Below are 123948 nucleotides of genomic sequence, written 5' to 3' on the forward strand. Positions count from 1 at the left end.
AATAAAAGGAGGCTCAAAGGAGACACTGGATGTAGCACGAGCATGCTGCTTGAATAATTGTCTGGGTCTATCAGTATTTCTTATCTTGGTTGTACAGTAATTACAGTGTCCTGTAAAAGGACAGGAGTGGTTTTGATACCTTAGAATAGGAACTTTATTTTAGGATTTGTGGCATGTGGCACCTATGACTTCCCCCAAAGAACTCCTCCTCCTCTGTCCATCATCATCAATTATTAGATCAGCTATCACTGCTGTCCAGAAGGAAGAAGGGTTTCTGCAGAGCGAGTAGAGCAGCTGCTGCCTAACAAGGGGATGCAGATGGCCTGACCCTGGGCAGTTGTCACCAAGCAGGAGAGTTTTGCCAAGAAGCGTCAGCTTTATTCTCTCCCTCTGAAGTGGTGACCATTCTCCTCACACTGCAGCAAGCTGATTCAAGATTACAGTTTGGCTAGGGGAGGAGACAGTGAGGAACAAGCCCAGGCAAATTTAATCAAGATGCATCAACATGCAGAATAATTTACTGATAGGGCCTAGCCCTCGTTCTCCCTCACACAGCAGAGCTGTTAAATTGTTCATATCAGAGCCTGGCTGGTTTGCTCATCACCTTACCCTTTTGTCTTGGCAAGCACAGTGTGGGGAGGACATAATGTTTCATAGGTTTGGGTCAGTTGTAGAGTAAATTTGATATATATGAGTGAAGTGGGATAGCATGATTGCTTGCTTGGGTGGGTACGTGCACAATTACTGTTAATAGCTTGAGAAAAATGGCAGAAGAACTAACAGGCTTCTGCAGAGGTGTTTCCACAGTGACATTTTCCCATGAAAATGCTCTGTCATGGGGCACATCCTGGATCCTGTTTGATTGGTAACTGTACAGTGGTGCTCCAGACCTGTCAGATCAGCTTTCTTGATTTTCTCAAACACTCTGGTCAATCGGATGTTCTTTTAAATCATTAAAAGATTTAGTACGAATGGGGTTTGTTTGGTTTGTTCTGTTTTTCGTTCCCAGGACTCATTTAAGCTGCAGTATTTAAATGCCAGGACAAAAGAACTATCCACGTAACCAATACTTGCTGAAGAGAGAGGCTCTCAGACTTGTTTCTGGAACAAAGTTGGCATGCGGTTGATCTCAGACAGGGTCTACTCAGCGTGGCTGACTGCTAAAGTGCTGCTATATCAGAAGATGACTTTTATCTTTCATGAACAGTTAACATTTTTAAACCTTCCCATCCCTCTCCTCCCTGATCCCCCTCTTCATGTTCACTCCGCTTCCCTTTACCCTGTTTGGTTCCCCTCCAAACCCAGTCACAGATGTCCTATGAATATATTTAAGATGTTGCCAGAATGTGTTGCTTTGCTGTTAAGCAGAAGACTTATAGCCACAGCGCGTCCTGCTGAGAGTCACTTCAGGGTGGGTGAGAGGGTGGGTGGGGAGGAGGCTGCTACTCTCAGACTGAAATCAATATCCATTGCTAGGCCTTTGAAAAAGCATTCAGCTCTGAAGAGCAACAGAAACAAAACAGCCAGACTATCACCCTCCCCCCCCAAACCCAGCTTCCCTGTGGCTTTTGGCTGTTCTGACTGCAGACTTATTTTTTTGTGGAGAGAGGACCCTTGAAATTTGACTATTATGAGCCAAACCAATCTCTTTCCTCTCCTGCCTGCTATGCTAACCCTTTGGAAGCTGGATGTGTATTGTAGTCTCCCTTAACATCTGCTCGTTCGGGGAATGCTAATCAATGAAAAGTTAAACTCTATTCTGCCAAAGTCCCAAGCATGATGGGCTGGGGCTGAGATCCTGTTCACCCCTGCCCCAGATGAAATGTTGGCCCAGGACAGTATTTCACTAGCAAAGAGATTGTGTGTACCATCTTCCTCCTGCTATTCTCCCTGAAGACAGTATGTTGCTGATGACTTATGAATTATTCTGTAAATTGGAGAAAGTTTGAGGCTGTGGTGAGAAGGAAAGCTGGACATTGCTCTTTTCTTTCCATTCCTTCTCCCCTCAAAAAGGCTGTAGCTGGATGCTGGAAGACGGAGCTGCTAAAAACCTTGTGAAGCTCTCCAGAGCCATCCTAGAGTGGAGACACTACACAAACACTCTGGCCATTACAATAAGACTTTGCCTCACTTGAATGAGCAAATGCACAGTCCTCTGGAGATGGCAGATCGGTAAATGAGTGTGGCCATGAGGACAATCATTGCATTTAGCAGTGACTCGAGGCCAGTTCTGCAGCATTTCTGGGGCTAGCCTTGCTAGAAGGCATTTGGAAGGAGAGCCTGTGGTGTGCTTGTCTAACCTGCATGCATGCTGCACTGTGATTTAGGGACATGGGCTGATTAGTCCTTTTGCTGATAGCTGTGATGAATCTTTGCTTTCTAGCTGAGACTTTTGCAAAATCTAATTGTTTAGAAGATAAAAATAGTCCCGAAGAGAAGGGACATGAGAAACAATTCTGCATGTCTCTGAACTAGACAGAGGTCCAAGGGAAAACAGCTGTCTTCACAGAGCTGGAAGGAATTGCAGCAGGCCTGCATTTAGATCGGGAAAGACTGTGTAAATCTGCCCCTGGCCATTCCAGTTTTGTGCCCAGATCTCCTGTACGTCTGAAATAACCTCCGCTGCCTTAGTAGGGAGTTGCTCCAATGCCCTTTATCTCTGAGCTGAAGGGCTTTAAACAGACTTTGTTAACACCCTCTGAACTTGGGAGATGGGATTTTTTTTTTTTAAGCTATTCCCATCAGTTTCACTTAGCTGGGGAAGCAGTTGCATTGTCTCTAATTGCTTGGGATGCGCATTTTCCACCAATGAAATTTAGCAAGGAGCTGGGCCAGGAGTCCCCAAAGAGCAGTCCAGAGAACTTGAATAATTTTGGTGACAGCTAAGACAGACAAGAAGGTGATGGAGTTATGAAGGAAGGAAAAGCTGGTGCTTGGGGAATACCTAGAGCAGTTTCTAAGGCATGTGGGCAGCAGTGTTGAGCACTCAGTTCCCTGTATTTTCATTGAGCCTAGAGACTACATCAGCTCTAAAGAGCATCAAAGCCTGTGATGACACTCCTGTTTTCTGTTTGAACTACTGCTGTGAGAGTCAAACAGGTTAACAAGTCTGTTCAGGTAACACTGGCAGAGTGACTTACCTCTGCAGAGTCATAAAAGTTCTGAGTCACAATGATAAGTTCATCCACAACTAATTTTGGCACTACTTTTTAAGCCCGGGAAGGCTGTTTGGGCTTTCAGATAGCTCCACATATCATAAATACTGCAGTCCCAAAGCCAAAATAGCAAGGGAGCAGAGAGAATCAAAGTTTACACCCCAAACTTTGCTGAGTTCAAGTTCTGAGTCTTAATGCTATTTGAACACTCTCCCTCTAAGTTCAGGTATTACCAGGTCTGCAGCATGGTTGCATGTCAGCAGGGCTTTATATGACCTTGGCTGTAGATTTAATAATTATTTTCCTCAGTTTGGTTATCCTCTGTCTTTTACATTTGGGTTATTGTAGAAAACAATGATCTGTTCCTCCAGCCACTGAAAGCTGCAGAACTTCCTAATATTTTAATTGTGTCTTTGTGGCCAACATGTACAAGGATGCATTTTATTTTGCTAGTTAAGAGAATTTGGGAGAACTGGAAGACTGGCTGACCAAACAGAGACAACACCATTGCAGATTGTCCTTGGTTGTCATAGCCCTGCTGCTCCATGCTGCTATTCTCTTGGGTCTTCAAGTGGTACCGTAGTTTGTACTCTGCTGTATAGAGCTTTTTAAGGTACATTTAGCAAGCAACTGCCGAAATCCATTTTTGGCACATGGTAAGAAAGGTGTTTTACCCTCAAGGAGGGACTGTGTGGGAGTACTTCATACAGAACCCCAGAGGGGCGAGGATTTCTATCCCACTCCCCGAGTTGTAAAAATTTTCTCATGGCTTAAGAAGGAAACTGAAGTTAACTGATCTAACTTGAACTTGAAACTGCCACAGCCTGACATTTGGTGGTGTTTATTGTGCACCCCGGGAGGAGCAATTTGGTAAGTAGATCTTCCAATGTCAGAAGAATGTGGCTTTTTCAAACTTCCTCCCCTTCCCTTAGGATATGTGTGCATGTGTGTGTGAGTGTGCAAGAGTACACGTGAGAGAGAGGTTTCAGCATGAACTGGATGGATAATCCCTCAGCCAGATTGGAGTAATTGCAGAGTTTATAATGAAAATAACTAGAATATGCCTGCTGAAAGGAGATTAAAAAGGGCTGGAAGTGTCTGTGGGCTTTAAGTGTTGCACATCGCTTTGAAATGAAATACCTCTGCTGCGTAGAGATCGGCACTTCTCCCACAAGTTGGAAGCTCACATGAGCCTTTCACCTTGAACCATGGGATGGAAAGTACTGGAGGTGTGGGACATTCAGAGCAGGACAATCTGTTATGGCCACACCATCTCCTGCTTGTGAATCCTTTGCAGTAGGGCACAGTGTTGCTGCGAATATTTCTCGTCCTTGGAGGAATACAGCTTGCTTTCAAATATGCAAATAGAAAATGGCATGAAGGAATTTGCAGTGAGATAACTCCTACAGCTGTCTCCTCTGGAGCAGCTCCCTCTGTTCCCTGTTAACATTCAAGGACAGACACATCCGCTGTTGGAATGGAAGAATTCAGATGACAAGTTGAGAAGTCTGTGTTCATCAGAAACATTGAAATGCTTTACACTTGTTTCTAAACTGGAAGCTGACTTGGACCACCATGCTCTACCTACCCACCACCTGCTCCTGCTCCAAAGGATCCTTTTTTCTTTTTCTTCATTTTTTTTGAACACTGAAAAAGCTGGAGAGTATCATGTGCGTTTCTCCGCTCCCAGGTATGTGTATCTGCCCCTTCCACATGTTCCTTCCTCAGTCTGAGCAGAGCTCCAGGCTTGCTTCTGAGTTTTCTGGCATCCTGGCTCCAATGGGAAGCACATCTCCAGATTGGGCTCTTGCCTGACTTCCTTTAACAACATTTTAGATTTGCCTTTTATGGCTGATTATTCCTAAATTCACTGGGGAGGAGCAATATTTGCGTTTGATAAATTGCAAATACTAGCAGCTCTTCGTAGCTGGAGAAGTGGATAAGAAGAACAGCCAGCCTTCTTACTGCAGGCTTGCTCTTAGTTGTGGGAGAAAAAGGAGATGACCCAAGTGGTGGAAAACTAGGGGGAATGTGGGGATAGATGGATATCTACAAAAGTGGGGACAGTGCTGAAAACAGATCTTTTAGCTTGTGCAGTTGAAAGACTTGGAAGAATAGAGGTTTTCTATGAGAACATCAGAAATCATCAGGAGGTGATCAAGTAAGACCTCCTATTGTTGAACTTGTCAGCTGATGCCCCTTTTAGGATGCACTGGAGGCATGAGGAGAAAGAAATGGTCTAACCTGCACTTGCCAAGAGAAGAATGAGCTTTGCCAGGGTCTCCAAGTGGCATGCATGATGCATCTGACATGCTGAGCTTTGCCCTACTGTTCCCCCCAAAACGATAAGCATCAGCTTCCCAGAAGGAGGGGGGAAACAGCAAGTGACCCAGCTGTCCTCAGAGGTGGTCTCCATATGAAATCCTTCTGTCCTACTGGCAAATCCCTACTGGATTGATTGGCATGAGGGAGTCACAGTCTTTCTGCCCTCACTTTTAATTCAGAGACTCACAGAAGCAGCAGGTCCCTTGGGTGTGTTCGTTCTCCACACCCCAGCAGTGGGTTGAGAGGCACTGCTGCCTGCTGAGGCTGAGTGTTTGGCTTCCCCTCCTTTGCCCCCTTGCCCCCTTTTTTTTTTTAATGAGGTATAGCCAAACTACCAGCAAATCTCCAAAGCATCTCTCTCAGGTGGAGCCTTGGCACACTGCCAGAAACTTTTCCCATTACTTAGTGCTTGTTCCCAAAGACCATTGGGATTCCACATTTTTTGTCCAGCAGATATCCCATGGGAGTTGGCAACACCGGTTAATCCTTAGTGATATTAAACCGATACTTTCAAAATCAGAGGGTTACTGATGTACACGGATGTGCAACAAGCCCTTTAGATGTTATAGCCAGCTCCTAAATAAGTTCCTTTTTTTAATAGCCTATCACCCTAGAAGATATCCTGATTTCTGCTCAAGCAGGAGCCAAGTGCAGCTGTGGCCAGAAAATCAACATGAAATACCAGTCTTGGTCACAGAGCAGCTCTGCTCATACCTGCACAATGAATTTGTTGCCTTCACAGGCAAAGTGTTTTAACCTGCTGGCACTTAAGCACTGGTTTACATCTGAGCAAAACTCCACATGCAGGAGGCAGGCCAACCTGTCCTGGGCTGCTTGCAGTGGCTTTTACAAGGAGCTAGCTGTGAGAATTTTTGGGCACTTCAATGTGAAAATATGGAGCTGCTTTCGAGTGTAGAACTTTGCTTTCAGCTACTTTGTCTATACCACGTGAGACATTGCAGGGCTCAGCCTAGCCACAGTTTTAGCATGGCAGAAGAATAATGTGACCTCAGCAAAGTGTATTGTCCCCTTTCTCCCCATCATCTTACATCACTGTGTTTAGGAGAGTTGCCTGCCTGCTGGGCCAGCCTGTGCTGCATCATTCCTGCCTGCTCAGGCTGAGGTGGGTGTGGAAGTGGGAGAGGTGAGAAAGAACATGGTTTCTCCAGAGTTTTCTGTTTGTTACTCTGCTATATTTGTTATCTGGATTCTTAAGTAATGAGTGCTTTGAATTTTGTGATTATGTTACGGTGATGTGTAGTTAATGTACTAATGTTCACTTGAGCTAGGATCATGGTAACAGTGTGGTTTGTTTTTTTTTTTAACTGTTCAGAAAATAACTTAAATACAACTACAAAGATTAAGCTGTGAATCTCTCCTGTTTTCCTTTGGGGGGGAAGGACACCGTCGAAATATCAATCCTGTATCTTTCTCAAGCCCCGTGTGTGTGAGTCACACTTCGGCTACGCGTGCACTATACACAACATTTGCAGTGTGAACCTCTGGAAGTGCTGGGGCCGAAGGGTGGACAGCTTTGTCCCGAGGCTGGGGTAGATGCAGCTTCACAGGACACGGAGTCTGCAGTAACCAGTCCCACCTCAGAGCTGCTGCTCATGGATGAGTGCAACATAAAAGACTGCTCTGGCAGTCAGGAAAAAAAAACACTTATTCCTAAAACCACAGCATACTTTTTAATTAACAAACTCTCCATTCATAGCTAATGGCCTCTGGCTGGGACAAATGAGTCCACCCTGTAAGCCAGAGAGTGGATGTAACTGATAGAGAAGAGCTGGAGCCATCCTGTCTATTAAAAAGTGTGGGGGGGAAAGCTATAAAGACTTTGTGTTTTTCTGGGTACTGTTGCAAGATCCTGGTAGCAGAAGCACAAATTTGTTTTATAAGCTAATCAGAATCCTGCTGTTCAATAATGAGTGAGTAATTGACATATCGCAGCACTGCCACACAGTTCCGTGGCTGGGGATGCTGTCATGCTTACAGCTCGCTGGAATCCCAACGCAAACACCCTTGCCCTCATAATACCTTTCTCTTAAAAATGCTCCTTGGATAGCAGCCTTGGATCTTTCTGTTTTACTTAGCAGCCCCTTTTAAAACAAAAGCCACTGTGGTTTTAAGATCCTGACTCCAGGGGTGGGCAGAAAACAAACAAACCCCTGCACTCCCGACATCTCTCTCCCTGCTGGCTCCATTCTTGGGAGCCAGCAGGGGACTGGAGATTGTGAAGGCTCCTGCTTTTCTGAAGCGCTGGGAGCAGGATTCCTGTCACTTCCAATCGCAGTCTCTCCTTGTGACAGGGTTTCCCAGCAGCCCCATTCTTTGTTTGGCAAGGGTTGCGGTTTTTATGCATGTATGTACATATATACATATATATATATATACATATTTACACCACTTTAACCTTTTCTGTTCCCTCTCTGCTCTTTCCTTACATCCAGTAATAGATTTGGAAGAGGAGTTGCGGTGACAGGCTTTGGATCGGTCTGTAACACAGAATGCAGCTTGATTTAAACAACCTGTGACTGCCAGCACACACAAATGAGACCCCTTACCTTCTGTGCTCACAGTCCCAGGTGTCTGTGTGTACCCAAACAACGCTGCCCAGCCCTACGAGAAACAGGTTCTCCTTGTGGGTTATGTCTAGGTGTTCCTTGTATAGTCCTCCCCCTTTTTCTCACTGATGTTTAAAGAGGAGGATCGGAGTCTTTATTCCAGATTTCTAGTGCTGGGACAGTGCTGTGCTACAGGGCACGAGGTGGAAAACTTCTCACAGGAATTCTGGATTTGCATCCAAAAACTCAAGTACTAAAGAGAGTCTTTGAGAAGGAAAAGCAATCTCAATTGTAAATTTCCACTGGAAAAGAATGAGCACCACACAGATTATCTTAAATAGATTCAGTGGTTAATTACCCTTTCTGTTTAAAAATGTCTGCCTTATTTCCACTTCAAATGAAAGAGGAAAGTAATGTTTGCCATAGCTTCAAATTAACAGCATTTGATCAACCTACAGCTTTAAAATGAAATCTTCTCTTGTTTGGTGTTTTTTTATTGTTATATACATGCTTTCAAGAGTATAGTAAGATACTTTCTTGAAACGAGGAATTGGCCAGTTTAGATTAGCTAGGCTAGAATGAACGTAATTCTTACAATAAATGTTTGGGATGAGTTCAGCAGTTGGTGGTTCAAAGAGGGCTAGGATGTCAAACTTTCAGCAGAGGAGGCAGCACGGCCGTGGAAACAAAAACCCTGAGCCCTAGTGCTGCCATGGGTTTCTGTCCAGCTGTCCTGGCAGCCCTGCAGGGGCAAGGGCTGCACCTGGTTCCAGCAGTGTCCTGGCCCCTTTTGTTCAAAGGCTTTGTGTGGTGGACCCCCCTGCGTAATGGCACACCTGTCAGCGCCCAGGAGAATGTGGATATGATTCAGTGTTTTGTGGGAATAAGATGCCGCTCCTCGGCTTGAGAGCCTGCTGCTCTGTATAGCTCTGCTTTTCCAAGTGCTCAGGTTACTCCACAGCCAATATACAGACTTCCCAGGACTCTGTTCCAGGAGGGGCTGATGGGGGAGAAGATAAGAGGAAAAATAAGATGCTGCTTGCACTAACTATCCCATGCAAATCTGACATTACGGGCTGCAGCCTTTGGAGGTCTCAGCCTGTCCCCTTTGCCAGTTGATCCTTCCTTGATGACTGAAGACATCTGATGGACAGGGATGTTTTGCCCTTCTAGCAAGCTTCCAGGAGTGCATGTGAGTACCAGCCACTTTGCTTTACCCTAAGGGAGCTCAGGCACACATTCATTATATCCTCAAGGGATACTCTTTGCTTCTGATCCGTGTTACCTTCCCAGCTTGAGCTTTCTCTCCAAAAGGCTTTGCTGACATGCATCTGGCTGGCAGGAGCAGATAGAAATCTCCAAAGCAGCAGGGAGGTTGCTGAGCTGTTGGGCTGGTAAGCCAGGGACCACTGAATTTGGATAAGGAATATGACCAGGAAAATCTGGTCTTGAAAAGGTCTCATGTGTACAGGTAAATAGCCTTCCTGCAGATGGAGAACGATCAGATGGGCTTTCCAGTGCAACAAGGCAGAAATAGCAGCCTGAGTAGTGCTTTCACTGGGACGCGACTGACTTCCTTCCAGAGGCCACTGTGGTTTGAAGGAACTCAAGCCCCTGGTAAATGTCATGCAGCTGATGTGTCCAAAACTCCCTGTCCCATGCCCAGAGCATCCTGCTGGCATTTACAAAGGCAGATCAGGGAAGGCTTTTTGAAGGGGCAGTGAGGCAGGGAGGCTGCCAGACCATCTCTGTTTCTGCAGTGTCAACTCTGAATGGGCAGTGCTGGCAAACTGCTCTGACCTTCAGAGCTGTGGAGATGTCCATGAGCAGCTCTGCCTGCTGGGCCTGTGCTACCAAGTTCCCTCTCCTCTGGTGTGGGGAAAGGGGTCAGTGGCTGCTAAGAAATGCAGCTTTTTGCCTTCATATGAGCTGCTTATTGATTCCTTGTGGAATTTACCTAGTTTGAACTCGATAGTGGTGGGCAAACACCAAGAAGCAGCACTGAAGACCATGTCCTCTCTGAGGGATTTCTATTTCATCTTGGGAAAGGGGACAGACTCTCCCAGGGTGTCTTCCTCTGCATTCCCCAGTCCTTCATAAATCACCATACCATTTTTTTTGTGTTTTATGTCTTTGGTGTAGAGTCATGCATGGCTGGCTCGTGGCTGTCAGTACTTGTCCCTGGGGAGCTGGGAAAGGAGGCACAAGGCACCAGATTCTCTGACATTGCAGCAGGGCTAGCTCTGTCATTCCCCACCACACGAGCTGCTTGGAGCAGGATGAATCCTGCCTCTGCCCACACCATGAACAGCTGGACTATGAGGAAGCCTTCAGGGCTCCCAACAGCATCTCCATCCTCCTGGACATCGCTCTGTGCAGGATGCATACTGGGACCAGCTCCTGCTGTTCTGCCTCTTCCAGTTCTCCTGGGTTTCTTTGCATGCCCAGGCACTATGTGTCCAATGCCTCGAGGAGAGGAGGTGGGGACAGCCTCTGGAGACCAGGGCAGCAGCGAGCCAAGAGTGGGACAGGAGCTCTGGGAGTGACAGTGGGAGGGGATGAGGGCGGTTTATGGGCTCACAGCTGCTTTCCCAGCCATGGGGGGTTGTTTTAGCCAGGGACTCCCTGCATGGAGCCAGGGGGGGAATGCCTGTAAAATGTGGAGACGAGCTCCCTTGCAGCACAGAGCAGCGGGTGTTTCTCACCAGCATTTGTCTCGTCGTGTGCCACCATCACTAGGTCAGGTCACAGGAGTTTCTCCAATTAACCCAGCTCCCTGGTGACCCTCAATTGTCACTCCAGGCTTTCCTCCTCCCCCTTCCTGCCCCAGCACGTGTTTCTTACCTCTACATCTGCTGCTAAACCTCTGCTCCTAGCATCCCAGCAACTACTGGGAACTGATGGCAGTAACCCAGATTTACTCCCTAAATCAAGGCAGTGGCCACCCCCTGGCTTGGAGCTGTGTCCTGAGGATGTCCCTGCTTCAGGATGCCCCAGCACCACCAAACTGTGTGGTGGGAGGGAGGGCTGTTGCTGCAGGGATGAGCACAGGGCTTTTGGATGCGTATGGGCTTCAGTGGAGAGGAGCTGGGAAGCTCCAGGAGGATTTTTAGGTGGTACTTACTGGGAGAGTACCAGAATGGGGGAGAGATGGCTGCTGCTGTTTCCTCCTCTAACTGTGGCACAGACCACTGGACTGGGTACATTTAATCCTCCAGGTGCTGGTCCCAGAGATGAACCATGTACCTGGATGACTGGAGTCAGAGCACGGCTGCAGGACACAGCATGGCCTGGCTTAAAATCCTGTCCCAGGTTTGCTGCTTTGCCTTGTCTTAGCACAGGGCTTGGGGTGAATCCTGGGGGCGTTTAGGGCTGCCCTGCAGCACTGCAAGTGCTTTGGGCCTGGCTGGAACCCATAGGCTGTATGTCCTCCTCCTGCTGGGTCATCTCACCCCTGGGCATGTCCAATAAATGGATCTTCCTCCTTCTGCTCTGGGAATGAACCAGGACAATCCCCAGAAGAACTGTGGCTCCCTACAGGTCTCCCTTACTGTGACCCTGTCACCGAGGTCTCTGTAGCCCAGCACTACTGCACAAAGTTAAAGGTGATGCCCCAATCAAGACCTGGAGAAACTGAATCTGGGCAAGACACAGAAGCTCTTGAATGGGTGCCTGCCCTGGGAAAAGCTGAACGCTAGGAAGCTGGGAAGGGCTAGTGGCTGAGGGGGAGGGCCCGGTGCTTTCAGGAGGAGGTGAAGGCTCACACAGAGGGAGGAGAGAGGAGCTGGAACATCCTGTGTGGGAGGAGTCGTGCCCGGGCTCTCCCTCACCCCAGAGAGCCCGTTTGGGGCTGGGCATACCCCACGGGCTTGGGTGCCTGTGCCTGTGAGGCTCTCCCAGGTCTGCTCTGCTTTCCCAGCCCAGCAGGACCGTCCTGAGTGGGGGCAGCCTGTCGGGACCTGTCCCTTTTAAGCCCTTGGAGCTGTTGCCAGCCCTGGCTTAGTGGGGTCCCTATCACTTCAACTGGCTGTTCGGCAAATTAAGAACTTGCTATTAGGCTGCTAATTAAAGGCACTTCACTAGCAGCAGGGGAAGCAGCTCCTGGCCGCAGCAAAATTGGATTCCTCTGAGCTTCTATGAGCCGAGTCTCTCCTCTCTGGGGCTCGGGGCTGTGCCCCTCCATATCCAGCGAATGCACCTGCCCCGAGCCATGGTCGTATGGCTACCAGGCTCCTCCCGAGCCGCAGGGACTGGGGCACATCAGCCCCACGGTGGCAGAGGGGCCGGAGGTGATCGAGGTCTTGGGTGATGTCCCCGCCTCGGGGGGTGGTGCAGTGATGTTGCCCTGCTTACGGTCCTCGAGGCCACCCCCGTTTGGAGGGGACATGCGGGAGCTCTCAACGGTGGCAGAGCATCACATCGGTCGTCCCACTGTCCCCAGGCTTGGCCGTGACCCCTCAGCGGGCTGGGCAGCCCGGAGGTGCTGCCCCTGCCCTCGGCGAGGGAGGAGGCCCCCGGACTCCTCCTCCGGCCGCTCAGGCGCCTCCAATGAGCCCCGGGGCACCCGGGCTGCCTGCCCTGCCCTGCCTTCCCTTCCCTCACCCCCTCCTTCCTCCATCTAAAAATGGGAGAGACCAGCCAGGCCGCCGGACCGGGGCTGCCTTCCTCCCCCTCTCCTTCTCCCCCCTCCCCGCGCTCCGCCTGCAGCCTCTCCCCGACGGTCGGGAAAGGGACCCCGCGGCCCGGCGGGGACATCACTGGGGTGAGCTGTCCCTGCGGGCCGGGGGGGGCTGCGCCATCCCTGCTCCTCTCCTGCCTTACGGTGCCCCGTTCCCCCAGGACCCTGGCCTGACGCCCCCATGGCCTGACACCACCCTCCCTTTTTTCCCAGCTCGGGATTCCTGATGGGATTAGGGGGGATTTGCTGTGCGTGAGCCGGGAGCTGCTAGGTGCTACGGATCCGGCTACCGTGCGGGGGGTGTTGCGAGGAGGGCCGGGCTCTGGGTGCTGGGGAGCGTGGCTGCTCCCGTGGGATGCAGAATCACTCCGCGTACACCCCGTCCCAGTCCTGTCGCTGCGGGGATGGGAGACGCTCATTGTTCAGGGGGAGACAGCCGGGTGCAGCACCCAGGGGTGCTCCTGCAGCTGGAAGTGCTCTGAACGCTCCTGGGCACCCAGATCGCTGGGTCGGGGCACGGGCTCTGTTCCCCCGCGGCCGCGGGCTCTCTGCAGTGAGGAGCCCCAGCAGCCGGGGCAGGAGACAGAGGTGTTGGTGGGGGCGAGGGTTTAGGAGATGGGTGCACGTGGTGTTTGGGGAGGGGGGGCCGAGACCTTCCCTGGGGACCTGCACCTTTCAATGGTGCTGGGCCGCTCTCAGCAGTGCCATTTGCCCCATCGAGTGAAGGGAGGGGTGTCCCTCCCTCCCCTTCCTGCCCCTTTCCATCTGCTGCCCACTCCCAGCTGGGGACAGGTTGCCTAGTTTACTCAGGCTGGGCCCCCACCAGAGTAAAAAAAGCCTCACACCACAGCCACAAGACTGGGGAAAGCTGGATTGTCTGCACTGGGTGCTGGGCACTAGCCAGAAGTGGTGCCCAGCTCAGGGCTCCATCACGTGTGGGTCTTTGCCCTGGGCCAGGGTCATCCCTGCTGGAAAAGGGACAGTGACCCTTGACATGACACATGATCTTGGCCCCTGGCTCTGCTGATCAGTGCCATGCTCATCCTTCTTCCTCTCTCCCAGCGTCTCACCTTCCCCCTGCTGTCGGTCACCCTTCTGGTGTCTTTTGGCTCCTCCATGCTCTATGGCTACAACCTTGCCGTGGTGAACTCACCAGCAGTGGTAAGGGACAGGCAGCCTCTCTGGAAGCAGGGAAAAGGGCTCTGTATCCCCCTCTAGGAGGGTGGAGGGATCGCTGCCCAGCATCCCCACATCAAAATGCTGACATTTTCCTTGGGCAGTCACCCATGGAAAGCAGTCCAGGGAGAGGAACGGCATGGGAGGGACACGGGAGGAGGCTGTGTTCATGTACTCCAAACTGGTCCCCCTGGGAAGGCAGAGGCTGGGGAAAGCTGGCCGCAATCTCCTTGCTCTAGCTCAAACTCTGTCTGGCATCTTTAAGCTGCCGTTAAGCCTCTCTGATGCTGACACAGGCTGAGCAACCCAACCAGCACATCATAGTCATCCTCTGTCATGTCTTGCCCAGCATCTCCTGCAATGCTGTTAAACTCATGGCATTGTTCCTATAGAGCCTGTCTTCCCTTGTCTTCCCCTTTCTCCCAGTACATTTGGTGCCCATGTGTGTCTCTGCCCTGCAGCACATAAAGGCTTTCTACAATGCCACGTGGTCCCAGCGGTATGGACACGAGCTGACCCCTGGCCCCTTGACCCTCCTCTACTCTCTGACTGTCTCCATCTTTGCCCTGGGAGGGCTGGTGGGCTCCCTGCTGGTTGGGATGCTGGTGGAGCGATACGGCAGGTAAGGGTGTCATACCATGGGACAGGGTGATTGAGGGATGGGGTGGGATGGGAGGAACTGCCCTTCTGCTTGTGCCTGCTAGGAATGGCGCTCTGAGCCGCAGTGCTCTCCTCGTCCTCCTGGCCAGCGGCTTCATGGGCTTCAGCCGGGAGCTGGGGTCCCCTGAGATGGTGATCATCGGTCGCTCCATCACAGGGCTCCACTCAGGTACGAGTGCACAAACCCTTCCTTACAGCTCAGTCCCCTACAGCCCCTTCACAGGGGGCTGGAGAAAACTTCATATTCCCCCCAGTCTCTGTGGAGGGGTCTCTGGTACAGACAGGGCACCTCCCTGGCCATGGGGTCCCTGCTGTGGCTGATGCTGGGCATGGGGGGAGATGCACCAAGTCTCTGGCCAGGCACCTTTCTCCCCACTACCTCTCCCATCCCAGTCATTCCTGTCCCTGCCAGGTATCTGTCTCAGCGTGGTGCCCCTCTACCTGGGAGAAATCGCTCCCAAGAACCTGCGGGGTTTCCTGGGCCTCATGCCTACTATCTTCATCTGCCTGGGGGTTTTTGCTGCGCAGGTCCTGAGCCTCCCGGAGCTGCTGGGCGAGGTGAGCACAGTACGCCAGCCCACACGTGCTGGACCCTGCTTTGCCCTTCCCATGACTTGTCCTATTTCAACTCCTCTCAGGACAGATTCTGGCCCCTTTTGCTGTCAGTGGTGGTTGTTCCTGCCTCCCTCCAGCTCCTGCTGCTGCACTGCTTCCCTGAGAGCCCACGATACTTGCTGATAGAGAGAAACGATGTCTGTGGAGCCACCAAGGGTGAGGGGATATCTTGGGGGAGACTGGCCCTCCAGAAGCTGGGCGCTTCTCCAAGGACTCCCAAGACCAAGGTGCATCCTCATGGCACCCTTCCACACCCAGACCTCACAGCCCACCACAATCCTTATGGTTCAGTCCTTCCGTCCCATGCAGTTGTGCCACAGCATTTCCATAGTGCCCATCACTGTGGGTGAGGCTTTTCCCAAGTTCCTATGGATGCCGAGCCCCACAGGTCAGGGAGGTCTCCTGGGGAGGCTGAGCCAGAGCAGAGCCAAGCCCCTGCCCTGTGCCATACCAAAGAGCATCCACCCTGGGATGGGGAGACATGTGTCCGTGACCCCTGCTCTTCCCACAGCACTGCACCAGTTCCTGGGGACCCCTGATGTGCAGGATGTGATCGAGGAGATGAAGGAGGAACAGCAGTCGCTCTCCTCCATGGAGATGGTCTCTGTGTGGCAGCTGCTGCGGGACCGCTCTGTCCACTGGCAGACCCTCTCGGTGGTGGTGGTGAATGCCGGCATGCAGCTCTCAGGGATTGATGCCGTAAGCTCTGCAGGGTCCTTGCTCCAGGACCTGGCTCTGCAGAGGCTGAGCTGAGACCTGGCAGCTCATTTCATCAAGTGTCCTACGGCTCCAACCCCTGCTCATGCTATGTCCCCTCCTCGGCAGATTTGGTTTTACACCAACGTCATCTTCGAGAACGTTGGGATCCCTGTGTCCCAGATCCCCTACACCACCGTGGGCACTGGTGCCATTGAAATCATTGCTGGGCTGATTGGGGTGAGTGATGGATGGACAGACGGACACAGCCCCTCCATGCCTAAGCCTTGTTGCCAGCTCCCAGCACCATCAAACGAGGGGCTGAATGGATCCCCAAATGTCATCTGTGCCACAGCACAGATGTCCCTTTTGTGGTGGGACAGAGAGTTTGACAGGGAAATGGGGATGGGAGATGGGATGAGACAGACTCAGTTTGGGGGTCACATCTAGAAGGGGTGGGAGAATTTTGGGATAGCAGGGAGGTTGGGGAGAGATGCCAGGCAAGGAGCAGGTTGGAGATGATGGAGAGGGCTAGAAGTTCCTTCTGGCTCCCACTTTCATTGTCACTCTGTTAGCAGAGCCACATGTCCCAGTCTGCCCCCCCAGCCAAGCACTGGCCTGGTCCCAGACTAGCAGCTCTGCCCCCTCAGCCAGCCCTCATTTAGCTGGAGAGTTAGCACTGGGCTGGGCAGATTTATGTCCCTTGTCCCATCTGCAAGTGTCACCCAGGGCCATCCCAAGCCACCTAGCACTAAATCCACACCCTGACAATTAGAGAGATGGATGTCAGTGGCTTTTCCCAGAAAATCAGGAATGAGTGGGGGGGTCTCCCCTCTCCCCATAGCAACCCACTGCAGAGTGGGCCCCCTGCCTCTCTGAAGGGTGCCCCCTTCTCCCCTCCCCTGGCTGTGGGGCTGCCCCAACCCCCCGGCAGCCGCCCGGCATAGAGCCAGATTGCTCAGGAGCAGCCCCTCAAATGGCCCCCGATGGACACGCCAAGATTGGTTATAAAATTACAGGCATTTGTTCTGCTGTCAATACCCTGCCTGCTCCAGCCGCTGCGCTGCCTGCCCACACCCTGCCTCTGCCCACTGCCCCACAAACACCCCGTGCTCAGCCCAGCACCTCCACTTGGCACTGGTGGGAATGCAGCCATAGGGTCACCCTAGTCAGCCCTGACCCTGCAGCCTAATGGGACTCTGTGGGACCCCTCTCCTGCCCCATGCGTGCTCACCCCTTGCACTTTACATGCCTCAGCCCCAGCCCTGGAGCTCTGACCTGGGGCTGCCCAGGAGCATCCTCCCACCTTCAGCTGGATCTGGGGTTCAGGGGTGCTCCCATCCACCTTGGAGCTCCCCACCACCCCTCTCTGCTCTCCTCTGGCAGTGCTTCACCATCGAGAAGGTGGGCAGGCGACCTCTCATCATCATCGGCTTCTGCGCCATGGGCATCTGCTCGGCTGGCATCACTGTCTCCCTGCTGCTGCAGGTTGGTCTGGCCACTGCCACCCCCAGGGCCGCTGCCACTCCCTGGGCTGGGGCATTAGTGGGGGTTGGGTGATGTAAGGCTGGGTGTCACCTTGGGGGAGGGAGCATGCATGGAAATGAGAGGTGCACTGGCTCTCCCAAGTAATACGTTCCATTCAAAGTTAAAGAGAAGGAAATTTTAGTGCAAAGAACAAAAAAGAAAACACAAATTCAAATGAGAAAAGTCCTGCTGCTTCTGGTAGCTTTTCTGCAGAAATTGTTGCTACCAGACAGGCAGCTGTGAAATGCCAGGGGAGGTGGAGAGGTTTGCAGGGTCCTCCTTCTTCTGTCTGCTCCCAGGGGATGTTCCTATGACTCTGGGGACATCTCAACATCATGAGCTGCAGATCTTGGCCAAGGTTGAACCTCACTAGCTTTGCCCCAAACCACCCACTGCTTGCCTGCATCTCACTGATGTGTCCTGCGTGGCCACTGACTCCAAGGGCCACCACCGAGCCAAGCAGCTTCAGCCCAGTGTCCCCTCACAGGCTGCCCTGCCCTGGATGCACTACGTCAGCGTCGCCTGCGTGGTCGGCATCATCGCTGGCTTCTGCATGGGACCAGGTGGGGCTGGGACCTGGGGAGCGGGGGGCGATGGAGTGGGAATGGGGGTCCCAGGGGACCACCAGGATTTGGAGAACCTGAGCCTTGGCCCCATCCCTGTGGCCAGGCCCTGGTTTACCGTGCTGCACCCCACAGGTGAAACCTCCCACAAACCTCTCCAGCCCCATACATCCCCAGGGCACACTCTACCTCCTCCTCCTTGTCCCTGCTCCAGGGCCAAGCAGGATGAAAGCCCTGGCAGCCTTCCTCAGACCTCTCTGGAGGTGCCTCCCATCACAGTGCAGAACATCATCCTGTCCCTAACCAAGTGCAGGCTCGAACAGCCAGGAGTGAAACCTGGACTGGTTTACCCAGTTGATGTATTAGCAGAGCTGCCAACAGATCTGTAATTCATCCTCAACCTAGACTTTATTCACTGTAATTACATCTTTAATTAGGATTTTAATGGCTCATTGTTCACAAACAATGATGAATAGGAGTTTTAAAACAAACAAAAAATATATATATCTGTGTTCTGGGCAAGCTGTGAATAAGAGTCCATCAGGGGCTCCACTCCTCCCTTACTTCTTAGCACTTGTTTTTTGGTTTATCTTTTCCCTTAGAGCATCCTTTATAAAGACGTCCCAGCCAGCCCTGTGCCAGGCAATGGGGCTCCAGTCATGTCAAATACATATCAAATACAGTCCCTTGCCAGATTCCCATGTGTCTTGGGATGTCTTCTGGACCTTGGATCCTGCTCTCCAGCACAGGGACAGTCCTGGGACCCATGGCTGCTGGCTCAGTGACACATGGCAGGAGAGGCTGAGCCCTTCCAGGAGAAGTAGTCACAACCCATGTCCAGTTTTTAGTCCAGTAACAAGCTGGCTTGGAAAATCATTTCCACACACATGGGAAAAGTAGTTGGAAAATAACATGTCTGTGTCCTGTGGGAAATTCTGATGCTCAGAAATGTGGTTGCTTCTTTCCTGCCTAAATCAGCCACAGTGGGATAGAAGCTAATTGATAGAAGGAAATTTTCTGAACTGTTTTGATCAAGAGAGCCTGGAAAGAGCATTATGGAGGGTGCCAGGAAGATTTTTCTCCATGCCCGTGATCTCTAGGAGATTTAATGTGTCAGTATTTAGAAAAATTATTGAAAAATGAGGATCCAGATGAAATATTCCACCCTTATTTTGACTCAACCTGAAACTTTAGGTCACACAGCTTGTGAAACTGGCCTCAGCACCCAGCAATGTGCAAGTGTGGTATGTCAGGGGGATCATCACCCACCCACCAAGACATATCCCAAAGGGAGGCCAAAGGCAGGACACTGGTCCACAACACTCCCTGTCCCCTCCAGCTGTCCCAGCACCAGCAGTTTAAACCCTGAGTCTTGCTGGGCTCCAACCCTTTGGCCACAGGACTGAGATGGACAGGACCCGTTGACCCCAGGGGTGCTTGAGGCAGCCTGTCCCCCATATCCTTGATCTGTCCCTTCCCTCTGCAGCTGGTGTCCCCTTCCTGATGACAGCCGAGCTCTTCACGCAGTCGCACCGCCCAGCTGCCTACATCGTGGGGGGGTCCCTCAACTGGCTCTGCAACTTCACCATTGGCTTCATCTTCCCCTTCTTGCAGGTACCAGTCCAGAGGGGCCATGGAAGAAGGAGGGGATGGACACAGCCCTGCTGCTCTCCCACAATAGGGTGCCAAGTCAGGCTTAACCTGAGAGATGCTCATGCTCCTGGCTCAGCTCAGTGCTGGCTGGAGCCAGCCTAGGGAGGGGTGATGGGAGGGGACACTGTCTCGTGCCATGCCCAGTTTGAGAGTACCTGACTCTCTGCCCCATCCTACTCTTATTGTCCCCAGATGTCAGCCGGTGCCTTTTGCTACCTGGTTTTCTGCGGTGTCTGCCTGCTGGTGGCCCTGTACGTCTACTTCATCATCCCTGAGACCAAGAACAAAACCTTCATGGAGATCAGTCACATCTTTGCCACCCGCCGCTCCGTCCTCTCCATCCCAGCCCATCTCATTGGAATGATGAGGCTCGATGGCTATGGGACCTTGGATAACAGCTCCCTGGAGGGCTCAGGCTCCAGCCTGCCCTGATCTGGGTGGACTGGAGGGGATCGGGATGGTGGAAGAGGCTCGGGGCTGGGGAATAAAGTGGGGGCCAATTTGCTCTGACCTGGTCAGCTCTGGGTCTCCCAGGACATGTCACTGTGCCGCAGCCTGTGGCCAGGATGACGCACCAGGGTGGCACTGACTGCTGTGCATGACCCCCATGCTGGAAGAGATGCCCCCACAGAGACGAGGGCACCCCCTGTGGCAGAGGATTCTCATCACTCCTGGGTATGGAGCCTTGCCAAGAGCTGCCCACGTGAGCTGTTTAATAAAGACCATTGCCGCCAGAGCCATCGTTCGGCAAGTTCAGCCTGGAATGACGGCAAGCTGTAGTGTGCTGGAATGGGTGGGTGCTTCCCCAGTGCCAGGGAAGAGCAGAATGGGATGAGGGATTTCTCCTCCTCCCCAAGGAGGCTGGAAAGGTCAAAGGGAGGGTGATCAGGATGTCTCCTAGGCTCTTGCATCTTACCCGGGTGGGTCATGCAAAGCCAGAGGCTGTTGCAGAAGGAACATAGAGTAGCTCTGAGCTGGGGGAGACTGTCCAGCTGCTGTGCCCCTCCACAGCCTGCTGGAAGCCCCTTGGTGCCTGGCCTCGCATGCTGGCCCCAAAGACTGCTCCCATGGGACCCCTGCATTCTTTGCCCTTGAGGATGAAGGGATCCAGGATACACCCACATCCCTTTTCTGCACCCCATTAATTGCTGTGACCCCAAGGTGCTCTCCAAGCACGACGTCTCCCATATCTCTGCCCTGAATCCTGGGGGCTGTGTTGCAGAGGGAGGGGCTGCCCTGTGTCCCAGGACTGCTGTGAGCATGGCAGTTGTGTGACCAAGGACCCCCACAGCAGCTCTCACAAACATCATGGGGTTGGGGGCTCCCAGGCCAGCAGACCCTCCAGGAGTTATGGTTTGCAGGAGAACTACAATATTTTGTTCTGGTAAGAGGTAAACCACAGGCAGTGGGGAGGGCTGTGTGGCCAAACCCTTCTTATGCTAATGCAAACATCATTTATTTTGTTGCCAATAATTTAGCCCTCTTTTTCTCCAGGTTCCCACCCTGTGATTGGCCCACAGCTTGTGTGTTTGGTGCTTGTGGTCACTTGGTGAGGAGCCCACCCTTCCTGCATCCCTTGGCAAAGCCTCAGGGCACCTCTGGGGGTGGGTGGGTGCTGGACCCATGGGGACTGGACCATACTGGGTCCCCAGTGCCTGGTCCCATCACCTCCATCCTAAGCCACTAGCTTGGGACTCTCCTGCATCTCAAGCCATTTAAAGGACATCAGTCAAAGCAGGGGTCATGGCTCCACAGCATCAACCACTTCCCACTCTGCCTCCCTCCTGACTCCGCTGCTCTCGGCAGCAGAACAGAGCGGTAAATATGTGCAGCATTACATATGTATAATGGAGTGTAAATAACCCCAAAAAGTGCATTGTAAATAGACTCCAAGTTTATCCTTTATTAATGAGGCACTGAGTGCCCTGCTGTTTTAGAGCAGCGAGACTTTGATAATATCAAAACCTAAATTACACTTGTGTCTCTCATTCCCAGCAAACGACAGCATCATTTCAGGCCTCTTTGCCACTTGTATTTATTTATTCTGGTATTTATCTATTTCTCCCACCCAGCATGTGGGGCAGCTTGGAAGATGACCCCTGCCCTCCGTGTAGGAGGCAATGGCCCCCCTGGGACCAGCCCCCCCATTCTGGGGTCCTGGAACAGCCAAGGAGCTGGGGTGTTGCCTTATAGCCAAGGACTGCTCTGTTCTGGCTGGTGAGATGGGGCAGACCTGCAAAATGTGGGGTCAAGGCCCATTTTTGCCAGAGCCTCAGACACCACCAACAGTCCCCTCCTCCCAAGGACTGGAGGTCACTGGTCAAATTCCATGGTGCCTTTTGGATGCACTTGGTCCTGGGGACCCTTTTGAGAATATTGTGCCAAAGGACATGTCCATCCTCTTTCCATCAGGACCTGGGGGTGAGGAAACCCTGTGCTCATGGAACACTAGCAACTCATAATCTTTTTTGTTGAAGCTATTGGGGCAGAATCTCTGTTTTGGGGCTGTCAGTCCAAGCTGCCCCTTGCCACTGCTCTGGTACTCCTGCAAAAACAGTATTTGGGCTTCCCCTCTGCTTGCCTTGCCCAGTGAGGCATTCCCAGCCTCTCTGCTGCAAGCATCTCATGAAGGATACAGCTGGACGAGCTTTGAGCTGCTTCTCCATGTCCAAAGCTGCTTCCCCCTGCCCAAAGCAGCTCTCTGGATTCAGGCCTCCAAAAGCACTGGTTCTATTTGGTGAGGGTAAGGCTGTATTCTCTAGCAGTGTCCAAGCAGACCTTGAAAGACTGGAGAAGGTGCAAAGAAGAGCCTGAGAAATTAATTGGATGCCTGGAAATGCTCCTGATCCTCTTAAGGTTTGCAGAAATGAAGATGAAGGTGGCTTTCTCCAAATGTGTAAGTGCCTTCTCCTGATGTGCCCAGTGCTAGAGGGTGGGTGAGTTTAAGCATTGAGGTATTCACATACCTCCAGCATGGAGGGCTGGGACTCACCCCAGACACACTGGAATGGGAAAGAAGGCCCTGGCTCAAACTCTCCAGATGCTTTGAAAGGGGCTTCTCAAGGAAATGGTTATGGCCCATCAGTGGATATCTCCAGATCCTTCATGTAAGCTCTCCTGGAGGGTGCCTGGCTCACGGTGAATGGTCACATCCCAGCTGGGAAGCTGATAAAGGCTTGCTGGACACATCCTGGTGTCCCTGTGCCATCACTGGGGCTTGATGGTGCAGCAAGTGGCCCTGGGCCATGGTCAGACAAGACAAGGAGAATTCATACCCTGCCAGTGCCCTCAGTCCCTATGGCTGCAGCAAGGATGAGCTCCTGGAAGATGGATCCCGGGAACTCACCAAGCCCCTGAGGCTGAAACATTCTTGCACTGGTTTCCCCAGGTGTTCTAACAGTGAACTGTCCCTGTCACCTCAACGTGGATGCCTTCACTCCCCTCAAATCCCACCTGACTACAGAGGCTCCATCACGGACCAGTTTTGGCTGGGGTGAGGTTCCTGTGTGCTCTGCCTCCTGCCTTCTTCCATGTGGAGAAAGCAGGGCTGGGGCAGTGCCCCATTGCCCCACAGAGCTGTCTCCTGTCTCACTAAGATCATCCATGTTTCCAGTGCAGCAGCCGTGGGAGAAGGATGCTAGAGATAGGGAGCATTTCCTGGGGTCATGTCAGTTTGCAAATAGACCCTATGTCTGCAGCCTGGATCCTGGATGAATTTGAGGGGTTTTAGGGGCTGATTCTGGAACCTGGAGGTGGACAAGAGGCTTGGTATGACCCTGAAATGCAAACCTACATATCCTTGAAGCCATTGTATCCTGAGCTGCATCACAAGAGGCATGACCAAGAGACTGAGGGATTCTGTCCCTCTGGTACACCCTTGTGAGACCCCACCTGGAGTATTGCATCCAGCTCTGGGGCCCTCAGCACAGGAAGGACATGGACCTGCTGGAGCAAGTCCAGAAGAGGCCATGAATATGGTCAGAGGGCTGGAGCACCTCTCCTGTGAAGACAGGCTGAGATAATAGAGGTTTAGCCTGGAGAAGATAAGGCTCTTGGGTGACCTTAAAGCACCCTCCAGTAGATAAAGAGGTTGCAAGAGAGCTGGAGAGGGACTTGTTACAAGGGCATGTAGTGACAGGACAAGGGAGAATGGCTTTAAACTGACAGAGGGTAGGTTTAGATCAGATATTAGGAAGAAATTTTTTACTGTGAGGGTCATGAGGCACAGGAATAGGTTGCCAGGAGAACCTGTCGATGCCCCACCCCTGGAAGTGTTCCAGGCCAAGTTGGATGGGACACTGAGTAACCTGGTCTAGTGGAAGGTGTCCCTGCCCATGGCAGAGGGGGTTGGAACAAGATGATCTTTAAGGTCCCTTCCAACCCAAACCATTCTGTGAATCTGTGATTTACAAACACATCTGCAGGCCTCAGCTACTCAGGACCATTCAAAGCAGGGTAAAGCTGGTGGAGTTTATATGTGCCTGCTTCAGGTGTCCCATGGACACATTTGTGCTATGGTAAACCTGTCTCCCTCCTGGCTGAAAATCGTCTTCCAGCTGGGCCTCCCTGGGTTGAGACCACAACTCTTATCTCCTAAAGTGCAGAACCAGCTCCAGCCCAGCCTGCAGTTCACACAGGTTGTGGTCAACAGTCTCTTTGCAGGTAAAAATCTAAAATGAGTGATTTTTTTTTAATTGTGTTCTGAGTAAGAGGCACTCATCTGAAAACCAGCACCTTGGAGGGGTGGAGAACAGAGATTTGTTTCTTTTAAAAGCCTAAAATATTTCCTCGGCATCAACCCCACCCCCTCAACCTCTTAAAAAAAATATGATAGACAATTTGAACAATTTGAGGACACATTTGGGGTGGGAAAAAAGTGTTTGTTACCCCACCAAAAAAAACCCAACTCTGTTTGAGTGCCTGCAGGTCCAAGGCCAGGGCTCTGCTGGAGCAGGTCTCTGCAGAGGTTGCGGGGTGCCGGGGCTGGTCTGGGTGTGGGTGGCCGAGGCGAGGGTGGCCAAAGCGAGTGTGCCCGGCAAAGGGTGCACACCAGCAGATGGCACTCCTAGAATTTATTGCTACAGCAAGCTGCCTTTCGGAGAGCAGTCATGTAGGAGATGTCCTATTATATGGGCAGTTGACTTTAATAGTCATTGTGTGCTTAAAGCACAGCAAAACAACAGTGGGAAAAAAAAAAATCCCCACTCCACTTGGATGGCCCTTTTCCCCCCAGCCCTGCTAGTCTATTTGTACAGTAAATTAAAAATATGAATCACTTCTCTCTACTGCCTCCCCAAACACTCATCCTGTCAGGCTCTGTGTTGTCTTCATTTGTATTACCTTAATTTAATGTTAATTATGTTCTTCATTTACAAAGAACAAGCATTTACACTCCCTGTCTGGGGATTTTCCACACTCGCGGTCTCCACAGACGGGGAGGCGAAGGGGAGCGGTGGAGGCAGCGGTGCCGGGGAGGAGGCTGTTAGCACGGCCGTGGGAATGGGGGGAGCAGGGATGCCACCCCCCAAATGAACTGGTAACGATGAGCACTATTGCCTTTCGATTTATGAAACCGTATCACTGCCTGTGCTTAAATCCCCCCTAATAAATCCTTTTTAAAAGGTCCTCGGCCAATGGAGGGCAGTGATTTATGGTGGGGAGCTGGAGTGGACGGAGGTTTGGTGGCAGGGTTTGATGCCGGGGGGTTGGGGACCCATCCAAGGACGTCACGGGGCTGGGAGCCCGGCCACTGCTGGGTAGTCCTGAGAAAATCTCCCAGGCACCTTTTCCCTGATGTCTGCAGGCTTGTCGGATGCTGTTGGCGATGGGATGACCTGTAACCACAGCATGGATGAGGACTGCAAGTCCCTGCTCCATGCTTCAGTTTCCCCATCAGCACCTGGAGACAACTACCCCTCTCCCAGATCTACCCACCCTCAGTGCTTGCTGGAGAGCAAAACATTGGGCTGCACTAACAGAAATTACTTGGGGGGAGTGTGTGTGTGTGTGTGTGTGTTTGTGTGTGTGTGTATGTGTTTGTGTGTGTTTTCATGGGCACACACATAAAGGGCCCAGGTCTCTAGAAAAAAAGCCCTTCACCTCACCCCAAACCTGACTCTCCCATGCACAGACCCTGTGACTGGAAGAAGGAAGGACAGAAAACAAAAATAAGAAATGCAATGAAAGAAAGCTCTGTGAGCTTTCCTGGACCATCTGATACATGTGTCCTTCTTCACAGCCTGCCCCTGCTCATCCCTGAGATGGGGGACATGGGGCTGAAGGCTCTGTGCAGAGCCACATTTTCAAACCTTGAGCCCCTCATCTGCACCCTATAATTGCCTGATCTTCTGGCACCATGTCCAGCCACAGGTTGGGAACATCAGGGGCTTCTCCCAGAGGTCCTGAGGATTGGCTTTTGAGCAGAGGAAGAAGCATCATTGTCCCCATTTGGTCTCAGAGCTCCTGGAGTCGTATTTTGCTGTGCAAGTTGGGGTTGTACCAGTACATTGTGGGAGCTGAGGGGGCAGTGGGTAGATCTGGCTGAGACACCCACCCCCAAACTCTCCCAAACATCCTGTAAAGCTAATTAAAAAAAAAAAAAAAAAAGCAGCCCAACAAACCTGCCTGTTCTGTAGGACCACAGGAACTCCAGAAAAACGCAGAAAACAGTCTCCCACTGCCATGAAAACCCAAGGTGCCACACACCTTCTGCTGACCAGCATTCCTCCTCTCACCATCACCTGTTTCCATGGCAACAGGCACACATTCTGGGGTGAGAACCTGAGCCCTCTTGCCACTGAACTGGCCTCAGGGCCTGGGGCAGGTCTCCTTGCTAGCTGCTTATGGGGAAGGTCACAGGTTTAACCCTCCAGACTTCTCCTGCCTCAAGTCCAGCTTGCAGCTGCAGAGTGCTGTCCCAAAGCCCTGTTTGTGGGGTGTGCAACCCCACATCCCACCCCACACCCCACTCCTGCCCTTGGCCAGCCATGGAGCAACCCCCCTGCAGGGTCACCTTCTCTCACCCCATCCTGCTGCCACGCAGGGCTGAGGCCACTCACTTCATGACAGAAGTGGCTCAACTACACCCCATGGGACAAACACTCCTCCGCTCCAGGGGGGTGATAATTTCCTCCATCCTCCATCGGCCATGCTTGCGCCCTCCCCATGTGCTCCCGTGCGCTCTCCCTTATTAACAATGACCTTTCCACCATGCTCACCACTGATTCCCCAGTCCCAAATATCTTTTAAATGGGTTTCAGGAGCTGATGCGCGCTCTGTTAAAAGGCCACCGCGTTGCACCCGCACCGCCCCGCGTCCTCCCGCACCGCAGCCCCCCCCCGTCCCCACGCAGTGCCACCCGCGCACACGCTCACACTAACATTTTAATTAATGACAACCACTTCCCCCCCCCCTCCCATAAGCACTTTAATGTGTGTTCGCAGCCCGGCTGATCCCCACAGCCATGGAAATATTAGGTTGACGGATGTGGTCTGTCGCCAGTGCTCCCTCAACGGGTCTGCCTGTCAGCTCGCCGATGATGACATTAACACGGGAAGAAAGTGATGACAAATGCCCGTTATCAGGGAACGAGGCCTGTGACAAATCGCACGGCGCCTCGCGAGCAGCCCCATTACGCTGTAATAAAAAAAGATGGATGGCTCAGCGCACCGGGGCCCCACGCTAATGCGATTTCGCCTGGTCTCTCCGGGTTCTAATTAAGGCAGAAAACGGAGAATGAACAGGAGTCCCTGGTGCCCGGCCCCCACCTAGTCCCCCCACAAACACCCTGTGGTGATGGGCGCTCACCCTCAGGGACGATGCCCCCCAGCTGCCCCAGACCCTTGGGAGGGGAGTTTGTTGGGGACACAGATGGACAAGAAGTACAGATGTCTGTGGGGTGTGAGGTGGAGGGGGGGGGGCTGGGGGGGACACCCCAGCTTGTGCCTGCCTGTCTTGCCTCTGCCAGGTGGGCTCAAGGTTCCTCCATCCAGGGCGAAGGGAGGAGGGGGGACACAGCCACCATCAAATGCGTCACTCTGAGACAAATGTCACCTCCACCATCTGCTGCAGTGTGCAAAGTGGTGGGGGGGGAGCGCTGCGTGGCAGAGAGGGGCCGGGACAGAGTCACCCTGGGAAGAGGCTCAGCTGCTGTGGAATGGGGACACCAATACTGACCATTGGGTCCGGTGAGGACACAGAGGGGGTGGCCATTAGGGGGACTGAGCAGTGCATGAGGGGTCCATGGGATGCTCGTGGGAAGCAGCGACATGCTTTGGGACAGGAACAGGAGAAAGCATCTGGGCGGAGGGGGTAAAGGGGAGTACACAGTGCCAGCCCCCCTCCAGGAGTTATGGCTGCCTGTACCCACCGATTGCTGTGCCCTTGGTGGCAAGGACATGGCCAGAGCTGCCAGCAAGGGCGTGGGGAAAGGAATTGTGAGCCCCCTGCCACAGGGGGTGCCCAGACTGTGCATGCAGGCACTTCACCCGACAGACCCTGCACCTCCCCACTGCCATTCACTCAGTGCACCCAGGTGTCCCCACACCCACACAGCTGCCTGCACATCCCTTGCCCTCTCCCAGCACCCTGGGAAGGAGGTAAGTCCAGTCTCCCTCTACACCTCTGCCCACCCACATCCCAGCCCCCCTTGGGTGTTTTCACTGGAGTGCAGGAGGAGATGTGCAAGCAAATACTTGGTTCCCATCCTCTCCCCGGAGACCTGAAGAGCACTCACAGATGTGGTCAAATTTGCAGGATGTCTCAGGGGGCTGTGGATACACCCAACCACACCTTCAGTCCAGCTGCTGAGAGAGGAGCAGTGGCACTGCCACCAGGGACCCTCTGCATGGACAAATACATCCCTGCTGTTACCTTGCAGATGCGCCAAGAGACCACACCGGTGGGTTTTTTTCCATCTTCTCTATGTGCAGGAAAAGCCTGGGCAGCCCCCAGCCCTTGCCAGGCATGACAGGGGTGCTGCCAGGGGTAAGCAGCCCCACACACATTGCACCCCACAGGACAGCACAGAGCAGTCATCTCCTGCTGCGGGTTCCAGGTGGATCCAGTATGTGTTATTTACCTCATACGAAGCAGTCTGTAGGCTCAAGATCTCCATTTATTTGGCTTTGTGGCATACATCTCAACAATTTCAGGCAGGACACAGCAAGATATAGGGAGTGAGTGGCACAGGGAGCTGCCAGGGGATGTCACTGTCCTTGGGTGATGAAGGAGGCTTGGATATGAGCTGCTCCCTGTCTGGGCACCACAGTCTGCTGCTCTGAACATGCTTTTAAAAGTACTTTTTCTTTCCAGTGGAGAGCTGGTTTCTTCAGGAGGGATCCATAAATGATTCCTGTCATGTCCTGGGGGATTTATTGGTCATTTCAGGGAGTTTTTTTAAAGTTCCCACTTATTTACAGCTCCCCATGCTCCTTCCACCTGCCCAGGCCTTCAAAGGGGGTTTGACAAGCTTGAAATATTGCTGGAGCAAAACTGATCCCAAATGGCAATCATTTTCAGTGGGAGCATCCCAGCACTGTAGTAAAAGCTGCTAATCTGAAGCCAGACTCACCTATCTGTTACTCATCAGTTTTTGTATCTCAGATATAATTTTAGACCTGTTCAAAGTGAGAGCTGAGCAAAGTCTTCCAACAGCTTCTTCTGGATGAAGCTCAGCCTCTGGTGCTGTCTAGCAGCATAGATTTAACCTGCTCTCCTGAAGCGAGCAGCCAAAATAAGTGCAGAGGCCACGGAAATTATTTCAAACAAATCACCTTTGCTGAGAGCCATCTGGGAATGCATTGAGTTCCAGGTTCAACGGGAGGACTTGTCTTCCCAGCTGGACTAAGCTTTGGATGCTGCACCCAGACCTGCCAGTGGCCAGTGCTCCAGGGTGATGCTTGAGCGCTGGCCACAAGCTGCTGCTGCCTGAACCCAGATTAGCCCTAAGAAGGACCCTAAAAAAGAGAAGAAATCAATGCCATAATGTTGTCAAATGACCTGCAATGGGGTCATGTGGAAGACTTGACAAACTTGCTGAGAAGGGGTTGCTGGGGTGGATGGGAGCTCTCAGCAAAGCCTTGCAAAGTTAACACTCCTTGGCTGAGAAAAAGGAGCAGAAACGTGCGTAGCCGGTTGGAAAGCACAAGTGTCAGTCTGGGCTTCAGCACACCCCTCAGCCTACAAACAGCAACAGGAGCCTGGTAGGACTGTGACAGACCCATTGCATCTGTGGGATGGCCAGGCAGTGCCAGGAGAGGCTCTCAGAGTCTGACCAGGGGGTCGGCAGCCTGCACACCCAAGCCCTTGGCAATACTATGCACCAAATATGCATACCTGGGAAAGTCGTCGTGCCTCACTCAGATGTGGTTTGCTACCTTCTCCCCCTTCCCCATCCAAGAGCAAAGGCAGATTGTCAGCAAAGCTGTGTCGCACAGCAGCACCAACCTGAAATCTAGGCAAGACCACTGGCATTTAGCTCCAGTCACAGCAACACATAGATTTGCCAAAAACCCGGCCCCAGCCCTGTCTCAGAGACAATCTTAAGAGAAAAGTTTGTGCAAAGATCTGTGGAGATGTAGTTTTAAGCCCAAGGTCTTCCTCTCAGCTTCAGAACCCTGCTCTGCTGCTGGGATCACTCTGGAAAATAAAGCCAAATCAGGAGACTGGGCAATCAGGGAGCTCCTACAGTGCAGCCAAGGGGTGGGAGCCCTCCAAGCCATGGGGCCATGGTCAGCTTTGTTCCCAGTTTCCCCCTAACAGCTGGGCACAGCTGGGCTTCTGCTGGGACAAGGAAATCCCAATCCGGGGCACACCAATGACATTAGCCATGGTAGTGCCACCCCTGGGGGACACATGGGTCCTGTCCAAGCACAAGACAGTGAGGGAATCACTGTGCAAACTCTCCCAAGAGCTTCAGGAATTAGCAACCTTGTTCTTCTTGTGCTCTTGCCATTTTTAAAAATGTTCTCTCTTACTGCCGGACAGAGGGGAGCTCAGTGTGTGGCCAGGAGTGGCGGGAGATGTTTTTTATAGCACCCCTGAGGGCTGCCCTCCCACTCAGACCACCTAGGCTGGCAGATCAGGCTGGTGTCATCCCAGCATGAGGGGCAGATGCTCGGTGCGTACATGAGTATCCAGGTTTACAGCTGTGCTGAGGGTCCCACTTCAGCAGTTGCTGCAGGCAGGGACTGGGGTGGCAGCTGATATAGCTGTCCCTAAAGCTCAGCTCCCATAGTCTGGCTGCATGCTGGGCTGGTTATCCAGTCCAGCTGGGAAAACAAACAGGGCTTATCGCTGAAACACACAGAGAGTATGCTGTGATGAGGCTGAGTGACACAGGGCCCATGTGCACTGAGGGTCTGGGACCTGGGGGTAAACCTGTGTCACGGGGAGGCAGGAGGAGTGTAATCCCCACAGGTTTCTGCACCCCAAGGCTCATGGATCAAGCAGGAGGTGAGAGCAACAGATGAAGGGGGGATGTTTCAGGCCACCGACTGTGGCATCGCACTCTGCTGTACCTGTGTCGGATCCTCCTGGTTTCTCATGCCAGTGAGTCCTAGGCAGGGGCTGGTTCAGATACCTGGTTCTGATACTGGCTCTGTTGTGGATGCTCATGAAGCCATCAGTCTGTGAGTGACTCAGTTTCCCCACAACAAGGAGCCACCTCTCCAGGCTTGATACAGTTGACCCAGGACACCCTGGGGTTAAAGGAGAAGAGAAGGGTCAGAAAGAGATCTCAAAAGGGTACAGGGTAGAAGGGGGGAGGCTGGGAGAGCTACATCTGCTCTATCCCTGCTCCATCCCTGGGTAGCTGTGCCTTTGAAACTGGGATCCCCAGCAGCCCCTGTCCTGCACTCCCCCTCCCTGACCCATCCCAGCCACTTCACTTTTGCTGTAGCTTTGCTGACCTGCCATTAGTTATAATGCCTGAGCCCACGCAAGAGGTCAGCCAGTAGCTGGCCCAGACATAAATCAGTTCCCTATGGGCAAGGAGGCTGGGGGACGGCAGTGACAGATGCCCACCACGTGCTGCAGGACCCCCCACCTTGGCCCTGGGATGCTTCCCAGGGATGGAGGCCTTACCCACCCTCGTCACATCCAGTCAGGCTCCCCAGGGACTGTGCCGTGCCTCCAGTAGGTCCTCAGTGTGACGAGAAGCACTGTGCCGTCGGTTGTGGGGAGGGCACAAGGGACTGTGCTGCTGGTCACAGGTGGGGTCCAGACACATGGTTCCTCAGAAAGAAGCAAGGGGGCTGAACCCCTAAAAGCCCAGAGAGGAGATGGAGTGCCAGCTCAGGAGGTGCCCTCAATAGAGCCGGGTGCCCACAGGAGTGACATGTCTGAGGGGTGACACCGCGGGGCCGAGAGGACAGTCCACTCTGAGAGGACAGAGGCTGCGGGCACCTCCTGCTGCCCTACTGGGGGAGGATCTGGGTGAAGTGGGGTCTCTCTACTGCCATGGGGCTGGTTGAGCTGCCCAGCCCAACCTCCTGCTGCCTGCCCGTGCTGCCATCCCCGGTCCTCCAGCTCCCTCTGCTGCCGGCGAGGATGGCGACTGCCCGAACCGGTCGGGAGCAGCTCCTCAGCCGCCCCGGGTCCCCAGCAAGGTCTTCACTCAATGACGACAGTGCATCCCCCACACATCTCCACGATCCGATGCCCAGGAGAAGGGGTGCGGGCAGGGGGTATTCCCGGTACACTGTGGTGGTCGTGAGGCACCCAGCCCCAAGCAGCCCCTGGTGCAGGCGGGCAGCCTTGCCAGAACCAGTGGGTGGCTGCAGACCCTCGAGACCCCAAGGAGGGACAGACCGTGGTGAGAGCTCAGCCTCAGTACTAGACACCGGGGATTCCACGCAGGGGCTGCAGACCCAAAGTGCAGGCGTTTGCAAACAGCTCTTTTCAGCTCAGGTGATTTTTTTCTCTGGGTAGACACGTGAGTCCATGCACGCAAGCTGCAAGTGTCAGGAGCTGCAGAGCAGCCAGTCTATTTCTTTTTAAAACTTGACATAAGCAGGTAAATTATCCCCAAGTAACGCATTTACCACGCGAGGAGAAATGTCGGCACTGCTGCCACCACCGAAGCAGGAGCTCCTGCCTCCCATTCCCCACGGTGACGGGGAGCCTGAGTTATGGCCCTGTTGGAGAGACAGCGGGTTTGTAAATGCCTCTGTTTGTGCTGTTTTCCAGCCCAACCAGAGCCCATTGATCACCGGGACAGGAGTGAAGCCAGTGAAGAGAAGCAGGAGCTGGAATGGTGGAGGCACGCAGCCAGAGCTGTGCCAGGAGCTGGGAACACGCAGGGATGCTCGGACCTGGTCCTCTGCGTCTTTTTGCCTCTGTGAGATCCCTGGTCTGAGCACATAGCCTGCATCTTTCACCCCTCAAATAAGCTCCTTTGCTTGGCCAGCAACAGCAAAAGGATTTAAGTCAGGACCCCATGGCACTATGGGGGAAGGTCCCTGTGCCAGGGTGGTACAAACAGGGAGCCTTATAGCACATATATTCTCTGTGAAACAAGGCTGGTTTGGGGGTGAGGACTGAGCCTTTATTTGGCTGCATCTCGCAGCCACTAAATGCTACCAAGGTTCCTTGGTAACAGGGATGCTGTTTGCACCCGGTGAAAACCAGACCCTGCCCAAAGAACAAACAGCCTCAGGAAATGCAAGAAAGAGGGAAACTGAGGCACAGAGTGGCAGTGTGGCACGTGGACATGTCCTAGGTTTAAGCCAGGGCCTCATTATGGGATCCTTTTACAATGTCAACCACTCACTGTAGCACAGCCAGTGTTGAGAGACTTACCTGAGCAACTACAAACTGCTCAGAGTGAACTTCCCACAGAGGCAGGTAAAGGAAGGGCTGCCTGCCCAGTGTCTGACATGAACCTGAGCAGCCCAGGGGCTCATGTCTCCCACACTGCAGCAGCTCTGCAGCACCATCCCAGCTGCTCACACCTGCACTGAATGAGCATGGAGGAGTCATCACAGCACCACGGGACAGGGTAGATATGGGGTTATGTTGGAGACAGCCCCCACATAAGATGTTCCCTGGGAGGGAGTGACACGACACAGTCACTCCAGGCACATAAGAGCTGGTGTGATTTAGGCACACGGTTGCTGCCTCCATGATAAAACCAACCACTGGGTCCCGGAGCTCTGCAGAGTTGGGCTGCTTCACACATAGGTTAGGGATGGCCAAGCAGCTGTGCCACATCAGGAACTCTGCTCATGATATTCTACCAGGCAGGTTGTTTCCTATAGCACAGGCAGGAAAACTGAGTCAGAGAGGGCTGCTGGGACTCAGGGAGCAGGGGAAGGTGGCAGTAGGCCAGTCCTGGCTGTACAATCACTGCTAAGCTACAGGGAAAGTCCCTTGTCTCCCAGTTATGAAGCCCCTGTGCAGACCACTCCCACGGGACTGCAGCCAGCATCCTTTCACCAGCTAGGGGACGATTTCAAGACAGCACTGGTTCCTGGCTTTGCTCCTGCAGCCTGCGTCTGCAGGACACACAAGACACTGCTGTGGCATCCACCACAGGACATGGCACAGCATCCTTCCATGTATCAATGCCACATTCCCATCAGGGCAGCTCTGCCGTCACCCAGTTGGATCTTACTCAAGCCAGAGGAAACAGTGCTGGAAACAGGGACTGTGATACAGAGCATGACACTGGGACCTGGTGCATCCCCTGCTGCATTCCTTGCTCCTGCTGCACCCTGGATGCCCAGACAGGGCTCTCTCTCTGCATCCACTGGCCCTGAGGAAGCCCTGCAGGCTGCTCTGGCCCCAACCAGGCCCTCGCAGCTGCACCCCAGCAGCCCTTCCCTCATGCTCCACACCGCGCCGACGTCACCCCAACCATCAATAGCGCTTGGTTAATTAATTTGATGGGAACAGCAGGGACCACACTTTGCATTTAGTGAACTTCCGAGAACTTCCAACCTCATCTTCATAATTGGCCTCATAAATTCGAGGAAAGAGAGAAATCAGCAAAGCCAGAGGAGCGCGGGAGGCAGGAGAGGCCCTGCACGCGGGAGGGCGGGCGAGCGCGTGAGAAGTGACTCTATTTGGTGTCCTTATTTAATTTTATTGCACAGATCCATCTTCGCCCGCCCCCTCCCTGCCTAGCCCTCTCTCTCCCGCTCTCCCTGCTGGGTTCACCTAATCATGATAAATTCATATTCATTTCCCTGCCTGCTCCGGCGGGGGGAGCAGCAGCTCCCCTACAATCGCCTGGACGTGCTGCCATTAGCAAATATTTACTCATGAATACAAAGTGCCAGTGTTAGAGGCCAAACTACCCCCTCTGCACCCCTTTTACCCCAGCCCCCTCCTGCCCCTGCACCAGGACAAGCATGATGATTAAGTACGGGTGTCCTTCCCACAGGGTAGGGAGCACTGTGGGAAGAGCTACCTAATGCTCAGAGCTATTTCTTGGCCCAGGCTTTTTCTTCCTTTTACCCTGGGAGGTAGAGAGATGTTTGGTGAGAGGATAGGAATTGCCTGAGCCCCTGATCTGGGCTCACCGTGGGGGTGCAGGGATGCCAGGGTGGGAGCAAGGGGCTCTGCAGGAGAAGCTGACTGCCTGTCCCAGCTCCCTGACTTTCCACTCAGTCTTTAAGTGCTGCTGCATTTTGGTCTATTTTTAATTTTCAGGATGATCAGACTCACAGCCAGGGAGAGCAGGAAGGGGGTGTGCTGGGGAGGGGGATTAGCTGAAGCCCCTACCTGGGAAGCAGAAAGCAGCTGACACCTCATTAGAGCTGCCTAAAACCGTGTTTGCTCACCCTGCCTGCACCCATCCTGGGAACTCAGCACCCACCTCCTCCCAGGCACCCCAGGAGCCCCATCCCTTGTATCTTCTTCCCAAGTGTGGCATGTGCTGGTTTAGAAGAGGCAGGAGGTGTGCTGGGAGTGGCCATCCTGCCCTGCTGCAAGGGCAGGGATTAGGGGCATAAGGAGGAGCATGTGTAGGGCAGCTCTGTCCCCTCTGGCCAGGGCAGGGCTGACACAGCAGGCAGCACAGTTCAGCTTCTCATGTTTCTTCCCTGGGCCTGCACCAGGATGAGGGAGAAGCAGGAGCCTTCGGCATCCAGAAATGTCACCCACAGCTGCTCTGGACAAGCTCCTGGTTGCGCTCCTTCACCTCCTGCCCCTTTCATTCCCCACCGCTACACTCAGTCCCTATCCATCCTTGGCCCAGCTGGCTGCAGCTAGCCACAGGAGGGCCCTCTGCACTCTCCGAAGCTCCAGGGCAGGGATTTGTGGGGTGAGAGGGGACAGACAGACATCAGGCTCATTTCCTCACAGAGCAGGGGGCTGGCAGGATTTCTGCCCCGGCAGCATCTACATGACACGTATGTGTTTGGGCCACCTTCACTGCCCTTTGCCAAGGGGTTGGGCACAAAGTCCTCCTCCTGAGGAGCCCTGGCCCTGCACATCCCTGTGTCTGGCCTCCCCACAAGTAAAAGCAGGATGAACAGCAGGGTCTTTGGTGCCCTGCTGCAGCACCCCTTTGGCAGCTTGGTGTGTACTGTGGCCCTGCAGAAGGGGGGTGACCAAGGGGAAGGAGTTGGGGGCCAGCAGTGCCACATCTCCCATGCCACTACTAGTGTCCTGAGGATGTGGTCCCACTGAGAGAGGCAGCCCCAGACCTCCATAACAGCTCACCCTGGCATCCAGAGCTGAAGGCAAACCTGTGCTCATCAAGGGACAAAGGTGAGCAGCTCTATACTCTGCTCCCTGCCCCACACCAGGCAGAAACAGGCCCTTGGCCTATCAGTCATAAGACAACCTCCAGGATGTTCCCAGCAGCACTGGTGGGACACAGAGCCTCGATTCAACCTCCCTGTGGGGCAGGAGTACCCCCAGCCCTGGACAAGGCCAGCTGTGGCCCTGCCCAGCCTAACCTGGCTGATCCTAAGGATGAGGACACCCTTTCCCCTCTGGGGTGGTCCCTGGGCCACACAGCCCTCCTGGGGAAAAAGTGCTCTCTCTGGACCTCACAGGCCCCTGGTCTGAGGCTGGCTCTCCTTTGCTCCTGCATAATCCAGCCCAGCCCTCACTGGCTCTGCTTCAGCAGGCCCTGTCCCTCTCCAGCTTCTCCATCTGTCTTTTGAGCCAATTGTTACTGCTGCTCATCTCCACGTGCTCCCTTGGCATCCAGGTTGCTCGCATTCCCCTTGGACAACTAAAGCATTTCCATGCTCAGGAGACTGAGCTGTGTTCCAGGCACAGGAGACAGAGCAGCAGCCAACTCCCACATGCCCTATTGATGAATACGGAAAAGCTGACAGCAATCCCTTCCTGATTCCACACCTGAAGGAAGAGCTCAGCCCAAGACTCAGAGCTCAGTGACGTGGCCAGCTGGATGCCAGGACAGAGCCAAGTCCTGCTCTGCCATGGAAGGATGGTGGCCAGCAACTCCCTGCTTGGAGAGCCAGAAGTGCTGACCCAATGGCGTAAAGGTCTCCATTGCCTTCTCCCTGCCTCCACTGAAACCAAGGAAATGGGCCAGCACAGAAGGGCTCCTAGTCAGCCCCAGGGGGAAGGACCCAACAGTTGCAGTGCAGAGAGCAGTAAGACAGATGGCAAGGGAAAAGAGAGAAGGGATTTATTACACTTCAAATTTAAATGCACCAAGACTTGCCAAAAGACATTCATTTCCCTCAGGTGTCCAGCAGAAAGGCTGAGCTGACAAATGCCACTCCTGGGCTTGGGGCCCCCCCCAGCAAAGCCCCAGCCCCACTGCTGGTGCTCAGCAGCCACAGCTGACAGTGCAGAGGAACTGTGCAAACCACCAGGTTTAGTGTCCTTGTGCCTGCCCCAGCAGTGAATATGCAGCTTGTCACTGCGTGTGACAAAGACGAGGCAAAGTGCAGAGTGGGGGTGGCCGGGTCTCCCACAAGACAAGGGAGCGGGAGCCCCGGGGTCCTGGCACAGAAATGCCCACACCATGGCACCTCTGGCAGCCGATGCCGCAGAGCAGCACCTCTGCCAGGAGGAACCACTGCAATACCCATAATGGAGACACAGCACTGAACATCTCTGGAAAATTCATCTCCAGAATATAAAACAGTTGAGGTTTCCTGAGAAATAAAATTCACTCCCATGGAACTGGCGGGGCCAGCCACATGCACATGCGTACACAAACACACACACACACACTTTCCCTGATCAAAGACCAGATGACTCCATGGCTTCTACACAAAAAAGAGGAAAGCTAATTAAATTCTAATTTGCCCAAATTAGAACTTAACTATCTCCTTGTGTTTCTCTCTGCCTCCATGCCTCCTACACACAGACACACAGCCCTGCTGGGTTACATTCAGTGCCGTTACACTCACACCCTCCCTGAGCACAGTCCCCCAAGCTGTGAGGTCCGCTCCCCTCCTGCACTGAGAGGAAAGGAGAGGGCCAGACCAGGGCTCTCTGTGGATCTGGAGGATCCCCAGCACATGACAAGCTGAGAGCAAGCAGGCACAGCACCTCAGTGGCAGTCTGCTGCTGGTTGCAGAGCAGTCTGGCCCTGTGCAGTGAGACCCACCAGAGGACACGTAGCTCAGACAGAACGACAAAACAGCAGCATAGGGGAACTCTTCATGATTCCTTCAGTAGCAGCTGCCAGCAGTAGTGAGAAGTGGGAAGGCCTGTTCCACAGCCAAGCTAGACTTCTGCTGCCTTCATTCATAGCTCAGGACAGAAATTTTGGTGTCTGTGCTCAGATACAGAAGATGCATACCACTTCTTCTATTCCCAAGCACTGTCAGGGGCTGGATCACAAGGCTCTGCAGTCCAGCCTTCTGAAGCTGGGAAAAGCAGGACCAGGGCAGCTGACAGGCAGGGAGTCCTTTTGGTAGCCAGAGGCTGCCTTGATGTGCTTCCAGTGTGGTTCCAGCCCACAGCCTCTGCTGGGTGAAGCCACACAGCCCTGTCAGCAGCAGGTCTCTCACTTGAAAGGAGCCCCAGTTTGCTGGAATACATTCCTCAGTCTGCAGCCACCACAAAGCAGCGCTGGGGAAGCCAGCACCCTTTGAAACAGCAGCGCAGCAGCAGGCCCAGGGTGCTGAGTGGCAACCGGGCATCACCAGTCCCGTTCTGAGGGCTCCCGGTAGGGCAGCCCCAGCTGAACAAAGACATCTCTCTCGGTGGGAGTGGGCAGAGTGTGACCAGCTGACACCTTGACCCCTCCACGGCCTCGCACCACGGCGGAGCTGAGGGCGTGCTCTGACAGGCTCATGCCTTTGGTCTTGGCCAGGGCCCGCATGGAGCGGTTGAAGTGAGCGGAGCCGGTGAAGTACAGCAGGGCGCAGGCGAACTCGCTGTACGGCACCACGATGATGTCGAGCCGGCGGTGCCGCTGGGCTGGCCCAGGGAGCCGGCACACCCCCAGGTACTTCTTCTGCTCACCATTGTCCTCCTGACTCACCAGGTCATCTGTCAGGAAGCCTGGGGAGAGAGAACAGGCAAAGAGGAGCTGAATGGTAGAGACTGACACCCCTATGCCCCACACCCCACAGTCCAGAGAGTAGCTGTCTCATAACGTGCTGTGGGACCCGAAGGATAATCCACAGTCAGCCCTGACAGCCTCACCCAGAAAGGAGAAGCCATGCTGAGCTGCAGCAACACCTCCTCTTTAACACTGCAGTGGGGCTGGGACCAGGGGCAGTACTTTTAAGGACTAACAAGATGTCCTGTCCCTGGGAAAAGCAATCACCTGTCCTTCAATGAATGTCATTTACCTCATTGCCTCCTCAGCTTGGCCATGCTAAGAACAGCTCCAACCACCATGTGCCCGCCCCCAGCCCTCTTACCACTCCTGTGGAGGCTGTCGAGGAGCTTGTTGAACACTCCACGGTGAGACTGCCCATCTGGGTGAGTGACCAGCACATCCACATCTCCACAGGTGGGCTTCCCCCGACGGTAGGAGCCACAGGCCACACACACAAGCCCTGGCTTCAGGGCCAGGGCAGCTTGTCTGACCTCCAAGAAGAGAAAGAGGGATGAGGAGTCAAGAGACCAGTCTCTTCATGCGCTTTCCATCAAGACAGCAAAGGATCTTGAGCCTGCTTTGAGGCCTGTCCTGCATCTCCAGGGTCTCCATATAGAGCAGACACTTGGCAGGCTGCCCCCACAAGAAGGCTGGTCTGCTGCCAGGAGACAGGAGAGCCGGGGTAGCCTTCATCCAGTCCTGCACCACCACATCTTACAATGATCAGCCCTTGGGGGCACTGGGCTGGAGCTAGGTTAGGACAAGCAGGAAGATGCAGCCCTGCTGAAGGGGTAAAGTACAGCACAAGCTTTCAGAGCCTTCCATTTCTAAGACAGCAGAAGAGAAGAGGATTTTCAGATGCCTGGCAGGCCAGGAGCACAAAGCTCGCCAGTTCTGCCCACAAAGAGAAATCAGTTCAACAGGAGACAGTCACAGGTCCTGTTTCAGAAGCACAGATGGTCTTTATGGAGTCTCCCAAGTAGGACCCAACAGCAGAAAATCTGGAGTAACCCTTGGAGTTCACTCCTGCAAAAAGCTCTGCCTCTGCAGGAGAGCGGGGCTTCCTGACCTAGAAAAAGCACCACTGTCCCAGCATTTTAGACCAAATGAATGCCAACGTGCTGCTGCCAGCAATCAGACACATATAATCAAAACCTTCCCTAATGCAGTCCAGTCTCCAGGCTGGACCCCAGCTCCTGTTTTCTGCAGACAGCACTAATTCTGATGGCTTCATTCATTAAAAGCCTAAGAAAAGCTCCCAAGTCCCTGGACAGGACTAAAGTATTCTTGGTCTGATTGTGCCAATCACCCTGCTGGCAGCAAATAATGAGGGGCTCAGCAATTCCCAGTGATGAGGCCATCACAGAGGCTGGGGTTCAGCAAGGCAGTGTCCATGCCCACAGCCCCTTGTCACTCTTGGGGATCATCCTTCATTAGCAAGAGATAAACCCATTAACCTTTGCCCCAAAGGTGCTCCAAGAAGCCACAAGCCTTTCTCATGCGGAGCAAGCCCTCCTCTGGTGTCCTTGCCCCCCTTCTAGCTTTAAATGAAGATTTCTAGAAAATTCCCAGCCCCACCCAAGAGCCTAAAAGCTCCTCAGATCTCACTGTGACAGGCAGCACAGACAGTGACTAATCCCTCATTCTCTCTCCTGGGCCTGGATCAGAGGTGTGTGTGAGTGTATGGAGGGGAGCACAGTAATCCCATCAAGATAACAATAGACCCACCCCCAAGAGCCAGCTCCTCAGCCCAGCCTGCCTGGGAAAGGGACCGCTCACCACCAAAATGGCTAATCCGGCACACGGGACTGACACCCCAGCAGGAGCCTGGCAGGGGCTTATTCTTCTTGGCCAGGCCCTGTGGCCGAGTGACAGAGTCACGCTGGCTGCTGCTTCCATGGTGATCCGAGAGCACAGGGGTAGCAATGACAGTGTGTCCCCCAGGCTCTCTGCTCACATTGGGGTACACCGACTTAGTAGCCCATAATCCTGGAGTGCCACAGCATCATAGAGGAAGCAGCACCCATTTGCAACCTGGATTCCCCTTTTGCTTCCAGCAAGGATATCCACCCTCTGTCCTCCCACTGAGCACCAGATCACAGGGTGCTCACAGATTCCTTCCAAGAAGCAGCACCAGGGAGACCTCAGCTGAAAGCAGACATCTCAGACATGAGGAGAGATAGGAAAGAGGAGTTAAGAACCTGCTCATCCCACCATGCCACATGCAGCTCTTTTCAAAGTAGTGTGTAGAACTAACACCTGTGAAGTATCCTCCTGCTTGTCAGGCACTCAAACTGAACCTTCTTATGGGGCAAAGTAGGTGCCTTGTGTGCCCATGCCCATAAAGGATCCCCCAAGCACTGACCCCACTCAGAGGAGAAGCTAAAGAGCTCAGCTATAACAGTGAGGGACATTTTCACAGTGTGCCTTTCACAGCAGGTACTCCACTCTGAGGGCTTGGGGCTAAGCTACTCACGGTCTGCTCTATTTGTGCAGCTTCCTCCCGAGGCATGCGCTCCAGGAAATCCGTGTAGTGCTTCAGCCCCACAGCTTGTTGGCTGGTGAGGGTCGCCTTGGTGCGGATATCATCCAGTGTCCGGAAACCCTAGTGCAGACCATGTGATGATATTCAAACATCTACCAAGACTTTGCTCTTCAAACACTTTCCACCAAGATTTGGGGAGACTGTATTTAAGCTGTCTCAAGTCCAGGCCAGTCACAGCTTCTGAGATCCCATGTAGAGAATGCTTAGGGCCTGGCTCCTAAAACAAGGGATTCAGGCAATCCCACTACTACAGATGCCTCTAATCTCCACCCCACAATGACTCTGAATCTTAACTAAACCTGACAGAAGGCTACTGCTCTTAAGGCAAGGTGTTCCTACAGCCTGAAGAAAAACAAGCGATGCAGGTAAAGGAACAACACTCATAACACCCCAGTGAAGGAAATCCTACAGCATGAACACAACCATATTTTTAAGACAGCAAAGAACCCAGTCATAAACCAAACACTACAGGAAGCAAGCCTTTATTAGCTCTGTGCTCGGGAGACAAACTGTTTTTAAAGAAGGAACTCACCCAGTGGGCTGGGTTGTTCCTGTTGGCACAATTACTTCAACCTCATTTTTACAACTTCCAGACAAGGTGGATGACTGCTGACAGGTACAGGAGCCAGCCAGGCCAACAGCCCAGCAACTAGATCAGGAGCCATAAACAGTGTGAGATGAGCTCCAAGAAGTGACACTACAGAAAAGGCAGCATGTCCTCCACTCCTCTTCCCCACATCTTTGCCCTCTACCCCCACCCAGATTCAAGTCTTAGCTGGGTGCATTCCATTCTCCCCAAACACACACACAAGGGGACCCAGCCTTGTAGTTTCTCCCGAAAGAAGAAAATTCAAATCTCATCTGTGGATACTGGCAATTAAAAAATATTTGTGAAAGTAATTCTGCTTCAGCAGCAGTCTTCAAACCATAGTCTGAGAGCCCCTCATGTAAGGCACTGAACTTACCTGCTGGTACCATGTCTGAGCTGTCTTGACCCCTGCTCCCCAGATGTTGGAAAACAACTCCAGCACAGGCACACTCTCACTGATGTGATCCAGCTTGCGCAGGTGCCCACTCTCCAAGATCTCCAGGATCTTCTCTGCCATCCGCTTCCCAATCCCAGGGATTTTACAGGCTTCCTAGAAAGAAACCAGAGCTGCTACTGGAGAAGTGAAGATCACACACAAGCTGGGGAGCTGCTACCCACCCATAGCCTGGTTAGTCATTTCATCAGTAATTGGTAAGTGGCAGGATTAGTTCTGCCTAACAGTCTCCTCCCCAGCCCAGGCTTACAGAGGCTCCTCAATTCAAGGGAAAAAGGAGAAGCATGAAGAATAGGACAGAAACACTAACATACTGAACAGACGGACTGTCACAGTGCATAAGGCTCGGATCCAGTTAGTTTTATATATTATCTCGAATGATGGCCAGTTGCTGATGACGAAGACGAAGGTGAGAATGTCCCTGCATTGTGCCCAAGGAAGGCATTTATCATGAGTGCTCAGATCCAGCCCTAAAAGGCTCAGATTCCACTTTTCTGCTGTTCTGAAAACACTGCAGGTGATCAATGAATCCGAACTTGCACTTGCTACACAACTTCCATCCAAGGTCTATCTCCCTGCTCCAGCACCCTGGGAAGGTGTTTTACCTGGTAGGAGGTGACTGGTTTGTGGTAGCTCTTGAGCGCATTGATGGCTTTGGTGTAGCCCAGAGCTCTCCACTTGTCCCCCTGAACAGAGTAAGCCTTTGCGAGCACTTCCAGCTTCTCTGTAATACATTGGTTGTGATTTTCCTTCTTGCTGTTGGAAGACTGGGCACAAACCCACTTGCTGGGAGGCTGGGCCACTGTGGAAGAGCTGTCACTGGTCTCCTCTGATGATTTCACAGGGTAGCGGCCAGAAATCAAGGCTTCCAGATCTCCCTGGGTGACACTAGCATCTTCTCCTTCACTGTCTTCATCATCAGAGTATTTCTTTAGGGAGAGATAGAAAAGCAGCCATGTGAGAATAAGTGCATGCCTCACATATGTCCCCTTGGCACAGGCTACTTCTGAGACTAGGAAGTCAGAGCAATAACCAACCTCCCGGGCACACAGTGCTCCAACTGCCACCATTAGAAGTGGCTGGTTATACGCACACCATAGCTCTTCACATCTCAAGCTACACATGCACCCCTTGAAGCTACATGCACATCTCACATAGCACAGGAGACTAGACTGCTGTCCACCTGTGATCCAAGCACACACACATCTCCTACAGCCAAGCCCCTGACACCTGAGATATGACATTGACTAAGTGAGTAACTGCTGCCAGCAGCAAGATATGATAAAGCCAAATCCCTGGTTGACAAAGATCCTGACTCTCTACTCCCACCGGGAAACCTTTCACTGGTCTGGTGGCTGCATAAGCACATCTCTCACATTCAGACCCTGCACTTTCCACCCCATGATGCAGATGACAGGAGACAGGCATTGAACTCTGTTTTCAGTTTACAGACAAAAAATCTTAACAGAGTAGCAAATTAAAACCTCTGCATTTTCCCCATGGCTATCTGCAAGAGAAAAGGGGGAGGAAGGAATGACACAAAGGGCTCCACATTCCTCAGTGACAGAAGAAAGAACCAATGTATGCATTTGCTGATACCCTCAGCATTAGGATGCCTCTGTGTAGACTTAAGAAACAATGAGCCTTGGCTTCAGGTAATGAACAAAAGGGATAGAAGAGGGAAGCTGCACAGAGGCTTTGTAGACTGCTTTGCTCACGGGGGTCCCCCTCTCTCCTGATGTATAAACACAGCAGTCCACGAAGGTCCAAGAGGCTCTGTGTTGTGGAAGTAACCCTGAATGACACAGGGCTGTTTGGGATCAGTCTAGCAATTACATGCAGCACAATAAGTCCTGTTATGAGTTTTTGCAGAGCATCAGCCTAAGTCAGAGCCATATCTTACAACCTCTGGTTCTGCTGGCTAAGGAGGTAGGAGGTCTGGAGACACTTCAGCTCTATATCTTGCAGGAATTGTATTTAGGAAGAAGAGGCGGGATGTTTCCCCTTTGTAATCTTGTTTTATAACCCTGAAAACTGGGTCAGACTGAGGATTTGACAGACTAAAGCAGTTTTATTTGCCTTGAAACACAACTGCCTTAAGATGCTGTTCCCTCTAACGGCAGAAAAGCCTCAGAGTGCTCAGATAGGTTAGCAAGCCCCTCAAAAGCATTTAAGGAGCACGTTATCCAACCACAGTGCAAAGAACTCTGCAGCTGGAGCTGGATGCAATTGCCATCCTCTCGGCCATCAGTGTCACACAGGTGAAACAGCACTTACAGCCCTGACTGTCTACACTTGGCTAACAAAGCCAATGGACTTTTTACAACCACACATGCTAAAAACAACTAGTCCCATTAGCTTCTAAGATGCTCCAGGATCCTAGAGCACCTGGCTTGCTAGAGCTAGTGGGTGAGACTGGGATGCACATGGTTTGTCTGGAGCACAGCAGAGGCGCCAGGAGAGCAGTTGAAGCTGAGGCAATAGGCTACCTGAGAGGGAGGCAGGCAGCCTGGGGTAACAGCCCCAGGTTCACACAGAGAGTAACTGGCACTGCTGGCAGAGGCAGAGAACTACAGCATCTGGATGCCAGTCACAAAATGATTGCTACAGTCTGACTGGTAACAGGATTTCCTCACAGGAGTTTACATCCAAAGGTAGAATTTCCAAAGCAGTCCCTGTTTAGTACAAAACACTGTCACACTCTTCATCTCCTAAAGAAAAAACATCCACCCAAGCTGAAACAGACTCTGCTTAAATGGAATCTACTTCTAAACTAAGTTTCAGTTTTACTGTCATAGCTGGGTTTCAAAAGTGGTTGGTACTGTCTTTAAAGTATATCCCATGGGTTCTCCTCCCCAAACTCACATAATCCTAAGCTTGAGACAAGAGATTTCACTGAAATATTTACAGATACGGCTTTTGTGCACTGACTAACAGGAAGCATCATTGCTTGAGGGGATTTAAATAAAAAAAGGCAATAAGGTTTCAGACTCTAGCAGTAGACCATCCAAAGTAAACGTGAGCAGATAGCAGGCAGATACCACAGGATCCATAACGGTACAAAAGATTCTTTCTCCCATTAAGTGCTAATAACGAATTCCACTGAGCTAGTGTTACAAGAAACAGCAAAAATGAGATAACTGCAAAGGTGATGCAGTTAAGAAGCAGCCAACTCTACCTAGAACACACTGTTCTGGGGGAAAAAGACCCCCTCTACACATATTCAAGAGAAAGCCTAAACCAAAAGACCTCTCTGTGAGCAGAGAGTAACTACAGGATTTTGTGAAACAAAATTTGGGACTGTGTTGGAAAACAGATACAGCAATACAAGGCAGCTGCTGCTCTAAGATGTCTAGGGTAACTTTGCTACAGATAGATTTGAATTATGCCAGTGCCCAAAAAGAATTCATCTAACTTGATCAAAAATACAGAGAAAGGAAGGAAAGCTAATAGCAGGCCAGAGAAGCTGACTCACAGCAGAGGCCACTAATAACCCAATGCAGATATTTTAAACACACCATCACAATTGTTCTGGTAGCAACTCAATCCACTGCACATGTGCCTGAACAGGGTGCTTGCCAAGGAGTGGAGAATGGGTCAGTATGGCTCAGGCAGGAACATGGAATGAAATATCAGAGACAGCTTTCCAAAACGGAATATTCCTCAAAAGGATGCAGAGGAAATATGATCACCAAAGTGAGCCTTGGCCTGATCAGAGCACCAGGACTGCTTCAGTTGGAAATATTCTGATGAGAACAGCAATTTAAGGGGTGGTGTTTCTATTCTTAACACCTAAAAAGGACAAAGAAGCAGAAACCATGTCCACAGCCCAAGTCTGCCAGCACCAACTCACTGAAACATCCAAACGCCTTCCCTTTGCTGAGAAAATCTCACATTGTATCCCTGCAGGGATGCTCTTAGCCAGCAAAAGCAGTATGCAGGATCTGCTCACAAGGAGATGGGCCTGTGCAGGAAAGCCTTACCTCAGCCAGTTGCTGCTGTCCAAGGGTGCTCAGGTCCCGCTGTGAGGAATCCACCACCTGTGATTCAGTATCTCGTTTTACTGTTCCCTCCTCTGCCGGGGGCTGGATTTCTTCACTGATCTGCTGCTGTTCTTTCTGGAGTTCTGCCTCCTCCAGGTACCTACCATGGATCAGATGCCTTAGTACAGGAGAAGGAGGACTTCTCAGTCCCCAGAATTTTGACTGAGAAATCCTTCTGCATGTTTTGGGATGGAGCAAACAATCCATATGAATTGTACTCTCTCAGATCACAGATTAACTACTCTGGTTTTAGCTCAACTCCCCAATTACAGTCTACTTTACTGACCTGAAACTTCCACTCCTATCTACCTCACCCTTGGACTCTCTCTGCAAAACTTTACCAAAACATTTTGATCATAACCTGTGCCTGTTGCTCCATTTCTTATTTCCTCTTGTGTGTAGTTGTCAATTCTCTCTACCTTTCATCTGCAATAAGTAAGAAACATCATTTAATCCTCAGCATTTTAAAAAGAAATCTTTTTATCGCTGATGGATTATGAAGAGGTGCCTTTAGCACATGTAGGAAGCAACAGGACTCCTGTTAGCACTTCTGGGCTCTATTCCATGTTTTGCTACCCCACAGAACTTTGAGTCACGCCCACAAGAGCTGCAAGGAGTTACAGTCCAAGATTTTGAGCAGAGGTCAAAATTTAGTTCAGTTTAGGGTAGAAGAACTGTAGGGAGGAATGACAGTGTGGCACTTGCATACCTGTGAGGGATGAAGACACCATAGCCAGCAGTACTCAGCAGCTTCTGGTCTCTGATGCAAGCACTTAGCCAGGACGCCTTCACCAGCTGCAGCCCCGGGGGCAGCTTGGTTAGTTTCAGGAGCCGAAAGGCCCGGTCACAGTCCATGTCTTCAGCCACAATGACGTGTGTCACCTCCAGGGAGAGCTGGCTCTGTACTACACCCCCATTGTGGACAATCTGCTTGTGGAAGATCTCTGCCCTGGCCTGGCCAAGGCCAGCTTGCAGCACATAGGCAGTGACGGGTTTCAGCCACTCTGCTGAGGGAAGCACAGGGGCAGGGGCTCAGTGACAAGAGAATGTGCCCCAAGCCAATAGGGCTACATCTCACACAGGATTTGATGGCACTGGCAGGCAGTCTTTGGGGGGCTCCAGCTGGACACACCAAAGCAAGCTGATCGTGATCTCTACAGAAAACACACTCAGGGCTGGAAAAAGCCTCTGGGGAACAGCACTTCCAGTTAACAAGCTGGGTAGGAGTATTGTATTCCACATCATAGGGACACAGGACTTACCCTCAGGTACCTCTGTTCCTTCATCTTTTGGGATCTTTGGAGGGACACTTTTCCCTGAGTCATCTCTCACCTTCTTCCTCTTGGGAAAGGCTTTGACAATCCCTCGTGGCTCCATAGGCCTGGTGAGAAGGTTAGCAGCAATTGCTGAAGACAAATAAGAAAGAGCAAGGTTGCTTAGAACGGTGTTACCCAATCACAACAACTTAAGATTCACTCATTTTTCTCACTTCGTTGGTCTGAAGTTCTTTTTTTGTTGTTGCCTTCCAAAAACACTCACCCTGAGGGAGGCACCCGGAAACAAGAATTGCAGCCGACAAGGTCACAAAAATCAAAAAGTCACTTAAGTCGGCCCTGCTTGAATGCCTTAAAAATCCCTAAGGCTGAGCTCTTATAACAGAAAGCATTCAGCTACTTTAACATTTTGGAGCTCCTTCCTGCCCAGCCAAAAGAAGCAACTGTATTTCCCAGATACTTCTTAAGCACATCCCCAAGAGGGAAACACCTCTCCTGCCGGGGCTGAAATCCAGTCACTAACAAGAAGAGATAAAACAGTTGATTGACAGCAGGTGTTTCACAGAGCTATAAGAAGAAAACTCCCAACTCAGCTTCAGCTGAAAACAGCAAATTAGTAAAGATTAACTAGCCAAGTTTAATATGGGTACAGCTGTAGTTTTACCATCACAAACCTTGCAAAAGCAAACTTCTGAGCTTTAACTACCAGGATAGCAGGAAGCTCAGTTTTCTGTAGCTCAAACGAGCCCCTGAATCATTGTATATCCCAACAGCCCCTTCCATCAAGTCAACACCAACTTGGTTTCCTCTCTGTGGAACACTTTGTGTTTTTCTTAAGAGGTTTCTCACACACAGGCCAGCACAAACCTATCCTGCTACGCCTGGAGATCTGAAAATGGTCCCACCTGGCTGTGTCTTCTTCCTACCTTCTCATCTGAGCATTAAACACAATCCTCTAAAGACCAGCCCAGAGCTCAACTCAACTCCTTGCTCCTGCGAGGAAGAGTTCAGCTCCGGGGGAACAGAAACTCTGCTGCATTCCTGAAACTCACCTTCGCTGAAACGTTTCTGTTTTCTGGTCGTTTTGACCAAAAGGAGCCCTCTGGAAACAGTAATCCTTTATGTTAGACAAAGGGAAAAAACCCACGCCGAAGCCCCACCAAGCCTGTGGGCGCCCAAGTCCATTTCAAGAACTGGGCAGTGTGTTTCTCCAGGCCGGATTTTAACTCGCCTGAGCCACAACCCGCGCGCTGGGTGCCAAGCTTGCCTTGCCCAGCCTCCTCAGTCCGCGAAGGTCAAGGACACCGACCCGGGGCTGGCAGCACCCGCTACGCCGGGGGCAGCAAGAACGACCCCCAAACCTGTAGCCGGGCCCAGGGGGGACGAGGGAAGGTGGGGGCGTATGGGGCGGCGATCCGACCGTACCCTCCCGGCGGGACGCACCGGAGGAAGGGAGCTGTGCCCGGGCCGGGTAAGGGCTGTGCCCGGGCACGGCTCCGCTCACCTCGGCCCTCCCGGGAAGCTCTTCCGGCGGCGGGCGGAAGTTTCGGCGTTGCCGCGGTGACGCCGCGGCCGCCATGGCGGTGCCGGGCTGGCTGGAGCGGCTGCGGGCGGCCCGCAAGACCGCGCTGGTGCAGGACGGTAACGGCGGGGCGAGGGACAGGACGGCCCCCGCCGGCCCCCGCCGCGGGGTTTGGGGTGACCCTGCGGCGAGCGGGCGGAGAGGGGAGCGTTGCCCGGCACAGCCTCGCAGCCCGGGCAGGGCCCCAGGGAAGGACACAAGGCCGTCAATGTAGGGACCCTGGGCAGTGCCCCTCTGCATCTTCTGGCAGTGGGATGGGTCCTGGACAATGGGATAGTGCCCCAGACAGCGGGACAGAGCGCCACACCCAGGGGTAGGTGTATCCCTGTTTGCTCTCACCACCTGCTTTGCCTCTAGGGAAGCGGAAGATCCACTACCTGTTCGAGGATGGGAAGGAGATGGCTGAAGAGTACGACATCAAGACTGGCCAGTTGATGAGTAAGTGTTGCTCTCAGCTGTCCCGTGGGTCGAGACAGAACTGCAGGGCCGTGGGTCTGCACGCTCAGAGCTGGGGTATGGAGAGAGACCACCTGGTCAGGAACAAATTTCCCATACGTATCCTGGGAGATAGGCATGGCTGTATCAGGATTTTATAGGCACATAAGTACGGTTCAGTTTGCAGCCAGGGCTCTCTGACTTAAATGGCACAGCCAATCTTGCTTTAGCCCAGGATCTCCCCCAAACACCTCATTTCTCACAACAGACTTGGATGGACTAAATGGGATTGCTGTTGTGGTTTCCTGGCACTAAGTCTGTACCGCATACAGGGCTGAAATATGCTTTTTGGTGGCTTCTGCAACCGCAAAAAAGCACGGTGTCAATTATGGCTCTTGTCCAAAACCACATCAGCTGCAGCATGGCACCTGTTGCAACCTTGCCATGGTTTCAGCACCCAGTAGCAAAAAAGAGAGGCATTCGGTACAGAATTTCCAACTTTAGGAATAAGCCGGTTAGCAGATCCACCCACACCAGAGTGGAAATTACTGGGATTAAGATACACATGTTCATATCATCTCAGTGTGCTGGGCAGCTTTGGCAGTCATTTGCTGGCGTTGTTATAGAGCAGGATAATGAAAACCCTCCTTGTCTCTTCCACAGGTAGAAAATGGCGAGAGAAGAACACCCTCGGGGGCTCTGGCAAGTGGCAGGTAGAAGTGGGAGAGCCGACCTTGCCACTCCTGGGAGCACTGGAGTCAGAGCTCATAACGGAGAGCAGCTCAAATGTATGTAAGGATCTGCAGGCACCACTGCATCTAAAATTACCTAGTCTTGTGCTTACAGCAGTAGTTGGTAGATCACTCACAGCCCAAGAGACAGCCTTAACGTGCCCAGCACTCAGCTGTGCATCATCCCAAAGCTGCAGGGCTGGGTAGAAAGAAGGTACAGCTTAGGTTTTTTGGGGGTCTTCAAGAGATTTGTCATTTCCCTAAGTAAAGAAACTGCATTGCTGTGTTGGGCAACTACTATCCTGGCTTCTGAAAAAGCAGGCTGACAGAGGAGCCAGTGCCAGGACAAGTCAAGGGATGGAAAACAGAGGCGACAGAAATGAAAGGCCAACACAGGCAGTGCATAGCAGGTTGCTCCTTAACAGAGTACAGCCTGTTTCATCTTCACACCCCTCTAGCTTAGAGGGAAGACATTTTTGTCTCTCACCATCTTTTCTACAGACCTAAAACACAAGCACAGCTCTGCACAGTAAACTGGGGCAGAGCCAGGACTGAATCCAGCAGGTCCTTAGAACAGGCAGAGCACAGTATTCAGTTGCCTGTGAGGAAGAGGCCCAGTTTCACTGTAACCCTCAGCAAGACTCCCTTGCTGAAGTTTCAGCCTCCTGCAAGCAGAGCAGGCAGTGCCCTGGGCAAAGGCCAAGCACTGGTTCTAGGAAACTGGTGCTCAGGCAGCTTCTTGAGTTACTCCCTAATGTTCCAGTGTGAAAGAAGAGCTACTCCTATGTGGAGTCTCACAAGGTAGTACAGGAAGAAAGGGACAGGGAGGAGAGAAGGCAGCTGGAGAGGCCTTGCTAAAGGTACGTGTTTGCTGTAGCCTGTCTTCATGAGGAAGGATACCCTGAGCAGCTTCCAGTGGCGGATCCGTAACCTGCCCTACCCCAAGGAGGTCTACAGCGTCTCTGTGGAGGAGGAGCAGCGCTGCTGTGTCATCCGGACCACCAACAAGAAGTCAGTAAGGACAGAACTGCCAGTACTGGCAGTCCCTCGGGGTGGGCTGGCACAGAGGGCAGACTAGTGATTGCACAGGGGAGTTATCCCCTCTTGCCTTCTGTCCCTTGTGTGCAAAGGCTGAAGGGCCCCACCTCGCAGTGATGTCTCCTGCTGCCCAATTTCCACTCCCAGCTGCACCAGACACATTTACAGTAGAGCTCCTTAAGCTCTGCACTGGCCTTTGCAAATTCATCTCTTGGTTCCAGTAGTGTGGTGTTTGCTCTGTCCTTTCCCTATCAGATGTTGCTGCCTTAGAAAAATAAAGTAAGAGCCTTGCAGACCTTTGGAAGGTAGAGCATTCCATCATCTCCCTCTGACACAACACTTTGATCTAGTCACTGCATCTCAGAATGCTGCAGGATTCAGCAGATAGAGCAGAGTCACGGGCACTCAGACAGACAGATCTCCCTGTGTAAACCTGTCCTGTAGTCACAATGCCAATTACACAATCTGTAAGTAGCAAGCAAAAAAGACAGACTGAATCTGGAAAGGAAGCACTATGGTGTTCTGCCAAAAGAGATTTGAGATTGGAGGGAAAAGAAAAGGAAAATGCTTTTAAGCATCATCTTTTAGTGTGTCAGTACATGGTATCTCTCATGGAATGACACATGCACTGTGCCCCAAAGCATGTAGATGCTCAGATAAGCCAGGATGAGCTGTAGTATTGGGAAGGAGGGCACGGAGCGAGCCGCGGGAGCACAAGGGAAGATGTTGGAAGTGGCTGTAGGTGGTGCTGTCGGCACAGAACTGCGGCCCCTCGGCTGCTTCACGTCGCGGCACAATGCGAGTCTCCCGGTGAGCGGCTGCTCGAGCACTTCACGTCAGCACACCTGGGGGCTCAAAAGCAGGAGACTGGGAAGGGAGAGCCTACCCCATGGAAACAGCAAGCAGTTCCAGCTGTAATGCAGAAAGATGCTGGCCTAAATGCACGCAGAAGAATTCACAGAAGAGTGGTGCTTAAGTAGGGAGGGCTTTGTAGGAAAAGATGAATGAGATTTCCACCAGCCACATGTGGATATGCATGGAGCTAGGACAGGAATGGAGTATGTGATCCTAAATCCAACCACATACCATCACAAAGAGGCTTATCTACCCCCAGTCCTACTGATAGTAGAGTGTATGTGGGAACTTCCTCGCCTGCATAGATGCAGTAAGGTTATAATGTAGCACTGAGGCTTTGCCCACGCCCTACTTGACTTAAAGCTTTTTTTGTACTGCTCTCAGGAAATCAGCTGACTCCCCCACAAGCAGCGGAGACTTACAGTCTCATAGGCTAGTGTCAGAAAGAGTCGAGGGACTTAACAGCAACTCATGGCCTGCATATGACTGTTAAGGACTTTTGGAATTAAAGCTGAAAGTCACCTCATTGGGGACAAGAATGACGTTGCTGTCAGTAGAGAGCAGGGACAGACTCCAGCACTGGAACACTTAGTACAGGCTCCAGGATATCTTAGATCATTTCTCCTAGGTCTCAGCCAGGGCAAGGCACCACTCAGCAACTAATTCCAAGATAGCAACAAAGGCATGGAGTCCACAGAGAGAGCGCACATCACTACGGGAGAGAAAGGAAGCCTCGGAGCCTCTCCAGCACTTGGAAGTCAGCCACGCTGCTTCTGAGCAGCAGAGCTGTGCTGACTGCCAGCCAGAGGCACAAGTAACAGGATGGGCTGCCAAGTCACTACTGAATAGCTCAGCTCTAAATTCTCAGCATACCAGTAGCAGTTTTCCCTACAGGCTGACAAAAAGTGGGTTTCCAGTAGGAAAATAATAGAGGTGATTTCACTTATGTACTTTGGATCTCAGGCCAGGACTCATGCTCAGAGTGTAATACTGCCCTTGGCCATGGGGTGAGAGGCGAGGGCAGAGAATCAACCTGCATCAGCAGGGATAACCACCCATCAGCTACCTCCCCAGCCCAGACAGGAGCTCTTCACTTCCACCAGTCACTCCCATTCCCTCTGGCCACGGCAAGGGCTGCTCAAGTGGGATTTGCTTAAAACCTCTTGCTGTAAAATAAATCCATTAAACTAAACTCTAAAAACAAACCCAGAAAGCCACCTCCCCAAACGCCAAACCTGATTCAATTATTGTAGTGAGAGGCAGTGGTAACGTTAGGAGGAGGAGGGGGTGGCAAGGCAGATCTGGTTTCCTTTGATCTTGTCACAGATTTTAGTTTGAGGCCAGCCAAAGCCATTCTTCTCCCCTTCTCCTTAGTCCTGGGGCAGCAGAATGCTGCTGTTTCATTGATGACTTCCAAGGCCCTTTGAAACAGTGGGTTTTTTCTGTGTACTGCTTTTTTTTTGTCTAATCGGTAAGAAGTTAACACTTCCTTAACATGTCTTTGTGTTCATCTAATCTCTGCTGTTTAACCTTTGACATCTCCCTTATTATCCATGTCTGCCACCTTTTCCAAATACCGACAGCAGTGACAACACAGAACGGTTTGAGCCCTGCGGTAACAAGCCGTGTACATTCCTCCCACTGCACCGGGAGAGCCATTTGCTCTTTGTAGCTGTTTTCACCGTGACTTGGAAAATAAACTGCAATTTGGGCAGAAGTAGCTAAAGAGGCCAAGCCTCACACACAGCCAGCTGAATGGAGGACCACCTCTCATGGCATGACAGCAGCCACTGCCTGTTCCCATTCTGCTCCAGCCACCTCAGTACCGGCCACAGGCCAATTCCTTGGAGAGGACTGTCCACAAGAGTGTTGGAAGAGATTAAGAATCCAACCATGCCTCTGGGTGGGCACAGGACCACCAGCTAGTGGTAGAGAAGCAGTAGATGCAGGACGAGCCATGGCAAGCAAGAAAGGTCTCAGGCAAACACAGACACAAGTCTACAAAGTTCTGGCCCTAAAGTCTTAGGAAATCTCTTAGCTGCCTAGAGAGCTTTTAACCTCTCCAGTTTTGAGACATATCACCTTTCCTTCATACTGAGCAAAGCCCAAGGTTTGGTTGGTGGAGAGACACAGGCTGGACAGGGAGCTGGCAAAAACCTCCCCATCCTCTGCTTGGATGTGAGAGGTTATCGGAAGACTGGGATAGAAACCAGGAGAAGAACAACTAGGAGAGCATCACAGGCACTATGTGGGCTGCATGGAGACACTGCAGGGCAGAGGCTTGAGCGACTGTGGGCAGCTACACCTGGAGATCTGCTCCCAGGGCTATGCCTGAGCACCACCGTGCTACCAAAGCAAGAAGTTTATCTAGGAAGCACAGCAAGAAGTTAAAAAGATGGATTTACGAAGGATTGCAACACAAAATGGTGCATCACTCAGGAAAGTAAGTCATATGGCACAAGAGCTTTGACAGCTGTTTAGACAAAAGCTAAATGGATCTGCTACTTAGAGGGAATGAGAGGCCACGAGCAGGGACAAAGATAAGAGACACCTCTTGGTAGGGCTGAGTAGTCTATGCCTAACCACGTCTGTTATTACTTAAGGGCAAGCTGGAGGGACCAAGCCTGCTCTCACACACCAAAACACTTCAGGACTTTGCCAGCTCTGATTTCCAGTTTGGAGGTTTGTTTCTAGTGCTCCTGCCAGCCTGGGGGCACCGGGAGGCAAACAACATGGTACAGGGGCCTCCTGCCAACCCTGAGAGATCTATGGAGCTCATCTACACCTTGTAAAACAGCATTCTGTGTCTCAGCACTGCTAGCAGAGGAATAGAAACCCCACCTTCCTTAATTCTGTCTCCTCTCTCATTTGTAGGTACTATAAGAAGTTCTCTATTCCTGATCTGGACCGATACCACCTCCCCTTGGATGCAGCTGCCCTGAGCTTCGCCCATGCCAACAACACCCTGATCATCACGGTGAGGTTTTAGCCACACAGAACAGCACTTTGCCCTTCTCTTTATGCCCGCAAAGAAGTTAAAATTCTTACACGTGGGGAAATGAGGCAGAGCAGGAAGATCTGCTGAGGGTCACTGATGAGCCCCCTTCTCTGTCACACAGTCAGTGGGAGTTTCAGATTACACTGGGCATGCTGACACTAGCCAGGAGAGCCCAGACTGCAGGAGGGGCCCTGCCTACTTCTCAAGGTGACTTGCAGGTGGAAGAGTGTCTGTCATGCCCTATTTTCCACATATCCTCTCTGTCAGGCCTGAGCAAGCCTCTACTCTCAGTGACAATAAGTTTCTCTTGGCTCTAAACATAAGAGTCCAAGGACCTGATGCACTTAGAGGTGTCTCAATCTTAAAAAAAAAAAAAAATCACCTGCTGCTTTGTGTCAGAGAGGGAACACTCCCACGCACATGGTGGTAGCAAGAGACACGCTCCTTATTGCAAGGAGCAGACAGATGCTTTTGAGCAGCAGGTGCTTGTCTTCTTCAATGCAGAAGTCAGCTACCCAGAGGGCATGCCCTCTGCAGGAAACCTCACAGCAGAGCTGGGGTGCACGTGCAGAGGAGATGGGCCAAGGGGAGCACCTTGAGTGCTCCTGAGCTTCTGTTTGCTACAGGCCAAAAAGCACCTGCATCCACCACTAAACTGCAGCTGGGCGAGGGGCCTCTGAGGGGTGAACAGAGGAACTGTAACTCTTACTTCTCTCTGCATTTAAAAAAAAAAGAATTTTATATATATATATATATATAAATAACACGTGAACATACAGTTAGTGAGCACAGCAAGGATTTGCTTGCCAGGATATTCCAGAGGGGTTGGTGGGGGCCAATTGGAAAGTTCTACTTGCACTGTAAAAGACGCTCTGGATCTTGGCAAATGTCCTTAGCTTGATGGCACCACCTCTCCAAATGGGCTTTGGAGGCAGCTGATATCAGCAAGTCCTCCCTTGGCAGGAGGGCTCTTCTGGGCTGGTAGCACCCAGCCCCAGTTGGTCTGCTTGGAGAAGAGACTGACCAGGAGTGCTTAGGGAATGTCTCTCTGTCCTACAGTACCAGAAGCCGAAGGAGATCCTGGCCGCAGAAGAACAGCTGCAGAAGGAGCTGAAGAAGATAAAGGCAGCTAATAGTGGGGATGGAGACTGTAAGACCCAGTAGGCAGTGGCTGCTTAAAGGTTGAGGTGAGGGGCAGCTCTCTGGCACAGCTTCATGGTATTTATTTTGCCTTATCTAATAAAAATTAGTTCTGCTGTTAATTGCGCCATTTGGAGGAATCTTTGTAGGCCCAGGGAGATGGCAGGGCAGTTGATCTGTCTGCTGCCTGGTCTGCTGATTTATGCTGACATTTTATAGAACCATAGAATGGTTTGGGTTGGAAGAGACCTTAAAGATCATCTCGTTCCAACCCTGCTGCCATGGGCAGGGACACCTTCCACTAGACCAGGTTGCTCAAAGCCCCATCCAACTTGGCTTTGAACACTTCTAGGGATGGGGCTGATCCTTCTATGAGTTGTGGAAAGCTGCAGCACACAAAGGAAGCACACCACATCCACAGCCAGCAGCCCTGTCCCCATCCTCCATGAGCAACATGACACCTGGCTAGGTCCCCTTGGGAATTCCCTCTGTCTGCCACCATCACCAAAGGCAATAATGTCTGGAAAACAAGAACACCCTCCTCACACCCTTTACCTGCCTGAGATATGCTTGGAAGCAGCTCCCTCCTGTGCAGGTCCTCCATGCATGGAGAAGGATGCTCTGGTGACCCTGGTATCTCTGCAAACAGCACCAGCGCTTAGACCTGAGTGGGCACAGCCTATGAAACAGCTGCTCCCTCGCCGTGCACAACGTGACGTGGCTGTGCAGGAACCGAAAGGCAGCTGCCTTCATTTGCATGGCAGAGGGGGAAGCAGTGGCCGGGCCACTGACCAGCTCAGGAGCAGCAGTAGCCCACCCTTCTGTGAAGGCACAAACATGGCCATTGCAAACCTCACTGCACAGGAATAAGCCAAACAATGCTGCTCCTTTCCAACTCCCCTCCAACAGCCACCCCTGTGCTTAGATTTCTGAATGTTGTTCCATCCCAGTCCATACTTGAACAGTTCCTATCCAAACAAACCCTACCTTCAAGTGAGCTGCTCATGGGCTCCTAGCATAGCTCCCCTGAGTGGGGTTGCTTTCAAACCACAAAAACTCCTTAGAGCACAGGGTTCCAGCAAACATCCTCCTCCAGTTCTTGTGCATCACAAGAGAAGATCAGCCTCTTGACAGTGGAAATCAACCTATTGAGTTCTAACAAAGCACCATGCTGAGTGCCTCACCATAGAAGTGCTCCCAGTTTGTGATACAAACCTCTCCTTTACCTAGCCAGGACACCCAAACTCAGAGCCAAGTAGGGTTCATGCACCTCCTTCCCCAAGGAGGGCCAGATCCCAGACACCACTGTATTCACCCACAGCACATTCATCCACACCCATGCAGACAGCACAGAGCACACTGAAAGCTATGGTTGTTCAGAGACCCGGGCTGGGTTCAAAAGGATGACACAAAAAGGAGCAGAGCCCACTTGAATGTGTTTACAGGATCCCAGTAAATCACATCCACTAGTCTGTTTTGCTGCTTCATTATGCAGGCAGCAAATGAGCCACAGATCCTACTTTTTGAATTCTTGATTGAAAAGTGACAGGCGATCCAAGATCCCAGGAATGCCTTCAATGCAGCAGTGTCACAGGGTCTAGCCAGGGAGAGAGCTCTATCAGACAGCTTCTAATTTACCTTAACCCAACCTCCCCTACACAGCCAGGCCCCTGCAATCAGCAGGTAACATCGCAGCCCCTTTGGAACTTGAAACAAAATATACATCTCTTTTGTTTCCCTTCAGTTTTATTTAGCAAAACATGACCATTTCAGCCCTGCCAAGTGCACAGCCTGACCTTACAGCCAGCTTGGGGAGGCACACACTGAAAGCAGGGCTGGCTCTGCCTTTTAGCTCAGTTGTTACTCTTGGCTGTGAAGGACAACACAAGCAGCTGTCAGGAGAGAAAGTGCACGAGAAAGGTGGGCCCCAGTCCGGGGACCTTTCCCTTCCACCAAATCAGTCCACCCCACACATAGCCTAGACTTGCTTCAAATGGCTCAGAGCTTGGCTGATCTCAGCCTGACCAGCACACATAGCTGATAGGGCATTCTGGCTCAACTTGCCCCCAAAGACTGTATCCACAGGAAAAGTAAGAGGGCAAATAAAGAAAAAAAGGAACACAGTTAATAAAACAAACCCTAACTTGCACAAAATAAAAAGGGTAGAGGACAGCTGGCCATTTATTTCCACTAACAGGCAGGTGAGGTTGAGAAAGTTTGGCCCTTTTGTGCAGTCTTCATTGTAGCTTTCTGGCAGGCAAAAAAGTCTCTTCAGAAGCCTTGTGGGCCATTCTCACCTCTCCTGCCCTGCAATTCCCTGAGCCGAGTGTCAGCTCTGCTGAGTTGGGGTGACCAGAAGCAGCTGTGTTGCCACTCAGGGGGCCGTGAAGTCCAGGACGTGCAGTGCTGATGCCAGGGCAGCATATAGGTGGGTGGTACTGAAACGGAGGCAGTATACTGGGCTGCTGGTGGGTGAAGACAGGTGAAAGCTCTGCAAGAAAACAGGAGAATCAACCTTTCAGAGAAGAGGTCAGCCTAAGACCCCAGCAGGTGTTACAGACCCGAGGCTGAGATGCCTGAGGGAAGCAGGTTTTCCCTGCATATATAGGTTCCCCACAGTGGGCTCACCCCAAGGACAGCCCAGCAGCCCCTCTCTCTTTTTCCAAAGACACAGGGGCATTGGGCTGCCAGAGAACAGCTCTGCTGCTGCCCAGCCTCCAGCCAGCACTCACCTGCAGGCACTGAGTCTGTCGCTTGTCCCAGAGGCGCACCACGCCGTAGTAAGAAGAGCCACTGGCAATCATGTGGTTCTTATCACTCCTTATGCAGTACAGGGCACTGTCATGGGGCTCTTCCCACTCCTGGACACACTTCCTGCAAAGGCAACACAAACCAGAGTGGGACTGAGCCTCTACTCCTCCACCCAATTTGCCTGAAAGAGCTAATTTGGCAACAGTTGAGTTCCCAGACACTGCACAAGGAAAGTCCAGGAGCCTCACGAGGGCCTCAGATGGCAGCAGGTTGGCTCACCTGGTGCTGGTCCGTATGTCCCAGTAGCGGATGTAGGTGTCATACCCACAAGAAAGGAGAAGGGAGGGTGTTTCGTAGAAGACATCAAGGACTCCAGCTCCACGGTGGAAGTCAGTCCCTAAACAGGTCAACAGCTGACCACTGCAATGAAACACAACCAGGAAAGAGTCATTCAGAGCAAAGAGCTCTTCCAATTCAGCTACCCAGAGCAGAAATGGCATCACAGAAGTCTTCTAGATCTCATTTCTGTGATTCACCAGAATACAAAAGCGTGCACAGTTTTCCTCTCCTACCACCAGCTTCTGCTACCGGTTGGGCCACTAACTGTCATGAAGGGTGACCAGTTGGAGTCACAGCTCTAAGAGAAAAAGACAAGGAGCAGGCACAGCTGACCCCCAGCAGAATGGGATCATTTTCCTTGGGAGAAGTGACCAGTATTCTGAATTATGGGGCTCTGTTTCTATAGAAGACAGTTCTCAACTTAGTCAAACTACAGATAATCTGCAAGAGCCACTTACCTGGTCAATCCCATCCCATACTCTATCCTTCAAAATACTGCTCACTGGGGTATTTCCCTGTATCTTTGACACACCGGTCAGATCCACAGGCAAATCAGACTCTCCCAACCCAGTCTGCTGTGGCTGCTCTCCTCAACCCCCTCTAGTTACATTGCATTCTGCAAACATAATATCTGGGACATAATATCTGTGACAGCAACTACCCCAAAGTGGCTCTGGAGATGACCTTCCAAAGGCTAGATGTTTGGGGGTTTTTGACCCTTTCCTCCTTTTAAATTCCTTGCTTGCAGTGAAAGAGCAAAAAGTAAGACCTCCATGAAGCTCTGTGCTGGGTGCTTTGTGGAGGTATCACTCTGCTGTTCATGTGCAGAACCAGCAGCTCACCACGTGGATGGTGCCTGGTGAGGACCCATCCTGCCAGACTGCAAGAAAAAGCTTGAGCCCCTTCCCTGGACCATATGAAATTGCATCAGGCACATGTCACAGCCCATTCCCAGTATCACTGCACCTGCCCCAGCAGGCAGCAACACCCAGCCATGACAGACTCTTGGGAATGGAGGGGACAATCTACCCAGCTGCTTGAAATGGCCACCTATTGCAAGACCTCCTTTTCTTCCTCCTCCTCCTCCTCCTCCTCACACCCTTTACATCAAAAATGCTGGACACAATAAACCTTGAAGCACCTGCTTTTCAAACCCTGCCGCACGGCCACCCCTCTCCAACAGGCTCTTGGTTCTCAGGACAATGAAGCAATCCTGAAAGCCGACAGCATGGATCCCGCAGTGGGGTCACTCCCAGCATCTCCCTCCATTATTTTGTTACTTTCTGCTCCTTGATCCAGCATCACACAGTTCTGAGGCACATCGCCAAATGCCTTAATTCTGTCTGTAATCTGGGCTAAAGCCCTCGTCAGGGGATAAAGACCACACAAAAGGAGAAATAGAGTCCTGGGAGATGTTAAAACAAGTAAACACCTTTGTGTCAGGAGAGAGAAATCGCTGATAAAGCAGATTAGCGCCTCGAGCCCTGGTGTCCCCAGATCAGAAGGCGAGCCCTGGCCGATCTTTGCAGCCAGCACGCTTCTATGATCACAGAGCTGGCGGCATGCTGGGGCCAGCCTGTTTCCCCACAGTCACTCTCCAAAGAGCAGATTATGTAGAATAACAATTTCTTTGTGGCTGTGTAATTCCCTCCGTGACCGTGGCTGTGGGCAGCTACATTGGCCCTTGATGCCAGGGCCCTAGCAACCATTTAAAGAGGCCAACCAGCCCTAGCAATGGCCCCCCCATGCAAACCTCTCGGACAAGCTTTAACATCAAGTGCATGAATTAATTCCCCCCAACACGAATCCAGGGGTGCTGGCTTATTGGACTTTGTGTTTCTCCAGGCAAGGGATCGAGGGGATTCCAGGCTTCAGCCCTTTGCAACCTTCTCACAATACATTAACCCTTGGAATGTTACTTGCAAACCAACCCAGCAGCAACTCTGCACCTGTCTGTGGGTTGAGAGGTTGAAGCGCTCATGGTGCCAACATTGGGAGCAAGAGCTGTGGAGCTTGGTTGGCACAGATAGGTCCTCAGATCCACCATGCAGTGAGACATGGATGGGTATCTTTGAGCTCTGGCACTCCCCTGCCCCTCCAAGCACACAAATCCCCTCCATCTGCAGTTCTGCAAAGCCAGCAGGACAGATGGACATGCACACAGCCCTTCTCTTCTGCAAAACCTTCTTCTTTCTACAAGTTATATGTGTGATCCAGAGTTGCAAGACAATGCAGCAGAGGTATGAGGAGGAGTCAGCTGTTCTCCCAGACAAGAATCCTTGGACTACCTGTGAGTTGCATAAGGAGTCCTCTGCCAGTTGCTCATGCAGGAGCAAAGAGTTACTTACAGGAGATGAGCTACCCCAGCAAACCCTAGACAGCACCAGCAGCTTGGACCCCTCTCTCCCCACTTTGGCATTCTGCTGCCTTTTTTGGGGGTTTTGCAGGGTAGCCCCTGGACTGATGTTCTGAGCATGTGGCACTTCAGGAGAGGAAATCAGGACAGGCAGCTGCACATAGGCCACACAGCAGCACATCTGGTGAATATTCTGCTAGCTGACATCTGCTCTGTTAGTTCCTTTCCACCATTTTCCCTTCTAATACACCTTTAATATATAAAGGACTAAGTGAGCTCAGGGAGAGAGCAATGTGCTAAGGAAAAGTAGCAGGATACAAAAGCATGTCCAGGGATATTTTACTCACTGGGACCAGCCCTCTTCCTCTTCTCTTGAAATGGGTCACAGCAGATCTCCTCAAAACCTCCCACCTCTAAACAAGCACTCATCACACCCAGGGCAAACTTGGCCACGCTAAAGCAAGTCTTCCATTCCCCAGACCTGATTTTAGTCTGCAGCACTGCAAGATGGTAGCAATTTTTAATGGAGGCCTGGTGATGTCTCCAAGTGAAAAATTTCAGCATCACAGGGACAGGAGAAACCAGAGAGTCTGGATTCCTGCTTTCAGAGCTTCCTGTGCAGCACTAAACACCACCCAGATGTCTCGCTCCGAGTGTTCCTCTGTGCCTCCACACCTCACTGCAGTGGTACCCTAAGCATCCTAGCAGAGTCACACCAGTTTTCCTCCCTCCACTCCACTTCCCTTTCCATCCTAGGCAACAAAAAGGAAAGAAAAGGTGGAAAAAAAGGGAGAGAAAAAAAACTATTAGCTTTTCTCTGTAGGCAGGGAAGGAGCACAGATACTCTCATGTTACTGCAGCAAAGTAAACATTACATTGCTGGTTTGTTGATTTGTTCACTTCTGCCCCAAGAACAAGTCAGCCAAAGCAGCTCTCAGATGCGAGGTGGAGCCCTTGGATACATCAGCAGCCCTCAGCAGTTCACAGAAACAAGGTATTATTTGCTACAGTGAAGCACTTACCATCTGACACCAGGGGAAAATCCTGCTATGCTGTACATTGGGCACACAGACCAAAACACCCAAGTATTCTAGCAGGGACACACTTAAGGTGATAAAGAAGCATAACATGATTAGTATTTCCCCCTTTTTCAGCAGACTAAGGTGTCTCTGGATCAGCTACCACCATGCCAGACTAACTCTATGAGCCAGCAGCATACACAGACATGCTAAGCCCATGCTGAGAAGGGAACTCCCTGCCACCACAACTCTTCTAGCCTTGGGATCACAAGTTAGTGCCCACAAATTGTTCAGTCTTTGTTATCCCAAATACTCCCTTCCCTCAAACCCCAGATCCCAACAGTTTTCACTTCCTAGGGAGCAAAATCCACAGCTAATCCTTAATAACCCATAAAGGATCAAGATAACACATGAATGGGCAACAGAAAAGCAGCAGCACATCCCCAGTGGTTTCTAACAGTTTAAATGGACAGAAGAGACCTATTCCATGAGGGACAGAAAGAGATGTCACCACTATCTTGAACCAGGTTTATCAGCTCACAGAGATCAACAGCAGGGAACAGCCTTCTCCTTTCCTTTGTGGTCCCTTTTTCTCCCAAACACCTTTCAAAACCCAGGTGGCTGATCCTCAGCCCTTCAGAGGCCCCCTCCTTGTTAGGGGCCATGAAGGTTAGTCAGGAAATATCTGTGAAGACCGAGCATGGAAGGTTCACACCACCTCCGCACCATGCCATGGCCCTCCAGCAGTATCAAGTAGAGGCTGTTTCACTCCCAGGCCTTTTCCAGGCAAGCCAGGTAGTTGCCTGTGCATATGGTAGGAGCTTTGCTTGTTTTCTGTACTGAACAACCTCGGCCAGATAGTGCCCAGGTTCAGTCCCAGTGCTGGGTGGCACCAACAGAAACACCTCTGCACCAGTAGAGCTCTGTGAGGCAGAATCACAAACGTGACAGTGCAGGTTTCCCGGAGAGACCAGTCTAGAGCCAGAGCTCTCAGTTTCAGTACTTAAACCACAAACCACCTGGGCCAATGCAGTGCCTACAGGTAGGCCTCCAGCACTGAGGAGTCTCACAGATATTCCTAATTCTTCCTACTTCCTGTTAAGCATCTATACACACCAAAATAATATTGTCAATACTCTGGTACCAGTTCACAAGGATCAGAGCCAGAGGAAATCCAGCAGCCCATTTTGTCCCTAGCACAGGAAAGCTGTTGGCACCAGGCTCTGGACTCCTTGCTGATAGAATAAAATGTTAAAACAAAGTCTGTGCGCCTGGGAAATGTATCCAACTGAGGAGTCCAAAAATGAAAGCCATTTTGTTCAGACACTAGAGAATCCTTTGATTCATCTCCATCAATTTCCATGTTCTTCAGAAAACAAGACTTTATGAAATTACTTTTTAAAAAAGCTATTTTTTCAGGATTTCCACATTTCATTCTTTTTTACTACTAAGGAAGGGAAGAAGCAGGCTGGTTTCTTTAAGTTTTTGTTCTTCTTTTTAAAAACAACTTAAAGTTCTATTCCTTCTCAGTCCACTAATATGGAGGCAAAATAGGATCAGTCATGGCAGAGCTCAGATGGTTAGTTTCCAGATAATCCATGGAATGTTGCTGTCACAAAGTTAAAAGTCATATACAGCCTCCCGAGCCACCGCGATCATTTGTGTGACTGTAAAAGCTCAGGATTTTCCTGATGGTTAGAAGTCCAAAAGAAGTCTACACCTGCCTCCCTGTACCCTGCCCATTTGCTGCAGGTCTTGCCCAGATCTCCCCAATACACAAGAACAACATTCCAAAATCTGGGATGAAACAATAAACACTTTTCTCCCTACCCTCCCTTTCTGGTGACCCTGATTCACTAGAACTGATATTATACAAATATGCAAATTATAGGAAACTGCTGAATTCAGAACATCTGCTGAAAACAGATGTGCAAAATTGAGGACATTGTCATTTGCTCTGGAAACCTCATCTGTGAAGCGTGATCATCCATCAAAGAGGATAATCCATTGCATATAAGCAGGTGACTATTCAGAAACCAAACAGAGCTCTAAACCAATATTTTAGCCCCAATAACTACTTGCAACAAGACAGGTGGGAATCATATACTTAAAAAAAAAAAGTGTAAAAAGTTCAAAACACTGGGATATTTGATCTGAGTATCCAATACAGAAAAGAAAACAAATCAAATCCATTTAAAAATAATTATTTGGGGAATAGCATTTGCACAATTTCTGTCAACCAATTTGGAGTGTGCACCAAAACCAAAGGGAAGAGCTGAGCTCTTGTCTCTTCCAGGTGCTTTGCAACAGCAGCTGAGGCAGTGAAGGGATGCACAGCAACTTATGCTAAGAAGGGAAAGGCATGATCAAACAACATCTGTAATGTACAGAGGAAGAAGCATAGATCCTTGGCAAAGTTATTCTTCATAGAGTTATCCTACCCCTGCATTTAGACCAGGCTACTAATTCCTGCAGGGAGGTGTGGGATTGGCTTGGGGAATTTTGAGGGAGCACCTCAAAAATGGCTCAGAGATGCTGTTATATGTGATTTTCAGGAGAAATGCCTCTCTGTAATTCTTCAGTGCAACTGGAGGAACTCAAGGCAGTAGGGGGTAATGACACCAACGATGGTCTGAGACTGTGTTGGGGGAGAGACAGAAGAGGGAGTTTTGCCTTCTTTTCTTCTGCTTTCTCTGAATTGGCCCACACACGTTTTAAATGGTCCAATAAAAAGATACAATTTCTTTACCTTTCCAGCTCTGGGACCCTGTGAGTTTTTGTTGTTCGGGTTCCCGTAAGGTTAAGTTCAGAGGATAAACTGACACGCTGGGCTATGGGAAAAAGCCAGTTTCTTCAAATAAAGCCACAACGGTGCAAAAGAGATCCTGCTGGGGCTTTTATTTGGGAAAACAAACAGAAATGGCACCAAGCCCTTCTGCTTTACGAACCAATTTAACTATAAAACCAATGTTCTCCCTCTCGGGGGTGAGGAGGGGAGAGAGACAGGACATGACAATAGTCCAAAACCTTGGGCGGAAAAAAAAAAGAAGATAGGACAAAAAAGGTTGTCTATCCCCTTTTCTTTCTTGTCCATGGCTCCTTTTCTTAGCACACGTGTGTTCTTGTAAAAACGATTAGATTGCAATTTGTATAACATGGTGACCCCCAAATTCAGACATTTAACCCCTTTTCTCTGCAAAGAATGTCAAGAATGTCTTCTCTGTCTTTCTTTCCAACGGGAGGAGTAGGGGGGAATTCTCTCAAACTGTGATTTCTTGGAGGAAGAGAAAAAGAGGGAGGCGAGGAAAAGAAGCAGGGAATTCTCAAAGCCTTTTGCCCCACTTGTGTGGGAACAGGCGGCTGTATTGCTCCCTTTCTGGACAGAGCTCTGCAGGTCTCCTTTAGTGGGGAGACAAAAAAAAATGGAGAGTCCAAATCAAAACAAAGCCATCTCTTTAAATGAGCTACCACTAGCCAGTGGCAGAGGGGGTTCCTCATTCACTCCTTCCCATTCTTCTCTCTTGCCTCTGTTGATTCTCTCTCAACCCAGGGAAAAATAAAGATTACTTTTGCTTTGGCTCAGAGGGATGAAACTGATTGATGCGCTTGGAGTGTCCAGCCCCCACCCACACTCTCTGATTGTTCAGGGCCTTGTAAAGTTGTCATAAATACGCCTCAACAAAAGTGCAAAGGCCACAGCATGCCCTGGACTGCACACATCCAAAGGGCAGGAGCTGGCCTCATGCTTCCCTGTAGTGAAACAGGGCCAAGACTGCCATAGGGAGATAAGGTAAACACCTGTATGTTCTTCCTCTTACAGTGGTCTTACATTTATGCTAAGAAGCACCAGAGCCCTCTTAACAAAAGGAAGGCAGAAGATGCCCAGCTTATGTGAGAGAGTTCAGAAACACAGTGTCAAAAAACAAACCCCAAACAGAAATCAGTAAAGAACCACAAGGCCCCAACAGGTTTTGAGAACATATGCATACCACGGGAATATATTGCACAGGCACATATATATATATACATTGCACAGCTCTGAACACAGCATCTTCTAAAAGGGACAGCCATCCAAGAGACCACTACTTAAGAGGCTCCTTGCAGCAGCAAGCTTTCTCCAGAACTGGCTCAGGCCATAGGCCTGGTATCCTGCCTCCAATGACATCCAAGGTCTCAGAGAGCAAGTGAATCAAAACCTACATTTCAAAGCTGCTGAATTGGGGTAGAAAATTTCTTCTGCCTTATCAAATGATTAATTTATTCCCAAAGACAGGAGACTTGTCTGCATTAGTCTTGCTGCTCAAGTCGCAAGTGGGATTGCCAGCTTGAAGAAGGACCTGCTTTTCCCTTTCCACAGATCTACATCCAGACTTTCCATTCTACCTACCTCACTGCAGAGAGAATGGTTCCCAAGGACCAGATTAGAAATCCAAAGACAGTTGTTGTTCTTGATTTAATATGAACAGGCCAATAAAGGGTTTGCCCAAAGACAAAAATTCCCTTATGACAGACCCCAGTCTGTCACTTCACCCAACTCTTTTTCCTTTGAACTTCAGGAAGAAAGATATATAAGTGGGAATATCACTTATATGATGCTTTAAAAAGAGTAACCAAAGAAATCTGTGGATAGGCTGGGGAAACAGCACAACAAGAAAAAAGGAAGAGAGCCTCAAGGAAAAGAGAATGAGCAGCCATTTGAGGAAGGGCAACTATCAGTGGATCACCCTACTGCAGCGAGTGGAAGCAGTAGAAGGCACACATTTGCACTCACTTACCCGATGTAAGCACATCCCAGAAAGCCATTTAGCTCACTGTTGGACAAGGTTTGGACTGGTTGTTGTGATTTAAAACTGTGTTCAGCCAAGACAGAGATGCTGAGAAAGAAACCCAAGCCTGAAAGGAGTAGGGAGCCTCTTTCCCACAAAACCTGGAGGAGTTTCCTTGGCAAAAAAAGATGCCTGACATATGAATCTATAGAAACACAGCGCAGGAGAGAGTATTCCACATCTACAGCATGCTATTATTAATCTTCTGTTCCCCAAATCCTGTGAAACTGTTATCAGAACCAGGATAATATTTGCTATTGCTTGTCTCTCCTTTTACCAGACATATGTGATCACTTCTCTGTGACTGGACAAATCCATTTTAAACGCCTGGTCTCTCCACACTTCTTGGAGTCAGTTACCTTTCCTTTCAATCTAGCAACTCCAGTTCTGAACCTGTTTGCTCCCTTCACCCAACAGCTCCTTTTGTTATGTAGAGGGTGTCAAACCTGTATAAACCTTGGAGCTGAAGGCTGTGGAGAGAAAGCTCTTCTACAGAATTTATTTTAGAACATAATGCTAAGAAGTCTGCTTGTGTATCTTCGGTCAAGCTTCTACATTAAAAGCTTTTATTGAAAACATTTAGCAAGGTTTATAATCAAGAACTATACCTGCAGATTCTCATTTCACTTGTCTACTTCCACATAATCAAAAAATCTCAGCATGACAGGACACAAAGTCAAGAAGGACTGGATTTTAACATGAAAGCATCAGTAGTGATCAGCTGACCAGGGTGTTCAGTGCTATATACTGCCACTATCAAATTACACTTGCTTTTTAAGAACAGTACAGGGAGCCCAAGTTTTCAAGCTCTCCCTCTTTGTTGAAAATTGCTCACGCTAACTCAATAGGCTCTGAAGAGCCCCCAAAATGGATGCAGATCAACATATGCTGGAATTCAAAAGACAGCAACCAATTCTTGTCCCCCCCCCCCATGGCATAGACAGATGTGACTCATCAAGGGGCCCGTGGAAGCACATATTAGAGATCAAGCAGCAGCACGTTAGCAAACTTCAGCCAGCTGCTTATGATGGTAACCCTCATGCTGGCTCTTGGAAAGAAAGAGGACAATGCAATAGCACTACAGGCAAAACAGATTACTAACATGCTCAGCAGCTGCCTGGCTACCCTGAGACTCTTCCCCAGCCCTCTGCTGAGGGCACCAGCCATACACCTGAATCTCCCTTCTCATCCACTCCCAAGCCACTCTCATGAATCCTCTACCTCCCACCTCCCCAAAACTTGCAGACATCAAAGCACCTGCTTTGAACACCTGAAAAGCAAGGGGCCTGACAGTCAAGAAATGCAACTCTGTATCTTCCCCTTCCATGCACTCTCTATTTTTTTTTCCACCATCTCTTTGAAAAAGGTGGCAAAGATAAATGGAGAACAAAGAAACAAGAAAAAGACACAGCTTTGGCCCACACCCTGCCTATTACTTAAGGGGGAAGGAACTCTTCCGAAAGAGGAGGAAAAAAATGTGCTCAGACACAATGGCTCAAAAGGCCAGGCAGCAAACCGGGCCACTTTGTACTGCTAACAAGGGAAACCTAATTACAGGAAGAGGGCAAAGAGGGACAGATAAAAGGGATACAAAATTTCAACATCTGTTGCCATAAAGGGATAAGAAGTGGGGAAACGCAAAGTGTCAGTTTGGTGTCAGTGACGGCATAAAGCCACTTTCAAAGGGCTCAGGAGAGGGAGAAAAACCGAACAAGAAATTAGAGGGTTCTTAAAAAAAAAAAAAAAGAAGCAAAAAACCACTCTGCCAAAAATGCTTTCAAAAGGGGGGAGGAGTTGGACAAAGACTGGATATTTAAAAGGTAGAGGATCTGGGTGGCTTGCAGGGCACAGCTAACTTTGGTTCAGTTTTCACAACAGCTCTCATGCCCTGCATCTGTCATGTCGTGTCCTAGGAAAGAACATTGTAGGATCTGTGCATTCAAAATGTTCACAGCATGAGGACTACCATGCCAGACAGATCACTGGTCCACCTCAAATATCAGGCTTGACAGAATAGCTCCAAGAGATGCTGCAAAGAGACCTCTGGAGTATCCTACCTTATGGAGAAGGATCCTTGAGGCAGGGGCATTTGTCACCTAATGACATGCAGACCACCCCAGTAAGAGGGGAAGCAACAGTTCTCTACAGACAAACAACAAATGCTGGCCTTGGAGCTGTCCCCAGTGGTGCATCACCCTCCTCTTCCAAGGAGTTTAAACTCCAAAAGGTGATAGGAAGAGAAAGAAGAGGAGGATCTGAATAAAGTTTCCTTTTCTCTTGCATGCCATTAAGTGGCTATTCTGCTGAGCCACACACTCACACCAGCAAATGAGACAGGAAAGTCAGAATAGAGAAAGGCAAATGGGAGCAAAGAAAGGTACCTGACCTGTAAGAGGGGCAGCTGCCATCGTGACCCTCACTGACAGAGAGGCAATAGGACTTGCAAGAGGCCAAGGAGTCAGCAAGGCCCGATACTTCATGAAAGGACACAGGTTAGTATCCAGTGGCCCACGCTGTTCATTGCTCTCCTTTTCCGTGCAGGCCTCTAATCAATGAAGTTACTCACAGTTGCCTTCCACACACACATCTTGATGCTGAGTGGGAATAAGTGCACAGCAACTTCCCCACATCTAGAAGCAATCAGATGGCACAATGCAGCATCTGTGGGACAAGAGATGTCCTCCAGAGGTGCAGCTAGTCAGCTTCAAAAGCATAGGAAAAAACCCTAAATCCTCCTTCATTACAGGAGAAAGGGCCAGGTGTAGGAGCATCTGGAATTCCAGCCATCAGAGACAGTGTCTTGGCATTATGCAGTCATTCCCCTGCTTTAGACTCCCCTTGACGATTGCTTGTTGCTGCCTGTTGTGGCTTTGATCCAACACCATCATCTCAGCAGAGTCAGAAATGAAAGACAGTTGTGGGGGTGGGATGCAGCAAGAGGCATTTCCTTTCCCCACTAAAAATTTCCCGATACCAAACCCAACCAAGCCCTTTTCAAAGCACAGGACATATTTACAGGTGAAGATATTATCCCTTTCCTATTGGAGGGATGAGAATGCCTGCCCCAGGGTCAGGGAACAGCGAAGGTCATAAAAACGAAACATACCATGACCAACAGCTACAAACACCAGCCAAGGACTTATCTGGTGTGGAACTAAGATGATCAGTACACAAAAGGTTATTTAAGCTTTAAATCCTTTTGTAGTATGTTCCAGCTCTCAGCTGTTGGGGAAAAGAGACCACCTATCTCAAGAGAAGAGAATGGCACTGAAACTGCTGCACTGTTTCTTACACACCCCCTGATGCAGAGAAAACCCAGCTAACTGAACTGATTGTGGACAGCACTAAACATCTCAGTGGTGCTAAGGATCCTGTTGTTTTAAAGAACACATCTTAAGCATCATTCTACCTTGCATAATTTTTTTGACAGAAGCTACCCACATTCTGAACTTAGAGATTGTCCTTGCCATGTTCAGCCTCTGTGGGTCAACCTCTGGGCCTTTGTGACCACAAGGAAGGGGTAAGCAGCAAACTCAGAGAGTTTGGCTCTGTCCACCAGATGTTATTAAGACACATTGGGCACAGAAGGAGTTTTTAAGTCCTAGGTGCCTCTAAGATTTCAAGTTTTCATGCCATGCTCTCACTTCTGGAGTCTGACCAGGTAAGACAACATGCAAAAGCCTCAAAGGAAGAGATAGCATTTCCTACGAGATTGCTTCTGGCAGCCACCAGAGCCTTTGAAGATGGATCAAAAGCTCTGCTGGGAAGAAGAACAGTTTATGGAGAGGCAAGACTTGGAAGGATAGCTCTGTACTCCCTTGCTATGAATGATCACATCAAGCTTCACGTGATAGTTTCCCAGCCATGCTCCCTATTCAGTTTCCTGCCCTGCACATGCTGATGAGTCCAGCAGCTCAGAGGTCCCTGGAGAGGAAAAGACCCAGTGGCATGGTGCATTCCAGTTGTGACAGGTGAAGAGGGAAAAATAAGTTTGACACTCCAGCCATTGCAAGAGGCCCAGTGGCCTAGGTTGCCTTGGCTTTTTTATTTGCCTGTCACTCAGGCTTTTACGTTATTGAAAGATCAAACTCCGTTGTGCTTGTTCATTACCTTAATCCTATTTTCTACACAGCTTTATTATCTCTTCAGGCTTCCTTGGGAATGGCTGTCAGAACAGCTGGGGCAGGAGGGAGAGGGTTGCCCATCTCCTCACTGCTGGCAGATGCCTCTATTCAAGAACAGCCAGAAGACTTGACAGGCAGGGGTATCACAGCACAGCCTCCATCCTTCTGGGGTACTCCAAAGCACTGTTGGACTGGGTCACTAAGAATCATGCACCATTAGCTCAATGCACTGGCGCTCTCTTCCCTTCATAGGATGCATTGTTTGCAAAGTAATTTTGTTACTTCAGAGAAAAAACAACTAGTTTAAATTTGTATTTGATACAGTTGACTTAGATAATCTAATCTATTTAAACTACAGATTAGAAGGCATTTGGTCTCAGACTTGCCCTGAGACCTGCACCAATCCTCCTCCACCTCCTTTCCCCAAATACAGCTCTGCTCACATCCCTCAGGCCCTTTCTGCCATTGCTCACCTCAATCCTCACGGCACTCCTTTGGATAATCTGTGTTGTGCCACTCCTACCCAGAGCATACCAGCCCTGGAAAGCTGAGCTGCTGTTCCAATAATCCTGCCAAATATTTGCTACCTGTCCATCACCACACAAAGACCCCCAGGCTGAGAGTTTCAAATTTGTCAGCAGTTGAGTCTCACGTCAAGATTTGAGATCAACATTTCTCCAGTTTGTTAAGGTCAGCACCTTCCCCAAAAAGGAACTACTCAAAGGCCCCAAATCCGAGGCCACAGCAATTAACCTCCTCAGTGCTTATTACGACAGAGAGAAGACAACATGCCTAAGTCACTTCCACAGATAACCTGCCCACACCTCACCTCTCTGAGCTACCAGAATTGCCAGCCAAGACAAGATGACTGTAGAGCCTCCGTTTGCCTCTGGCTTCTGAGCATCACAGAGAAGTGGGTGATGGGAGAATAGGTACCACCTTCCTCACCACTCTGGCTCAGGCTGAGGCATCAGAAACAGATGGAAAGGAAGGTGTAATGGATATATTCTGACTGTACAGAGCTAATGGGAAGAAATCAGGATGGCTGTGCCATCAACTGGAAAAGCTGGGAAGAAAAGTCAAGTTGCTCCCTACTGAACCAGAACCACATACACCTTTCCATATCAGTTTGTTCTGTCCCCCATTCTGTCACAAATCTCATGTTTAAACATCCCTTGCCTACATGAACTAAAGGAATGATTTTGCAGTATTTCCAATATCGTATTTCTCATTGTTATTCACTTTTCTCCTCAAGTCTCTTTCTGTAACCTGGAAGCTCACTCACCTCTCAAGGTCCCAGATTCTCAGAGGTGAGGTGTGTCCACAGCAGGCTGTCCCCGTCACAAATGAGCTGTTTAAAAAAAACAAGCAAACAAAAACCACTTACTAATCCTCGTGTTCGGAAAACACAGTTCATGAGCAAGACAGAAAACAGGTTACGAGACAGACTTTGAATTCTGGTTCAAGACTATCTCAGTGTGTCCCACAACATTTCACAAGGGACAGGCAGCAGCAAAGGCAGAGGTGCTCCAGAGCTCTTAGTAGCTGAGCTTCCCAGATGCAGCAGGTCACAACTGCAGAGAATTGGCAGGACACAAAGATGCATTTGTGGGAAAACCTGACAGTAACAGCTGTAAATTGCAATGACATCTTCAAGTCAGTACAGTATTCAGCATGTTTCATACACTATCAGTGCTGTAGGCTGCAGAAAGACCCCATGGAAAATTCCCTGTTACTCCCTACTTCACATCTTTCTTCTGTTTGTTGACAACTTCTGAGCACAATCATGAATTGGCTGCAGCATTACAGGCCTAAAGAATCACAGAACAGAGGTCTCTGGTTCAGCCTGCTCAAAGCAGGGCCAATTTCAAAGCTGGATCAGGTTGCCGTCCCCAGTGCTCAAGCACTCTCTGTTAGAGGCGGTACAGCTCTCCTGCAGCAATATTTGGCTCAGTTCACACTCTCCAGCAGTGTCCATTCCGAAGTCCTCTAGGCGATGCTATGTCCCTGCTGCGTATGCTGGCTCCAGAGGTCACCTAACAGCCACTGGCTTCAGACTAGTTCACAAGACAGGAACAAATCCTTAAAATCAAGCATCAGGAATGTGGGTGCTGTGGCTCTCCAAACCACACTGCTTGTTTTGTGCCAACTTCCTATCCTCAGTCCAAATAAGAGAAAGCAGTTCTTACAAGGATTTCTAGGTAAGCTATAAATGACCTCTCACAAAGCCACATTTATTGCAGCTCCCAAGAATAAACTGCCAAAACTATGTTTAAGTCAATAAAACAAGGATAGCACAAATGCAGGAAATGGAACTTGCTTTAAATGAAAGCCATCTCTATGCTTTGCCTAAACATCTTTTGCTCTATGACACAGGGCTGGCAGCTGAAAGATGAACGCAAAATAAGAAAACAGTGTCATGTCTGTAAAAATAGCAGTTACAGCAGTTTTGAAACATTTCTTTGATCCTCTACAGCATTCCTTTGGAAGTCAAGGTGTCTCCAAGCCTCTACTGCACCAGGAATGGATTCTTGCAGCATCTTTGACTTCTGTGAGAAGCACTACTGCTGGTGTAACAAGGCACTCAGCAGCCAAAGGGTAAACACAGGCTCAACTCTATCAAAGCCAGAGAAGGAAGCAAGACCAAAACTCAGAACCCCTTCTACTCCTATCTCTGTGATTTAGCTGAGCAATTAGTTCCTCCAAATCATAAGGCCAAAGCAGCACTGCCAAAACACTCTGCGAAAGAGGCAAGCAGATAACACCAAACCATTTCAAAGAGTTACAGGAACCTAGGAAGGGCTTCAGCTACCAAGGCTCACTTTTGTGCTGGCTCTATACTTCCTACCCAAAGTCACATACCTGGAGGTGTCCACAAGTTCTGTGACCCTGAGCTGCCCTTTAGGGCTAGGAAAGTCCTGCAGCACCAGAGCTATTTCAAAGTCTCTCCAACCACGCTGTCTTACATGCAAAATCCCAGGTTCATTGGCAGTGCACATGCAATCAGCCAATGCACCTGTAGCACTGAGCGCTCCCTACAGGTGCTGCAGGGTGCACACATTATTCTTCCCCACAGAAGTCCCTGACCAAAGTCTAAATCTAAGGAAAAACCAATTCCTGTTGTTGTGCAGCAGCCACTACGATAAATTAAGAAAGTGTGCAGCATTTCATCTTTAGAAACAGGGTGTCTCCTCAACGCCTGCCTTCTCTCCACCATAGTGCAGGACAAGAAGGAACACTTCCCTTTTTGCCAATGTCTCCTATCTCAGAGGAAAACAAGCAAAAGACACCCACTTTGACAGCTCGTCAGTCAAACCCCATGTCTGGAAAGCAGCTCTTTGGTCAGGGAGTCCCTCAGCTACAAAGCTAGGTGTTGGGTTCTGTCCCCCCTCCCCAAACATAATCCATTAATAACTACTAAAGCAAATTACCATGGTTAGAAACATAATAGCAGTCAAGGAGTCAGTCAAGCAGGCAATTGGGTGCTTAAGATTTTTTTTCTGGGGGACAAACTGACTCTGTACCAGAAGTGAACACCCTCATGTGGGAGACAGGCCCCTTTGTGCAGAAGGTATGCACAAGGCTTTGATGGTTGCCACAGGTCTAAATTAGCATGGAGGCACACCAACAGGGAGAAAAAGGTGGGAGGAACAGCAAGGTCTAATCCCTGCTCATGCTGTCAGTTCTGGACTTCAGCTTTCCCTCCTCGGTCCTTACCCCCCACCCCTCAAAAAGAAAAAAAGAAAAAAAAGAGGGAAGAAAAGCATTAGATAAAGAGATTTCTCTCCACCATGGAATACAGGCCTCAGGGTCACAAATAAGTCTCTTCTGGGTAAAGCTGACTCCATTCAGTCAACAGGAATTTTGTCTCCTACTTCAGCAGGATCAGGTTTGCAGGCCTTATCTTTAACAGCCTGAGCCCATTAGCAAGCACAGATAAGACTTCTCCCAGAAGAGCAGGCCACCTTCACTGCCAGCATTAAAACACAGTATTCACAAGACAACATGTACAAGAAGTGGTGCCAATGAGAAATTCTCAAAGCCTGAGAGTGAACTAATCTTAAAGTCTGGATTCCAGGAGATGATACAGGGCCCCTCACCTTCAGTCTGATCTGCAGACATATACCTTTAAGCCCCAGGCCTCCCATAATTGGGAACCTCGCAGAGGTGACAGTTTTACTCCAAGCAAAAGGGCAACACAAGTCAGCCTTGGTAGGTCTAAAACAACATGCAGATTAGAAGTAAGCATGTAAAGGTTGGCTACAAAACTTCTGAAATTTCAGTCAGCAGAGCTGAAGTTTTCTATCAGTGGCTTGCTTCTTTCAGTGTATCTCGAACAAGGCTCTTTACGTCTTAGAAAGTAGAGAGCACACACAAGAAAACCTCTGACTCAGAGAAGCACAGCTTCTTCACAACTGTTGCTGCAGGTTGCCCAAGAGAAACAACTCAAGCTGAGTTACTAGCATAGAGAGTGCCGTTTATTTTGCCTACAATGTTTTCTGGAGTCAGAGAGACTGAGGAGAAACTAGATGGGGAAGAGGGGAGCACAGGATACCCTATATATATTAATGCAGGCATGACCCATCCATCTGAAGTATATACAATACTATTAATATACACTGACACTGATCAGATGCATCTACATCCAACATAAAAACTACTATGCCCAAGCTTCAGATGGCCTTGGAGATGCAAAGCCCCTTCTCCTAAGCTTTCCTCTGTCCTGTGAAAGCTGCTGGGTACCATGACTACAACCTCCCTCTAAAAAGCCCTTCTAATGGGAAAAATAAGCACCATTGCAGGACTTCCATAACAGGACATGTTGTCTTCACAGGGGTACCTTAGAAGCTAAAACCAAACCAACATAACATTTCCATTTCTGCTATACCAGGAAGGCAAGGATTTTGCAGAGCATGAGACACACGTACTTCATACACAACATGTTTTTGCTGTCCAAAGCAAGGAATTCTCTAACTCATCTGATACTTCAGTGTTCTCTTTTGAAACTCCCTAATGAGGAGAGGAAAAAACAAGAGAAAAAAGAAACGACCAAGAACCTGCTTCTCCAAAAGCCAGAACTTGTCTGTGCTACAGAAGAGACATTTCACTAGAGATCATTCCCCCACAGCAGAAGCCGGGCCAGGGGATGAGAGAGAACACACATCCTGGCAGCGCTGTTGGAAGAAACACAAGAACTCTCCATCTGACTGACTTGTGGTTGTTGAAGATCCCATGGCATTTCTGGCAACATCAGTAGTGCTCTGGCTACAGTCCAGCTGCAATAATTCCATGCCCACTCCCAAGGTGCCAACTAGAGTTTCACCCGTGTAGCATCCCTCTTTATCCCATCCTGGACAGAACATTGCCAGATGTGAATGAACCAGAGGGACAAAGGTAGATGCCCATCAGTCCTTTTGGAAAGATGCTGTTTGTCATGAGGCTTGGAAACAGTTTCAGCTCCAGATATACAAATTTCATTGTACAACACACACTTCCCCCACTGTCAACCCAGGCTCCAGAGCAGGCCCTGCCTGAGCTGGGAATTCTGCAGTGCAAAGTCATTGAAGGAACCTGGGTGAAACAGGTCCTTTGCCACCTCTTCTCTCTAAACTTCCCCCATTTCCCAGGCTTGTGCTCTTCTCCTGTACTGTAAACAGATTGCTTCTCAAGTCTCATTCTGCTCTTCAGGGATTTCAAATCCAGAATCTGCTTGACACGTGCAAGAGTCTGTTCCTTCCTCCTGGTGCACTCCCCCGCCCCCTGGAATTGGACATCGTTGTTCCATTTTGGAAACTATTATATATGGAGACTCACTGGACTGGGAAACAAAGAAGTTATTACTTGACAGAGCCCTGCAGCTGGGAATGTGGAAGGTGGGGGGAGAGAAGGGGGAGAACCGAGGGGAGACAGGCTGGGGGGGCTGGTAGCAGTGTTATGAAAGCGATCAACAGAAGGGACAGCTCAAAGATGGGAAACATCTATTTTAAAAAGTCTCAAGTGAGATGAGAAAAGAAGGAGAAGAGAGAGCAACTCCAAAACGGAGATAGGAGAAGAGAGAGAGCAGTTGGTGCCGACGGTGCCGCGGGTTAAACACACGGGTCTGTGGGTTTGTGTAGCCTTTGATTCAGCACTGACACGCTTTGGCAAGGGAGGCCACCGGAGCTGTCAAATCCTTCACCAACGTGCCCATCAATTGTATTCAGCTCTCCCCGACCCGCACTGGCATTTTAATTACTGTTGGGTAAACTAATTTGTACAAATGAAGGCAACTCTGCCTAATAGAATATGCAAGCTCTCTGACCTCTGACAGGCGATGACACAAGATACAAAGGAGGCAGAGGAAGGCTTTTTATCAGAGCCTTATTACTCTCTATTACTCCAATTAGTTAAGCTCCAGTGCTCCTAATTGGGGGAAAAAATTGCAATTAAATCAATTTTTGATGGGCTGAAAGTGGGTTACCGAACCGCCCTGCCTGTGAAACACTGATATTATAGCAGCAAAGGTCAAAGTCTTTGTCGGCACCTGTGGGGCCCCCACCTCCCCTCTCTAAGCCCCTCTGTGCCCCCCCAACACACACACGCAGCTCGCTAAGGCGAATCATTAGAACATGTCATGTCTTATCGCGGCCGCCACCATCCTGCCAACCTCATCAGTTGACATCATTACGGAAGGTAACTCCTCCAGCATGAATACAGTGCTAAGGTCACACAAACTTGATGGAGCCCCTGCTGAAGAGCAGATGCAACAGTAACAACATTGTGAAGGGGAGAGGAGGGGGTCGGAAACCCAGCGCAATGAGTTTTGCCACCTCCAGCATGAGGCTTCTACAACAGACCAGATACACACAAAGGGAGAGAGACAGAGAGTGGGGAAGCAAGTGCTCCGTCCCCAGGGGCATTTAATTTGCAGGGCGAAAAAAAACCAGCACAGCATCAGTTTAGCATTTTCTTCTTCATGAGAAAGCAGGCACCACAAGCACCCAAGAGGTCCCACCTGCCTTTGATTCAGGCAACGCTGGACAAACCCAGGTTTGGGTGGTCATGCAGGACTGGTGTTGCCCCTTCACTGCCCCAGACCAAACCCTTTAGCCCTACTTTGTGCTTCTTGGAGGACAACCACAGAATTGAACCAAGCACCTTCAGTATCTCAGAAGTAAGTCAGGACATCCAAGTTATATGTTAACACTCTGTAACCACAAATTGAACAAAAATCAGCAGGTAAGGCAGTTGTACCTAAAGCTCACCTGAGCAAGCCAAAGATCCCCACTGCAGCCCAGCCTCATCTTTGTTCAGCAGTGCCAAAAAGACTCAGCAGCTGGAGGCAAATGGCCAAGCTTGTTCCACAAACAGACTGGAAAGTGCTGGCAGGTTTGCTGCTGCTTCCTTGAGCCCTGAGTGCATGCCACAGCATCCCTCAAGACATCAGTCAACTCAGGGTTGAACTGTGCTCCTGATACGCATCATAAATGCTGCAGAAGAGAACTACAAAAGCTACAGAAGAGCTCTGCAACACCCCACCACAACTTATCAGAGAGAAAGCAAAATGGGTAGAGAAGACAGCATGAACCCTGCAACATTTAAAACCACTATGGCTCCAAGAGGAAACGCTGTGCTCTTGCAAGGAGCACCAGTGACACAGGCATGAACAGGCAGACTAATAACTCATTCACATGCCGCCTCGAGCCTCAAGTGAACCACTAGAAAGTGGTCCCCAGAAAGAAGGCATTTGCATTTTATACTGAAGGGCACTGTGGAGATGCTGGGTTGAAACAGTGAAGTCACATTTGGGACAAAACTCCAGCTCCTTAGATAGAATAAATGCTCATATCATTGTCTCCCAGGTCATTCACTGCATGCCTCAGGGTAGAGGGAATGTCAGCTTCATCTCTCCAACCATCCTCCTTGGCCTCTAACTTCATGTCTTCCTCCAGACTTCAGAGACACACAGGCTGGAGAACAGAACAAGCCTTTAATAAACCCAGGGGCCAAATTCCCAGCACGGCAGATAGATCACCCCTACTCTAGCAAGCTGCTTAGCAGGTACAAAACCTAGACACCTCCATCTTGCCTTCACTGCTTTGAAGTTTCACCCCATACTGTTTGCCCAAGTCACCTGTAACTTTGCTCACTGTCCCTTCACCAGCCCTGCAGCAGATAAGTTTTGTGAAACCAGGCAACCAGCCACAGAACATAATCCCCACTTCGGGAGAAAAACTGAGCTCAATGACATCAAGACAAAGATTCCAGACAGGACAAACACGTGCACATAGACCTCTTCCACACTGCTGCATTGAACAGGAAAATATCCTTTATTAGAAACTAGTGAGTCCACCCACAGAACAATCCTGATGTTCTTAGGGCTGTTCACATCTAAGTATCACTGCTTTCCCCAATACTCCACATAACACATGCTTTCAGGAAGAAGCAATTGTCCAGGACAGGATAACGTTCCAATTAGCTCTATAAAGGTTGATTGAGGGTCCTGAGTGTTCCTGTACAAGATGAATATTCAAACAGTACTTTTCACAGTGCTGCTGTCATTTTTCAGAACTTCGAACAGAATTGCCTTTGTGGCTACACAACTATTTCTGAGTTGATATCAGGCTGAGTTGATATCAGCCCTGCTCTTTATGAAAGGGAAAGGCTTGCTTACCTATGTTTAACAGTGTAAAATACATATTTACATGGTATGTCCAAGAATCTTCATCCCTCCTCGCTCCCCAACCTCTGGGCTTGCCACGCATGGAGTAGTTGTTTAAGACAGAAGTCTTTGTATGAGAACTCTTTAGCTCCCTCCAGACCAAATTTAAACCCCAAATGATGCACAAGTTATTACCATTATTACAGAAAAAAAAGAGACTCCTTAACTATAAAAGAAATTTAATCCAGAACGTAACTCAAGCACTGATCTGAACAACTTGTACTAAAAATCAAGTGCAGCAGAAAGCCCATGCGGAGGTAAGAAAAAAAAACATCTAGGGACTTCCAGGTCAGTTCAAGACTAGGTGGTTAAACACCACTACAGTAGGGTTATTTCAGCTTATCAGTAACCAGAACAAAACCTCAAAGGACATTATTAATGCTCAGAAGCTATAACATTAGAAAGGCAAAGTGGCTACTGAGGTTACATCTGTGTTTTGAGGAGTTTAAGTTTTATTTGAGTTTTTAGTTTCTTTTTCACATGCAGGTGAAATAACCACAGCTAGTGTCTGGAATTCTTTACTGACATGGTGAATTCTCCCAACATCACTATGGCAATCTCAGCCATCTGCAGCAACTTCATCCTATGCTCTGCTCTTGCTCTACTCCCCAGAGCAGCTTTTCAAATACCTATGGGCAAAGCTCCTGCGAGGTACCCACCAGACAGCACACTCCACCTCCAACTGCTGCACGTGCCATCTGCAATACAGTACAAAGGAATTGCAAGGTGACTCCATAAAATCTCTGTCTTGAGCAAATTTCCTGTTTTTTTGGTACAAACTGAAAGGAAGAAACAGGTGAAGCTGTTGGCTGAGCAGCAGAAAAACGTGGTCCCTGGATAAGATACGTGCAAAGTATTAGACACTGGACACCATTTGCTCCTTGGATAAGGCAGGCCACCTACAGACTATGACACATCTTGGGCTGATCTTTGAGGGCCTGCACACCCACTTCTAGCCTTCACACCCAGCATCTATCGCCTCCCTACTGGGCTCCACACCATTAGCCTTCCCCCTTGCCCTGACAGCAGACACACCTGGAGCCTGATCTTCACCCACTTCTCCAGATCCAGCAGCCCCCTCAAGCTCAGTGCTCTGGGCCCACACACAGCCTTACAAGAAACTCTGAACTCCAGCCCTCGCTTTCTCAGAGCCTGCCCAGGTGTAAAGCTCCAGCGATTCCTTTTTCTTTGCCATTTTCTCTCCCTCCTCCTCTCCCCCTAGCCCCACCAACACTTCCAGGCCACACAGTGAGCCGGGAGGTTGGAGTACACGAGGACCACTGCGGCACTCGTGCTGTTTCAGGGCCCCCCCAACTCAAGACAATTTCTAAGAGCCATTTCTTATCCTCCCCTCCGTGAAATGATTTCTGTTAATTGCCTGGTGGGAATCAGTTATAGGTGGGGGAGACTCTCCCCGCATACACACCCTGGCCCCTAATTGGCTTATTGAAGTTTTAACGGGGCTTTCACCTGGAGAAGCTGGTAATTATTCCCTTCATTCCCCTCTTGCTTGTACCTGTAGCTTCACACTTGGGGCCTGCCTGGCTCCACAGGGGGGACTTTGTTCCCTCTAACTACAGGCCCCACACAAATGGGCCCAGCAGCAGGAGAACGCAGCAAAGTGGTAATTTTCAGCCTGGCGTAATTAGCCAAGGTTCTTTCAGCCCAAACTGCTGAATGGAGAGAGGGCTGCTGGGGAGGGTGCACCATGTGGGAATGGTGGAATGGGGGCTGCTCTCAACAGGCGGACAAAGGCCTCTTGGGGGCTCTGATCTGGGGCAAGCAAGAGGAGGGGGTTGGAGCGGGACAGTCTGCCTGGCAGAGCTGGGAGACGATCAGCAGTGGACACACACTGAGGAAGTCAGCTCATGACAAGCATCTTTCCCCAGCCTGTGGAACAAGGCAGTGCAGGATGCCAAAAAAGGGGTAAAGGAGAAAAGAGATCCAGTGATGCACAATAGGAACATGTGAAGGGGTGCAATGCATGACAGATTCTTGAAGGCCTGGTGTAGCCTATGTTCCCAGGACAGGATTTCTAGTCTAGTACCTTTGCACTGAGATTAAGAAACACAACAGATTTGGGAAGAATAAGCTGGACAGTGCATGTCCCAAACAGGATAGCAAGAACTGTGCCAGTGAGAACTCTTACTGCTGAGAAAAATCAGGGAAAAATAATTCAACTCCTCCAAAAGTCAGGCAACAAGCAGAACCAGGAGGACAGCAATAAAGGCTCCAGGTTCTCTTTTTGCTGAGCCATCTCTCATTAGCAAACCAAAACGGTTTTTCATAGCGGGACCTTACTTGTTCTGCCCTCCTTTCTGCTACAAGACTTCGGTTCTGCAAAACTAACAGGAAACCTGCTGCATGTGGGTTGACCAAAAAACTTGGCTACCAGTGTATTGCTCCTGTGTCAAATCAGACTGGTGTCAGTTGTTCCACAAGCCACAAACTGTCATTCTGTGGCACACTGCCTCTGCTGATGGCAGGACTTGTTAGCATCTATGCCTTCTTTCAATTTATCACCATTGCCTTCAGGATATAAATGATTGTCCTGGCTGGTCAGGTCTTGTAGACAAGTTAGAGCTGCTCAGCTGAATTGACGCTCACAGCTTCAGTGCAATGGGGTCTGGGGTTTGCTTTCTTTTTTTAATGTTAAATCATAGTTTGAAAAAACTCATCTTGTGTCCCTTATGATTGCAATATCCTACTGGAAAGCAAGAATTGTCATAATCTAAAAGCTTGGTCCTGATTCTGCAATGGAGACCAAATGGTAAGCAGGCAAGTGAAAAGATGCCACTGGTTTCATCAAAGGACCAAGTACACCGCAGTGCTGATCAAGCCCTAGGAGATGATGCAGTCCCAACAATGCCAACAACAAGGAAAGGAGATCCTCAGGGACTCCAGCTGTAGCAAGGGGACTGGCAGGCAGCACAACCCTCAGGGTACAGACTTGTAATTTCTGATCTGCCTAAAATACAACTGTGACACAATGCTGCAGCAGGTTGCAAACTGGAGAAGCAAGTTGCCTGATTCCACCCCGTGACTCTGGTTTCTTTTCAGGCCATATATATATATATATATCTGTCACATTTTACTAAAGACTCTCACAGAAAGGACCATTTTTCAATTTCAATCCAGTTTTTTGCAGCCTCACCCAAGCTGCCTTAAGTACTTGTCACAGAGATGAGTTCAGCCAAATACCATGTACCTTTGGCTCATCAGTGCTCAAGACTTTTCCTTAAAAGCAAACTTTGATACTTCTGGACAAAATATGTTTGCTGTGAAATCCATGCCAGCATCTGAGAAGCAGACACCAAGAATAAATATACACAGACCCATGCTGATCAGGCCAGTTTCAAGTGCGCACAGAGAAATATAGTAAACATTCCTTGCACCAGTGGGAAAAGATATGTAATGTCGCCTGTGCTCATACCTTATCATAAACCTTAGATTGTGGAGGACTTTTTCTTCTTACAATCCCACAGCCTACAAGAGGACACATAGAATTGATTTAAGTAAATACTCCAGCTGTCACTGCCTTGGACAAAAGTCTAAATAGATGCTCATGTGTAGAAAATGCTTAAAGAATCATGATGCAAAAGAAGAAAACCTCTCCCATTTATAAAATATCTCCTTTATATTTTTTAAGCTTCAGTACTGCCAAGACCAATCCCAATATATTTTCAGATGTGACTGGCAGAGTTTTCAGTTAAAAAGTATTGTTTTAAAAATGCATATATATATATAGAATGACATTTTATATAAACTTTTCCATTAGAACATATGACAGAAAATGACTTTTCAATAAGCAGCAATCCATGCATGCCAGTGAGGTCAGGGGGAGGGGAGAATCCTTTCAGGTTTGCCAGAACAACTAAAACCTAAGAATGTTTCAGTTTAAGAGTAGAGGTGGGAAGGAATCTCTTTTCCTGGTGCCACAAGCCATGAATTATTTTTATCTTATTCCTTTTGCCATACACATACACACACACACACGTATACCAAATTCAAACTTCCATATTTGGGAGAATTTTAAAAGAAGTGATCAGGATGGTGAGGAAGAGGATTTCTCAAGAAGCACATACTTTCATTATCTTACCACAAAGGGCAGCAGTTCTTTCACCATGCAGAGGCAGGAGCTGTAGTTTTTCATGTTTATAGGGAAAAGAAGCCCAATCACACAAAAACAGGGTGCTTGATCTTCCTGCTCTGCCCTCTGATATTCAAACAATTTACAAAATAGGTCTAAATGAGGTCTTCATCAGGGGAGAGGGAAATAGTGCTCAGAGGGTTTTAAGAAGTCAAAGACCAGGAAAGGTGAAAGGGGGAAAGTGTATATATGCAGCACATGCTACACACAGAGAGGCCGAGGACGCTGAGGCATGGAGACACAGGTGCTCTGCGGAGGAGGCAAGCAAAGCCTCATCTGCGTTTAACTCAGCCATGAAATGACTCCTAGAGCTTTCCTGCTCCAGTCATTCCAGTCCTGACACAGACACACTTGCAACAACTTTAATTCATTTGCCCTTAAAGCTCTGGGCAGCTTCCACTTCCCCAGCTCTTCACTCCATGCAATATGATTTGCTTTAGGGTTTTCATATGAAGTGTTTGGAGCATGTCAACTGTTTGCCCCTAAGCAACCAAAATCCTGAATAAAGCCCCTACTCTCCATCTGCAGGTTCAGGGCATGCTTGGTTGTGAGCAAGCACCAGAGTGAGAAATCAAAGCTGCGAGTCGGGCCACAAAGCCCCAGCCCTGTGTGCAAAGGCACACAAGGTTTCATCAAACAGGCAGCACACATCTGAAGCACAAGGAGGTTTAGTGGCCACCTCTCACACAGATCCTGAACCACCCAAAAACTTGCTGGGAAAGTTTTGCAGAAGCCAGAGTCCAAACCATCCTGACATCAATATACAATAAGAGACAGCTTCACAGCACAAGTTATCACTTTCAGTATCTGTTATCAGGCTGGGCTGCAAGGCAGGCCTAGAACTTGAATTTCACTGATAACTGAGATTAGCCAGATGAAGATAGGAAGGAGATCAGGCAAAATAGATGGTGTAGAGACAGGGAAAAGACAGGAAAGACAAGAAGGTGAGTAATAATTTATTATCATACTTTATGTCAGTATATTGGGAAAAAATTTACACATAAAATTGTGGAGGAGGGAAAGGGTCGTACTGGAAAGTACTGGGTAAAGGTCTCTTCAGGCACACATCTCAACTCTGCAATGGAACAGAGGATTCCCTAACAAACATTGTCCTTTGGCAACAAGAAATATCTGAAAAAGGGATAAGAAGTACCACACTGCCTCCTGCCCCTCAGTAAGCTGCTGTCAAAGTGGAGCAGAACAACCTGCTGGCAGTCAGTCCTCCAACACTTCATGGAATAGAAGTCTGGAAGCTTTAGATGCATAGGCAGTTTTGTGGACAGGAGCGTGAAACCACAGTTTCCTCTTTTCCTTTCCATGGCCTGCCCTATTCCCATGTGCTCTGAGAATTTAGGAAGTCACATCCAAAACCACAGTTATTAAAAGAACAATTTTCACTTGGCAAGCCAAACACCCATACAAAGAAACGCCAGAACCAGGCTCACTGACATGTCCTACACTGAAATGAGCACGTTACTCAAGCATCACTATTTGATTCTGCAACAAGTTACAAGTGTCCCAGTTGAAGATGTCACTGATCTTTACCATGTCACTACAGAAGATCCAATTACATGGCCATCAATTCACGTTAGGCTGCATCTCTGTGGACTCCAGTCAGAGGCTGCACTGGGAGGAACTGATGAGTTTACCACAGCTCAGAGATGCCTACCCTGAAGTCCACTCTAAATAACAACTGGCCAGCAAATACCTGCAACACTCACGGGTTGCTAGAGCTTCACACAAGGCTATTGATACTGGAGTTGGGGTGGCTTGGGAAAAATATTAAAACTTTAAACATAGCAGAGGGTATCCAGAGGGAGGAATCATTCACTGTATAACCCTGCAAACCAATCAGGCAAAAGGTTTAAAAATAGAGCAAAGTGTTTCTTCCTCAGGACACAACACTGGATTGGAAATGAGGCTACAAAGCCTAGAACACTAACAGGTTCATAAAGAAGAGATGAGCTGCTCACAAAGCTAGCCTCTGCAAATATACTGGTCCAGATACAAACTCTAGCCAGGGAAACCCTAACCTCCCCATCACTGGAAGCTGGGAAAGAACAGGTATGAAAGGATCTTTTTGCTTTTGTCTTGTTTCTTACCTTCTCCACAGATACCTACTACTGACCACTGCTGAGAACCAAACGCTGGGGTAGGTGGATGTGGACTGACCCACCATGGCCAGAAAAACAAGAGAAATGTCCACCTTCGCCAAGCCATGGCCCATCCAGCTCACCATTTTGTCTCCAACATCTGAACCAGATGCTGTTCAGAAAGAATATGTAAGCTTGGCAACCTTGGTCATTCTCTTTGTACTACCCCAGCATCCACAACTGATGTTTTAAGGATTTTGAAGAGTGTATCCCCACCTGGTTCTCTATTATGAATCTGCTACCTGTGAATTTGCCAATTCACTTTCAAAACTAGTGGCATCATCTACCTTCATAACCTTCTGGAGCAGTTAAGTTCACTACACACTGTGTGAAGAAATACTATCATTCATTTTTAAGCAATCTCCTAGTAAATTCAAATGTCTCTAATTCTACTATTGTAGGATTTGGTGAATAACACTTCCATATTCAGGCTTACCCACCATCATCTTACTCTCCATATTTTTTTTAGACTGGTTTTATCAGGACTGTCTAGCAGAGGCAACCAAATATCAGCACATCATTAACTTCTGCAGAGTGTTTGACTTGGGACCAAATATGGGGAAAGGCCACAAAACCAGATACAAACTAGTAATGGAGCCACTTCTTTGGCACAGAGGAGTGTGCCTGTGCTGTATCTTGTCTTCAAACCTTGTTGTTTATTGCTCCTTCTGAGGCACGTTAGACTTAACTGGTTGCTCCAAGCTTTGAGACTTCAACCAGCTTCAGTCACTCCTAGACTGGCAGGGAACCATATTACTGTCTCTGCTGTGAGAGCTGGAGAGCCAACACAGGTCTGAGGACCATTAGGGTCTCACAAACCATAATTTGGGAAGCAGATGACTGAGACATTGCACAGTGGCAACAGTACCGTTCACCTGCACTCAATATTACTAAAGTACCTCATATCTTCTACCACATACCAGGAACATGAAGCCTTTGCTTTGCCAGGCTCCAAACTTATCTGAAGTGGTCTGCATACTGTCCATGTTCCCAGATTGCCCTGAGACCATCAGAACACAGGTGCTAGAGAAACATTATTGCTTTTCTAATATCTGCAGCAGGCTCCCTTGCTTCTCCACTGTCAAAGAGGAGAAAATCCAGAGGAAGTATGTGGAAAAGGAAAACAGGCTCTAGGCCAAGACAGAAAATAGGATGCAAGAGAAAACGTCTTCCATCAGACAGTCCTGCTCCATCTCCATCCCTTATTAAATCAGCCGGAACAGGTGAAGCACGTCACTGAACAAAGCACAAATTAAAAGCTCAAGAGAGCTGTACCAGGAGGAAGAGACCAAGCACAACAATAGTAGCAGTTGCTGCTTGGCCCAGCTTAGTCTTCAATTGCTTCTTCTGGAGAGTTCACTTCTTTTAGTTGTGGGGTACAGGTACACACACAGATGACCACCAGACTTCTTTTTTCATCCTGAAAAAACCCCAAAGCTGTTGGGTTACAGCTTGTAAGCCTCTAACCAGCCCCCACACTAATAAATCTCTGGGACTATCCATCACCTTGGTACAGGTCTCTCTTCTCAAAGGAAATGGGCTCTTTCTTGTCATTAGGTGCCTGTGTCTACCAACCTTAGCAGGGGTTCATTCAAGTCCTCTTTGATGGACAGTCAAGACTTAAAGGAATATGTACCTCAATCTCAGAGGACAGAGAACAAGGACTTATCCATTAGACAGGACAATGCACGTTAAAAGCTGTCTTTAGTACCGGGTCCTAAATTAGCCCTGCATCTGTGAAGTGTCAGTAGGCTTACAAAGCAGTAAGAGTACATCCTATATGCCTGCATGAGGGATAATAAATGGAGCATCACCAACCCACAACACCTCTTTAGAGCAAGAAAGTGGTCGCAGCCATTGTGCTTTATGCAGGTGGGAGGGAAGGTAGAGAAGACCTGACAAATCCTAAATAATGAACCAATGAACACATTACAGGCAACACTACACAGAAAGAACAGACTTTCCATGCTGTCTTCCAGTCTGGAGCAGTCTCACACTGCTCTGAAAAGAAACCAGAGGCAACAGAGCCAAGGAGAGAATCAGAGCTGCACAATTCCATCTATGTTTCCAGTGTCCAATTCCACTCACAACAAAGATGCAGAATGCCAGCAATGCAGGGAAACTGAAGCTTAGCTACAGGCAAGAGGCACTCTGGCATGCTCCATTTCGAAGCATATTAGCACACAAGCCAGATGCACAACTGCACATATTGCGGAGAAATTCCCATTCTTCAGAGGAACTTGTCTCCCTTCAAGCCTGACTATCTCCTCTTACTCATTTGCTCCTCTCCAAACCCCAGCCTCTCTGGTCCTGCTCCCATCTTCTTTCTACCTCCTCCAACATTTCAAAAGTAGCTTGCTTTACTAATCTAGAACCAGATGATGCATTTGCTTATTTTGAACAGTCTACCAAGCATCTTTTGTGAGAACCGAAGTGACAGCAGAAGGCTGGGATGAGAGACATCATCCTGATGTGTGCCAAACCTAATATGGGAGAAGCCCATCTCTGAGACATGCTTTCATTTTTAATAGTATTTTCTCTAGGCCTGAAGGTATTTCTGTGGGCAGTGTTTTGCTCTGTGTCAAAATGCCAAAATTAAGCAGCAAGTGTTAAGTCAGAGATTTACACTTATGACTTCTGTAAATTCATATCATCTTCAGCCTCATCCCGAGCACACAGATGACAGAGCCTGTCCAGGATTAAGGCAGTGCTGCTGTAAACATCCTCCCACTCTGCTAGGAGCCACCTTCCGTGCAGAACCCTTCCTTCAGAACTTTTCTACAACCCGTATTCCTACACTTATATATACCCTCTCCTGAGATGGAACAGAAAAGTTTGTAACTGTAGATTGGCAGAGCAACATACATTGCATACCACACACCTGAAGAAAGCCTGCTTTTCTCTTCCTCTTCTTCTTCTCCCTCTTCCATTCCTCCCTCCCAGCCTTTCCTGAGAGCACTGACTGATAAATAATTCAATCCCTGCTTGGAAAAAAGAAACTCTCTCCCCTACTCCTAATCCACAGATGTAGTGCTAAACCTTGCCCCTTGATTTCCTTTTAAGTTATTCTTTGCACCCATTTATACATACAGATATGCACGTATAAAGCCACATCCACACACGTCTATTTCTTGAGTTGGTACAAGTTATTTAGACCATCAAGCTGTGCACTAGACCCAGTGCAGCCACCAGACATTCTGTGCTGGAAGTTGGCCATTGCCTTCCCAGGGATATATGCAAATTCCTGTTGGATACAACAGCTCTAGTTAGAGGTAGAATTAGACAAACATGCCTTAAATAAGTGCTTTGCACAGCATGGACTTGATATGCAGTGTAAAGCAGACTTGAACTGATTCCATTGATCTTAGTCATAAAACATATCCTTATGCTCCAAACAAACTAATGCATTTTGGATAGCCTACAAATTTGATTCAGCAAGTACTTGCATCAGAAAGTTACCATTACCTGCAGTCTCCTGTACACTTTTTAGTTTCCTTCACGGAAACTAGGACTAACACCTGCCTTCTAGTGCACATAATCATCACTTTCTTGTCTTAATAAATAAAGAACTGGTGCTTTACTATAATTCTTCTTCCTGCAGCAGTCTGAAACCTTCACTCTGACAAATTCAGTCCTTTCTCAGTTCTTTTCCAAATATATTTTTATTCCTAGAAGAACCAAGGGCAGGGGGGAATCCCCCAAAGAGGCCCAGTGCTTCCCTCCTTGTAATGAAACCCTGTAATGGAATGCCCTGCACTCCAATTAGGAAGAAATGCTAATTTTCTCCACTTGAGCACCCCCTCTAGATGTATCTAATTTGTTTCACTGCTTTCATCTCTCCCCTCCATCACATTTTCATTTAAAGGTTATGATCTGTTTGTGCCCTCCATGCGGCGCCCTGACAAGACACCCCTATGAGAGGTTGCAGGGGCCATGTCGCCCTTCCTAACCTCCTTCCCAAACAAAAACTAAAGCTTTTTTCCCTCCACTGCCTCTTTAAGAAATGCAGAAAGATGAAGGGGAGGAGCAGGGAATTGGGAAGACAATAATTAAGAATAAGCAGTAAGCCCTCTTACAAGTTGGGTTGTTGGTTGTTTCCAACAAAAGGTTAGAGACCTTTGCACCATGACCAACATCAGTATGACCAGTGCAGGCCAGCTGGCAGCAACAGCATTACAGAGCTTTGCCACTTCTGCAGATCACTTTTGGAACAGCTGCCATGAAAGAATACCCTTTTCCAAAAGGTGTTGAGATTGTTTAGCTCCTTGCAGGGCTGGGGAATACATTTTCTCTCACCTGTCACAGAAAGAGTCTGGTCAGAAAGGACATGAAAAGTTGGCTCAGCTGAAGGGAAGTCTCAGTAAAGCTTTCCCACTACTCTCTAAATGGCTTATATCTTGTTCTGGGAGCCTGTGTTTTGATAAGTTCCTTCAGGAGAGCAGAGACTTGAGAAGGGTAGTGTGGGCCTTGGAATAGCTCTTCATGGCATCCATAGATTTGTGCTGCCATGGCTGTGGGCAGATTGTAACTCCTCAGGGCTGAATGCATCTGGACAGGATGCCTGCCCAAAGAGCTTTCTACAAAGGCTATGTGTATACTACATAAGACAAAGGCATCCAGATCACCATGCTGGTACCACACCATTTCCCACAGAAATTTCAAAGGGCATTCTCACCAAAGGCCAATTATTAAAAAAAATAATAAAAATGCAGCCACCAGCCTACCTCCAAACTAGGCCTCTTTGCAGCCTGCCCCAGTATTCTCAAATAAAACAGTATCCCTGGAGCTGAACTCATGGTCTTCACTAAGTACAAACCCTGCTCCCAAGCCAAGCCATTCATTATTTGTGTTCAGCCTCTCCCTCCCTTCACTTCAAATTTCTCCTTCAATTCTTGTCCGTTAGAAAGGAAATCACTGATCTATATTCTCTAGATAGAAGTTTCATCACACACCTGTTGTCAACACATAAGTTGAAAGAGCCCAAAGAACCTCTTTGGAGGCAAGGCAGCTAAGCGGACCCTGACTGAAAAGGAATGAAAACTGCTGGGTTCCACCTGTGGCACAGCCTGGAATAATCCTGGAATACCCTCTTGGAAAAAGGGGAAGAACAGCTGGACAGACTGCCCAGACTGAGCATTGAACAGGCTGTTCTTGACAATAAGATGAAGCTGGAAAAGTACTGCAAGAGTGTTTTCTGTTATTAATAGGCACTTTGCTAATACTGCCCAAGATACCAGCTCCTTCTCAGTCATTTCCTGCTGCAGCCACTGAATCCCATTGGTCAGAGCACTATATGCTCCATTACAAGCTATTTCCTCTCTACATTTTCAAGGCCTCCAAAAGCTTTCGCAGAAAGTCCTGATGATCTCCCTTCCTGTCCCCCTCCACAGCCACAATTCCCTCATAATTTGACTTTCTGGGACCACAAACGGGGAGCGGGTAGGAGGCACACAAAGATTTACTCTTCATAGATAGCACCCTTGCCCCTTCCTCCCCCTCCAGGCCCCCTCTCTATCTGGTCCATGCAAACAAACCCTGAGTGGGAAAGAGCGTTTGGAAGGGGCCTGTGTCTGGGCCAGCCGCCTTTCATCCAGAAGATGCCTCTTCCCGTAGGAAAATACAAGCATTGTGTGAAAACATTTTAATATATTCATGCACATTCCTATAGCTCGCAGGAGCGAGTGGGTCTCAGCACCCTCCCCTCCGTGCCTTCCAAATGATTTTCATAGGCAGCGTTGCACTGGGAATGCCACTTGTTTTCTCGAATGCCCGCAAGTATGTAAATTGTGGGAATATGCGGGCCAAGGGCTGCGGTTTTATTGTGCTGCAGAAAAGATTTTACTAATTACTCGCCTAAACTCCAAAGCAGTACGCCTGCTTTTTTACAAAGCGGGAGAGCGGGGAAGGTGGGGGTGGTGGGAAGAGGAGGAGGGGGACTAAAAAAAAAAAAAGAGGGGGGAGAAGAGAAAGTAAAGGGAAAGAGGGAGAAGGAAAGGGAGTGCAAGGGATGCATTTCAAAGTTTCTCCAGCAATTGGATGGGGGGGAGCTGGGCCCAATGTGAAATCATAGAGGTCAAAGGTGGGTCTCCCTCCCTTGTGAGAAAGTGGTGAATCAGGACGGTTTATCAAACGATCATTTTCTTTTGAAACTGGGAGGCAGCGGCTGGGACAATTCTGCAGATGTGCTTGATGAGTTCGGGACAAAAATGGGCCGCCTCCTCCCCCCCACCCCCCTTTAAGGTCTCCCATCAGGGGTTGCTTCTCCCTCCACTGCTTCCAGGACCCTCCCCTCCCTTCTTCAGTGGTCAGCTGAGACCCCCACCCACTGACCGCCTTTGTATTCCTGGCCTTTGGACACAGTGACAGGGCCCTTTATGAGACCCCAATCAAGACCCCCATGTCACAGGTACCTAGTAGAGATACCAGACCCTTTTCAAATGAGGAACAACAAGGAAAATATGCTGGCCCATTGTCCCAGCACGGCACCAAGGGAGATGAAAGGGACAGGCTGCTCCCTCTCCGCAGACCGCCTGCCAATCAACCCTGGTTATTAAGGTCACGATGTGGAAATTCTTTTGACCTACACCTAATCAAAGATGCACCAGGGACTTTTGAGACAACATGGGGGAAGGTGGGAGGGCAGGCATCCACCCGCCCTCTCCACCCATAAATACAGTGCAGCTTCCAAAGAGAATTAGTAGGAGTTACTCCAGTTAGTGCTGCAGCACACTTGCCCCAAGTACCACTGGGGCAGCCAAGCTGAGCTCCACACTGGCATCCAGCCTCAGGAGAGCTTAAATTAAAAGCATTCCTCAATTGCAGATTGAACAACACTGGAGGTGGCCAGAAGTCACAGTCGAGGAAATTATGTGACAAGTAGTAACCATCCTCTTTCCCATTCCTGATAGCTTTGGTTTACACAGGTTGTGGGCTTCATGAAACATGCTCAGCATCATCCAATACCGGGCCCTGAAGAAGAAAAAAAATCAGTGGGTGTGAACCTATGAATCTCCAAAAGCTGAAGCACCTGGAAGAGTGGATGGATGCCAGCAGTGCAGAGCAGATATTCTGAATCCCCCCTTGCATGATACAGGATGAAGATTCCAAGATGACATTGATGGTGGCAGTTCTTAAGACTAGGCACAGAGAGGAGTTAGGACCCACCCGCTGTGACAGAAAGATCAGATGGGCACAAGACTGTTGGAGTTAGATGGGATCAAAGAAGCACATCCCACCAGATAGCTCCAGAGCACTTGGAATATGGACAAGATCAATTGCCCCTGAAAGGTTGTTCTGCATCACTCAGTGTCTGAGCCATCACCACAAACTTAGAACAGTCAAACACAATACTTCAACCTGACAACAGTGACACAAGAAATTACAGACTACAGTCTGTGATATTCCACACAAAAGGGAAAAAAATCCAAACTGCAGAATCAAAACATTTTTCAGCATATATAGGACGCTTTTGCAAGTGCATGACTTTGAATTACATTCTCAAAGCTACATGGTATAAATCATGGCCACCACTGGCACACTTAAGATCAGTCTTGAGAAACAAAAATTTCTGGCACCTGTCTATATGCACTGTATCTACCATCATGTAGAGAATACCCTTCCTGATCCTACTGCCAGCTTGCTGCTCTCATCGTGTTGGCATCCTTCAAAGCCCTCCTGGATCAAGGTCCTAGTGAAAGGAAAACAAATTTGGGGTGGTAGTAGAGTGAAGTCATAAAAAGTGTGACAGTCACAGCAACCAAGCTGCAGGTTTCATTATGCTAAACACTGCTCATGTGTTGGCTTATTTTCCTATGTCTTTTAGCTAGAAGACACCAGTTCAGTGCTACTTGGAGCCCCTCAACTCTTGTCAGAGAGCCTGCAGAACATCCTATCAGTGGTTACCAATTGGGTAAGAGATAAGAAGTGGAAGATTCCAAAAGAGCTTTGGGACAAAGACTCATGTCCTTACACAAATCCTACTATAAGGCTTCTCCACTGCAAGTTATTGCCATTCCTAAAACTGTCCCCTTGTTCCTTGGCTTACACAATCGTTGAAGCAGGTGGAAAAGAGCTTTTTCTTCTTGATGTTGAACCAACTAGCTCTTATACCAGAAATTGCTTAGCTACAGCAAGTCATGGCCTGGTTTAGGTTGTTGAAAGCCAAGATCCAAACAGACACTTGTCACCAGCTCTCTCCTCCAGTTGCAGTAAGCTGCAATGCTCAAAGCAGATGTGACTTAAGCCCTGCAGCACAAAAGACAGATATTGCCTTTACTTCAGGGCAATATCCTGCCCTATCACCCTCCTTTCAAATGCCAATGGCAGGCTGAGGACCAGTCTCCTGCAGTCCTCAGAGTGAATCAACACTCCTTTAGAGAGGCTAGGCTGCTATCTTAGGACACTACGGCTTCACTCTCCACCTCAGGGCATGAGCTTGCATCCTCTGAGTGACACCTCTGGCCTCATCTGGGAGGAGTAACGGTGGAAGCTGAGCCTGGTTAGAGGCATCTGCACCTGGGGCTCTCACAGTGCAAGAAAGGTCCATCCCTCTGTGTCCCTTCCCGCCCCCAAAAACAGTCCTTTGAAAGGCAGGGGAGGGAACAGACACCACTCTAATTGCAGGAGTGAAACCTGGCATCCTCCTGCTCATCTACCTTTGCACTCCGTTTTTCTTTCTCTTTGAACCTCTGGTACAGCTTCTCAGGTCGCTGCCTTCCTGAGAGACCAGAAAAAAAAATACAGCGGTGATTACTATTGTACACTGATATGCAAGCTGGAAAAAGAGAGAGAAACAGAGAGAGAGAACAGCCTCCATGTGTCAGACTATGAAAGGGCTGCGACTGAAGCCGCCTGAAAAACAAACCCTTAATTTAAATGTTAATGAAAGTGCTGAAGAGACATCAGAGGCTTTCATTTCTCTACAAGGAACAGAATCACTAGGTCTAGAATTTATGGCCCCCTTCACCTCCCCTCTCCTCTTCTCTGCTTCATCAGCCACAGAAGTAGGGAAAGGAAAAAAACCCTAATTTTAACATTAACTCCACACTTCCACCCAAGGATGCAATTGCTAAATTATCTGTTGGCAGGACACTGATCAAAGGTGGAAAAACAAAGGCACACTGCACAACCGAGCAAAGGTAAACAGCAGCCAAGGTCTGGTGAAGTTACCTTCTCCCCCTGCGAATTTAAAAAGCATAGAGAAAACGATCACAAACTGGAAATGGAAACCTCAAACCATAAGGCTGCCAGCCCCCTCAACTAAGTTTCTCCTGTCACATCGATTAAACAGATTCTCCTGTGCAAACCAAGCAGCACAAGAAAGATGCTTCCTCCAAGCTTTCTGAGACAGACTTTCCCCTCAAGCAAGGGGAAGGATGATAAAAAACTGCAGGGGGAGAAAAAAAAATTCAATATACAACACAGCTCAACACGATTAGAAACAGATGTCTGGGTCCTAACTCAGCTACTGCCTCCCAAAACCTGCTCACCTGCCCACAACCACTAGTGAGCCATTTCACACAGTCACAGAAAATATATACATTAGAGTATTGGCCAAAAGTGACAAAAAGGGAGGAAGTCATGAATCATGTGAGTTTTAGAGGGCAAAGGAAAGAAATTGAAGTGAAGAAAGGTAAGCTGCAGTTTCTCAACCTATAGAAGTGCATGCATATGTGTTTGTTTCTAGACAAAAGGGACAAGAGACATGTGTGTACATGTGTTCACCCATGTGAAGAAGACCAAATAGAGTCATTATCACACAATTACAGATGGTAAAACAAAGTCTTCTTCCTCCCAACATCAAGGGAACAGTCAGGGCAAAGGGATAAGACACAGGTGTCATTTTAGCTCCAGAGGGGAGAAACTGATACTCATTTCCTGCTCTTCAGCTTTAGGGTGAAAGAGCACCAAGTCAGTTATGACTATTGCATATATCTAGAAACCGACATCCAGATCACTCTCCGAGGTCAGTAAGCGATGGTAGTTAATGCCACCACTAACTCTGCACGTTCACCCTGGGATCTCACAGTTGAGCAGGTTCTTCCTGCCCCGCTTAAGAAACAGCTGCAGGTCAAAGTCCCCTCTCAATTATTCAAACCGACCAGGCTCTACAAAGATCCCCAAGGACAGCAGAGCTATTGCTGCTGGCTATTTTGCTGGCAGTGCACAAACCAGAATAAAATCCAGTTACTTGTCCCAAGTCTTAGCAGACTCTGAGAGGTTAACTGCATAAAGCTAGGTCAAAACAGAGCACCACTACAGCCAGCAGCTCATCTTGATATGTGATAGGGGAAATCTGCTGATAAAATGAGAGTGGGGGGAACATTACCAAACATTTTAACTGCAGCACGTTAGGGCTTCAATTGCACAGTTAAAACCACTGCAAAGTTGCTCTGATTCAAGTGAGTTGGTTTGCTCTAATGCAATCTTCAAATCAGATTGTTACAATTTCACAAAAAGTTTCTAGATAACCATTAAAAAGAAGCCCTCAAAATTAATAATTTTGATTGTTCCCAATGTCAATTGTCCCATTCAGTCAAGTTTCCTGTCAGTAACCTTCCTCTTCCTTCTTTTACCCAACAAGTTTGAGGTACGTTTCAAAATTTGCCTGAAGTTGTCCACAGAGGCAGAGATCTCCCCAGATATTATTTCCCCATAATAATCCATGGGAGAGGTAATTAACAGAGATTCAAATTAGCATGTTCAAATAGAGGAGTTGGGTCTCAACTACAACACTGCAAAAATAGAAGAGAGAATCAGCTTGGCTTTTTTAATCCAACTGCTCACAGAACTACTTATTTGCCTTTAAATTAAACATTCAGTGAAGATAGCTAGTCTTTAGTAAAACTTTCCTCCTCTCTGGAGTAAACCTGCACTTTGCCAAGGCAACATCTGTGAGGAGAGGTCATGTAGTGCAGCAGACTAATGGCACAGTTAGAAAAGGAGAGACTGTCTCTTGGGCTTACACACCCAAAGCACGTCTCTGCCACAATAGAGCACTTTATGGTTGCCTGATGTTGCCCCAAATGGTACCAATGGTCTCCTAGCTCTCTATCTACACTTGGTAACCATTTTGTGCCTCCATCGTCTCTTTTCTTGGTTTAAAATCTGACACACTTCAAGGACAACATGGGAAGACCTGCTCTCACGATAAATATTTTAAAATTAAATTAGCAAATGCTAGTGGCCAGACCCAGCTGGAGAAGCCAGCTTAGATCTGAATACTTTTTTTAATCCAACACCAAAAAATTTCTGAATCCAGGATTAATAATCAATTTAACATCAAGGTCCACTTTTTTTTTTCCCCTCCAGTTTATGACGTACGGTGGTCCCTTACTCTTTCCTGGCTACTGCCACTTCGGGGAACCACAAAGCATGAAAGTGCCACTACTCTACCAGAAACCCCTGGGATTGCCTCACTTTGCACATTCGAATTGGTCCACTGCACTCAGGCTTGCCCTGGTCCCTGAGCACACATAAGTCATGCAGTAAGCACCAGTAAATGAAAGTTTAACATCTGCATGATGCAGAGTTCAAAAGGCAAATGAACTTGGGGGAAGGGGATTACAGCAACTAAGAGACATAGCTTAGGGTATGCAGCCTCTCTGTTAGTACAGCACTGTACAAATCCATGGAGAAGGGCAGCTCTGGAGACCAATTAAACCAGTTGTTGAAGCAAGCTGAGGCACACTTATTTTAAGTGTCCTAATTTAAGGATACTGTCAGACTCTTCTCTAGTCCCTATGTCATATGCAATGTAGGATCTGCTCTCCCAAGCACACCAACCAGCATAGCTTTGGAGAAAACTTGCTGAAAATCCAGAAGGAACAGAACGCCCTCCCCATCCCCACTACCCTGTCAGGCACTGTTAGGGGTCCCTAAAGCAACGAAGCTCCAACACCACACATGGATGTTAAGGTACTTCCGTGGCTGAAAAGATTATACAGAGGACTAAGCACAGTTCTCCCCCTCACAGAATTAACAGAAGATCCAATACTCTTGATACACTTTTACTATCTTTTACACTACTTAATCTCCCTTATGGGAATCATTCTGTTTGCAGACCCTAAAAACATCCAGTCCAGCACCACTACACAAAGAGCAGGAAGCCTCCTCCCCAGCTCAGCACAACTGCAGGATGATCTTTGTAGTGACACAGAGAAACTGTGGACAAATCAAAGCAGAATACCCAAGAAAGATTCCTGAAGCCAGAGAAGCTGTGCTTTAAGAGCACAAGTCTCTGACACGTTTGGGTGTACAGACACTGTCCATTAGAGCAGCAGTCCAGCAGTGCAGGACTATAGCAGACACAGCAGAAAACCCGGCTGTAGGTCAGAAGCACATAGGATACTCTGTAAGGAAGCTTCACACAGAGGAAGATATCACTGGAAAGAAAGAAAAGTTTCAGTCCTGCCCATTAACAGCTGGGGTTCAGTAAGAATACAACCCTGACTACTCTAGAGAGTCTTACTCCCAGCAAACTTCCTGATCAGGCAACTGCAGCCTCTCCAAAGCCACTTCAAATGGCTAGAGTTGGAGGAGCCTTCCCTGCTCCTACCCCACTGCACACTACTTTGAGCTGTTTCTGGTCTCTGTGTGTCCACAGTAGAGAGAGCTGGTGGGTTCTCAGCAGCAAAGGGCCAAAATACTTCGGTGGTTGGAGACTGATTCTACAGCAGTTCTACACCAGCAGAACTACCTGTCCTGATGGAGGAGATCTCAGTTTACATCAGGACAAGCGTGAAGGGATAATCAGGAGAGCATGTCAAATGTTTAGGAGGAAATGGAGGTTATAGGCCATGTTCAGCCTCACTGAGGAACAAATACATCCAAACTCTGGCAAGAAGGATGCAGACTGCAAGGGAAGAAAAGCTTCAGACTCAAGTGCATAGGGAATGCATATGGGTGAAATATGGGCTCTTGCAAATAAAACAGAAACTATAGAGCTCCCCAAAGCAGACCTTGCTAGAAACCAGATATTATCTTTTTGATATTCACCCTCATTAGACAGCAAGTAATAAAACCTATTAGTGAAAAATTCATCTCCCCTGCCCCTTGCCCTGGCCCTCCCCCACCACATGCCCTCCTGCTCTGATCCTCTCTCTCTTCTAGGATGGCTGTGATTTGTTCTGAGAAGCGACAGGTTTATAGGTTAGCCGACACCTTCTCTCTGTGGAATTTTAATTAACTTCTCCCATCGTCAATATGTTAAGGAGCAGGGTTCCCATTATACGAGGTCAGCAGCGTGTTTCGGGCCCTGCTATATCAGCCGTCAAATTGAAGAATTAATGACGTGGCTAATTGGCTCTAATTCTCCACACCTCCCTCCCTAAAATATGGAGGGGTAAGCGGGGGTGCAGTAGGACGGCCTAGTGGGAGAGGCTGGTACAGTGCACGGTCTCATAAAAAAAATGAGAGTGCACAATTTAAGCCCACTTGTTCATGGGGTAGCTGTTCCACCACCTCCAATTTATCACCCTGCAGGGAGGAAGGGGGGTGGGGGTGGGGAGACTGAGGGTAAATATTGTGACAGAGAGTGTGCACAAGCATGCACACCAGGGAGAAGAACACTGTCCTGACAAGAGGCCACGGCAGTAGGTCATCACTTAGGAGTAGGAAGCAGCATGCCACTGGGCTCTAACCAGCCCAGTGGCCTGAGCCACAGCCTGTCTGCTAGAAAAGGGGCCCTTGCAGCACAGAAGACAGAAGAGGGCTTCTATCTTGCATCTTGCAGATCCATGAATGCACATGGCACTTCTTCAAAAACACTATCTGTCTCAAACACTCGGAGAAAAGGAACAAGGGAAGAGCAAAATCATAGCAAGGCTGGAGTGTCATTTCCCTGATAAATGCCATCAGCTCTGTACCACTATGTTTCTGCTGCCTGCAAAACAAGCTTGGAAATCTAATAAAAACAGCAGTTGTGGGAATTATTTTGGTTTTGCACAAGCCTAAAATTCAGTAGTTGCAGACATCACATGGGCAGCAACAACAGCTCTTCTTCCCTCTTCCTTAAGCTATGCTGAGAAAGAATCTCTCCTGCGTGCAGAAGACCAGCTAAATCAGGGAACCAAAGAGATACATTGTTGCTGGTCAGTGTGAGATTTTAACAGTGAGAGTTTAAGTTTCTCAATTCTCGCTTCCTCAAGAACAGGATCACTTTGAAAAACATCCTGGAAGATACTGCTGTATGTACTGTCCTTGCCTCCCATGCTGAAGTTGTAGTTGTAGAATTACACCTGCACTAGAAGCATAGAGATACAGATAATAGAGGCTGGAAAACTTCATCCCTGAACTCCACTTCATCTTTCCCAGTTCAGCATGTTCAAAGAAAACTGAGCTTTAATCAATGCATACAGCTCTTAAATAGGGACCTTTTCGCTCAGCATCTCTTCTGCCAGAGAATGAGAATACAAGTTGGCATCTTTTCAGCACAGAAAAACTCAAGAGGATCCAAGTCACTGCTTGCAATTAGCAAGTCAGAGCTCGTTCAGCAAGAAAGAATGAACGGGTCCCACCTGAGGCACTAAGAGGAACACAGGGCCATCTTCACGGCCTCTTTATGAGTGGATCACTCCACTGTTATAAGAAAAAAAGACCATATGCTCTTCCCTGAGCACCTGCTGCAGGCAGAAGCACTTCACCCAAACCAAGTCCCTGAACTGTCACATTGGTGTCTCAGAAAGATTTGTGGACACACAGCCTATCCAACTCCTTTACTTCTCTCTGTTGGAAATTGGGAATAAAGAGATCTCAGTTACCTTAATAAGGGGCTGATAGCAATGGACCACACTCGATCCTCTGTCTGCACTGTATGTAGACACTGACCAACTCTGCCCGTGGACAGGGACCAAACCTAAAGAGAGAGATGCATGTTATGCCACATCATCCAAAACTGCAGAAGGTAGGATGCACGCTGCTAATGTTGTGCTGGAAGAGCTGCCAAAATTGCCATGCTTACCTTCCCCAAGTTCCCCTCCCTGAATTCCCATTACCTATTTTTGAGGAGCAGAGCCTTCAATCACTGGCAGAAACATCACACAAAGATTCAACTTATGAGTATGACGTTCCACTCGAGTGGTTAGGGAGAGAGCACCCCCATCACCACTTGCTCTCTAGGGGCAGCACTCAACATAAAGTTATCACCCGCTGTAGTTAAATAAACAAGAAGTGGGATTTGTTCAAATATGTTCTCTTGAACAGTGTGGAAAGACTTTGTAGCACCCCTGAAAAATTTCCATTAATATTATCTATGAAATTAATTGTTCACCAGCCTGTAAAATAGTTTTCTTTTATAAATCCACCCCCTTCAGACCAAGTTTCTTAAGTGTACCCCAGGCTGTTTTCAAATAGGCCCCCCTTGCTCACTGACGATGTGAGAAAATCTCTTCCCTCCCCCATCAGCGCAAACATGCACATCCCCTTCCACCAGTTCACCCCTTTGTTTCTGGGTCCTAATAAAGGCCCCAAAATTCTTGCTGGGGCCTCTGCTTGTGGCCCTCATTTTCTCCACCTTGCCATCATTCTTGGCCCATGGGACCCAAGCCCCCCCTTCTCTGTAACCAACCCCCAATGTTTCACTTCAAGACTTCAAAGCAGGGAGTGCCCTATTTGTTTGTTTGTTGATAATGCCCAGGATTGCAGGCTATTCTTGTCAGCAGGGAATTTAGCACCTAGTGTCAGCAAAAGCAGCAGAAAAGCTTAACTCCTTTAAGGCATCCCTATCTCCTACAGGTTAAAAATATTGCTCAGAGCACACTATCTGCTGCCTATCACACAGGAATGTACATTAGCAGCTCTTCAGGGCTTAGTCCTAATCAACACTCAGCAGAGCCCTCAATAGCTTAGACACTTAGAGCCCCTTTAAAAGGCTGGTAGGGATTCCCTTCCACCCTCCAAGAGTCTCATTCGTGCAAACAAGACAGCCTACAAAAGAGATGATAAAAAATAAGAGGTGAACATCTCCAGAACGTATGCTGTGGGGAGCACTGGGTGGGCAAGATCTCACACTAGCTCCAAGGAAAACAGCCTTAAATTCCCCTCTGGCCTTCAGGAATTTGTTCTCAAGGTCGGGGATGTCTGTCCTCCAGCTGTCAGAGAAGCAGCAAAAAGGAATTTCCCAGAAAAGAGGCTCCACAGACCGGAGAGGAGCAGCCCTGTTAAAGTGTGAGACAAAGCAGCATCAAGGCCTTGCTCCCAGGAGGCAAACGGCATTCCCAGTAGTGCCGTTTGCATCTGAACACTGCTTTACTTGGGAGTGATTTTATCCAGGAGTACATCTGTACAGAAGGACAACAAAAAAAAAATCGGGTCATGCTGCTTAGCAGCCTGTCAGGTAGTTACCCATTTCCACGCACTTCCCACAAAACCTTGAAAGAGACATTAAAGTCTTCCTTTTCTCCAGCTTCCCCTCTTGCAAAACAGGAATAGCTGTTTTTCCTCTAACCTCCATCAATGCTCTATGAGATGAACTAGAGACCAAGAGTATTCACCAGCCTACCCTGAGCAAAAGCCAAAGTTTTCAACATACAGCAAACCAAGAACCATTAAAAAAAACCCCAATAACCCAGACAAAAAAAACCCCATTACAAATAAATTAACATCATTTAGGAACATAGGAAAAGACATCATGCCATCCTTCACAGTGACTGAATATATAACAGAGAGCATGTTAAACCACACTGTACCACAAAGCAAGGATGGGTTTGAGGTACATAGAGCAAATATCACATTAAATGGCACAGATATCCACTACAGTGTAGGCAGATATACAGTGAAAGAAGCAAAGTATCAGCTTCTGCCTTCTGCACGTTCTAGTTTAAGCCAGCAGCTGATGTTGTAAACCTCTGCCAAATTTCTTCCTTAAAAGCCTGGCACAGCAAGCATCTTTTCAGAGACATGAGCCTATACCAAGATAACCAGTGCTCCTCCTGCAAGGAGTACAGGCTCACAACAGTTCTGCTGACACTTAAATATTCAGAGCACAAGACCTCTGAAGTCACCTCTGCAGCAGCACCTGCTGAAACATCACTGCTCACCTTCGCTGTTCGGTCCCGGGAGCCACTGACAATGAGGCCACCTTGGAAATCCACACAGTTCACCTCCTGTTCATGCGCAGAGAACTTGACACTGTAGGAGCCATGGATCTTGTGAAGGACAATACTTCCATCCCTGAAAAACAAATCACCAAACAGGGAGTTTGTATCAGCTGCATCTCCCCTGGACACGCACCTTTCAGCAGGTTTAAGAGTGCCACAAAAAGATCAGGACTGGTCTCTCCCAGAAGCTGAAATTCATGTAGCATTATTAACCCTCCACCCTTCACACATCACCTGTTCTCTTGTGATCCCACATCTGGCCACTCAAAGCCTGATCTGATGCACGTGAAAATTTTCCTGGCGATCTTTCCACCTTCGACTTTGTGTTAAGCTGCAGAAACTAGCAGAGCAACCATTCCTCCTCCTACTACTCTGAGCTTGCCAGAATACTGTCTGTATGCTGAATGGCTGGAGTAAGGGAACAAGTTAGAGGACATTCTCACCCACGTCCAAGTCTCGGCTTTTCATTCATTTCAGAGCAGCCATGTAGGGTGCTGTACTTTGAATTGACTACACAGACATTTAGACTTTTTTCAAACAATACCGTTACTGGAATTTTAAATGCATGCCTTTATTTTCACCTGAATTTTGGGCTACAGTTCATGGGGGAGAGTCTCACCACATCCAGGGCAGACAGCCATGCTTGTCTCTCCCAGCTCCGTGCTTAACTGCTGTGTATTTTAATGGCTATAACTTTATAAGCAACACGTCTGTCATTTGCTGTAGCTGAAAAAGGCCAGTCAGATGCAAAATTAATTGGAGAAGTGTGTGTATGCTGGAACACTTGGCAGTTTTCCCCCTCTCCACAATTATATCAGTGGATCTAATAAATATATACTTGTCCCTAGAAAGCTTTCTGCACCACTGCGGTCCCAGCTAACCAGCAGTACTGATTATTAGAACAGTCTAGCTACCCCAACTCTAACAGGGAAAGAAATGAAACTTGCACATCAGTCAGGTTTGCCTGATCAGTCAATCCCGACTCAAAATCCTGTGGATGTTTACACAAGTTCAAAAGAGAAAAGGACACTTTATAAGGTCAACAGCATGAGACTCAGCTCCTTCACTGCTGTAGTAGAAGCTTTTCCAGGACAGAATCAAATTATAAGAGAGGAAGTAGGAGCAGTTGACCACAGCCAAGCATGAGGACACTGTGTAACAAGACTGGTCCCTCTGCTCTGAGCTGGAGTTACACAAAATCTTTCCAACTTCAGTGCCACAATCCTTGGGCTCCTTCATTCATGCAACTTACCCCCCTCCACTGACGATGTGGGAATTGACAAGAACGAAGCGACACACGTCCTCCTGGTGGCCAGAGAAGATGGCTTGAGGGTGACGCTGCAAACCTGTACCCTCTGGACAGATGGGGTAGGCCTGGATGTTCTCTGCTTGAGACAGGTAGAGATACTCGCCATCCAGCTCCATCCACGGCATCAAACTGCAAATAGAGAGCAGGTTGGGGGCATGCGGGAGTGGGGAGAAGAAAACAAAACAAAACAATCTCACACGCAAAATGAAAATAAAAGACTGCATATGTAAATATATGAAGAAAAACTAATGCCCACTCAAGAAAACTGAAGTTGGAGTTGCAGGTCACATACAAAAGCAGACTTTCTCCAGCAACATAGGAAGCAGGTTACATTGCTGGCATTTTTCTAACCAAGAGCTGAGGAGAAGGAAGCATAGAATCTCTGAAGGAGAAGGTGGCCAAAAGTCTAGTGAGGTTAGACAGGAAATACTTAAGGGTCCCTGAGCTTGCACATGAGCCCTGTACTTCTGAAGAAACTAGACTCTCAGGAATTGGTGAGCTGTGCTGAGCACTTCTGACAGAGCCTTTAATATGAGGTTGTTGGAGCAAACAGTAAGTTTTGATCCTGCACACTATTTCTTGATGACCAGCAGAGACCATAAAGCTGCCAGTGTTCCACATGCATCTGACCAGGAGAGTAGGTCACATCAAATACCACAGGTCTTCCTACAGCCAGAAAGTCATCCACCTCCTGCAATCTGAGGCTACTCAAGAACTTTATGCTCATCGTGTAGAAGAGGTATTTTTCTACATGCACAGCTCTTCCACTGCTGAGCCAAAAGCAATTGTAGAGCAAGTTCTTGATTTCTATTACCTGTCTTTCAGAAGAGTACATACACCCTTTCTGCCCCCTGCTTTTTGTGAGACATTGGCAGGTTCCTAGAGACAGGTTCCAGGCCATGAGCAGTGGACTGCCAAAAGAACTGTTCTAAAGTATTTAAGATTGATGTTACAAGTGGAAAATATGCTTTACTTCCTGGGAGACCAAGAAGAGGAGAAGACACTCAAACAATGTCTGAATCAAGTCTGTTATCATGAGGATTATTTATTCTTGAAACAAAACCAAAATACAGAAGAAAACGGGCTACAATGCACACTTAGGCAGTGAGACCTTTGCTCAAGATCTTGTTTTTGTGTAGTTGTCAGAGAATCAGCAAACAAGATTTCTGGATATAGCAAGGCCAGATACAAAGAGACCTGGGGCTCATGTCCTATGGGGCATGGATGCATGGAATTGTCTGTACTCTGCAGCCACTGCTGAGTGCACCAACACCCACGGAAACATTGAGCAAAACCAGCTTTCAAACTATTCAGGAACAAACTGTTTTGAAAGCAGGAGGGTTCCTCATGAAAACCTGTCTCCCTCTTTTTTTAGATCATTCATCCTCAGAGGTCATGCTTTTCTGTGTCATCAGAGCCACTACATGCAGTCGTACCTCATAACATCACAATGAACAACCAGAGACAAGCAAGAGGACAAGATTGCTCATTAGATAGAAGGTTCCTGCTTGCCTGTGTTCATCTCCAATAACAGGCTTTTAGTCACACGGACAAAGTAGTTCAGTTTATAGTGTTCATCTGGGACTTGATCATATGCATGGAAAAAAGAGGCATCTTTAGAGCAGCAGCTTTGGTTTTAGGCGGTCTTTGATTTCCCCTTCCTTCCTCCACTCCTACACATCCTCTAAAAGCAAGTGAATATCCAGCTTACCTAGACTACGGCCAGTTTCTGTGGCTCTCCTTTTGCTGCAGTTTAGCTTTTTACCTTTTTCTATGGCTTTTTCATAAGGAGAAGTAACAAATCTGAAGCAGGATAAATGAAAATTAGAGGATGCCATTTGGATGGTGGCCTCATTAAATCAGTCCTTGCCTTTTCACTTGGGAAGCTGGTTTAGTAATGATCTCTAACATCCACAGAGCCTGTCTTCACAGATGGTTGCAAGCACTTCAAAGGCAGGTATACAACCTGCACCAAAACCCACTCTGCTCATTACAGCTGTTCCCAGGACTTTAGAAAAGAAGTGGCACATTATCCATCACTTCAATCTACATAGCACAAAAAGGCATGAAAGCTCAGTAGAAGGTCCCTGTTCTTCAGCAGCTAACAAACCATAGTCTTTCTCATTTTTCCTTCAGTCTGATGATGAGAAGGCTGAAAATTTACATGTGCTGTTCAGACAAGAGACGTATCTTATGCTTTGTTTTGAAAGCCGAGTATACCTTTGCAAACAAGAATATAACAATGACCCCCTCTCATTAATGTCAAATATACTTTTTTTTTAAGTGAAGGAGAGAAGCCTAAGGTATCAGAATGAAGAGGCATAAGGCCAAAGAATGTCAATTAGCATTTTAGATTTGTACATCCAAATCAGGGCCAGGAAAAACCACAGGAAACAAAACAAGTATTTTGAAGGGATACCTAAGTCCACATCTGGGACCAAGGTATGCTCATTGTGAGAGCAGGACAGAAAACTCCTCATGGAATACAGCAGTAGATATGAACACAACAGTTCGAAGTCTGTAGTAAAGATTGCTAAATCCAAGTAAAACTGTACAGATCAAAACAAAGACAATTTCAAATTACTCAGCATGAATCCTTAGGTCAAGGCAGCAACTCTAGTTACCCCACATCCAGCTGGCCAGCAACAGCTAAAATAGGCCAGCAACCCTATGGATCACAAGGAGCAGGGAACATCTCATTTCAGGGCACGGGCACAAACCCAAGGCCCCACAGCAGCGGTCATAGAACAAAGATGAGGAGAAAGAAGTCACTTGCTTGCATTTCCATTTCAGGACCGTCTCCCTTCGGCAGCGTCCGTGCCTCCAGTTCTGAGATACTTTCACCCTCTCCTTCACTGGAATGCCAGCAGCTCTGCAGACAGAGGAAAAGAGATGAGATTAGCAACCAGGACTGATGCTATCTGGACAACAAACGCACTCAAGTTGGTCACAGGTAAGCTCTCACTCTGGTTCCACCAACGATGAACTGGCAAATGCTGATGGTGCCGGAGTCACACCACAGCAAGCACATTCATGAGAGCTGAGAAGAAAGGAACACTGAGCAGAGTGGGGGATTATTAGCACAGAAACTCACCTCTGATGATCACTAGTGTACAAGCCTTAAGTCTGATCAAGACTTGATCAACTATACTGAATGCAACACAGGTTCAGACAAAATGTGATCCAAACAAGATGACACAGAAAGGAACTACCAGAAGAACCAAAGAAACAGCACATCACTCTTTTAATAGAGACTAAAAAGAGCCAATTAAGGACAATACCACACAAGAACAGATGGAGGAAACACTAGTCAGGAGAACACTGAAACTGGAAGCCAGAGGAGTGTGTCTACCCAGAAGGACTAGTAAAGAAACTGCTCCAGAGTCTCACCTGTCTGACAATCACATAACCAGATACAATAATCAGAAATCAAGATGTGTTCAGACTAAAGACAAAATACATTCGTCTGTATAAACCACCCAATGCAGACACACATCAAGACAAGCTATCTTTTGCAGCTGCTCACCAAAGGATAGAGAATTCCAGCACATCACTGGAAAATTCTGTACTTACAGTCAGACAAAACTACTAAAAGAGAGACTACAGCTCATAAGCAGTTGCTGGGATACAAATCAAAGTTATTGGGACGAGCTGAAACAAACCAAAAATAACACAGTTCAAGAGGTGACAAAGAGTAGGTACCACAGAGACCTGGAGCGAAGGTCTCTTTAGAGTCTACATGAACATACCCAGTTCAAGTAGCTGTTCAATACCTGGTTTGCTTCAATGTTCCATGGTTGATGAAAGATGGGGAAATAGGTAGCTTTAGCTCCCATTTTTCTCATATCAAAATTAAATTATTCCATATCCTTGGTGGAGCTGCTTAGGTAGAAAAAAATCAGAAAACTACAAACAAGAAGAAACTCTTGAAGTTATCCTTTTTAACTAGGGGTTGTGAACCACTTCCTAGACTGTAAGAGTTTATCCCCCTTTCATGCATTTCTCAACAGTCAGTGTTCCCAGATGCATAGAATGAAGGGAAGATCCTTAAGAGATGGGAATTGGTGCCTGATCAGAACCAGTTCCCTCCTCCCATCCCTGCAGTCCCCCCCAGTCCACTTCCCAAAAGTGGCATTTTTGGGTACTCTGTCATTTTTAAAACAAAGATTAGCTCCCTGTAAATAAACATCTCCTGCAGTTGTTAATGGGTGTAGGAATCTCTAACCTGGCCCTGGGGTCTGGCCAGATTCTTATTTTCCCAGCCTTCCTTCCATAGCCTCAGGCTTCTTTTTCTCTGCTCACCCTTCCCTCCTCTTTTCTATGCTTTCCGGCACTTAGTCACCATTATAATTTGACTGCATTCCTGGGCATGTGACCCATTTTAAACAAAAACAGAAACCACACACAGAAAAGCTTTTCGTCCCCTAGAAAGCCATGCAACTTTAACTTTATGATCAGTAGAGCCACACCAATTAAAACTGAATTTAGAAAGCTACAAGCTCTTTATTTCTCATAGCCATTGACAAACAAACAAACAAACAAAAAAACCAAATAGACAGTCAGCGTAGGCTGCAAGAAGAGGAATTCCTTTTTTAAAGGGAGCACTTGCAGGACCTCATGGGGCCAGATAGTGTCTGAGATGAGGAATGCACAGCACTGAAAAGTCAGGTCAGGTCCACTCTCCTCATTGCTTATTACTCTCCCAGACAGAGTTCAGGCTCTCCGCCTACATCCAATTCCATTCATTACTCCAAAACACTTCTCCTCCCCACACTCAACCCTCAGTTAAGTTCTCCCCACGTATAGATTTTAAGTCACCAGCTTACACAGTGATGTAAAATGCACTCATGCCACAACCCCCTCCCAACACGTGCTGGCTCAACCAGACATCCTGAGCTCAATGCACAAACCCTACTAAGACTAGATAGAATTTCCAAGGCTCTGAAAAAGGTGAATCCAAGGTCAAAAAAGCAGCCTCCATCTTACACTGCTGGTCACTTTTCTGGCTGGGAGGCAGGCCTTGGTCATCCTGCTGCTGAAAGTAGAATTTCAGAAGAGTCACACGTTGGCTTGGCTCTGAGTACCAGTTCACTACCAGGCTTACTCCTGCAACAGACACCTCATTCTTTCACAGAAATCAATCTCCTCAATCTGGAAGGGCTGAAGGTTGGGTGGGGAGGCCTATTTGGGAGGAGGTCTGGTGGGGTTTTGGGAGGGTTTGGTTTGGTTTTTTGTTTGTTTTACTATTAATAGATATTTTATTCTTCCAGCCTGCCTCCTCCATATCGCAGCTCTGGATCCAGCTAATTTAGACATGCCTTAAAAGTATCCACCTTTTATTTTCCAGGCATTTTATTTAATCAAAATAGACGCAAGAAAAGGGACATATGGAGAAAGCTGATGTAAAAATTGGACTGATACATCCCTCCCCTTTGGCAATGCCAGGGCAGCAGAGACTGAACTGCAATGATTTTCAAGTGCTGGTCAGAGACATTCAATCCCCTATACCAGAAGAGAAGTTAAATGAAGCACAGTGATGGAATCAAGTACTGAGATATAATTTGATATTTGTTAATAATTTTATATTTGATTTGATTCCTCAACAGCACCCCCCACAGCAATTCCCAGGATACAAAAAAAAATTTGATGAGAATCACTGCAATGCAAGAGAACAGTTCTCAAATCTTAGAAAGTTAAAAAAGGCATCACCATATAAACTTAATAATTTGACTGGAAATTTCCTTTTCTCCCCTACAAGAAACTATTTTGCTTCAATCATGATCAACACACTTCCTACACGTAAAAACTTTTAAGAATTATTCCATGATGACCTGAGGTAATCAACAGACATCACACATCTAAACACAGTGGTTGACTTAACCGTACCTCTCACTTCAGCAACTGTGCTGAACACCCAAAGATTCAGGAGACTAAACCACCTTATGAAGCCAAATACTACGTAAAATGCTGGGGAGGGACCACTATCCACTGGCCAGTGAATACTTTGACCTTTCTTAGTTTGCAATCCAGTAAAATACTAAGCCACATTCCTAAAATTCCGTACACACATAAGCGCTCTGTGAAATCAAGATCTTGGCATTCATGTTCCCAGAGAAGCCACCCAACAGTGAACTTCAAGACTGCTGAAGGCTGACTCACTGAGGAAGGACTGCTATTTTTAGCAGGACCTATACAGCCCTGCATCAGAAAGCAACTGAAGTACAGTCCAACATCCTAGAAACATAGGATGAAGGAACCAGTGAACACTGAATGTGAAAACTCAATGAAATTCAAGAAAAATGTTCTTAAAACACACTAGTGTGCATCATCTTACATCTTTGCTAGGGTATCACAGTATTAACAGCTGATAGTTACATGGCACAGAACACGCAAGGCTACCTTTGTTATTACTAATTAATCCAAAAAGCACTCTGTCGGGATCCCAAACCATACAGTGCAATGTTTGACCTGACCTAACGTGTGTTTGCAGTTGCATGCACTCCTGATGGAAGTTCCCCTTACTAAGACTCCATTACATTAAGAAAGAATATTTCTCACAACCTGAGAGGGAGTTCCAGGAGAAAAATCATCCCAAGCAACCCATTACAAAGGATTTTTCATTTCCCCCTTCCTACCTCACCCCACCATACAAAAAAAAGCTAAATGTATTTTGCTCAAATTATGAATTTCCTCTCTTTCTTGGCAGAGTTGCCAAAAGAAATGTAATATTCCTTCTGGAGCCCATTTCCCAGCTGCTGAAGTGAGAGACTGGGACTGTCCCCACACAGCACCACTGACCCAGGTGACTTCAGCCATCATGGCAGTTGTTGGTCTGGGCCTCAAAAGAAAGCAATGAAAGAAGCACTCAGCCAGAGTCCAAGCACATTGCCTCCTAAAGCTTCATATCCAACAGATTTTGCCTTCATTTATCCCTTCCCCACACAAAGTCCTTTGCCATCAGAAATGGTATTTCTGCAATAGCGAGAGCTTCCGTGCTTCACTGCATCCCAGGGAGATTTCTACCGGCCATCTACAATTTCAGCATGTGCCAAAACAGTGGTGCCTGCAACAACATATACTGTGTTACAGAAGGTAACACTGACATGTCATACCGTGTATTTTCCCAGCTGCAGGGGCCATCCTAACCCAGCAAAATCCTTCATGTTTTGCTACATTTTAACTACCAAAGAGCTCATCTGGAAATGCAAGTCTGCAGAGACCTGCTGAGACTGAATCTCTTCCATGGACAAAATCTGTTGTCTACATAAAGGCTGTCACCAGCCTGCCTCAGGCCTGACTGGAAGGGTCATACAGAGAACAAACAGGTCACAGTGGCTAAGCCTCACTTTCAACCTTGGCCCTGTGGCAAGGGTGGCTAACACAAGGACCAACTGTGCTTATTTGTGTAATTGGGACACACCTGTTGAGTGGCAGGGTCTCAGTGCAGCCACAAGTCACAGGCCACCAACAGACAGCCGAGAGGGAAAAGCTATTTATGTCAGAAGCTCCTGTTGCTGTCCTCAACAGGTCGGCTGACTTTCAAAATGTCTCTTCCAGGACAAAAATTCCAACTGAATTCCTTTAGCACATGACCCTTATTTAGCTTACTGCCATGTTCAGCCTGTCTTCTGTGCTCCCCCCCCCCTACGTGACACAGGCTCAAACAACTCCAAGATGGAAGAAAGCTCTACTGACTGTTCTCTTGCTGTTCCTTCCCTTCTCTGGTGTGTCTATGCCATCTCAGTTAGACAATACCAGGTTGTGCAGGTCAACTGCTCCACCAAAAGCTCTCGTGAACAAGTCATCTCATGAAAAAGAGACTCTAATAATACCTAGGGGTGCAGACAAATTTCTGTACACACAGAAAGGATACACACCTTCACACAGGCTTCCAAAAAAACCACCATCACCAGGACTGAGCCCGACCACTCCGCCATCAGATGCCCTCTCCCTTACAAGTGATTGCAATGGGAACATGGCTAGGTTTTGGACACTCTCAGGAACCTATGTAGGCTTTTTGGAGATGAAATTTGGGCTGCTTCAAAAAAATGCATGGCCCTGGAAAGATCTGAGGAAACCTGCGGCTGCTCAATAGCTGTCATGTGTATTCTGATCTGAAAGAGTAGACTGTCAGGGTAGTATTTGGATAGAATGAAATAACCTATAGCTAGTTCAACAGGGATAATAGTGACAAGCACAGCACACATATTTTAAGCCCTGAACTACATAAAATTCTTCCACTTTGAAATTGTGAATATTTTAAGGGAAAGGTAGGCAGGCCTCAAAGAACTCTTACAAACTTCACCCTCCCAGAACAAAAAGAAGTTCCAATGCTGTGGAGCTGTCCTGGAAGATCTGTCCTGCTTGGCACTAGAAGTTTAGAGTAAGAACAAAAGTAACCACAGTTTATAAAAGCCACTGACTTTTCCAGCACAAAGCAATAGCTGCATGCCCTCTTCCAGGCTTTTGCCATTACTGCAATATCCTCCCCAGAGTATTCCCTTCTGCATCATCTACACCAGTTCATTGCCTACTTCATTTCTGTCTTAATGTAATGAAATTTTGGTAAAACAAAAAAGATGAAGGAAGCTGAAGCAGCTTTACAAGCATTCCCACTCCCTCCCCTTCCAGTGGTGAAGGCAGAGGTCTTCTATGATTGCTGCAGTTTGCATTTGGATTTGACTTGCACAGATTGGCCATTTCCTGCTCCTGTAGGTGTATACATTTTTCCAAGATCTGGAAAAAACACAGCTCTTATTAACTCACAGAAATGCTTACACAAGCTCTTAAATACTCAGAGATGATAAATTCATCCATTAATGGATCTGTTTTTCTGAACTGGAGAATATACCATGATCCTAGTAGGCAAGGCAGAACAGGGGATGGGGGAGAGAAAATATACAGTGGAACATTTCTATATTTTGACATCTATTAATACATTACAAAGAGCAAATTGTCAAACTATTTAGGTTGCAACTTTTAACTTGCCCTCTAAAATTCCTTTGTAACAAAGAGGAAATAAGTTTAGCCCAGCTGCAACTTTATTCCTTTCTTCCATGCTTTAAATAAAGAACCACCTTGCAATGAGCTCTTTGCCTCTCCAATTTCTCCAGTCCAAGGTGGTCCAGCAGGCAGGCACTGGATAAAGGCTTAAAGCACCCTCTGCTATTCCTGGCTCTGACACTGACCTGCTGCACAGAGGGCAGCTTGGTTGACATCTCTCTGCCTCTGTTTCACCTCCCAGCCCTTGTTTACCCTGGCTATTTAGGCAGCAAGCTCATCAGGGCAGAGACTGCTCTTGCTGGGCCTGTACAACAGCTGGCCAAACAGACACAGGCTACAGGACACAACTGTAATATCACTATACACACCAAAAACCCCAAAGGCTTTGTGCTACTGCTCAGCTACAGTTTAGCTCCAGAAAGTGTTGTAAAATCTTAACTTTACTGTGATATGCTGCCATGCGTTTTTGAAACAAAAACTGCACCTTTCACCTTACGTCTTGAAGATGGAGCTCAACTTTTGCTTCAGCTGCTCCTATGACAGAGTGAAGTAAAAATCTTCAGCATAGGGACTATCTTTTTACCATCCTCATAACAAGGTCTTTTAGCAGTACAGGTCTATACATAAAATTAACACCACTATACAGAAAAAGTGACAGCCTGATATAGAGAGACGCATAGGACAGGTGCCAAGAAGCACATCCATCTAGAACCACTCTGTGCTTCTGGAACAGTGACACAATATTCTATTGAACATTTACTTACTGCTGATTCAAAGAAGAAAGAGCACATCTTTAACACCAAGAATGTGCTTTAAGAACCCTTGCAAGTCAGCCCCTGTTGTTCCTAACATACAGTGACTCCGGCTGATGCAAACCTAGTGATACCCCTCAGCCCGCCAAAGGAATGAAGTGTACAGAGACATCTCTCAAAGCAAACTTCTTTCTTCTCCTGCAAGTGCACAATCGAATCAATACCTTAAATACTTAATTTGGCTTACATCTGTGGCTCCTAATCACCTGAATGTACCAGAAACAGCAAATATGAGAGATGGTCAATGTTGTGAATATGCCTTTGACAATAACAGCTAGTGTCTGGCATCAAATGCACATCTTCCTTTGGCATCATTAGCAACTCAATTTAACATTGTTTAAGCCTAAGCATATGTCCAGAGATAACCATAGCTGGCAATTTTTAAAGGTATGTAGGCCAGGATGACAAATAGTTTAATTATATAAAAGTTAAATAAAATCAAATTGTTTCACATATACTATTATTTTTCTTTTTCCTGCTGCTAACAGCTAGAGGTTTGCATCCAGTTTCTTATCAATCTTCTCTCTTCCCTATTTTGCCATAAAGAAGTTCTGTAAGCAAGCTGACTGCAAAACCAGTTTTTTCACATACAAGATAAAGCCCTTTCCTTCTGATCTTCTTGTTACAATTATCAGAAGATATACCAAACAGAAACAACATTTTAAAGAAATAGTGTCATTTTCAACTTAATCACCCTTTTAAAACTGGGTAAGTGGGGGCAGGGGATAAGTTTCACAGCTATCTCACTCTAGGCTCAAATTTATTGCTATTTACAAAGCATTAACAGATGGCTTATCAAAAGCCATTTAACAGAAGAAATGATCAAACTATTCTGAGATGGCTTTTTGTTTTAAACTGTAAATACTCCCTAGACTAGTTTTTAACTTATGCCAGCCTCCAAGGGACCATCAGTTTAAAATCTAATGTTAGAACCATGCATGTTATTTTATTAAGTACATTAACCCTAAACAGTTCCAGCCTTTGCTTTCTCAATTGCTCACAGTGTTGCACAAAAACCTCTTAAAAATAAAAACCAATGTTCACCTCATGCAATATTAGCCAGAACATGCAACAGAAGCTTCAGCTCCTGAGTCAAAACCAAGCTTGACAAACTCAAGTGTTACTCCATATCACTAAGAAAGCACAGTTATCAAGAAGGTCCAGCTATCCATCATCTTCATCACCATTCTATTTACACAGTGATATTTTAGCTTAAATACCTACTCAGCTCAAATTTAACCTTCAATGAGCAATCTACCAGGTTCCTACTTAGACTTACTATCAAGAAAGGCTGTGTGCCCAGAAGCTTACTTCAACTCTTGCCCCAATTTGTACTGGTGTGTTAAATAAAATACAGTATCTCTCTGCAAATCTTACTCCCTCAATTGCAAGAGCACCAATCTCAGAGATTGCTCCTGATCTTGGAGACATGCATGAGGAACAAGTGCTATGGAAGAAACATGGCTAGTTAAAACCATCAAGCTGCCACAGAGACTATCAAACTCTTCTTCAGCTAACTACAAATTTTACAGCTGTACAACTCAACACATGCACTCACACTGGTTCTTCTGGAGATGTTCAGATATCCAGATCCCCTCGTACTGCTATATTGCCAGAACCGTCTACCTTACTGGGGCAAAACTCATGCAGCTGCCCACAGATGCTGGATCTCCACACAGGGAAAACAAGTGTTTGCTTTGGAGCACTCTCTGTAAGATCTGGCACACTGTTTCAAAGAACTGGAGACTGCCTAAGCCTTCCATGAAGTTAAAAGTAATTAAAGGATTCATCCTCTGGATATACCTCAAGGTTCCTTCATACCCACTTGTAATGTCACTTCAGTGTGTTACCCATGATTGAACTCCCCGGGACCACAGCAGTGCTGACCAGTGCTAAAAGCAGCTCTCAGTACTAGAGTTGTTTAAGGAAAACTTGAAAATAGAACTCAGCACAAAAGCATATCCTAGAATTACTAAAAAAACCCTGTACATAGCAAATCTAACAGCACTGAAATCCCTGAGAGTTCATGATACTCAAGCAGCCTTCCCTTCTCTGAAACCCTCTGACCTAGCAAACCTCTTCTGTAGCTGTTTATAGACCTGCATTCCTCTGCAGGGGGAAGTGGTGGTCCTTACACACACCGCACCTGGTCTGCCGTACACCTGATCCCTCCTGCAACTGAAGGAGCACAGTATCACCTTATTCTTAATGAAAAATACAGAACTTCATTTCCTTGGGAGACAAAATCATATATCACAGTAGACAAGAGTCCAACACGCAGCCATTCTGCAGTGCTTATTCCTGCTGACTTCCAAGGGAACTCTGCTTAACTTTCAAGCTGTGAAGATTGAGTAGGTTGAAGTGCTGGCCTGAAAACCCAACATGAGAATTTTCAGCACCACCAAAGTTCTGCTCCTGCCAGCAGGAGCTATAATTGTTTCTCTAAAGTCTGTGCTATTGATAAATAGTAATATGAGACAGCAAAATAGGGTTCAAAATCTGACATCCCTTCTTTTGAGTCATGTCAACATAGTGTTTACACAAACAGTACTGAGTCACTGGATGACAAACAAAACCCATTCCGGCAGCTACAGGGAAACCATAGCAAGGGATTTATAGACCCTAACATTCTAAACTTCCTCTTGGCATCCTTTAAGTAGCAAGGAAAGCCCACACTGCGGGGCTGCCTCTGAGTGGCATTTGGCACATAGACAGATTTGAAAGAGAAAAGGCAAACTCTAGGTCCTTACCAACCGAGGCCTAAGTCCCAAAGGCACTTCATCTAGAAAGACGCTGGTGTCATACACAGCAAAGCCAAGAGGGTTCGCACCTCTTCCTAACCTATGTTGTGCTGTTGAACTGGAGGAAAAATAAAAATAGACACCAGGAGAACAAAAACAATAATCCCTACTCACAAAACTTTAAAACCCAGAAGCCATGAAGGTCCAAGAGTCACCTTCTCTGTGACAGAGAAAGCAACTTGCTCTGTGAGGAGAGCCTAAGATACATGTTTCTGGGGGGCCATGCCCACTCTGAAGCCTTTTCTCGACACCATCCCAGGCCTTGCTACCTTGCAGCTTCTTCTCTGAGGTATCTTTGAGACCATGGCAGGGGCTGCTGCTCAGAAGTGGTGAAGGCACATAGGCACACAGAAGCCACCCTAGCTGCACACAACGGCTCCCTCCATCTCCTCGTGCTCCCACCTCCCCAAGGCTGATGTCCCTGAGCCTCTGCGTTTTGTCTGGAGAGGTCTGGGGACCGAGCTGATCATAGAGCCAGAGAATTGTTAGGGTTGGAAGGGACCTCTGAAGATCACCTAGTCCAATCACCTTACCAAGGCAGGGTCACCTAAAGCAGGTGACACAGGAACATGTCCAGGTTAGTTTGGAATGTCTCCAGAGAGGGAGACTCTCCCTGGGCAGCCTGTCCCATTGCTCTGCCACCCTCAGTGTACTTAAGTTCTTCCTCATGTTGAGGGGAAACTTCTTGTGGTTTAATTTATGGCCATTGCTTCTTGTCCTGTTGCTGGGCACCACCGAAACAGCCTGGCACCATCCCCTTGGCACCCTTTGAGATATTTATATGCATTAAAGAGATGCCCTCTCAGTCTTCTCTGAACTGAACAGGCCAGCTCCTGCAGTCTCTCCTCACACGAGAGATGCTCCAGACCCCTAATCATCTTCGTGGCCTCCGCTGGACCCTCTCCAGCAACTCCTATCTTTCTTGTATGGAGGAGCCCTGAGTTGTACACAGTTCTCCAGGTCTGGAGAGGGCCTCACGCTGCAGCATTCCCGCTGGGCCTGGCGCTGAGGCATCCCGGGAAGCCCCCGCCATCCTCGCCCGCTCCCTCGCGGGGACAAGAGGCGCCTCCCCCAGCCCTGCTGGGCAGCGCTGGGGCCGAGCCCGGCCCCGCCACTCCGGGGTGCCACAGCGGCCGCTCCCTCCCGGGGAGGCCCTTCCTGTGCCCTCGCCGCCTCCCCTGGCGCGGGGACAGGGCGGCGCAGCCGCGCTTCGGGAATGGCCCCGCGTCCCCCGCCCCCCGCGGCCCCGCGGCGGCCACGCCGGGAGCGCAGCCCGCCCCTGGCAACCGGCTGGGCCGCAGCATCCCCGGCCTTTCCCGGCCGCCGCCCCCCGCCCTTCCGCCGGGAAGGCCGCGCTTACAGGTCGGTGCCGAGCTGGGTGAAGCCGGAGTTGAGGCAGCCGCGGGCTATGCGCCTCCAGAGGAGATCGCGGCCGCTGAGGAAGCGCAGGCGGCGGCAGACCTGGGCCAGGCGGCCCAAGGCCTGCGCGTCCAGGTAGGAGCAGATGAGGAGCAGCAGCTCCTCGGGTAAGGCCCAGAGCGGGGATGGGGGGGAGGCGGCCCGGGATCCCCCCTCCGCCTGGGGGGACCGGGGGCTGCCCTTCCTCCCCATGGAGCAGCAGCTCCCGCCCCTCCTCCCCGGGAGCCGGAGCTGCTGCTGCCCGGGGGAGGCCAAGCCATGGACGGGGCAGCCGCTCCCCAGTCACATGGGGCAGGAGCCGCTGCCTGTCACTGCCCCCTCCGGGGGAGGAGGCGGCTGCCGGGACCGGAGGGGGCACCGGCCACCGAGCCCACCCTCGTTAGCGGATTAATTCATTAATGGGAGCCACTGGGACTCCCCCTGTGCAGCTGCCCCCCCCACGACCGGCTCACGGATCTGTGTCTTCCGATCTCAGATTAGCAGTGTCACCTGATCTGAGTATTCATTAATAACGTGAGCAATTAATGGTGGGGACAGTGATCCCAGGTAACCAGAACATCTGCTCCACCTGGAGCAACCCTAGCTAGGCACTGCACTCCTGCAAAGGAAGGTGAACAGCAAGGTGGTTAATGCTCATTAATTATTCTTGACCAGGGTCAGGAGCCCATGTCACTCACAAAGTGACAGCAGAGGTCATCTGGTGCTGCACAGCAGTTTTCAACACTTTCAAATTCCTGGGACAGGTAACATAAGGGTCTTCCCCGTGTAACAGCAGGCCCTGCTACAGTGGATTTCGCCAGCACCCTTCCATGCAGTCCATTCCTCCTTCCAGGGCTCCACAGAGTGAAGGCAGAAAAGTGCTCACAGTTCACGTGTGTGTACACATACACCAGCACACCACCACGAAAGAACAGTTCATAATAACTGAGTCATTGTTGCCATCCACAGGAGCCTGGAGTACTGACAACGCAGAAGGATTCTGGTCCAAAATGGCAAAGTAGTCCTCTGCAGACAGTGGAGCAGGAAAATATGAGTCTAGTGTTGTGTTATTCTTTCTTATAGTACTTTCCACTCTACAGAAGCCTGAAATGCTGAGGAAATTTCTCCCTCAAAATTAAAAAATAGATAAATTATAAGAAGTTCATCATCTGCCTAGAATGCTTTGAACAGGTGTCACTTAGCCACCACAGTCTACATCTCCTTTTGCAGGGTGGAGTAGGATAATAAATTTCAGCATATAATGAGGTTACCATAGCATACAGGCCTTGAGACAGTACTTGCATCCTGTTCCAGAAGGTCATCTTGTCTGTGTAATCTCAAGCACTCAAATATTCATACAACTGAATCACCAACTCTGGAAGCCTCATATTTAAGAGTTTCAAAACTGGTCCATTTACACCGAGTTTTAATACACCCTTGAAGTCAGGGAAGTTCCAAAAGGCAGCAAAATTTTTATCAGCATTTATAAGAAGTGATGTCCGAAGTAATTAAAAATTTCTCAAGCTGAGTTCGAGAAATTTTCACTCAGGTGAAGTAACAGCACATCTGATAGAGGACTTGAGTAGCCAACTGAAAGGGAGGGTAATACAACAGATTTAGCTTAATATAAGATTTTGGAACTTCGTGTGAATACAGTTTTATGTTGACTTTGTTTATATGAAACTTAGTTCTTTTTCTAATGACTTCAGCAATGTCTGAAGCATTAAATGTATTAAAAGCTGAGTGGCTTCTCCATCCTAAATTGTTATTGTAAAGACATACTTATTATCAAGTTGGTCTTTTTCCAGTAGCATCTCACAGAGACAGCTTCTGCACCCTCCACTATTTAATATTTTTATTAGCAACCTGAAAAAAATCTGAAATCATTCTTAGCAAAGCTTTGTAGGAGGCATAAAGCATGGGGCAAGAGGCAAAGGGTAGCTTATGGCTGCATAACCCTATGCTAAGTTTAGGCGTAATCACATCATATGTATTTCAATCAAGCCAAATGTAAAGTCTCACATCTAGGAACAAAGAATGTAGGTCACACTGAAAGGATGTAACTCTATCCTGCAAAGCTGCAATTCCGTAAAGACTTCATTAAGATGAATAATCAGCTGAACGTGAGCTCCTTCTGCAGTGCTGTGACCAAAGGGCTAGTGCTGTCCTGGGAAAAAAACAAGAGCTGGGAGTGCTTTTACCTCTGATTTTGACTCTGTTGTGACTGCTTTGGAAATAATTTGTCCAGACAACATTTCAAGAAGGATGTTTAAAAACTGGATGGGTTTCAAAGAAGATTGAATGTAAAAATGATTACAGGACTGTCAAACATGTTTTATAGTAAGACCCAAAGTGCTCAGTCTATTTAGCTTTCTAAAGAGAAGGTTAAGGTGTGAGGTGATCATACCTTATGAGCACTGAAACAGGAAGAAAAATCTGGCAATATAAGGATCTTGTGTTTAACAGACAAAGAGAGAAGATCTCTTGACAGAAGGTGATGGGAAACAAATTCGTAAGTAAAGCATCCTTCTGTAGTGAATAAAATTAACTGTTGAAACAGCTTACCAGGATTTATGGTAGCTTCACCATTATTGGATTTTTATAAAACAATACCAGTTAGTTTTGGTTTGAGGTTTTTTTTACTTAGAAAGTAAAGACTGGCTAGAGCACAACTACTAAAACTTAACCAGGAACTGACCTGGTGAGTCCTAACTCAGGATATCAGAGTGAGACAGTCCAAGGGATCCCTTCTGGTATTAGGCTCTGTTACTCTTCAGAGGCAGCTTCTGCGTAGTACAGTCTCCCTGCACTGTGTGGCATCCAAACTCCTGTGTACACAGTTTGTGGCCGTGCCCCTTTACTAAGGAAAACTACTTGGTGCAGACCAGAAGGAGCCTGGGTGCAAAGTAACACATGCAGCATGACCCTCTGGGATACCAGAACCAAGTATGGACAAGGGTATCTGAAGAAGGGAGGCCTTGGTGCTCTCCAGTTTGTGACCCAGGGTATAAACAACTATGAAATATTTGGCTCAAATGAAACGTGTTTGCACACAGTAATAGTGCAGAGAGTCAACTATGCTCCAAAGAGGATACACAGAGCAATATGAAGAGCAAAATTATGATGCGTTTCTCTTAAATGTACCATTGTTTTCTAGTATGGATAATTGCCTTACAACATAGTAACAATAGTTATTCTTTGCCCAAAACATAGATATCATACATTACTTGGGGTTTTGTTTTAAGAGAAATGGACCTGCAACACTTGTTCTCAGGCATGGTCTCAGCTACTGTGCCTGCTATGGAGCTGTCAAAGCTGTGCATCACGGGCTAAGAACCCAAAGGCACTGATCTTCCCAACAATGCAAAGGTTAGTGCTTATATAGGTGTCTGCAGGAGCAAGAACCAAGGAAGGTTCTTAACCATTACTAAAACTGTGATTATTTCCATTACATTATTCATACTGTAATAGAGGACTCAGAGCAGGTGCTCAGTGCAGTGTAATCATAATAATGTATCCTTTCCAAATCCTGCAGTCAAAGATCTCAGTCCTTTTGTGGCTCATGACCACTCTGAACCTCTAGAAAAGGTGTAGGATTCTGTGCTCAAGTAACAGACCATTCCAACATCATGGCTTGCAGAGTTTGTAAACTAAAAATCAGAGGGCTTATATCTGTAAAGCTTTAACAGCACAAGTCAATGAAACTCAGCTTGGAAGAAACACCATTTGAATACCTGCCTGTCAATTTTATTTTTTTTCTGTCTTCAAGGGGTTTTATTATTTGCAGTGCCCTCAAATACACCTTTCCAGCTAAAGACACATTCATGTGGACAGCTCTTTGTTTTGTTTTTCCTTCCAACCAATGCTTTTGTGTATTTCTGAAATTTAAGACACCTCCTCTGCTACTACAGTACTTATCTGTAACACCATCGCTTTGAGGGATTAAAGCAGGTTACTTGTTACACACTTAGATCAAGAGTTATCTGAGTAGAAAGTCTATCCCGTTAGGGTTGGCGGAATCTGGTTTTGATCTTGAGTTGTTTTGATTTTCTGTGAGAGCAAGTAACATGTTATTTTAACTTCTGAATAAGGTGTGCTACCTGACTGTGTCTCTTCTGTTTGGCAGAAAGGATTAGAAACCTCCACGGAACTTGCACTCTATTAAAGCAGAGTGCTCACCATTGAGAACCAAGGGGCTGAATTGTTTTCAGATTATATGTGTGTGTGTGTCTTTCCCACATCAAAGACTGATGGAAGCTGTTCACGCTATTGTCAGGAATGCAGGGATTGGCACAAAGGTGATTAGTAAAATTGCTTTTCTG

General features: G+C 48.6%; 5 protein-coding genes across 12 annotated transcripts in view; 3 read left to right on the top strand and 2 right to left on the bottom strand.

Moving 5' to 3' along the window:
- The window catches only part of BTRC (beta-transducin repeat containing E3 ubiquitin protein ligase), a 121897-nt gene extending 115045 nt beyond the window's left edge, over positions 1-6852 (top strand). For all 5 annotated transcript variants that reach the window (XM_027672151.1, XM_027672153.1, XM_027672152.1 and 2 more), the window contains one exon: positions 1010-6852. The gene's annotated coding sequence lies outside the window, so the exon portion shown is untranslated. The remainder of the gene's footprint in view (positions 1-1009) is intronic.
- A 5819-nt stretch (positions 6853-12671) lies between these two features.
- On the top strand, positions 12672-20289 carry LOC113961670 (solute carrier family 2, facilitated glucose transporter member 5-like). The gene is made up of 12 exons (XM_027672115.1): positions 12672-12809; positions 13788-13886; positions 14363-14523; positions 14606-14730; positions 14974-15119; positions 15254-15332; positions 15688-15875; positions 16002-16112; positions 17259-17360; positions 17887-17962; positions 19449-19576; positions 19808-20289. Exons 1-12 carry the CDS (start codon positions 12672-12674, stop codon positions 20045-20047), a joined length of 1593 nt encoding a protein of 530 aa, XP_027527916.1. The 3' UTR covers positions 20048-20289.
- A 16923-nt stretch (positions 20290-37212) lies between these two features.
- Positions 37213-49612, bottom strand: POLL (DNA polymerase lambda). Of its 4 annotated transcripts, XM_027672213.1 has the most exons (10): positions 49062-49486; positions 47998-48141; positions 47445-47742; positions 46676-46835; positions 43298-43621; positions 42615-42788; positions 41581-41709; positions 39427-39595; positions 38688-39061; positions 37213-38627 (listed from the first exon to the last, which is right to left on the bottom strand). In XM_027672213.1, exons 2-9 carry the CDS (start codon positions 48110-48112, stop codon positions 38697-38699), a joined length of 1734 nt encoding a protein of 577 aa, XP_027528014.1. In that variant the 5' UTR covers positions 48113-48141; positions 49062-49486; the 3' UTR covers positions 37213-38627; positions 38688-38696. The 4 variants fall into 4 exon arrangements, with proteins under 4 accessions (XP_027528014.1, XP_027528013.1, XP_027528015.1 ...); XM_027672212.1 differs by lacking the exon at positions 49062-49486 and adding an exon at positions 49514-49612 and having other exon boundaries at positions 37213-39061; XM_027672214.1 differs by having other exon boundaries at positions 37213-39061; positions 47445-47739; positions 49062-49487.
- Positions 49521-56910, top strand: DPCD (deleted in primary ciliary dyskinesia homolog (mouse)). Its single transcript, XM_027672215.1, has 6 exons — positions 49521-49650; positions 49949-50029; positions 50690-50814; positions 51635-51768; positions 55525-55627; positions 56708-56910. The coding sequence occupies exons 1-6, from the start codon at positions 49587-49589 to the stop codon at positions 56810-56812; spliced, it is 612 nt and encodes a 203-aa protein (XP_027528016.1). The 5' UTR covers positions 49521-49586; the 3' UTR covers positions 56813-56910.
- Positions 56911-58516: 1606 nt separating this feature from the next.
- Positions 58517-119927, bottom strand: FBXW4 (F-box and WD repeat domain containing 4). The gene is made up of 9 exons (XM_027672311.1): positions 119589-119927; positions 108389-108484; positions 105556-105741; positions 104244-104376; positions 101967-102061; positions 73489-73554; positions 59819-59959; positions 59521-59662; positions 58517-59279 (listed from the first exon to the last, which is right to left on the bottom strand). Exons 1-9 carry the CDS (start codon positions 119837-119839, stop codon positions 59163-59165), a joined length of 1227 nt encoding a protein of 408 aa, XP_027528112.1. The 5' UTR covers positions 119840-119927; the 3' UTR covers positions 58517-59162.
- Positions 119928-123948: the final 4021 nt, after the last annotated feature.

The sequence above is a fragment of the Neopelma chrysocephalum genome, unplaced genomic scaffold, assembly GCF_003984885.1.
Source record: "Neopelma chrysocephalum unplaced genomic scaffold, ASM398488v2 Primary Assembly neopelma1_97390, whole genome shotgun sequence".
Taxonomy (NCBI): domain Eukaryota; kingdom Metazoa; phylum Chordata; class Aves; order Passeriformes; family Pipridae; genus Neopelma; species Neopelma chrysocephalum.

What these genes read in the sequence shown, in the direction of transcription:
- FBXW4 (XM_027672311.1), bottom strand. Translation starts at nt 119,839, where the DNA reads ATGGGGAGGAAGGGCAGCCCCCGGTCCCCCCAGGCGGAGGGGGGATCC. An exon ending in ACCCAGCTCGGCACCGACCT is followed by an intron (nt 108,485 to 119,588) that starts GTAAGCGCGGCC and finishes CTCTGTCTGCAG; the next exon opens with AGCTGCTGGCATTCCAGTGA. An exon ending in AGAATCTGGGACCTTGAGAG is followed by an intron (nt 59,960 to 73,488) that starts GTGAGTGAGCTT and finishes GTTTCATTGCAG; the next exon opens with TGGTCAGCTGTTGACCTGTT.
- POLL (XM_027672212.1), bottom strand. Translation starts at nt 48,112, where the DNA reads ATGGAGCCACGAGGGATTGTCAAAGCCTTTCCCAAGAGGAAGAAGGTG. An exon ending in AGGAACAGAGGTACCTGAGG is followed by an intron (nt 47,743 to 47,997) that starts GTAAGTCCTGTG and finishes TGCTTCCCTCAG; the next exon opens with CAGAGTGGCTGAAACCCGTC. An exon ending in CTGCACAAATAGAGCAGACC is followed by an intron (nt 39,596 to 41,580) that starts GTGAGTAGCTTA and finishes CTCTTCTTGGAG; the next exon opens with GTCAGACAAGCTGCCCTGGC.
- LOC113961670 (XM_027672115.1), top strand. Translation starts at nt 12,672, where the DNA reads ATGGGAGAGACCAGCCAGGCCGCCGGACCGGGGCTGCCTTCCTCCCCC. An exon ending in CATCACAGGGCTCCACTCAG is followed by an intron (nt 14,731 to 14,973) that starts GTACGAGTGCAC and finishes TGTCCCTGCCAG; the next exon opens with GTATCTGTCTCAGCGTGGTG. An exon ending in TCCCGGAGCTGCTGGGCGAG is followed by an intron (nt 15,120 to 15,253) that starts GTGAGCACAGTA and finishes GCCTCCCTCCAG; the next exon opens with CTCCTGCTGCTGCACTGCTT.
- DPCD (XM_027672215.1), top strand. Translation starts at nt 49,587, where the DNA reads ATGGCGGTGCCGGGCTGGCTGGAGCGGCTGCGGGCGGCCCGCAAGACC. An exon ending in CAAGACTGGCCAGTTGATGA is followed by an intron (nt 50,030 to 50,689) that starts GTAAGTGTTGCT and finishes TCTCTTCCACAG; the next exon opens with GTAGAAAATGGCGAGAGAAG. An exon ending in ACAACACCCTGATCATCACG is followed by an intron (nt 55,628 to 56,707) that starts GTGAGGTTTTAG and finishes TCTGTCCTACAG; the next exon opens with TACCAGAAGCCGAAGGAGAT.